We start from the raw sequence: 135,748 nt of genomic DNA on the forward strand, positions 1-135,748 counted from the left end.
CGGATCCTTTGCCATCTGAGCAACCAGGGAAGCACACACACTTAAGAATCTTGAAGGGACCTAGGTCGTGATTCTGGACTACCTACTAGTGTCTTTTTGTTACGAAAGACCAATAAAACTCATTGAAGTCCCAACTTCAGTTAGCTCAACTGTTGGGTCTCCACTCCATTTAGGTGAACTCCCCCTAGGAAAGGTAGATGATGGCAGCTAACCATCTGTGGACATCTGAATAGACCTTTCCTTTAAAGATGATGTTAGTCCTGAGAATGGGCAAAGGCAAGATTAATGGAGGAGGACAAGGTGGGGTTGGAGAGGCTGACCCTGCCTGGGATTCTATCAGAGGACCACAGCAAGGCCTCACTCAATGTGTGAGGAAGCTGCTCTAGTGATGCGGCCCTAACATGACCATAACCTTGACCTGGGCCTTCTCTGCTAACTGCTTGGTCTCACTTGTGAAATGAGGCTGTTAGAATAGATAACTTTTCAAAGGTATAGTGCTATAAGTCTGGGCTTTGGAGTCAGGAAAGCTAGGTCCATCTTCATGGCTTACTAGCTATATGACTTCCAGGCACTCTTTTTGGTTGACCTCATCATCATCTGTAAAATCCAGATTATAACAGTGCTAATAACTGTTGGGCTAATGCTGGGGTTCTGTGGCATCGCATCTGGGAGTGCTAGCAGAATGCCATGTGGAGTCCACCATGGCTGCTAAAGCCCAGTGCCCAGCACATGCTGAGTGCTCTGTAGGGGGCCATTTTTGTGTTTCAAATTCTCCAAGCTGGCTTACTAACCAATGATTTCATGCTTCCTCTGGATCTGGGCCTGCTGCAGGGCTCCCGAAAGCCTCTCTAGTTTACCCTTGATCTGTGGGTGAGCCAACTGTCCCAAAGCCGCCTACAGTCCAGTGGCTTTTCCTCCAGCACTATGTGCTGTTGTGTCCAGGGTCCTGGGGCCGCAGGTGGAAAGGAGAAGCCCCTGGACACAGACAGCCCAGACCAGGCCCAGAAAGGCATCAATCGAGCCTTGGGTAGAAATAGGAGACCTACGTGGTCCATCTGTCCTGTGGCTCCTGTCTTAGCCAAATCTTCCTGGTAATTGAGGAGCATCTTTTCCTGGGAATAGTTGGGAGGGGGGATGTGTGTGTGGGGGGGTGGTGACTTGAAAACGTTGGCTCTTCAAGAATGACGGGAATTAGGGAACTGGAAAAACACCTCCAGAATTAGATTTCTTAGTGCAGCTGCTTTGGGCAGAACCTTCTTATCCTTCCCTTGGAAGTCTCACCTTCTTTCTCTTTCCAGCACTACGGATCTTAGTGGAAAAATCTTGGGGAAAAAAAACTAAGCGTCTGTTCTATTCCAGCCCTGAAAAGGAGATCAGTGGGTGTACCCCGTTTGTCCACGGCCCCACTCTCACCGCTCCTCCCCACTCCCACCCTCCTGGCAGCACTCCAGGCCGGAGCGAGCCATGCTGACACTCGACAGCACCTCCAGTTTACCTTGGCTCGGGTCCAGCCCGGGGCGGCCCCCACTTCTGCACCTTTGTTACCCGGCCCCTCTCTAGTGCAAAGAGCAGTTTAAATATAAATCAGTCTTCGACACAAACAGAGCCTCAGCGAGTCTCAGAGCCATCACCGGAACTGAGAGCCCAGGTTTTCGGCGAGTGCAAACAAGCAGAGACCGGCTCTGTGAATCTCCCAGATCGCATCGGGAGGGGCGCGGAAGCTCCCCCTCCCTTCACAAACGTCGGCTCCCCTCCAACCACCCTGGCTCGCGTTGGTTCCCTCAGCTCCCCTCGCCCCCGCCTCCTGTCTTGCACCTCCGTGGCCCTGCCGATCCCTTCCCTGGCCCCCTCGAGTCTGCGGGCCCGCGGCGCCCACCCTGCCACGCCAGCGCCCCGGGTGCCCCCACGCTCTGCAGCCGGCCGCTCCCCCTGCAGACCTCCGTCTCCCCGGCCCGCCACCCTCCGCCCCCACCCTCCGGCGGGCGGGCCCTTCTCCCGGGGCGGTCGAGCCTTGCGGGTCCCAGCCCAGCTGCGGACGCAGAGACAACTTCGGCCGGAAAGAGGTCAAGCGCCGCCGGCCGCCGCGTCACACCTGTCTGAGGGGGCGGCGGCGGCGGGGCGGGGGCTCGCAGCGCCTTTGACACCGAAGGGAAAGAGGGAGGAGGGAGCGCGCGTTTCATCATCGGCGGCGGTGGCCACTTATAAAACTTCTAGGCGCGCACCCTCGCGCTCACTCTCCTCCGGCCAGCGACACGGCGCCCGCCACCCGCTGGCCGCCCGCCGCAGCCCAGGCGCCCCGGCCCCGCTCGCCCGGCCTCCCGCCCCGTGCTGCCGCCTCCATGGGGCTCCTGTCCAAGCCCGGCGCGCGCCAGGGTAGCGCCGCCTCTGCGGGCCGAGCCGGCTGCAATCCCCGCTCTATCTTCAGCAACATTAAGGTGAGCGGAGAAGCGGGGCCATCGAGCCCGAGCCGCACAGGGCGCACCGTCGGCGCGGTCCCGGCGTCGGTGCTGCAGGCGCCTGGGAGCCGCTGAGGGTGCGGGCGCCCACCCTCGCAGTCCCTCGGTCGGTGCTGCGCTCCCCAGCGCATCTCCGCGGACCCCGCACCGCGGGCAAGGGGGCGCCCTGCCAGGAAAGCCGGTGCTGGTCGTGTGTGCGTGTGCGCGTGTGTGTGCATGTGTGTGTGCAGGCGTGCGTGTGCGTGTGTATGTGTGCGCGTGCGCTTACTCACACGCCCTCCTCGGGGTAGGAAACAGCGATGAAAGTTACCTGCTTATTGGGCCAACTCTATTCAGGTAGTCTTGGCACCAGGGAAGGGAATTGCCCAGTTCTTTGAACAAGAACATCTCCGGGACACGGTTTTGGGCTCCTGTGGGAGTTACTTTGTTAAGGGCGTGGGCTTGGAAGTGCCTGGTCTGGCGCCTTGTAGGGGACAGGCTGTGGTCCCTCTGAGATGAAGATCAGAGCCCGTCTCAGCTTGAGTGGGTGGCAGAAGAGCCATTCTCCACTATGCTTTCCTCGTCCCTGAGGGCGGCAGCCAGCGCGTGGGCTCTGCTACCTGATGGGGCTGCTGCCTGCAATGTTAAGAATTCCCCCGAGGCTGGCAACCTACACTGCAGCTCTTGGACTAGCTTTCCAGGTCCGGAACTAGCCCCCGGAAAGCAGCGGCTTTTGGTCTATGCAATAAAGTCTAGGCAGGTGCCTGGCAAGTTATGGGGAGTGGGTGAAGAAAAGCTGGGTGTAGGCAGTTGTGTGGTGAGGTTGCTTTCCTCCACTCACAGGTCCAAGAGGACTGGAAGGGTGGAATGCACACTCAGGCTTTTTTGCCTCTTCTGGGGGGGCAAAATGCACCTCCTGTGGTGAGGATGTGGGAGGTGGTGGAGCCCAGGTCAGGTTTCCTTGGAGTCAGGGCAGATGGTGCAGACAGGCTGTTTATGGCAGCCACGCAGTCAGATTTGGGGCGGTAAAGCCTCCAGTGGTACAGTTAAGGGGAACCTGAAACACACGAAGGAAGGATAAAGGTCTCCCTGGGCTGGTTTTGTGTCCAAAAGAAAGGGATCTGGAGGTCACAGTGGAACCCATCTGTGTACTTACACATATTGTTAGCAATAGAGCTGGGCTCCCCACTCCTGCTTCTGTTCTTTCCCCATACCACGCTAGGCTGAATTGATTCCATGGTTGGATGTAAGTAAGACAGAAATTTTGAGAGAGTTTAAAATAATCCTCCAATCTCTTCACCTTTGGCCAGACCCTGATGAGAACACTGTGGTTTTGGTCCCATCATTTTAAGAAAGTTTAGAAAGGTTTCAGCAGAGAATTGTGGAAAATTTGGTGTTTATAAATTAGCAATTGGGAGGAAAGGGCCAGAGTAATCATCAGGTGGTCTGAAAAGAAAGAGGCCCAGGAGGGAGCCAGACTGAGGCTAAGTCCTCTGTTTTCACCACTCTTAGTGTTGGGAGCAGGAGGGACAGCTCATAGCCAGGGTAACCCCAAATGAGATTGATCTGTTTAGACCCGCCCTGAGTCTCTAAAATAAATAAGTTTACGGCAGCAGTTTCTTTGAAGATCTGTAAATATAAGATAATTTATCACATGCTGATGATTTAGTCACACGTGCCTGAGGCTTGGGCCCAGGCCAATTGGCCTCCTTAAGACTCATACCAGTTAAAAGTTTTTCTGCACTCTGAAAACCAGAATTTTTTCAATCATTTCTTCCCTTAATCCATAATAATTCTAAGGCCAGAGTTAGGAGCAACTTTCACTTAGCTTCACTTACTAGCTTGAAAACAGGTAGGAAATTTGATATCTCAAGGCAAATCTGGGGGCTGGAATTCCATGAGTTAAATTCCCTGAAGCCTTTTCTTCCAGGGGACATTGCTGACATTTGGGGGCTTTGCTATATGATGAGAGATTTCCTCCTCCCAATAAGAAGGTTGGTGGCTGCCCTGCACCTTCCCAGGGGGTGTGGACCGCACATGTTTTGTGACATGTGTGATAAGGGAGGAACAAGGGACACCCAGCCTGAGGACCCATCGTTTTTCCAGGTTCCTCCTTGTTGGGACAGGTTGACCAATAGGCTTTACAGTCGCTCAGTCATGTCCAACTCTTGCAACCCCGTAGACTCTAGCCCGCCAGACTCTTCTGTCCATGGGATTTCCAGGCAAGAATGCTGGCATGGGTTGCTATTTCCTCCTTCAGGGGAACTTCCTGACCCAGGGATCAAATCCTCCTGCACTGGCAGACAGATTCCTTACCACTGAACCACATGGGAAGCCCAATAAGCTTTATGACATTCTTGCAATACCCCACATACCATATGGTTTGGGAAAAGGCATGAAATAAGGGGACTAAGACTCAAGCCTCATGCCATCCCCTTACTTAACTAGGTGATACAGGAAAGCATTCCTGAGCCTCAGAGTCCTTAAGTGAAAAAAACTGGGTAATATGAACAATGCCTAACCTCCCCCCCCCCCAGGGCTGGTGGGGGAGGGCTTCCTAAGGATTATGTGGAAAGAGGCAGAGGAAATAGCTTTGTAAATCATGCTGGGCTTTCTGGTATTGGCATCATTGTGAGGTCAGTTCTTGCCTCAGCAAACAAGACTTAGCATACAAACGTCATTTCGAATCTATTATTCCACCAATTATACCTCATTCTGTGAGACACAGTTAATAGTTAAGAGAAACTGCAGTTTATAATAATAATATCCCAAAAATAACAATAGAAGCTAACAGCAACGGATCTGTCTGAATGTACTTGAACTATGGACATAGTTTACCCATATGCAATCCTCATTACAGCTCTATCAACTTTACACTGTTACTGTTCCCATTAATGATGAGGAAAACAAGGCTTTGCGAGTCTGGTCTCTTGGGTGTGGATACGTAGAAAGGGTGGTGTGTAGAGGAACCAGGAATGTGAGCCTCTGAAGTCAGAGCCCCAAACCCTAACCCCTGTGTGCCTGGCCCTGTCTATTGCACAGTGCTGGATAGCTCTGTATGAGCACGTGGAGATACCTTGGGTGTACTTATTCCGAGCAGTCAGGGGTTTCTCCAGACTCTGGTGACACACCCCAGTTGTGACCAGTGGCTGCAGCTCAGATGTGCATAGGCACTAACAGGTTCAGATCTTTTTTTCTTCCTGGTCTCATTTCAAGAGCCTGGTGACTCTCAGGCATGGGGTGACTCTCAGGCATTCGTACTTCCTTCTGCAGGAGTCCGTACAATTGTTATTTACTCTGGAGAGTCACTATTGCTTCTGACTTGTGTGCATGCCTGCATAATTACTCAGTTGTGTCCGACTCTTTTGTGACCCCGTGGACCGCAGCCCACAGTGTTGGGGAACAAAATCTTGGCTTTCTCTGCCCACTGAAGCCGGATAAAAATTACAGAGACAGAGTCTGGAGGATATAAAAAGGTGGCTTTAATCCTTAGCTGGCGGAGAGGGCAACATAGTAGGCTCATGCCTCAAGAACTGTGCCGCCCCTCCTGAGGAGGGGCCTAGGGCTTTATATAGGATGAGTGCTTGCGGTTAAGGGTCAGTGATGAGGAGCAAAGGTGTTAGGATCTGGTCTTCTTCCTCCTGCATTGTTTCAAAAATAGCCACGGGCTGGCTTCAGGTAGCCTCTGGCAGTCTGGTGGCCCAGTAGTTGGGTCCATTGTGTATTTTTACTTGGGCCTTCTTTCTGATACAGAAAAACTTCTGCGGGTTGATCTGCCAAGGGAGTGCTATAAAGGTGAACACCAAATACAGGATGTAATTGGCATAGAACCAGAAGATAATAGGTGCAAAATGTAGCTTATGCAGAATTAGGGGGCAGAAAACCAAACTTATTTATAGACATGCAGAGTTAGGGGGCAAAAAAGCAAGCTTAGTTACAGAGTACAGATTCAGTTCAGTTCAGTTCAGTTCAGTCGCTCAGTCGTGTCCGACTCTTTGCGAACCCATGAATCACAGTATGCCAGGCCTCCCTGTCCATCACCAACTCCTGGAGTTCACTCAGGCTCAACGTCCATCGAGTCAGTGATGCCATCCAGCCATCTCATCCTCTGTTGTCCCCTTCTCCTCCTGCCCCCAATCCCTCCCAGCATCAGAGTCTTTTCCAATGAGTCAACTCTTCCCATGAGGTGGCCAAAGTACTGGAGTTTCAGCTTCAGCATCATTCCTTCCAAAGAAATCCCAGGGCTGATCTCCTTCAGAATGGACTGGTTGGATCTCCTTGCAGTGCAAGGCTCTCAACAGTCTTCTCCAACACCACAGTTCAAAAGCATCAATTCTTAGGCTCTCAGCCTTCACAGTCCAACTCTCACATCCATACATGACTACTGGAAAAACCATAGCCTTGACTAGACAGACTTTAGTTGGCAAAGTAATGTCTCTGCTTTTGAATATGCTATCTAGGTTGATCATAACTTTTCTTCCAAGGAGTAAGTGTCTTTTGATTTCATGGCTGCAGTCCAGATTAGGAACAGTTAAAAGTAAAAACTAGGAAAGTTCGGGACTGTTCACTGTTCTCTTTATCTTCTTTGTTCTCAGGAAAGGGAAAGAAAAACTCATTCCTCATTTTTCCTTTTCACTGCAATACCAGGCTCCTCTGTCCGTGGAATTTTCCAGGCAAGAATACTGGAGTGTGTTGCCTTTCCCTCCTCCAGGGGATCTTCCCAACCCAGGGATCGAACCCACGTCTCCTGCACTGGCAGACAGATGCTTTAGCACTGAGCCACCTTGCTTACAGCATTCTTTTTTTTTTTTTAACATGTAATGCTTTTTAGTAACATAAGGCTAATTAGAATGTTATTGAATACAAATTATAAACACACGTTCTTAGAAATAATTGCTGTGTGTATTGTATTTTTTTAACTCCTTTTCTTATTAAATAATTTTTAAATTAAGAAGTAGAGGACCTGCTCTGGAGAAGGCAATGGCAGCCCACTCCAGTACTCTTGCCTGGAAAATCCCATGGATGGAGGAGCCTGGTAGGCTGCAGTCCATGGGGTCGTGAAGAGTCGGACACGACTGAGCGACTTCACTTTCACTTTTCACTTTCATGCCTTGGAGACGGAAATGGCAACCCACTCCAGTGTTCTTGCCTGGAGAATCCCAGGGACGGGGGAGCCTGGTGGGCTGCCATCTATGGGGTCGCACAGAGTCGGACACAACTGAAGTGACAGCAGCAGCAGCAGCAGAATACTCGCTCACCAGCTGTTGTCAGGGGGAGCAGTTCAGCATTCAAAACTCCTAAGCTCCAAATTAAGAACAGGTTCATTCAATGTTTATGGGGCGCGAGTCAGAGAGGTGAGGGGGAAACCTTGGTGGCTAACATATCCTAGCAACCTCAAAGAGATTTGTTTCTTCTTAAAATGAAACTTTTGGAGCCAAACTGGGGTTATCTTATAGAAGGAGTGGTTGATTGGTAATTGCTGCCCACGTTTTGGGAACTTTCACACCCAGGGTCCCAGCCTAGCGAAATAATGGCTGTCCTGTCAGTGGGGGTGGAAGGCGGGGGAAGAACAGTGGGAAGAAGGAGATCTCACAGCTGGGCCTGAGTGACTCTGGTGACCCCCCAAGTGAGGGAGGGGTGCTTTGTTCTGGCCTGTGTCCAGAATGTCCAGAGGCTTCTGACCCCCAGCCATGGGGCAGCAGCTTGGGCTTAACTTCTCAGTTTTCAGAGGAAAGTACTACATCCCCACAACCTGCAATCCATGCCTCGGGAGACACTGAAGACAATCCCCTGGGTCAGAGAATGCCCTCATCTGCCTATGAGCTGACATGCTCTTTCCTTCCTGGGCTGTTTCTCTGACACAAGGGACAGCATATGTTATGCTCTCCAGGGTGTCTGTCCCCTGAGAGGCCCACCCTGCTCTGCTTATGGGTGTTGGGGGTCGAGGAGGGAGAATTATGGGACTGGGTGGGGTGGAGGTCAAAGGTTATTCACATCCTTTCCTCCTGTGACTGTGCCTCAAGCCCTTTCCTGGTTTTCATTTTGTCTCCTGGTGATGAATTTAACAAGTGGAAAGTGAAAGTGAAAGCCACACAGTCGTGTCCAACTCTTTGGGACCCCATAGAGTATACAGTCCATGGAATTGTCCAGGCCAGAATACTGGAGTGGACAGCCTTTCCCTTCTTCAGCGGATCTTCCCAACCCAGGGATCGAACCCAGGTCTCCCACATTGCAGGCAGATTCTTTACCAGCTGAGCCACAAGGGAAGCCCAAGAATACCAAAGTGGGTAGCCTGTCCCTTCTCCAGCAGATCTTCCCGATCTAGGAATCAATCCAGGGTCTCCTGCATTGCAGGCAGATTCTTTACCAACTGAGCTATCAGGAAGGCAAGTGGAAGAAGGATTTATTTTGAAATAATTACAGATTCATAGGAAAAATGGTGCTGAGAGGACCTATGTACTTTTTACCTGGTTCCTTCCAAGGGTTTCACCTTACATAGCTGCAAATGCAAGACCAAAAACAGGGGAGTGACATTGCAGTAATGTGTGAGTATAGTTCTAGGCCATTCGATCACGTGTACAGATTCAGGGAACTGCCATCCCTCTGCTTTAAGACTATCCCATTGCCACCGAGATCTCCTTCTGATGACGCTAATATATTCTCTAGCACTGTAACTTAGTCATTTTGAGAACATGATATAAATGAAATCATGAAATATGTGTGTGACCTTTTGAGATTGCTTTTTTCATTCAGCATAATGCCCTTGAGATCATTCCAAGTTGTTCCATGTATCAGTAGTTTGTTCCTCTTTATTGCTGAATACTGTTCCATGGCATGGATGTTATCATGATTTGTCCAGCCATTCACCTTCTGAAGGACGTGTGGGTTGTTCCAGTTTGGGGCTGTTACAGATAAAGCTGCTATGAACAATCATGTATAGGTTTTTGTGTAGGCATAAATTCTCATTTTGCTGGGGTAAAAACCCTAATTCTGGGAAAGATTGACGGTAGGAGGGAAAGGGGATGACAGAGGATGAGATGGTTGGATGGCATCACTGACTCGATGGACATCCGGCAGTTGGAGAGGGACAGGGAAACTTGGCGTGCTGCAGTCCCTGGGGCCGTGGAGTCGGACACGACTGGTCGACTGAACTGAAATGAAAAGCCCAGGAGTGCATTTTCTGGGTCGCATGGTGGTTTCCTGTTGATTTTTTTTTCTTAAAGAAACTGCCAAACTATTTTCCAGAGTGGGTATAACATTTTACATTTGCACTAGCAAGGTTTGAGAAATTCAGTTCCTCTACTGAACTGATGTTGTTACTGTTTTTTATTTTAGCTATCCTTTTTTTTTTTTTGAAAGAATTCCTCTCCTACAGAAGGGCACTGCCACTGGTGAAAATAAACTGGAAGATCCCATTTTTATACAACAATAGAATGTCAAAACTGGCCAGAACCTCCTCCAAATGAAAAATGGACCCAGAGAGGGGTGGTGACCCCTGCAAGGTCTCAGGGAACTAGGAGTATTTTAGTTGTTTGGATTGGTGTGTAGTGAGATCTCAGTGTGGTCTTGATTTGCATTTCCCAATTGGCTGGCGCTATTGAACATCTCTTCATGTGCTCATTTGCCAGGTGTATACCCTCTTCAGGCTTCCCTGCTGGCTCAGTTAGTAAAGAACCCGCCCGCAATGCAGGAGCCTGAGGTTCGATCCCTGGGTTAGGAAGATCCCGTGGAGAAGAAAATTGCAACCCACTCCACTATTCATGCCTGGAGAATCCCATAGTAGACAGAGGAGCCTGGCAGGCCACACTCCACGGGGTTGCAAGGAGTCAGACACGACTGAGTGACTAACCAGCAACAGCAGCAATACCGTCTTCACTGAAATATGTGTTCATGTATTTTGTCCCTTTTCTTATTGTATTTTTGAATTATTGTTTTGAGATTTTTTTCTTTTGCATATATGAGATACAAGTCCTTCATTGGGCATACTGTTTGCAAACATTTTCTCCCAGTCTGTAGCTTTTCATCCTCTCAGCAGAATCTTTCACAGAGAAAAAGGTTTTGATTCCAATAAAGTCTATGGCTCAGAGGTTAAAGTGTCTGCCTGGAATGCGGGAGACCCGGGTTCGATCCCTGGGTCAGGAATATCCCCTGGAGAAGGAAATGGCAACCCACTCCAGTTCTCTTGCTTGGAGAATCCCATGGAGGGAGGAGCCTGGTAGGCTACAGTCCATGGGGTCACAAAGAGTCGGACACGACTGAGCGACTTCACTTCACTTAACACTTAACTTAAAGTCTAATTTATCCATTTTTAAACTTATGGATCCTGCTTTTATTGTTGTCTAAAAACTCTTCACCAAATCCTAACTCATAAAAGAGAAATCCTGTGTTTCTTCTAAAAGTTATATGTATTTTTTTTTACATTTCAATCTGTGACTCATTTTGAGTTAATTTTTTGTAGAAGTGTGAGGTTTAAGTCAAGGTTTCATTGTTTTGCCTGTGGTTAGGGACAAATAAATGGTTCCTGCACCGTTTGTTGACAAGACTGTCCGTACTCTATTAGACTGCCTCTGGGTCTTTGTCGAAGATCAGTCGGCCATACTTGTGTGGGTCCATTCAGGGTTTTCTATCACGCTTCATTGATATGTGTTTGTCTCTCTGCCCCCATGTGTTGATTACTGTAGCTAAACAGCAAGTCTCGCTATCAGGTAAAATTTGACTTTCATCCTGCAATGGTACGATTACCAAATCTTATCACCCACTCAGTTTCCCTTCTCCTTTGCCTTTTAGGAAGAGTTAAGAGCAGATTTAAAGCTTGCTTTTAGTAACTGGATGGAATTTTATGTATTTACATGCTCCAGCTTTTCTTCTGGCTTGAGCTAAATGGTTGTCTTTTCCCTTGAATTTGACTTTTCAGTATATGTTTCTAAACTTTTTCTATTCATAATAACAGCCCTGCAAAGGAGGTATAAGCATTTCCATTTCATACTGGAAATCTAGGTTCATCCAAGGCCACATATCCAGTCAGTGGCAAAGCAGGAATTCCCGCAGGTGTCAGCTCACTCCCAACCCCCTCCTTCCCATGGCCACAGAATGCCTCTCAGTTCCAGATTCCCTTGTCCATGAACATTTGGGTCTGAGCTTAGTGATCTCTGAGGTCCTTTTAGGTTCTCAGATTCCCATCTCATGCTAACAAGTTGCTGATTGAGATGAGACCAGGAGTAGAGCCAGTTGGATCTGAGCTTTGCTGGGAGACCTGCTCTGAGTTTAGTTCAGTTCAGTTGCTCAGTTGTGTCCAACTCTTTGCGACCCCATGAATCGCAGCACGCCAGGCCTCCCTGTCCATCACCAACTCCTGGAGTACACTCAAACTCATGTCCATTGAGTCGGTGATGCCATCCAGCCATCTCATCCTCTGTTGTCCCATTCTCCTTCTGCCCCCAATTCCTCCCACCATCAGAGTCTTTTCCAGTGAGTCACCTCTTCACATGAGGTGGCCAAAGTATTGGAGTTTCAGCTTTAGAATCAGTCCTTCCAAAGAACACCCAGGGCTGACCTCCTTTAGAATCGACTGGTTGGATCTCCTTGTAGTCCAAGGGACTCTCAAGAGTCTTCTCCAACACCACAGTTCAGAAGCATCAATTCTTTGGCACTCAGCTTTCTTCACAGTCCAACTCTCACATCCATACATGACCACGGGAAAAACCATAGCCTTGACTAGACGGACCTTTGTTGGCAAAGTAACGTCTCTGCTTTCGAATATGCTATCTAGGTTGGTCATAACTTTCCTTCCAAGGAGTAAGCGTCTTTTAATTTCATGGCTGCAGTCACCATCTGCAGTGATTTTGGAGCCCCAAAAAATAAAGTCTGACACTGTTTCCACTGTTTCCCCATCTATTTCCCATGAAGTGATGGGATCAGATGCCATGATCTTTGTTTTCTGAATGTTGAGCTTTAAGCCAACTTTTTCACTCTCCTCTTTCACTTTCATCAAGAGGCTTTTTAGTTCCTCTTCACTTTCTGCCATAAGGGTGGTGTCATCTGCATATCTGAGGTTATTGATATTTCTCCCTGCAATCTTGATTCCAGCTTGTGCTTCTTCCAGCCCAGCGTTTCTCATGATATACTCTGCATATAAGTTAAATAAGCAGGGTGACAATATACAGCCTTGACGCACTCCTTTTCCTATTTGGAACCAGTCTGTTGTTCCATGTCCAGTTCTAACTGTTGCTTCCTGACCAGCACATAAGTTTCTCAAGAGGCAGGTCAGATGGTCTCATATTTCCATTTCCTTCAGAATTTTCCACAGTTTATTGTGATTCACACAGTCAAAGGCTTTGGCATAGTCAATAAAGCAGAAATAGATGTTTTTCTGGAACTCTCTTGCTTTTTCCATGATCCAGTGGACGTTGGCAATTTGATCTCTGGTTCCTCTGTCTTTTCTAAAAGCAGCTTGAACATCTGGAAGTTCATGGTTCACGTACTGCTGAAGCCAGCTTGGAGAATTTTGAGCATTACTTTACTAGCGTGTGAGATGAGTGCAATTGTGTGGTAGTTTGAGCATTCTTTTGCATTGCCTTTCTTTAGAATTGGAATGAAAATTCACCTTTTCCAGTCCTGTGGCCACTGCTGAGTTTTCCAAACTTGCTGGCATATTGAGTGCAGCACTTTCACAGCATCATCTTTCAGGATTTGAAATAGCTCAACTGGAATTCCATCACCTCCACTAGCTTTGTTCGTAGTGATGCTTTCTAAGGCCCACTTGACTTCACAATCCAGGATGTCTGGCTCTAGGTGAGTGATCACACCATTGTGATTATCTTAGTCGTAAAGATCTTTTTTGTACAGTTCTTCCATGTATTCTTGCCACCTCTTCTTAATATCTTCTGCTTCTGTTAGGCCCATACCATTTCTGTCCTTTATTGAGCCCATCTTTGCATGAAATGTTCCCTTGGTATCTCTAATTTTCTTGAAGAGAGCTCTAGTCTTTCCCATTCTGTTCTTTTTCTCCATTTCTTTGCATTGATTGCTGAGGAAGCCTTTCTTATCTCTTCTTGCTATTCTCTGGAACTCTGCATTCAGATGCTTATATCTTTCCTTTTCTCCTTGGCTTTTCACTTCTCTTCTTTTCACAGCTATTTGTAAGGCCTCCCCAGACAGCCATTTTGCTTTTTTGCATTTCTTTTCCATGGGGATGGTCTTGATCCCTGTCTCCTGTACAATGTCATGAACCTCATTCCATAGTTCATCAGGTACTCTTATCAGATCTAGTCCCTTAAATCTATTTATCACTTCCACTGTATGATCATAAGGGATTTTATTTAGGTCATACCTGAATGGGCTAGTGGTTTTCCCTACTTTCTTCAATTTAAGTCTGAATTTGGCAATAAGGAGTTCATGATCTGAGCCACAGTCAGCTCCCAGTCTTGATTTTGCTGACTGTATAAAGCTTCTCCATCTTTGGCTGCTAAGAATATAATTAAACTGATTTTGGTGTTGACCATCTGGTGATGTCCATGTGTAGAGTCTTCTCTTGTGTTGTTGGAAGAGGGTGTTTGCTATGACCAGTGCGTTCTCTTGGCAAAACTCTATTAGCCTTTGCCCTGCTTCATTCTGTATTCCAAGGCCAAATTTGCCTGTTACTCCAGGTGTTTCTTGACTTCCTATGTTTGCATTCCAGTCCCCTATAATGAAAAGGACATCTTTTTTGGGTGTTAGTTCTAAAAGATCTTGTAGGTCTTCATAGAACTGTTCAACTTCAGCTTCTTCAGCGTTACTGGTTGGGGCATAAGCTTGGATCACCGTGATAGTGAATGGTTTGCCTTGGAAACGAACAGATATCTTTCTGTCATTTTTGAGGTTGCATCCAAGTACTGCATTCTGGACTCTTTTGTTGACCATGATGGCTACTCCATTTCTTCTGAGGGATTCCTGCCCGCAGTAGTAGATATAATGGTCATCTGAGTTAAATTCACCCATTCCAGTCCATTTTAGCTTGCTGATTCCTAGAATGTCGACGTTCACTCTTGCCATGTCCTGTTTGACCACTTCCAATTTGCCTTGATTCTTGGACCTGACATTCCAGGTTCCTATGCAATATTGCCCTTAACAGCATCGGATCTTGCTTCTATCACCAGTCACATCCACAGCTGGATATTGTTTTTGCTTTGGCTCCATCCCTTCATTCTTTCTGGAGTTATTTCTCCATTGATCTCCAGTAGCATATTGGGCACCTAATGACCTGGGGAGTTCCTCTTTTGGTATCCTATCATTTTGCCTTTTCATACTGTTCATGGGGTTCTCAAGGCAAGAATACTGAAGTGGCTTGCCATTCCCTTCTCCAGTGACCACATTCTGTTAGACCTCTCCACCATGACCCACCCATCTTGGGTGGTCCCACACGGTATGGCTTAGTTTCATTGAGTTAGACAACGCTGTTGTCCGTGTGATTAGATTGACTAGTTTTCTGTGAGTATGGTTTCAGTGTGTCTGCCCTCTGATGCCCTCTCACAGCACCTACCATCTTACTTGGGTTTCTCTTGCTTTGGACGTGGGGTATTTCTTCATGGCTGCTCCCGCAAAGCCCAGCCACGGCTCCTTACCTTGGATGAGGGATATCTCCTCACCGCTGCCCTCCTGACCTTGAACGTGGAGTAGCTCCTCTCGGCCCTCCTGTGCCCGTGCAGCCACCGCTCCTTGGATGTGGGGTTGCTCTTCTCGGCCGCCACCTTGCTCTGAAACCTGGCAAAAGAGGAGGGTATGGGCTGGCTGGGTTGTCTGCAATTAATCTCAGCTCTCTTTATTTAGAGGACCTTGATTCCCTGGAATGGATTAAATTTGATCAGAAGCGATGGATGAAACCAAGGCCCAGAGTCTCAGACTACACTGCAGGCTGGATGGCTGGGAGGATGCTGTGCAGTGATCACCCCTCTCACCATCTCCCCAGCCTCGTCACCTTGTTGGGTGGAAATGTCACAGAGGCTGTGGGTTGAGCAGAGAGCCCCAGCTGGGGCAGTAACCCCAGGACTTGTGACCTGTGGGACACTCAGTCTGGTCAGCATCGGCACTGACCCCTACAGGGTTGACTTCTGCCTCTAGAAATGTGGGAACACTAACCCTTTCTTTAAGATTTAGTGTGTACCCATTCCAGTACTGTTGCCTGGAAAATCCCATGGACAGAGGAGCCTGGAAGGCTGCAGTCCATGGGGTCGCGAAGAGTCGGACATGACTGAGTGACTTCACTTTCACTTTTCACTTTCATGCATTGGAGAAGGAAATGGCAACCCACTCCAGTGTTCTTGCCTGGAGAATCCCGGGGACGGGGGAGCCTGGTGGGCTGCTGTCTCTGGTATCGCACAGAGTTGGACACGACTGAAGCGACTTAGCAGCAGCAGCAGCAGCAAGTCGTTTAGGACCCCGAGAGTCCCAGTGATGAGTTTTGTTTACCCAAACATCAGCCTTAACTATATATGTTCTGAAGTGTGTCCCATCCAACGCCCTTGGGAGATGTGCCCTGGAGCACAGAAGGCCTCAGTTAAAATGCAGGTGGCACCAGTAAGCTTCAGTAAGCTAGTGACTGGCCCTGAATTCTAAAGGAGTGACCAGATGTCCACACTGGAGGGGGACAAGGGGATGAAGGTGGGCTCTGGAGATGTGGTTTAACTAACAGTGATTATTGCGTTTCTGTGGTAGTTGACATTTTATCCTAGAATCAAGTGAATTTTATATTTTTCTCCCACGATATATCTGTGTGCTTCCAAATAATATGTTGTGTCTACCCCCAAATGTTGTAGTAACACTGATGCTCCAAGAAGCCACACCATGTTTGGCTCAGGTCTTCCAGGTGTGACCCCAGGTAGAGTTTGGGAAATGATACCACAGGCCTCAAGTTAGAACTAGTTTATGTGATTAACTCACCCAGCCAGCTTGTTGGGCATGGAGGGAACGATACCTAGGAAATGTCAGTGGGATAGGTGTGGGATGTGGGTGCAGGCCATGCCTGGGCTGAGCCCCTGGGACACCCCAGGAGACGAGCTGGCTAGAGGATGCAGTGAGGCCCCTGTGGGCTTGGGGAGAGGGGGTGCCTGGTTGGGGGCAGACAGCAGGCAGCAAGGGCCACACTGGTCCTGCCCTACTGGCTGCCTGAGAGACTGCAGGATGGATTAAACTGGTTTTAGAAGCCCTTCCTGCCGTGTCCAGGCCCTGATGAGATTGTCCTGCTTTGCCTTTTATTCACAGTGCATTTGAGGGAAGTGGGGGGAGCTAAGCATCTTTCGCATGTACTGCATGTCTACTGTGGAGGCACTTCCCCAGTTGTCACTGGTTGCACTCAGCTCCCAAAGAGGCCCCCATGTTTCCAAGAAACAAGGATCTGTAGCGCCCTGCCTCTCAGCATGACCCACGGCCTCGGTATGTGTAGGACCGAGGGGATTCCCAGGATGTAGACTTTCAGGGTGTTTTTTTTTATTATAAATTTATTTATTTTAATTGGAGGCTAATTACTTTACAATATTGTATTGGTTTTGCCATACATCAATATGAATCCGCCATGGGTGTACACGTGTTCCCCATCCTTCAGTTTTAAAACTAAAGATGTTCTGGGCAGATGGGGATAAGTTGGTCACCCCACTGCCTCCCTTGCTGTGACATTTTATAAGAATGGACTTCCAGCCCCTGACTATAGGGTGGGAGAGGAGACTATGGCAGGTCAAGGACGGTACCCAGGATGGAAATAAACCTCACGGCAGGAAGGAATTGGAGGCTTCCAGGAGAAGACGGGTGGCAGGGCCCACTTCTCCCTCTTGTTTGTATGTGAAAGTCCTCCCGTCTGGCCCTGCCTTCATTGCCCATTATGACTTGTACAACATTTTTAACCTACTGTGTAGAATCCACACAAGTAATGATAAAACTGAGCTATAGAAACAGTGCTGGAGTGGAGCGGCGCAGCGGCAGAGGTTTCAGTATGACCAGGATGCAGGTCCACATCTTGCTAACCGATCGAGTGAGGATCACCCCAGTGCCCAGGTCTCAAGAGGCCCTGTGCTGTTCACTCATTCATTGCCCATGCTCGCAACCTTGTCTGGTGGGGCAGGAGTTGTGCTCAGCATATCCTCGAAGACAAGAATGTGCCTTGCAAGAGGCGAAAAATGGAAAAAGATGTCCCAGTGCTGCCCCAAAGCCTGAGAAGAAAGATGGGGTGCCCTTCTGTGCTGAACATGCCCGTGGGGATGCCCTGGTACTTCATGCTCAAGCGAAGGAGACCAGTCCAGGGCTTTTGGGTGAAGCATTCTTGTGCCAGCTGAGCTCACATGGTGGGACAGAGCTGGGTCTTAGACTCCAAGATGTAGCCGCAGTGAAGCCAGCCAAATTTCAAACATGCTGGCATCTACATAGCTGAAGAAGTGGCCTTGATTATGCATGAGAAGCTTATTCGTTTGAAGTTTTTGTGCACTGACCAGTTTAAATGACTTCAGCATCTGCTCAAAGAGAAGAAGCAATGTTGCTTACATAATTACAAAGCGGAACATGAAGCTCTAGGTAGTAGTCTCCTGAGTGGCCCGGAGAGACTTCTGGCCAAAGAACGAGAGAAATTAAAGCATCTAAAATGTCTTCAGTGGTATCATCAGCACTATGGAGTGGAAGCCTTACTACACAGGCAAGCTGTAGGAGCGCAGAAAGCTGGCCACACACGGTACTGCCTAACAGTCTCATACCACTCTTTTCACTCAGAGGTGCTTGGTCTTTGTCGATTCCAGTGACCAGACTCCTGTTTGTGAGGACACAGATCGGGCTGTCCTCAGTGCTGCCAGGGGCGTGAACAGGTGCCCTGCAACAAACCAGTTCCTGTCAGCCATTCTGAAGCTCCTTTCTGCTGCCCGCTGCATTTCAAGTTGCCTCAGACGTATAAGCCCGAGCTGTGGGTGATGGTGTGCAGTGCCCTCCTTCACCCTTGCTTTTGGACCCTTCACTAACCCTTGAAGATCATCTGGTCAAAGAAATTGCTGAAGGTCCAGTGGATGTTTTGGACCACACGCAGATTGCTGGAGATGGGTGCTGATCACAGGGATCTCAAAATTCTGAGAAAGCCTCCGCAACCATTGCCTCAGAGTGGAGTGGCTGCTGCACATGGGAAGCCAGAACCCACCCATGTCAGCTGATAGTTGTTTTGGAAACCAGTTGACCTTGGGGGATTTGTATTTCCCATTCTCTAAGGAAGTATTTCTGACTGTCTCTCACTAAAGGACAACCCAGGCTACCTTGTTTTTCTTCTGGATTATTGAATGCTATATAGTCTAATCAAATGTTGGGGGCAGGGACCAATAGTGTCTTTAAATTGTAATTTTTTTTTTTTAATTGTGATGTTTTCCCACTCTAGGCAAAGAAGAGAGTAGGTGATTCCCGTCATAGCTGCTGAGATTGGGGCTGTGCCTAAGGGAGAGAGATTTTTGTTATGCTCTTTCCCAAGCCTTGGGATAGCGATAATCCCAGTGGCTCATTATCTCTGTCCAGCAGCCTATATTTTAGCCTTTCCTCACCTCTTCCCTAATTGAGTCATCTGAAGCTCCTCTCCTCAGTGGTCTCTGACCTATAGCCTCTGAGAAAATAGCCCAAAGGACTGGGCCCTTCTTAACCATCCATCTTGCTTCTAAACTATGTTAAGTTTCTGTAGTGGCTATCTTATGTAAGATCCAATAAAAAATATTATATATAGTTTCTATGAAATGTTAAAAGTTTTATATATATATATATATAAAAGAAACACAGTGCCCTTTACGCTTTTCAGAATTACTGAATTAACTGAAATCAGTGATGCAAAAGCTCATGTATTCAAAGAGGCTGGAATCTTCTTGGCAGTGTCCTTGCACAGCAGTGATGGGGACCTCACCACATCACCAGGCAGGCCCGACAGCTGTGGCCCCACAGGCAGTAGGCAGCTCTCTCCCATGTGGGGTCCTGTCTGCCCTTCTGTGTCTATCCCCTGGAGCCGATCCAGCAGAGCCCCTCTTCCTGGTCACTTTCCTCACTGTGTCTGATAGAAGGGCAGTCTTCCTTCTCCCACAGGTCCCTCTAACTGGGTTGACACAGAAAGCCCCAGGGGCCTGGGCTACCCTCTTTAAAAGCCTGTTTGGCCCTGAAGGTAGGTCTTGCTGAGGGGCAGATGTGGCCCCCAACTGCTCTTGTCCCGGATCACAGAGCTGTGACCAGAACCTCGCTGGTTCTGGTCATTACTCACAAGGGGGTCTCAGGCCCTGTGGAGGCTGGTGGGCCTGGGATTTCCTGGAAGCAGCAAAAATCTTCCTATGATGGGCATCCTCACCCCATCAGGCACTGCCAGTTTGTTATGCCCTTAGGAGCCCAAGGCCTACTCAAACGCTGCCTTCTCTCCACCGTCTTCTCTCACTTCTCCCTGACTTGGGAGCTCTTACTGAGAATCCTTGCCAAGCGTGGAAGAGCCCTGGATAGGTTGTTGGGTCCATTCTCCAGGCTCCAGCTGGGCAACATCTCTCTGGAGCAAGCAAACACGGGGCTTGCTGGGACCACACTCCCTGACTTTATCACCAGGGAGTGGGACGGAGACCCTTACGGAGGGCATCTGCCCTAATGCCAATGGGGACACTTCTGTGGATCCCTGCCTGTACCCTAGACCACACCCCCCACATCCCACCCACCCATGGCCAAGCCAAAGTGATGTAGAACTGGCCTTGCTAGTGGGCCATCTGCAGCCCTGGACCCTGTCACTAACTTGGACAAGTGAGCCTCGGGGCCGTGGCTGCCTCTTCACTTTCAGACTGCTGCTGCTCTTGGGACGTTGCCCTGCTGGGCTTGCTGCTGCTCCAGCCTCCCTGTCCCAGGAAAGCTTGGGTCCCGTGAATCAACTTGTAAGTTTAATACACAAACATGTACATATAGTTCACAAGGAGTGGGGACAAGTGTTAGTCAGGCTTGATTTGGTTTACCTTAAAGTCACAAGTATTTAGAATTCCCACCCTCAGCACCAACACATTTTTAGGAGCAATTATGACTTCCTGAGCTATCACCACAAAATGCAATGCATTTTATTAGGACGCATCTGTGTGATAAAACATGGGGCATATGGGTATATAGTTGTGAATGCCAGCGCATTGGGGGGCACCTGTATGTGCCAAAGTTAGGGACAAAACAAGGTCAGGTCTTTTCAGCAATGCTCTCTGTGCTGTGGGGTGCATGATGTCCACGTTGTAGAGTGGAGAAACTTGATGGGCAGTTCGAGGGAACTGCCACATCACACAGTGACAGAGCTGGGGTTCAGGGACACTGTCTTAAGAGCCAGTTTGTGTCCCACCCCAAACCCCGACCAGCCAAGCCAGGCCTTTGCTACTTCAGTCTCCAGACCGACAGACACAGCAGGCTGCTTACTTACGTTTATTGCTTTATTTTCCCAAGCCAAACTTGATACTGGTGGCCCCCAAATTCCTTGTTCCTCAGTTTTCCTCCCTTGCTGCACCTTCCCTCACCCACAACAAATACGCATTGACAACAGGCCCTGGCATGGGGTGGGGGCAGCAATCAAGAGGCTTAGAAACACTTCCTGAATGAATAAATGGAAACCCAGTCCACTGAACAATGCTTAATCATGTAATTCATCTGTTCAGAAACGTATAGTGAGGAAACGACTTGTGTATCTAGCATTTGGCAAGACAGTAAATAAATCTTGGGACATCCGCCTATGAAATATTTACAAGTCAGGTTTTAAAGATTTATTGTGAACAGTTTTGACTTGGGGGAAGAGTTCTTTCCATAAATTTAAGTAGAGGTGGCAGGATGGACATCCGTGTGAAGAGATGATCCAGATCCACAAGACTTGAAGAGGATATGCCTGAACAGAGGTCGTTCTCTGAGTGGGAAGCCTATAAACGGTTTTGTTCTTCCTCTTTGTGACATTCTGTGTTTGTCATGTTTTTATAATCAATGTGTCCCGCATTTATAATTAGAAGAAACTACCAATTAAAAGCCCTGAAGTTTGTGATGATACCCCCCCACACACACACCTTTGCCTGGTGCAGCGAGGTCTGTCATTGTGGTCTGTGAAATGAGATGTGAGGTGGGAGGAGGCTGGTCTCCAGGTCCCCGAGGATGGACCAAGGATGCGGCCAGGAGGGCAGCCAGGGGGCGGGATTGTCTGCAAGGACCATTCCTATGCCGGTCACTGTTCCTGCTGCTTTTTTTTTTTTTTTTGGTTGCACTGGGTCTTCGTTGTTGTTGCATGCAGGCTTTCTCTGGTTTCGGTGCGCGGGCTTCTCATTGTCGTGACGTCTCTTGTTGCAGAGCACAGGCTCTAGGTGCGCGGGCTTCAGTGGCTGTGGCTTTCAGGCTCAGTAGTTGTGGCGCATGGGCTGAGTTGCTCCCTGGCATGTGGAATCTACCCAGACCAGGGGTGGAACCTGTGTCCCCTTCATCGGCAGACGGATTCTTAACCACTAGACCACCAGGGAAGTCCTCCCACTGCATTTTTTTTTTTTTTTTAGTTTTATGGCTCCTCAGTGATGGAGATGAAGTAAGATAATAATATCTTAGTTCTTAAAGAGAGGCAAACCTATGGAACATTTTCTTTTCTGGGAAGATTGAGAAGTGTTTCTGTCCAGGAGGCCTCTCTGCTGTTCTGGTGCCCACTCCCCAAGGCTGGCTTAGAGCTTGGGAATCCAGTCCTAAGTATCGGCCAAACATCTTAGGGAAGTGAGTGTATCTGATGGGCTCTGTGCCATTTGGGAAGAGTGGGCCTGAGTGGTGAGGACAGAGGCCAGGAAGGACAGCATCTGCTCAGGGGTGCCTGGGATCCAGTGCTGAGTCTGGAGTTTTATACCTGGGAGGATGTGGCAACATCCCTGGGTGGGCTTTCATGCAATCACTTTGGTCAGCCGTGAGTCATTTGGTGACCACTGTTTGCAAGTTGGCACTCTGCTAATGTCATAAACAGCAGGGGTTTCAGAACTCTGAGGCCAGGAATGGTGTCTGGATGGCTGCCTGAAATGCAGTCATTCATTCATTTATTCATCGTTGTTCAGTAATTCAGTCATGTCTGACTCTTTGAGACGCTATGGACTGCAGCATGCCAGGCTTCCTTGCCCTTCACTGTCTCCCAGAGTTTACTCAAACTCATGTCCATTGAGTCAGTGATGCCACCCAACCATCTCATCCTCTGTCGTCCCCTTCTCCTCCTGCCCTCAATCTGTCCCAGCATCAGGGGCTTTTCCAATGAATTAGCTCTTCACACCAGGTGGCCAAAGTATTGGAGCTTCAGCTTCAGCATCAGTCCTTTCAATGAATATTCAGGGTTGATTTCCTTTAGGATTGACAGTTTTGATATCCTTGCCGTCCAAGGGATTCTCAAGAGTCTTCTCCAGCATCACAGTTTGAAAGCATCAATTCTTTGGCACTCAGCCTCCTTTATGATCCAACTCTCACATCCATATGTGACTACTGGAAAAACCATAGCTTTGACTAGATGGACCTTTTTCAGCAAAGTGATGTCTCTGCTTCATGCAATACGTAGTTATTGATCACCTAGTCTCACAATGATGAACAAAACAGAGTGGACCAAGCCCTCCTGAGCGACATAAACAGCGGGCAGATGCACAGATAGATGCAAAGTTGTGTGTCAAATAAGAGGGGAAAGACTTGGGTTTTGTGAGGGTGGAGGAGGTAGAAACAGAGCTGGATTCTGCTCAGTACATCTGGGGTCATGTACTCTGAACTCTAACATGCCACCTTATGCTTCTGCTATTTAACCTCTGCATGGGGAACACAACTGTGAATCTGAAGGTGCCTGTCTTCCAAAGGCGCTTTTTTTAAAAATTTTTTTTCTGTTTACAGGTTTATTCAACATACAACAACCCCTTTCTAAAGGCTCTTGTTAGTTGCAGTAAGATGAGAGAACTATAGTGAATTGTGGTTTTCATCAATATGACAGGTTTACATAACATGGGACCCTCCTATTACAAATACTTAGAGTTTTTGGATAAAATAGAATACCATCAAATATTTGAATACAGAGCTGAACTTGTAAGAAAGGAAGTGAAATCTTCAGGGGCAGGAAGTGATGAACAGTGTATCTGCTGACTCTGTAGCAAGGATTGAGGGGAAACTGTGTATAGAGACTCTCAAGAAACTCGTGATGGAGATTGGGTATTAGTAATCTCACAGGCGCCAAATATGACATAGGGTGTTGGCACACAGACTCATGCATGAAATTGGGTCCTTGGTGAGAAAATAACCAGAAAAACTCTGCCCACCACCTGGTTAGAGGTAAGAGGCATATCTCTAACTGGACCTTTAGGTGAAATAATTCTGAGAAATCAAAACCTCATGTCTGAGCCACGTGAACTTGGAAGCAGAATGTATACTATCCACACAGTATGGGGATCTCTGATCAAATAAATCAGCATAAGAAATTGCTTATGGACTGGTGCTAACTCTTTGCTCTCTGGTAGACACAGAGGAAAACCACTCCGGAGGGATACTTCTGCAATCCAGGCCAAAAGTATCCCAAGAGAAGGCTGTGCTCATGGAAGAGGAGCTTCCACTAAACAGTCACACAGGAAACGACCTCCCATAAGCCACAGACAGCACATATATCATGTATCATTGAGGAAGACTAGCACCTCAAGATTTTGAGAGAATGGTACACTTTGAAAAAGACTGTAAAATTGTATTGAGGGCTTCCCTGGTAGTCCTGTGGTTAAGAATCCACCATGCAATGCAGGGGACACTGGTCTGATCCCTGGTCTGAGAAGATTCCACATGCTGAGGGGCAACGAAGCCCGTGCAACATGACAACTGAGCCTGAGCTCTAAGGGCTGGGAGCCACAGTTACTGAGCAGTGGGCAGTGACCACGGAAGCCCATGTGCCCTGGAGCCCACACTCCACAAGAGAAGCCACCATGAAGAGCAGCCCGAACACCGCGCTAGAAGTAGCCCCACTCCTGGCAGCTAGAGAAAGCCCACGTGCAGCAGCGAAGACTAGTGGAGCTAGTGAATAAATATAAATATATAGTGACACGTTTAAAGAAGTGTACGAAGAAATAGAAAACACCAGGGGAGAACAAAGGAACAAGCAGATTTGAGAAACACATAGAAATTCCATAGCTATAGAAAGTAAAAAGTGAATGGTCAGGTAGTAGGTTAGATGCAATGACTGGTTAATTAACAGATTAGATAAGTTCCCAATTTGAAGTCCTTAACTTAATGACATCTGCACTAAATGATAGTAAGTGGAAGATAGGGTTGAAGAGTCACCTGAACGCAGCGTAGAGGAATAAAGAAGTGGAAACTGACACTTCCAGAGGAGAAACCTGGCAAGCACAGCCTTGGCCACGTGACCAAGTTTAGCATCACCAGTGATAAGTTATCTTGAAAATATGTACCCTTTAACTAATAGGGTGAGAAGAGTGTTTCACCTCTGTGGTCTTCCTCCCTGAAATGTATAACCCCTGTCTAACCTCGAGAAAATCATCAACAAACCCAATCTGAAGAGCATTTTACAAAATATCTGATCAATACTCCTCCAAACTAGGAATGTCTGAATGTCTTGTCACAGTCAAGAGGAGCCTAAGGAGAGCAGACAGCCAAATGTGGTGTGGTGTCCTGGCTGGGATTCTGGGACAGAAAAAGGACATGAGAAAACCCAGTGAGATCTGAATAAAGTATAGTTTCATGAGTTAAAAGAAAAAAGAAGTGGAAACTAAATAAAAGGCAGTTTAAGAGACATGGAAACAGTAAAAATAAAGTCCAATATAAGTCTGAAATGAGTCCCAAAGAAGGGAACAGAATGAATAGGTGAAATAGTATTGAAAACATGACAAAAAAATCTCCAGAATTAATAAGACGTATAGTACCTCAATGGAGAAGGCAATGGCACCCCACTCCAATACTCTTGCCTGGAAAATCCCATGGATGGAGGAACCTGGTGGGCTACAGTCCATGGGGTCGCACAGAGTGGGACATGACTGAGCGACTTCACTTTCACTTTTCACTTTCGTGCACTGGAGAAGGAAATGGCAACCCACTCCAGTGTTCTTGCCTGGAGAATCCCAGGGACAGGGGAGCCTGGTGGGCTGCTGTCTATGGGGTCGCACAAAGTCGGACACGACTGAAGTGACTTAGCAGTAGCAGCATAGTACCTCAAAATTAAAAAAAAAAAAAGCATAGTAATGTCTAACAGGAATTTACAAAAAGAAAGTATCCCTATACATATCATGTATACTTTCCTGCACCAGCTTCCCTGGTGGCTCAGTGGTAAAGAGTCTGCCTGCAATGCAGGAGACCCTAGCGTGATCCCTTATTTGGGAAGATCCCCTGGAAAAGGGAATGGCTACCTACACCAGTATTCTTGCCTGGAGAATTCCATGGACAGAAGAACCTGGAGGGCCCTAGTCCATGAGGTCTCAAAGAGTCAGACACAACAGAGCGACTAACAGGCTGATTTGACTTGGGTCCCTTACTTCTGTCTCCTGCCCAGACTCAAGAAAAGGAAAGTAGCTCACTTCTGGGCTCTTTTCTCCAGCATCATCAGTTCTCTGATCTACAGTTATAAATTCCCCCCGGAGAAAGGAATGGCTACCCACTCCAGTATTCTTGCCTTGAGAATCCCATGGACAGAGGAGCCTGGTGGATTACAGTCCATGGGGTTGCAAAGAGTCAGACATGACTGAAAAGCTAAGCACAGTGTCAGTATATAGGGGTTGGGAGGCCATTATTTTGCCTACTACAGGGTTTAATCACACCAGAGCCAATGGATACAAACACATATATGTATGTATTGATATATGCGTTAAGAGATTTATTTCAAGGAATTGGCCTATACAATTGTGGGGGCTAAATAAGCAAACCTGGAATTCACAGGGCAAGCAGTCAGGAAAGGATGATCACAGGCATTGGGCCAAAGCTCCTGTTGAGGGGAGTCAATCTCTCTCTTTTTCCACTGTGCTTTTCATGTCTTCTGATTATTTAAACCAGGCCCACCCAGGTTATCTAAGATAATCTTCCTGAAAGTCAACTCATTATATATTTTAATTACAGCTGCAAACTTGCTTCACAGCCAACACCTAGATTAATGTTTGATTGAATAACTGGAGACTGTAGTGTAGCCAAATGGACACATCAAAAGTGCTGTCACAGGGTCAAAGGGCAGTGACATTCAGGACAAGTATGGAACAGAATGTGGCAGCAGGGAGGAGAGGTGAGCACCCCTGGGCAATAGGCCTGCAAAAGGAGAGATTTACAGAGGGGCTTTGCTGATATCACTGATGGGAGGAATGGGTACATAGGGGTGAGCTTCTGCAAGGGAGCCTGAAATGGGGCATGGCATCTTCTCCTTCCCACAGTGAAAATCCCGTCATCAGTCTGTGCTTCTCTCCCCTCCACAGAGCAGACCCCCAGTGTATCACCAACACCTACTCTGCCCACTGGTGTTCGTCTCTGACCTGCTGCTGTGGTCATAGCCCCCTGGGCTGCAGACATGAGTTGGTCATGATACTGGAAAGGGGGTGAGCTCATGTCTGCCGCCCCCAAGGCTGCAGCTTGTAGGTGTCAAGTATTCACTTAGCTAATCTTTCCCCATCTACAGACACTTATTGATGATTTCATTCAGGAGTCTTGAAACCTGCTGGGAGAGAGCACAGCCAAACAGACCAGGTGTGGATGATGAAACCACATTACCTTGCACTTGCCGTTAAGCGCTCCAGGCAAGGCAGCGGGGATGTTCCAAGGAGCTGAGAGGCCAGTGGAGGTGCACAGTCAGAGCTAGCTGTGGGGTGCTCCTGGCTGCTCCCATGACAGCGCTGACGGAGCCTTAGCATGCAAGCAGACCCCACACCCAGAGGGGCAGATGGCCAAGGGGAGGGCAGAGGAAGCAAGGGTGTGCCTCTCAGTTTTACCCTCATTCCTTTAATGGGTTTACAGCGGTTAGGCCCTGTCTCCAGGAAGGAAAGGCTGGAAAGAAGGATTTGGGTTAGAGTTCAGGGGGCCTTACTTGAATCTGAGGCGATGGTTCCCGAAGTGTGGCCCCTGTACCAGCAGCACTGGCATCACATGGGAGCTGGTTAGAAATGCGAGTTCTTGTGCCCCCTATTGCAGATTTACTGAATCCAAAGCTGGTGGTGGGGCACACCACTTTAACAAACCCACTAGGCCACTCTACTGTGCCCTGAAGTTCAAGAACTTCTGCTCCGAGGCAAAGCACACATCAGAGCACTGATTCCTAAGCAGAGGTCACTGAGGCGGCTATGATAGTCTTGTTCCCACAGTATTCGTTAAAGTGACTGATGTGAAGTAACCGTATTAAACGGAAATGTTTGCCAGGGAATGTGAGTATCTAATGTGGAGTCATAACTGATGGGAAGAACGTTGGGAAGCATTCCAGGCAGGCCAGTGGAGGCCTCCCAGGGCACACTGTGGAGAAAGGAGGTTGGGGAGGGGAGGGTGGGATGGACAGAGCCTTCTTGGGCTTGACAAACATGGTGGCCACATGTTGAAATTGGGAGAATCTCCAGGGGAGCTTGGGCACACTGGCGTGCTGTGCGAGGCTGAGTTCCATTTTAACCTCTTTTTTCCCACAGGTGGTTTGGAAATGGCAAATTTTCTCAGAGGTCAAGATCAGGGGTATTCTGACTAGTGATATTTATAGCTTAAAGTTTACTGTAGGTGAACAGGGAATTTGAGAAATTGGCTTGCTTTCCCCCTTGCTCTCACTTCTGCCCTCATTTCCTGTGTTTAGACTGGACATTTCACGTCATAGAAAAGACCTTGATACCCTGGACGACCCCTCCGGGCCACAGGGCAACAGTGGAGGTCCCTGTGGCCCACTCCCCTGGGCACTCCCTGGGGCCCTTGGAAGCGGCCAAGGGTGCGGGTACCAGGGAAGGATGTTCGATTGCTTTTATCTAATGTACTTTTTGATGGGAAGGAGGCTAGCATGCCTTGCTTGGCCTCCTGCCTTGACCTTTCCCGTAAGAGTTTCCTTTCCTCTCTCAGTCCAACTTAACACCCGAGGAAATTTTCCAAGAAAGGTTTTGAGCATTTTCTGCAGTGCTGATGGTCCTCTCCTATCAGCCGAAGGCTGGATCCCACCCAGTGTCTTCTACCTTGCCCTCTCCAGACCCTGCAAGTGTTTCTGCCTTTCCCCTGCTCTTTGCTGACCTGAAGAGTGGAGTGGGGAGGAAGGCAGACAAAGCGGAGGTCAAGGGGAGGCACATAGGAGTCCAAGAGGTGAGGCTGTGAAAGGGGTGGCCCTCAGTCCAGAAAGGGCCAGAGATAAATGGAAGTGGTGGAGAGAGGGGAGCTGGAATAGAGGCTCCTTTTGGGCAGAGATATCCTGGGCCACTGTGCTGGCCAGGGGTGAGCAAAGAAGACCAAGCAGATGTGCTGACCACCACATTTGGATGTAGCCTTCGGTGACAGAGCTGCCCACCCCTGGAGCAGGGGGCCAGACGAACAGACTCTTACCCATTTAAAGACTAGACACAAGACTGGACTTGGACCAAATCATATATATTATTAGAAATCAGGTCACCTCTGTCAGGCACCAGATCCTTTATCTTTCAAGTCAGAATTCCCACATCCCAGAGAGCCTCATCAAAGGCCGGTTTTTCCTCCAGATCCTTCTGCAAATTTAGCTAGTGACGTTCTGTTAGGAGAGATCCCTGGGGCTCCACTGCAGGCAAACCTTCCATCCACAGATGGTGTCGTGCATCTGTGTGAGGTCTAACAAGGCATGAGGTTCTGCCCTCGTGGAACAAAAGGTAACAGAGATAATCAGACAAGACATCTTCCCACAGCTGCCTTCTTGCTCAAAGATTGTCAACATAAAGCCCTAAGGGGATTGATTTCAAGACCCCAAATAGTGATTACTGAGTCACCATTTTAATTTAGTGATTAGTCCCTGGATTCTCTATGGTCCTGAAGGGATCTTCTTTCTTCCTGGGTGTGGGGTTAAATAGCTGTCAGAAGTGAGGCTCTTTTTCCCTAGGGGCACCTGCCAGCTCACCTGAAACCAGGGATGGCTCCATTAATGTCCCCTTGGGTCTTTCCCTGCCCCGCAGCCCACTTCTGCCTCCCACCACTTACCCTACTCCCCATTGTCTTTGGAGCCTCCTGCTTCCCTTTCCTTGGTCTTCAGATGCTCACCACCCCCACCTCTCCTTAGTCATGACCTTCTCCCTTGCTAATGTCCCCTGGTCTACTGACACACCCTGATTGGAGGCTTCTTCAGTCTTGTCCCCAAATCCTCCATTGGCCTCCCTGCCTCTACTCTGCTACAGGTTGTTGTTTTCCAGTTGCTCAGTGATGTCTTTTTGTGACTCCATGAGCTGCAGCACACCAGGCTCCCCTGTCCTTCACCATCTCCTAGAGTTTGCTCAAACTCATATCCATTGAGTCGATGTTGCCATCCAACCATCTCATCCTCTGCTGCCCCCTTCTCCTCCTGCCTTCAGTCTTTCCCAGCAAAAGGGTTTTTCCAGTGAGTCAGCTCTTTGCATCAGGTGGCCAAAGTATTGGAGCTTCAGCATCAGTACTTTCAACGAATATTCAGGGTTGATTTCCTTTAGGATTGACTGGTTTGATCTTCTTGCTGTCCAAGGGATTCTCAAGAGTCTTCTGCAACACCAAAGTTTGAAAGCATCAATTCTTCAGTGCTCAGCCTTCTATATGGTCCAACTCTCACATTTGTATATGACTACTGGAAAAGCCATAGCTTTGACTATATGGACTTTTGCCAGCAGCTTTACTTCCAAGGAGGAAGCATCTTTTAATTTCATGGCTGCCGTCACCATCCACAATGATGTTGGAGCCCAAGAAAATAAAATCTGTCACTGCTTCTACTTTTCCCCTTTCTATTTGCCATGAAGTGATGGGACCAGATGCCATGATCTTAGTTTTTTTTTTTTTTTTTCAATGTTGGGTTTCAAGCCAGGTTTTTCACTCTCCTCTTTCACCCTCTTCAAGAGGCTCTTTAGTTCCTCCTCATTTTCTGCCATTAGAGTAATATCATCTACGCATCTCAGTTTGTTGATAGTTTTCCTGGCGATCTTGATTCCAGCTTGTGATTCATCCAGCCCAGCATTTTGCATAATGTACCCTGCATATAAGTTAAATAAGCAGGGTGACAGTATACAGCCTTGTCACACTCCTTTCCCAATTTTAAACCTGTCAGTTGTTCCATGTCTGATACTAACTTTTTCTTCTTGACATGCCTACAGATTTCTCAGGAAACATGTAAGGTGTTGTGTGTGTGGTGGTGTATGTGTGTACACATACCTCATCGTATTTACAAACTGCTCCAGAGGGGTTGAGCCCTGCTTAACCCATAATGATATTCAATAAACATTTGCTTATCACTTTACTTCAAGTGTTCCTTCTAGGAGAAATTAGCAATGATGTACCCCTGTATCCCCTGCCCCCTCTAGCCCCCCCTGAGATTTGTTAAAGCAAATAGACCAAGGGAATTGTAGACTGTGTCTGCACCTTTGCCAGAGGGAGGCACCATTTCAGTCTTCATAAGGAGACACAGCATCCTGTGAAGGTTAAGTCTTGACTTGTGTGTTTTTTGAACTAAGTAAGGTCTTTCTGATCAGCTGGATAACCATGATGGCCCTGGGATCCCAATTGTGATGGTGTCAGAGAGAGAGGTCCACAGGTTCCTAAGGGGATGTGTCAGCAGGGGAGTAGCCTAAATAAGGGAAGCGATGTTCAAACAGAGCTTGACAAAGGGAATCAGGCCAGCAAGGAGGCAAGGGAAGGGGTGGGAGAATGTTCTAGGCATAGGGAAGCATACACAAGGACTCTGAACCTGGATGAAAAAGGCCACATTTAAAGAGTAGATACAAGTTCAGTGTGTTGGGGTTGCTGAGCCAGGAGACCTCTTAAAGGTTTGCAGGCTGCAGGCTTTGGTTTAGAGCAAGCCTAGAAAAGCCAATCAGGGGACTTCCCCGGGGGTCCATGCTCACAAGGCAGGGAGCCTGGGTTCAATCCCTGGTTGGGGAACTAGAAACCACATGCTGCAACCAACACCCAGTGCAGTCGAATAAATAAATAAATAGATAAATAAATAAATAAAGAAAAGCCAATCAGTCTGGAGTTCAGTCTTTCATAAGGTCCAGACAGATTGGTGGGGAGACGTTTCTGGCCTGTGGAGAAATGCCTGGAGACTGACCCTGCTACCTGTGAGAATTTGCCCTCTGCTAAGACAGCAGGGCACCCTACAGGACAGCTTCGAAAGGCAGGAGGGGAGGCGGTTTCACTTTGTGGAGACAAGGAAGGCCCCTCCATTCCACATGGGCTTCCTGTAACTACTTGGCTCCCACAGAGGAGAGGTCCACACGTTTAGGGAAAATTCTCATGGAACGTGAGTCAGGTCCCTCCAGGAATGGAGAGAATGTGGGAGAGCCTGGGGATAAGAAGGAGGCACCCAGGTCAGGGGAGCCCAGAGGCAATCAAATCAAGGGTGGGAGGGGCAGAGGCATAGGAGGCCTTGGCTGTCCTGGTGTTTGTCCACAGAGGACAACCATGAGCAATAGAAGAATTAGAAAAACAGCTGGGTGGATTGGGAGGGACATGAACAGCTAAGAAAGCAACCAGCTTTCTCAGTCGCCTGAAGAGGGGGTGAGTGCAGACTCTCTGAAGCTGGAGGAGGAAATGTAGTGGGCCCGGGAGAGGTAGAGATGGTTTCTAGCAGGGTCAGCTGAGGACATCTGGGCCAGAGGGAGAGGATTCCGTCATTGAACAGAATGAAGAGGACCAAGGGAGTTGCAGGCATGCTTCCTGTGATTGCCAGAAATCCTTGGCTTGTAGCCACATCACTCCAGTGTCCTCTGCCTCCAGTGTCCTGTGTCTCTGGATCCAAATTTGCTCTTGTACGGGCGCCTGTCATTGGATTAAGGCTCACCCTACTCCAGGATGACCTCACCATAACTTGATTATATTTGCAAAGACCCTATTTCCAATAATGTCACATTCACAAGCACCAGGGGTTAGGCCTTTGATATATCTCTTTGGAGACACAATTCAGCCCATAATATCCAGCAAAGAGGCTGGGGACAGCACAGGTCATAGACAATGTCCCTAGCAGAGGCAGAGGGTGGAGACAGAGGTAAGATCAGTCATGAGGGTCATAACAAAGATGCTGGGGGACCACCTGGGGTCTGCAGGGGAGAGGGGCTTGTGGGGAGGGGAAGTGGGGGCCCATGGGGCATGATGGTGACAGATATTCTGGGTTCCCCGCCAGAGTTATCTGCAGGTAGCGTGGTTCCTTTGGGTTCATATCCTTGATATTTTGACTGTCATCAATCGGTAGGGAATGGAGACCACCAGCTTCCACGTCCCTCTGGGGATCTCCAGGAGGTCAAGGGTGGGACTCAGCACTTAGAAAGGACACGTCATCCTCCTCATGCATCTGACACAGCCTTTCCTCCTGCCGTGCTCCTACTAGCGGCCAGGAAAGCGGAAGGAAGTCACACCACAAAGTGTGGCAATTGTGCTGTGTTGGGGCATCTGCCCTGAATATCTTGTCCGCTGGCAGGGGCCGGCTGGAGTTTCCAGGGAGCTGCTGTCACTTTCAGATTGATGGGGTCTTGGAAGGAAGCAGGCATGCCTGAGGATCACTGTGGTTGGGAATGGGCAGGGGAATGCTGGAGTGAGCAGGATGGGGCGTGAAGATGCCTCTGTGCAGGAGAATGTTGCTGCCAGGGGCGGCCTGTCGCAGGGGAGCACGCCTTTCTGCCGCTTGTGCACGGCTCTGGAACACTACAGCCTCAGGAGGCGCTCTGACATCAGGTCGGCCAGCGAGGTGGACAGTGACAATGAGCAGACCCGGAGTCTTGGCGTCCGTCACGCCCATGTCCTGGCCTGTCCTGGTGGGCAGCCGGCCCACCCTTGTCTCAGGCGTGTCTGCTGTCTTTGACTCTATTACAGGTTCTTCAAGCTTGGTTCTCAGATTTCCAGGGACTTTGATTGGGCTGGGTGTGCTGTGGTTTATCAGGAACTCGGCGGCCTCTGAGAGGGTGAGCACAGGCTTCCAGGCAGAGCTTCCCTGGGCGAGGGTTACTTCCTCGTCCTGCTGGGGCACCTACCGTTCCCGATAGAACCTCAAACTCTACATGGGGCAGCCTTGGGGGGACACCCAGACCTGCCCCCCTTCACTGCTCAGTGTGACTCCAGTCTTTCTGTTAAAAAGCCCGGCAGGGCCAAGAGGTGAATATGAGTCCAGGATTTCATTTTTCCAAATGGAGATGTTTGGGAGCTCTGATGTGCAGCTGGCCCTGGGTGTCACCCTGCTGACAGTGAAAGAATTAACAAGGATTTGCTAAGTAATTGATTTATCTCCTTGGGAGATAAATGGGCACAATAGAAGGAAAAAAGGGGAAAACCCCTATATCTTCAAGGAATTCACAATCTGCTTTAATAATTTTACATCTTCCTACTCATGGCTTACAGGTGCTGATGTAACCAGTGGTTACATTCCCTGAATTTCATTCTTGCCCTTTGATTTATCGTCGGATATTTGCCGAGCAGATCACCTCTTCCTCATAAAGTAGTAGCCGGCCGTTCTTTGCGGTCATTTCCCTCCTCCGCCCGCTGGCTGGCGACGGCTCTGTGCTGGATGCCAGGATTGCCGTAGGGCCCCAAACACTCAAGGTAGCTGTAATTGCAGTCTGGGCTCAGGGCCATGAAGGAACAATGGAGGATGTGTGACAGGAGGGACGTTCTTCACCATCATATAGATACGTGAGTAGAAGCTAAACAAGGGAGGGGGTGGGAATGAAGAGCCCCCCGCCCCAGACCCTGGTAGACAGAATGGGCCCCACCCCCAGAAGCTCTAAGGTAATACGTCATCTCACACAGGTGATGAGTTTTCCAGCCAGCTACAGATTTTACTGCCTGTTATCCCAGACCGTAGCTAGGGTCGTACCCAAGGAGAGGCCGTGGTGGCGGGAAGCTCAGCGAGGCCAGAGGTGGACGCGAGCTGGAACAGGGAGGCCCTGCAGGCTGGGGCGCTCTGCTCGATCTTGATCTGAGCTGGTGGAATTCCGCTGGAGGGATTTTTCATGGGTCATGAGAGGCTCTGATCTCCATCTTCAGAAGATCACGCTGACACACCATGTGATTGTATTTCTGTAAAGTCCAAAACTGGCGAACTTTGTGAGCTGCTAGAGGACAGGAGATCACTACCTTGGAGGGGAGGGGGACTGAGAGGGCGCCCGAGGCTGCCTGGGAAGCTAGAAATGTTCGGTTTCTCGCTCTGCGTGCTGTCCCTCTGGCACTTTATCAAGCTGACTTGTGCCTTTTTGTGGCGAATGTTATCCATTCTTCAAAGATCACTCTGGCTGCTGGCTAGAGAACAGATTGGAAGGAGGAAGGAGTGGGCTTCAGGAAAGGATAGACACACCTGACCCGCAGTGGCCAGGCGGGCCTGCCAGCCTCTGGATGGAAGGCGGCTGTGGAGGCAGAGACACAGCGTGGCTTAGAGCCCTGGTTTGGAGGTGAAAGTACAGGGAGAGAACTGGAATCCGAAGGAGGCAGCGCAGGGTCACCTGGTCGTTTGAGGTATGAATTTCAGATACTGGTTGTTGGGAGTAAAGTCAAGCTGTGTGGGAAGTAGGGGGTGGAGGTGGGAGGGCTGCAGTCTAGCATGGACTAGAGGCTTTGGCGGGCCACGAGGGTGAGCTCTGTGGTGGACGAGCAGGATGCCCGTGGGGTGTGTGTGTGCAGAGAGACAGACAAGGGGGCTGAGGATGGAACAGAAGGAGCTCCCACAGGAATTTCTAAGGAGGAACACTTACAGAGACTGCGCAAGCTCGGGAAGCGATGGCATCAGAGATGGCGAGGGGAACAAGAGGGTCAGGTGCTGCAGGACTTAGGGAAGCCTGCCATCGGATTTGCCACTGGGTTTGGCAGTTAGGTAACCAGCTATCTTGGTGAAGACAGCTTCAGTGGTGTCTTCTTTGCCCAAACTCTCATGCGATCAGGGTGCCGGGTGGAGCAGAATGATGGTGTCTCTTGGCGTACCTTGGGTGCTACCATTTACCAACTGTATGATAAGAGAATTTTATAAGCTTAACTGAACCTCAGTTCCCTTGTCCTTAAATCAGCAGAATCGTATTTGCCTCTCTGGGGTATGAGGATTCACTGTATGCAACAGGTATTTATTAAACATCTATTATGTGCCAGATGGAGAAGGCAATGGCACCCGACTCCAGTACTCTTGCCTGGAAAATCCCATGGATGGAGGAGCCTGGTAGGCTGCAGTCTATGGGGTCGCGAAGAGTCGGACACAACTGAGCGACTTCACTTTCACTTTTCACTTTCATGCATTGGAGAAGGAAATGGCAACCCACTCCAGTGTTCTTGCCTGGAGAATCCCAGGGACGGGGGAGCCTGGTGGGCTGCCGTCTCTGGGGCCGCACAGAGTCGGACACGACTGAAGCAACTTAGCAGCAGAAGCAGCAGCAGCAGCATGTGCCAGATACTCAGCCAGATGCAGAAGATACAGACCAAAAAACAAGCAGACAAACTAATCATTACACAGACAAGGTGATGCGAGGAAAACTGCCCTTCAGTGCTTCCCTGTGGCCATGAACCAGCCTTCTGGGGCAGAGGGGTCCCTCCTTCCTGGCCAGCTTCCCAGGATCCTGGGCTCTTCCAATACATGCTTCCACACCCTACTTTCTCTCCGAAAAACTCACTTCCCCTTCCTTGAGAGCAGGAAGGGAAGGGCTTAATCTGCAAACCCTTCAGGGAAGTGAGGGAAAATATTCACATCCCATCTTGTTTTACAAAAATAGGAAGAACATAAAACAGGCGAAGTTTCTATATTAATACAGTATAAGTGGTGTTTTCCTGCCACAAATGGAGTCAAAGTTTCCCGAATGGCGCCTTATTTCACCTAACAACTCACTCTTGTGCCAACTTCCAAAAAAAAGACAAATGGTACTTGTTTTCCGAGAAGGAAAGCTTTGCTGACTTAAAAAATAAAAGTGACTTTGGAAATTTCTAAAGAATTTGGACACATACTTACATAAATGTCAATGATAATTTTGTTTCAAAGTTTTTATTTTTCTGGGAACCCTTGCGCACCATGCTTCTAGCTAATCTGATAAATTCATTTGGTCTGTGTGCTCATGTTTCATCTCTTCCAGAATGTTTTTAAATCTGCGATTCCTAAAGCCCACGCCACATGTCCTGGTCACCTTGGGCCATCTCTCACCCTTTGCTCTTTCATCCTCCTTCACAAATGCCACCAGGAGAGTCTAGACATCTGACTTCCTCATGGCTGGGGCTGAGCTTCAGACAGTTACCAGCAGGGAAAAGCCAAAGGGAAACAACAGCAGCCAAAAGCGTTTGAAGATTTCTGGTATCACTGCAGTGGCCCTTCCGCTGCCACGGAAACCCACATGTTTCTTTACAGATAGTGCTGACTTTTACACATCCAAGGGCCCTCAGGACTCAGTCTTATCAAAGGCCTCTCCTAGTCACAATAACAACAAAAACTGCAGAATTATGTGGCTTGGGGCTTGCAGTGTCCTGTTCAATTTTCTCTCACCTAGAGGCCTTTAGGTGAGATTTTTTTTTCTAAGCGAGTGGGCTAAACTAAAAATTGGCTGGAAAATCCTGGTCTGACCCAATTCCTTGGAGACCTGGATTGGAGAGGTCCTTGGCCCACGCCCCACCCCCACCAAGCAGTGTGACCCGTGGGGGAAACCGCTAAAGTGCTGTGGCCCTCTGGGCTTGCTGTGGCTTCTGGTGGACTCCCGGCCTCCACTGAGGCTCCAGTCCTCCGTGGAGCCGCTCCCGCAGACCTCCGATGATGTGCCAGACAGTAAGGTCACGGTGTGGAGAGCAAAAGCTAGTGAGAGGATGCCGGGCAGAGACACGTAGGGGCCTCCCCAGTGGGCAGAATCAGAGTCCCAGCTCTACAGACTGGCCACTGCCCTCTTAGGGAACAAGGAAGCTGTGAGGGGAATCTGTGTTGTTCTGTTTAGATTGTTCTGATTTTCATACTTCCCAGGGCACCCAGGACCGCGTCTTAGCAAACACTTTGTCTAGTTTATGATAATGCGAAAGACACTACTACAGGTACCTTCTGTGACTACCACCCACTTGGACCCTGGGCTGGCTATTTTGAATCTCTGAGCTTTATCTTGTTCAGGCTTTCTTCCCACGTGGGAATGTACCTGATTTCCTGAATCACTTCTTAAAAGACATATTCCCCTTTGGGGCCACTGAACCGTGGTTTGGATCCAAAGTCACACCCTGCTGAAGGTACAGGAGGGTAAGCAGGCCAATGGGGCTGAAGGAGACCTTCACTCCAGGACACATCTTTGCTTTGCTTCCTCTCTTGGCAGGACAGGGGCAAGATTCCCCTCTCCCCTCAAGCTCAGAGGAGCCTCAGAGGACCCAACACACAGACTTCCTTTCCTTTCAGATGCTGCCTCTTTGAGGTCATTGGGAAACAGCCGGAAATCACCTTTTCTGAGTTTCCTTCTTTGTCCCTATTGCATTAGGACCTCTTGAGCCTGGAGTCTCACCTCCCAGATCTTACCCATTGGGTGAACTTCCAACCAGGACTGAGAATGGGCTATAAGAGTAAAGACACTAAAAAAATAGAAATATTTAAGTGGAGATGGAGAGACACCCTAAGCCAGCACCACTCTCCAGCCATGTGACTTCTGTTGGAGATAGCCTGACCACTTTGGAAAATCCTAGTCAACTGAATGAGGTGTCAGGATGCATGAGTGTCCTAGGGGGTGAGGGAGGGAAGGTTGTGGAGAAGAGCCTGGGTACACTTTTTCGCTCGACTACTTAGGCCCCTGACAAGTACATACACCTTTTTTTTTTTTTCCTTTGAAAAAGTGGGGACAGAATTATTAATTTTTTTATTGGATTTAGCATCAGGAGGTGGATTCGGTTCACAATTCAAGATGGCAGGCTCAGCATGTGTTTGTCTCCCTTCATCTCTAATACCCTCGTTAGGGTAAGAGCAATGAATTTAAAAAATATGAAAACTAATAACAGAAAAAAAAAAAAGTACAGGAATTATGAGTGGATGAAATATCCAAAAAATTTCAGCAAGATGGAGGGTGGTTGGAAAGTGTCGATAGATGAGGCAAAGTGGAAGAGAGTGGACTCTGAAGGGCATGTGTGGGGCTGACGGTAGGGGGCTTGGAACTTGGCACAGTCATGGAGAGCTGCAGGTTCAGAGTGCGTGGGGATGGAAGAAGGCAGCGGTGACAGACAAGTGGAGCTGGACCTGAGGGGTTAATACAGCGCGGCCCTTTACCTTGGGCTTCTCTCCATGCCTTGAGGGACCGTCAGCTGGTGTGGGTGGGCACCCAGGGGGTAAGCCCTACTGCTGGCTCCAGGCTTGCTTGCCACAAAGTGAAGTGATCCAATGAGGATACAAATACTGATAGAACTATTAAAAGTTGGGGAGAAGAGGGAGAGAGAGGGGACCTGAATAAGTGAGCTAAATCTTCTATCGTGGCACACAGTCAAAAGTGATAAATCAAGAAATTGCAAAACAAGAATATAATGTTGAGATATGCGGATGTAATCGACAGAAACACTAAAAAGAGTATGTCCCTGGACGGTAGTACTTGAGGTAGGCTACAGTTGAGCATAGGGCTGGCCTTGTCATTCTTAGTCCTTCCATATGACAATTTTTTAAAAAAACATGTGCATGTGATACATTGAATTCAAAGTAAAAGAAAAAAGTGAACATAAATGGAAGTGGATTTGTGGTTAAGTAGGAGGGATCCCAGCTGACCATGAAAAGGGGCTTCTGAATGGCAATGTGGCACAAACCCAGCTGGGTGGTCACCGTGGCTGGGCAGCTCTGGTGCTGCCCAAGAGACGTGCGAGCCTCCGGCTATTCCTGACTCCCTGCCCCAGTCCACTTCAGCCTGGTGAGGAGGAACAACAAGGATTCTGGGGCCAGATCTTGACCCACACAGGTTGGAGGGACGAAAGCAAGTGGCGCCTCTGAGACTCCTCTCTCACTTAGAACTGCTGCTCTGCTGGGCAGGGCAAGATTAAGGTTTCCTTGAGCTCTTCTTGACTCTTGACTCTTCCTCCTTCCTTCTTTCCTTCCTTCCATATAGCTCCATTTAGACTACTGACATCTGCTGTTTAAGGATGGGAACATTGATCTAAACTGGGAGGTCACAGCCAGTGTCCCAGTCCCGCCCCACCTCCTGCTCCTGAATGGCTTTCTTCCCACTCCTGGTTCCCATAAGTGTGTTAAACCATCTCAGAGACATCACATCCTGGTGAGCCTAGGGCATCGGCTGAATTTTCTAGAGTTTTGCCTTCATCGGGATGCGTGTGGACAAAATCAGAGTTGATTGACAGCAGAGTCAGTGATTAGATGGGTAGTAATCCTGTGAGGACCACATTTCAGAGATTCTTCTAGCATCCCTATAATTCTAATTAGGTGCTTCAGATCATAGTTCTCTGTTTAGTTCAGAAAAGAAGGCCATGAACCTGCATAGCAGAAGAAACTATGGCTGGGCTGGACTTTGGCCCTTTCTTGTTCATCCCGAGCATAAGGGTTTCACTCTTTGTCCTAATGGTTTACCCTTATAGTCTGATTATTTACTTACGTAGAGCTCTGAAGTTTGGCTGGGGCCCGGGGTTCCATCTGAACCTTCACTTGGTGTCTCAGCATCTTTCAGCCGTTCTTAGCTCTTTGGCAAAGGTGGTGAAAAGAGTCATCTCTATTAGAAGAAAGATCTTCATGACCACTCCAATCTCTCTGCTTCCTTCCTGTCTGAATTTCCTCTCCATGTTTGTTAAGATTGGAAAAAGAATAGAGCTGTGAACGTGAACAGTTAGATGTTTTAGAGCTTCCCGTCCACCACACCCTGCAAGAATGTTCCCTTGCATTAATTTTCCCTTCGCACTTCCTTCTACAAGATGTGCCTGAAGACTTGTATAGTTTTAACACACACACAACACGAAAAGCTAGATGTTTACATTAACACACACATTTAAATATCTACCTGGATTTTGATGGTTTCAAAGTGAACTCTTTAACAGATTTATTCCAGTGACACCGCCAACGCTCATAGTTAAAAAAAAAACAAAACTGTTTGTGGAATTCCCTTCAAAGACTCAGAAGATTATTTTGAATACCTTGGTGGTTGCAAATCAATTTGAAGTCAAATTTTCCTTAAATCAACTTTATTGAGGTATAGTGTATGTATTATATGGCTTCCTTGGTGGCTCAGATGGTGAAGAATCTGCCTGCAGTGCAGGAGACCTGGGTTTGATCCCTGGATTGAGAAGATCCCCTGGAGAAGGGAATGGCAACCCACTCCAGTATTACTGCCTGGAGACATCCATGGACAGAGGAACCTGGTGGGCTACAATCCATGAGGTCACAAAGAGTCACACACGACTGAGCAACTAACACTTCATTTCACTTTACATATAATAAAGTGCACAGATTTTAAATGATTGATGAGTTGCTTGTAGACTGATTAAAAGCAATGCTGAGGGGGAAATTTATAATGATTGAGGACAGACCCTTGGAACAAACCTGCAGCTTCCCAAATGGCTCCTCTGATGGACATATGTTCTGGAAGAGAGTTCATCAGTTAGACTATTTAAAGACCTATTCATTCACTTGACAATGAATGAGCCCCAATTAAGGACTAGGCATTGTTCCAGACAAGAGGACATGGCATCTTAAAAAACACACATCATTTTTCCTCTGTGAATTCTGGATTTTGGTGGGGGTGATGACCATAAGTGATAAATGTGTGATGTAATTTTAGGAAGCAATTCAGTTCACTTCAGTTGCTCAGACATGTCTGACACTTTGTGACCTCATGGACTGCAGCACACCAGGGTTACCTGTCCATCATCAACTCCCGGAGCTTGCTCAAACTCATGTCCATTGAGTCAGTGATGCCATCCAACCATCTCTATTGTTCCTCTATTGTTCCATCCTCTATTGTTCCCTTTTTTTCCTGCTTTCAATATTTTCCAGCATCAGGGTCTTTTCTAATGAGCCAATTCTTCACATCAGGTGGCCAGAAGTATTGGAACTTCAGCTTCAGCATCAGTCCTTCCAATGAACATTCAGGGTTGATTTCCTTTAGGATTGATTGATTTGATCTCCTTGCCATCCAAGGGACTCTCAAGAGTCTTCTCCAACACCAAAGTTCAAAAGCATCAATTCTTCGGCACTCAGCCTTCTTTATGGTCCAACTCACATTTATACATCACTACTGGAAAAACCATAGCTTTGACTAGATAGATTTTTGTTGGCAAAGTAATGTCTCTGCTTTTTAATATGCTGTCAAGGTTTATCATAGCTTTTCTTCCAAGGAGCAAGTGTCTTTCAATTTCATGGCTGCAGTCACCCTCTGCATTGATTTAGGAGCCCAAGAAAATAAAGCCTGTCACTGTTTCCATTGTTTCCCCATCTATTTGCCATGAAGTGATGAGGCTAGATGGCATGACCTTAGTTTTTGAATGTTGAGTTTTAAACCAGCTTTTTCACTCTCCTAGGAAGCAATAACTGCTATGAAAAGGAAAAAAGTGGAGTGAGGAGACAGAAAATGCTGGTGGGCTATTTTTAAAAAGATAATACAGCCATGTAATATATCTTTATTTTCTTTTTCTTTTGTGAAGAAATCTCAAGACCCAGATTCTACCATAAGCTACTTTTAAAAGGGACATGGAATCCTTCCATAAACTATATTCTGCAGAATGCTAGAGTCTATAGACATTTCATTTATATACAGGGGGTCATATGGCTAAAGAAGCCATGGAGAAAGTTGGGTAAAACAAAGCTAAAAGCCAGTCTTTACTGAAGGTTTTCTTAGAGACTTTAATATTCTAATACGAACTGTAAATATTCACAAGGAAGGATGGTAGCATGCAAAGTTTTCCAAACTTTTTTCTCCCAGGAATTCTTTCAACTCGGAGCATCTCAAACAAGTGGTGACCTACCTAACACACTGTGGGAAATTCTGTCCTAGAGTTTTCATGCCACAGGAGATGGGAAAGCAACAGAGAGTTTCAATTATTTGGGCAGGAGGAGGAGAGGTGGGAGCCTGGGCTTATTAGCTATCTCTCCAGAATGTGGAGCACATGCTGTGGGTCAAGCAGGTCTCTAGGGCTTTAAACACAGACCCTTTTATGCAAGCCTACCAAGGCAGCGGGAACAGGTATTGTCAAAGCTCCTGTTTGCTAGTGGGGAAACTGCTATCAGAGGGTCGAATACATAGTCAGAGGTCACACCATTCATTACAAGGTCAGGATGGGAGCTTCGGCTTGTTTGAGTCCCAAACCCCAACTATCAAATCCCACAACACCATGCCGTCTAAGTGGTGGGGGGATGGGTTGCAACCCAGTGAGCAAACCTGTCCTTCTCCCACCAGACCATCGCCTTATGCTCACAAGCCCCACAGTCTCATAAGGGGTGGGTTTCCATCTGCCCTGCATGGGGTCAAGTGTGTGCTGCTCCATGTCACGCTGGCCATGGAACAGGTACTTGATAACTTCCAGTAGCCTGAGTCCCGTCCATGTAAGCTCAGTAGAGAAACCAGATGGCTGTGACCTTGAGCAGCTCTGGACCGAAATCTACTGGAATCTTCTCTCCACTTCTACCTCTTTACCCAGCATCCTCTCCTCACCTTTCCTTCCCCTGAAGCCACAGATCTCATTCCTCTTCATCTGCTGAATCCACTGGAACCTGGGATCTCATATACACAACAGCCCTTCTGCTGGGGTGCCTGTAAGGGACCCCAACCTGACAGGGCTGCAGTGGCTGAAAGCTGGCAGTGCAGTAGGCTTTGCTGGGATGTGAGGTGAGAAAGGCGCCCCCTAGCTCTAGCTGGAGTCTTCCACGTCGTGTCTGCAGGGATTTTTGTATTACTGGAAAGATCAAAGACATCTTTCAGGAAAAGATATGAGACAGATGTTTTTCCCCGCCATCCTGACCTCTCTCTCCTCAGACTGCTAGGGAATCAAGTAGAGACTGTGTGAGCTTAGTCCCTCAGTCAGGTCCGACTCTGTGACCCCATGGACTGTAGCCCACCAGGCTCCTCTGTCCATGGGGGTTTGCCAGGCAAGAATGCTGGAGTGGGTTGCCATGCCCTCTTCCAGGGGATCGTCCTAACCCAGGGACTGAACCCAGTTCTTCTGCATTGCAGGCAGATTCTTTACCATCTATCTGAGCCACCAACCAGCTGCTCGAGTAGAGATCAATCACTCCTGTTAATTCATTACTGATTTGGTTACAGGGAGACTGGTATTTTTGAACTTTATATGCAGTAACTTGGGTGTTCCAAACCTGAACTCCTGTCCTCTCTCTCCATCTGGACTCTTCCTCCTGGGCCTCCATCTGACGCACAGCCTTGACCCCTTCCTGGCCTTCAGGCTGGAAACTCTGCCCCTTTTCTTCCACCTCAAATCAAGGACAAGAGCCTTATCAACAACCTCTGCAGGAGCCTCTAAGCTGCCACTCCCTGCCTCCCCACTGCCTTGGACATTGGCCCAGCCCTCTGTCCCTCCCAGGCTGCTCTGACACCCCTCAGCCCTCTGCTGGATGCCACCCTGAATGCCAGTCACATGCCAAGCAATCCGGAGGCCTCTGCGCAGAAGTCAGCATCAGGTGGCAGGACTTTAGGAAGCTACTTTGAATTGGACACATAGCTGAGCCCTGTGCTGGGCAAGGGAACCATTGAAGGGTTATCCACACAGAGATGGGAAAGATGATTTCGTGAAGACTGAGCAAAGATGCAGACAGTGAGTGTGCGCTGTGGGGTAGTGTGTGACCTTGATGAAGTTTGAAGGACAAGAGATTCTAGCTCCGGTTCTACATAACAAAGCAGCCCTAAACGTAGTGCTTAAAACAATGGCAACATTTAGATTGCTCATGGATCCGCCGTCTGTGGAAGGCTTGGTGGGCATATAGCTCACCTTTCATTGAAGGCTGGAATCCTAAGCTGGCTACAGGCTGAAACTTTAACTGGATTTATCGGCTGGAACCTCACCATGTGGATCCCCCATGAGTAGGGAAGAGGGGCTTCCTTACAATGTGATGTCTGGGGTCTAAGTTCCCATGAAAGAGCTGGGGGGTTCACTATTAACTTTCAAGACTTAGCCATAGAGGTCACAGAGCATCACTTCTGCTTCCTTCTCTCTTTTAGAAGCAAATAGGTAAGACTGACCCATATTGAAAGGAAGAGAACGCAGATCCCACATCTTGATGGATGAATGTCATGTCACATTGTAAGGGGTGTATGTGGGCCAGGAGACATTGGTGTAGCTGTCTTTGTAAAACATGATCCACCCTGCAGACTATGGAAAAGAGGCAGGCAGAGTCCAGGACCTGTAGCGTCGGGGATGACACTCCAAAGGGCATTGGTTTTCATCTTGTGAAAAGTGGGGAGCCAGTGAGAGTTATTAATCTGGGTGTAACTGGCTCACATTGATGTTTGATAAAGCTCTTCCTGGAGTGATGAGATGGAAGACTGGAAGGCGGCAGACAGGAGATCTGTGAGAGGCTGTTGAAGGAATCTGGCAGAGATAAGAGAGGGAGGGCCTGAAGCCAGACATAATCTGGAGGTGAAGGCAGGTCAAATGCAAGAGGCGCCAGATGAAATCACAGTGGCACCAAATGTCAGAGGTGAGGACCAGGCATCCAGGAGGATTTCCGGTTTCTGGCTTAGGGCACTGAGCGAACATGATCCGGAATGAAGGAAAAACCGGAGAGGTTTGTGGGGGGAGGACACTGGGCCCTATTTAGGAAGCGATTAGTCTGGGGGAGGGGTCTGAGAATGTCCGTAATGACATGTCCACCACAACGTGTGATGCCCTTGAGTGTAAAAACCCTGGGGGACATTCTGGAGCATAGTCTGAGATGTGGGCACCACAAACGGGGTTTCCAGTGCACATGCGCAGAAAGGGCACCGTGTCCAGGGATGGTGACTACAGACAATTTGAGTGGGGCTGGTTGGGGGGCATTAACCTTCGGGGGTGATCAGGAGAAGATAATCTGGTAAGGTGTCCAAGACTAAATTGCCTGTATCCTGGACGTAGCAGGTGCTGTGGGCTTAGCAGGTGCTGGGCTCTCCAGGTGCCTGGCATGCCCAGTTTGGGGCCTGCCTCTCACACAATGGAGTAGCCACGGCAGGTTCCTGCCCTCGTGAGCCCTTGGTCTCCCCAGCTCTGAGGCGCTAGGATCCACCCCCTCTCTCCCTCTCTGGACTTCTGTTTCACCATTTGTAAGAGAGACTGGATCATTTTCTAGACTACCTTTATCACAAAATGTTGAGAATTCCAGTACACGAAAAGCAGCAGAGCTGAGCCTCCCTGGGGAGGCAGGGGTGGCGAGTGAGCAGGCTTCCTCCTGCCACCCATGAGGCAGATGGCTGTGACCTTGAGCAGCTCTGGACAGAAATCCACTGAAACCTTCTATCTACTTCAGTCTCTTTACCCGGCATCTTCTGCCCACCTTTCCTTCCCCTGAAGCCACAGATCTCATTCTTCTTCATCTGCTGAGTCCACTGGAACCTCGGGTCTCAGATACACACCAGCCCTTCTGCTGGGGCGCCTGTAAGGGACCCCAACCTGACAGGGCTGCAGTGGCTGAAAGCTGGCAGTGCAGTAGGCTCTACTGGGGTATGAAGTGAGAAAGGCGCCCCCTAGCTCTAGGTCGAGTCTTCCACGTCATGTCTGCAGGGATTTTTGTATTTACTGGAAAGAGCAAAGACATCTTTCAGGAAAAGATCTGAGACAGATGTTTTTCCCCACCATCCTGACCTCTCTCTCCTCAGACTGCTAGGGAACCAAGTAGAGACTGTGTGAGCTTCGTCCCTCAGTCAGGTCCGACTCTGTGACCCCATGGACTGTAGCCCACCAGGCTCCTCTGTCCGTGGGTGTTCGCTAGGCAAGAATACTGGAGTGGGTTGCCATGCCCTCCTCCAGGGGATCTTCCCAACCCAGGGACTGAACCCAGTTCTTCCGCATTGCAGGCAGATTCTTTACCAGCTGAGCCACCAACACTGCTTTTGCCCTCTCTCCCTGGCTTACAGTGTCTCCTAGCTGATCCTGGCTTCTGACCTCTCAGCCCATCCTTCTTCCCTTTAACTTTGATTTGCATCACTGAGGGACAGTGTAAATTCCAGGAGGCCCACTGTTCTGGGGTGGAGGCCACAGCCTCCCCTTCCCGGGAGCCCAGAGGCAGTTAGATCTTCCCTTGACTTAGTGAAATGCAGGCCGACACAGGGAGCTTCTGAGATGGGTTGAAAAGAAGGCAGGCTCAGGAGGGGGGTGGCAGTGCTTGGACAAGTGTCTGCTTTTGTGTGTGTTGGCCACCTTGATTTGGATGTATGAGCAGGCAGCTTGGGCTGCACCCTGGGCTTCCAGAGGCTTTACACTGGCAGGTTGGAAGACGTCAGTTCTGACCCCAAAGCCTAGAGTGGGGCCCCTGTGGACGGCTGGCTTGGCTTAACAAGGAAATAGAAATGAGGGTGGATCCCTGTTGCTTTCCTGAGATGCCAGCCCTTCCAGTGAGGGAAGAGCTTTGGCAGACTAGGAGACAGACTGGCACCCCGCCCTTCCCTGAAGGAGAAGTGCTGTCCTCAGAAGGGGCACTTCCAGGGGGTTTGGGGCTCTGAGCCTGCTCTCAGCCCAACAGCCAAGAACCCAGGAGCACTGAGCGTGCAGCCAACTCCAGATGCCACGACCCCTCTCCACCTGTGCCGCTGTGTATCTGTCCCGGTCAACCACGGAAAGCAGATTTGCTCATCACATTTACTCACACCCACAGGACAAGGCCTATGGGACAGGGTGGGATGCCTTTCCCAGGCCTTTATCTTCATCCAGAGGAGGAGCCAGCATCGGCACAAACACCTCGTATAAGAAGAGGTGGTAACAAGCTGGGCTGGTGTGTTCACTGAAATGGCCTGGGTGAGAGCCCATCCTGCAGCCTCACTGGGGTATGAGAAGGGAGTCTAGGGGGATGGGTGTCGATGGGGAAGGGGAATGGAGGCCCGGTCAGAGGTGTGGAGCAGTGTGACACCCCTGCTTGTTTGTGACATGAATGGGCTGGGAAGGGGACCCTCAACCTTCATGGGACCCAGGAAGGAGGGCAGAGCTATCAGAGAAAAATCTGATGAGTCAGACCTTTAAGGATGCTTCTCCAACTCTGCGGTTTTCCTGCCATGTGACAAGAATGGCTGAAATGATGGGAATGGCTGCCATGCCTTGACCAAGGTCAGGGGTGAAACGGGTCTGAGGATGGCGGCATTTCACCCTGGGACCACCTGATGGGGAACGTGTTCCCAACGAACAAGGGAGGGAACGGGCCAGGCTGCTGGGCCTCTGTGCCCCAGAGTGGAGAGCAGAAATGGGCAGCAGGGCTCCCTGTCCAGCAACCTCACTGCCCCGTCTCCTCACAGGTGTTTGTGCTGTGCCATGGCCTCCTGCAGCTCTGCCAGCTCCTGTATAGTGCCTACTTCAAGAGCAGCCTCACCACCATCGAGAAGCGATTTGGCCTCTCCAGTTCTTCCTCAGGTTTCATCTCCAGCTTGAATGAGGTAAGCAAGATGCTCTAGTCCATTGGAACCCACCCAAGCATCACTGTGCTCACGGGATCCAGGAGGGGGCTCTGGAGGAGCAGATCGGGGCAGGGGGCACATGGGGATGGAGACAGCCAGATACACTTCCCCTGGCACCAGGCACTGAGCTGAGAGCCTCCGGAGTTTCCTGACCTCCTCACCACTCCCCTGCGAGCGGGTGCTGCACTTCCTCCAACAGGTGAGGGCACCGGGGTTCAACAAGGTCAGCAGCTTGCCCGAGGTGTGCAGGCCTGCTGACTTCAAACTCCGTGCCTCTGGTTGAGTTCTGTGACCACCTACCAGTTTACGTGCCCTCCGTCCATCCCCATCCAGAGGAAGACGAGCCGCAGGCACACAGGTAGGGGAGCAGCTCCCGGAGGCCAACTCAGTGGCCTTGACTCCCAGACAAGGTCACAGGTCTATGACTTCCTGTCTTTTCTTTCCACGAGGCCCACTCGTGTTCTGGGGTGGAGGCCATAGCCTCCCCCTCGTGGGAGCCCAGGTGCAGTTAGATCTTCTGTTGACTTAGTGAAATTCAGGCCAACACAGGGGCTCTCATGGGCAGCTTCTGAGGTGAGAGGAAAAGAAGGCGGGAGGTCTCCCAGCAGCCCCCAACCACCACCTTCCAGCCAGCTCATCCCCCAGCCAGCTCCCCACTGGAAACGCCCCTTTACCCTTCAGTCCTGTGTCCCCTCAGGCCCACACAGGAGTGCCCCTCAGGAACCCTCCCCACCACGCCAGGGCAGATCCCCCTGCAATCCTCCCAGGAGGACTGTTTTCACAGCGGTCATGTCTTTTAGGCAGAAAGCCTACCTGATCCTGGTGGCCACACCAGATCAGAGCCCAGGTCTGTCTGACGGCCACCACCACAAAGCCCCTCTTCTACAACCCCCGCCCTGCTCTTTGTCCACCAGCCCTGCTCTGCCCAAAAGCTAGCCCCCAGACACACTGCTGGAATCTCTACTGCTGCCTCTCTTGACACGCGCTCTGCCTCCATGGACTTCCTCCACTGTGATGGACACACCCTTGTACACGTGCAGCCCTAGGACCCATCAGTCATGCCTGCTGGCCTCATGGGCCTCAGACCCTCCTCTGAGCTCCCAGGCCCACGTGATATTTTCAGTTTTCTGGATGTCTGCTTTCTCTTTCCCAAACTCAGATGAGTTTTTCAACAATCAGGTTTTAGACATCCCTATGGGCATGCTGCTGCTGCTGCTGCTAAGTCGCTTCAGTCATGTCCGACTCTGTGCGACCCCAGAGACGGCAGCCCACCAGGCTCCCCCATCCCTGGGACTCTCCAGGCAAGAACACTGGAGTGGGTTGTCATTTCCTTCTCCAGTGCATGAAAGTGAAAAGTGAAAGTGAAGTCGCTCAGTTGTGTCCGACTCTTCGCGACCCCATGGACTGCAGCCTACCAGGCTCCTCCATCCATGGGATTTTCCAGGCAAGAGTACTGGAGTGCGGTGCCATTGCCTTCTCCGTCCCTATGGGCATAGTCTGAGGCAAATATAAGAAAGTTAATTCCTTGAACCTAACAATCCTGTGTGTGTGCTTTGTAAGAAAACGTGCATCTCTCTGGGTGTATATCTGTTTCTACCTCTGTGTGAGTCTGTGTGTGTGTCTGTGTGTATGACTGCGTGTGTCTGTGATCTGTGTGTATATTTGTGTATCTGTCTGTGTGTATTTGTGTATCTGTGTGTGTCTGGATGTGTATCTGTGTGTGTTGAAAGGAAGTGAATGGGTGAATGTGTGGAGTACAATCCCATTGATTCTTTTTTTAAAATTTTTTGAAAATTTTATTATTTATTTATTTGGCTGCACCCTATCTTGGTTGTGGCCTGTGGAATCTTTGATCTTCATTGCCGCATAAGGGATCTTTAGTTGTGGCATGCGGATTCTTGTTCCCTGATCAGTGATCAAACCTGGGCCCCCTGCATTAGGAGTATATGGAGTCTTAGCCACTGGACCACTAGGGAGGTCCCAATCCTATTGATTCTGACCCCAGCATTTAAAAACAGACTAGGAAAGTAGGGGTCTTACTGGGAAAGCAGAGGGCAGCCAAATAAGAGGGAGCTTCATGGTCAAGCTCGAGGCTCCCAGCTTTTAGGGTGGGCAGTAAGGAACTGGCCTGGCTTCTTGAACAGAGTCAGGGCTGGGTGTATAGTCAATGAAGATGAGCCCTCTGGAGAGGAGCCTGGGAGACACCTGAGGTACAGGACGGTGCATCCTGAAGTCAGATGGCTAGGAGGCCTTCACTAAGCCTGGCTTGAGCAGCTGGGGGAGAATAGGGTCCTGGTGATCCTGCAAAGGAAGGAAAAGACAGGATTTGGTAGCTGCTTGAGCCAGGACTGAAGGCTAAGTGAAGTGAAAGTTGCTGAGCTGTGTCCGACTCTTTGCAACATCATGGACTGCCCAGTCCATGGAATTCTCCAGGCCAGAACACTGGAGCGGGTAGCCTTTCCCTTCTCCAGGGGATCTTCCCAACCCAGGGATTGAACCCAGGTCTCCCACATTGCAGGCAGATTCTTTACCAGCTGAGCCACAAGGGGATTGGAGGCACCACAGACCAAAAGGCAGCTGCCTGTCAGAAGCATGAGGGGTGTGAGAAAGAACAGGCCTGGTGGAGGGGAAGGCAAACCCATCTGATCGCCTGGAGTGTGCAGCCAGCCAGAGATGGGAGCCTGCACGCTGCAGGCCAGTCTCCAAGCCAGTGGGGCCCAGCGGTGAGGGGAAGAGGAGACAGGGTTGGTCGGATCAGGCCGGCAGCAGGAGGAGGGGCTTGGCTGGCAGGGAAGATGTCAGCATCTGCCAGTGAAGCACCAGCTTCACCTACAGTAGCCCTTAATGCCCAGGTTTGCCCTGGGTCCCTTTGTTTTGAGACATTAATGGGCAGGGATGTGTTACAAATGCTCTGACACGAAGTCCACAGAGCTGTTTGGGGCCAGGTCAGGGCTGAGGGGATGTGGCCTGGGCTGCAGAGCCCCTCCTCTCCTCAGCTAGAATAGCTGCTGCTGCTATTAAGGAAAATAATTTTTTTCAAAGGAGCTCCACTGCTGAAGGAAAGATTGGGAACCAAGGGCTTAAGCCAGTCATAAGAGCCATAGGGACCCAGTTCCCTCCAATAACCCAGCCCAGTTTGCTCCCAGTACTTGGGGCTGGGCGTCCCCAAGTCCTTTCTGAGCCTCCCTTTGGGGCCCTCCCCCATTCCTCTCCAAAACCTTGCAAGTCAGCCTCAGTTAGCTTAGCTGATATGGTCTGACATTTACAATTACTTCCTGAAAAATGATAGGGAAACAAGAAGGGAATAAAATCTAAGAAGCATAACAAAGCTTTGTTTCCAGGTACTGGTTACAGAATGTCCTAGAACCACATCTGGCCAGGAACTGGCGCAACTTCTCAGTCAGGCTAGGCATCCTCACCCACCTTCATATTCCCTTTCTCTGTGTGTCATAAACCATTCTTTTTCTTGGCCACACAGGAGGGGTCTCCTGGGTAATCCTTCCTCTTCTTGAAAAAGCCTGCTGTTTACTCCTTCATCCATTCATTTATTCAACAAACATTTCATGAGCACCAACTGTGTGTCAAACACCATTCTAGGTGCTGGGGAGACAGGAATGAACAGAAAAAAAAATCTCTGCTCACATATCATTCTAAAGATAAGTATGACATTTACTTATAGAAATGTGCTTCTAACCCCCCATGAGCGGACTAGAAGCACATACAGAACAAGGAAAGCCGTGGACTGGCTGAGCTCCCAAGACAAGAGCTGAGGTGCAGAGCCTGAGCTCTGAGAGCTGAGAGAACAGGGAGGCAAGAAGGAACCAGCCAAGGAGACTGAGAAGGGGCAGCCAGGGGCAGCAAACTAGGAGACGGTGGTGTCATGGAAACTCAGTGAAAGGAGGGTTTTAGGAAGAGAGCAGTGGTCAACTGAATCAAAAGGTGCTGAGAGATCAAGTGAGAAGAGGATTAGCCAGTGGGCTTGGCAATGAAGAGGTCGCTGATGATCATGAGAAGAGCCACATACCAAGCTTCTGGTCCCTATTTCCTGAGACAGGGGAACCTGCTTTAATAGCTGGAAGGAGACTGTGGCTTGGACAGGGCAGGGGCTATGCGTGCTAAGATCCAGGGCTCCTCTGGCTCGGGTGAACTTACTTCCTAGGGTACATGACCATCTTGGAGTCAAGGTCAGAAGATCTGCCAGCCCCTCTTTTACCATTGAAGAGCCTGCTCCCCAAGCTGGGGCCTTTGATTCCCCTCTTTGGTGGGGCTTAGAGAGCAGGCCTTCCAGGGAGCACCAAGAGCTTGAGTTACTGGTGTTTCCAGTTGGGAAGGGAATTGGGGCGCTTTAATCCTCATCCCTCATCATTTCATGCAAAGATGGGCTCAATAAAAGACAGAGATGGTATGGACCTAACAGAAGCAGAAGATATTAAGAAGAGGTGGCAAGAATACACGGAAGAACTGTACAAAAAAAGATCTTCATGACCCAGATAATCACGATGGTGTGATCACTCATCTAGAGCCAGACATCCTGGAATGTGAAGTCAAGTGGGCCTTAGAAAGCATCACTACAAACAAAGCTAGTGGAGGTGATGGAATTCCAGTTGAGCTATTTCAAATCCTGAAAGATGATGTTGTCAAAGTGCTGCACTCAATATGCCAGCAAATTCGGAAAACTCAGCAGTGGCCACAGGACTGGAAAAGGTCAGTTTTCATTCTAATACCAAAGAAAGGCAATGCCAAAGAATGCTCAAACTACTGCACAATTGCACTCATCTCACACACTAGTAAAGTAATGCTCAAAATTCTCCAAGCCAGGCTTCAGCAATACGTGAACCGTGAACTCCCTGATGTTCAAGCTGGCTTTACAAAAGGCAGAGGAACCAGAGATCAAATCGCCAACATCTGCTGGATGATGGAAAAAGCAAGAGAGTTCCAGAAAAACATCTATTTCTGCTTTATTGACTATGCCAAAACCTTTGACTGTGTGGATCACAATAAACTGTGGAAAATTCTGAAAGAGATGGGAATACCAGACCACCTGACCTGCCTCTTGAGAAATGTGTATGCAGGTCAGGAAGCAACAGTTAGAACTGGACATAGAACAACAGATTAGTTCCAAATAGGAAAAGGAGTACATCAAGGCTGTATATTGTCACCCTGCTTATTTAACATATATGCAGAGTACATCATGAGAAACGCTGGACTGGAAAAAACACAAGCTGGAATCAAGATTGCCGGGAGAAATATCAATAACCTCAGATATGCAGATGACACCACCCTTATGGCAGAAAGTGAAGAGGAGCTAAAAATCCTCTTGATGAAAGTGAAAGAGGAGAGTGAAAGAGTTGGCTTAAAGCTCAATATTCAGAAAACGAAGATCATGGCATCAGGTCTCATCACTTCATGGGAAATAAAATGGGGAAACAGAAACAATGTCAGACTTTATTTTTTGGGGCTCCAAAATCACGGCAGATGGTGATTGCAGCCATGAAATTAAAAGACGCTTACTCCTTGGAGGAAAAGTTATGACCAACCTAGATAGCATGTTCAAAAGCAGAGACATTACTTTGTCGACTAAGGTCCGTCTAGTCAAGGCTATGGTTTTTCCAGTGGTCATGTATGGATGTGAGAGTTGGACTGTGAAGAAGGCTGAGCACCAAAGAATTGATGCTTTTGAACTGTGGTGTTGGAGAAGACTGTTGAGAGTCCCTTGGACTGCAAGGAGATCCAACCAGTCCATTCTGAAGGAGATCAGCCCTGGGATTTCTTTGGAAGGAATGATGCTAAAGCTGAAGCTCCAATACTTTGGCCACCTCATGCGAAGAGTTGACTCATTGGAAAAGACCCTGATGCTGGGAGGGATTGGGGGCAGGAGGAGAAGGGAATGACTGAGGATGAGATGGCTGGATGGCATCACGGACTCAATGGACGTGAGTCTGAGTGAACTCCGGGAGTTGGTGATGGACAGGGAGGCCTGGCGTGCTGCGATTCATGGGGTCGCAAAGAGTCGGACACGACTGAGTGACTGAACTGAACTGAGTGAATCCTCATCCCTCATTCACAGAAGTGGAAACCAACCCAGGGAGAGCCAGGGCTGATTAGGAGCAGAGCTTCTGAGGCAGGAACCCACTTCTGCAAGGGGCAGTAGACCAGCGCACTTAAGACAGGGCACTTTAAACTCAGGTTGTCCTGGTTTGAGCCACCTCCTGACCTCATGGGCACAGCAAGTTACTCAATATACTGAGTCCCAATTGTTCCACCTGCAGAATGTCTTGCTGCGTGCTGAAACGAGGTAGTGCATGTTGCTTGGTGGTTATTCTGACTATGAAATCAGAGTCTATAGGGACTTTAGTTAGAGAAAATGCACGTTTCTAGGAGCCAGCCAGAATAGGAGGCTTTCTTGAATTTGGCCCCAAAAGGTTTGGCCCTAAGATGGTTGAACTTCCCATAGTCTCTAGATACTTCCTTTGGTCTGGCCTAGAAGGCTGAGGCTGGGAAGGGTTTCTGACAACAGGGGAAAGCTGAAACTGCATGCTTGGCCCCCTGTAAGAATCTCTGGGCAGAGCTGGCACCACAGCTCTGCTTGACCCCTTAGGTCACAGCAGGCAGCGTCTTGCCTCTCTTTTTTGATGGTCAGGTCCACTATGGCTGGGTGAGGACATAGCCTGTGGTCTCACTTGGCTCCTCTGCTCTCTCTGCAGATTAGCAACGCCATCCTCATCATCTTCGTCAGCTACTTTGGCAGCCGGGTGCACCGTCCAAGGCTGATTGGCATTGGGGGTCTTCTGCTAGCTTTGGGGGCCTTTGTCCTCACCCTCCCACACTTCCTCTCAGAGCCTTACCAATACACCAAGACCATCATGGGTAAGTGGCCTCCCATTACTGCTTCAAGGGAATGAGGGTCAACATAATTCTGTATGTTTTGACTGTCAGATACACTCTGGGGAGAAAAGCCAAGGAAACTTTCTGGTGGGATAGGACGGCAGAGTTCAAGTATCCAGAAGCCCCCCTGCCAACTTTGTGAGACACCCCCTCAATCCTCCTGTGCTTCTGGTGCACATTTAAGCATTTTTTGCTACATTCCAGTCAGGAAAAACTTCTACCATGTGTTTTTAAAAGTTTCATAGTTTCACATTTACATTTTGAGTTAGTTTTTTGTAAGATTCTTTTTCGTCTTTTCGCATATGGATGTTAAGTCCTTTAAGCATCGTTTGTCAAAAAGACTCTTTATTCCGTTATTTTTTTGCATCATTATAAAAAATCAGTTGGAATTTTTTTTTTAATAAAATAAGTGACACATTTTAAATTTATTTTTCGCTGCGCCGGGTCTTCCTTGTTGCATGGGCTTTCTCTAGTTGCAGTGAGCGGCGGGGGCACTCTCGAGTTGCAGTGTGCAGGCTTCTCATTGCGGTAGCTTTTCTTGTTGCAGAGCATGGGCTTTGGGGTGTGCAGGCTTCAGCAGCTGTGGCATGGAGGCTCAGCAGCCGTGGCTTCCAAGCTCTAGAGGGCAGGTGTAATAGTTGTGGCGCGTCAGCTTAGTTGTTCCATGGCATGTGGGATCTTCCCGGACTAGGGTTCAGACTCGTCTCCTGCGCTGGCAGGCAGATTCTTTACCACTGAGCCACCAGGGAAGCCCTCAGTTGGACATATTTGTAAGGGTCTATTTCCAGACTCTGTCTCTTCCACTAGTCTGTGTGTCTGTTCTTTTGTCACTGCCACGCTCTTGATTACTGTAGTTTTACAAAGAAGTCTGAAAGTTGGGTAGTGTGATTCCCCCAACACTATTCTTCTTTTTCAGAATTGCTCCATCTGTTCTTATTCATTTGTCATTCCATGTAAATTTTATATGTGGCTTGCCTATATGTTTAAAAAAAAAAACCTTCTGGAAGCTTGATTAGACTTGTATTAAATTCGTAGGTCACTTTGGGGATAGTTGACATTGAGTCTGCCAGTCTATGAATGCAGTATGCATCGCTGTTCAATTCAGTTCAGTTCCGTTGCTCAGTCATGTCCAACTCTTTGCGACCCCATGAATTGCAGCACGCCAAGCCTCCCTGTCCATCACCAACTCCCGGAGTTCACCCAAACTCACGTCCATTGAGTCCGTGATGCCATCCAGCCATCTCATCCTCTGTTGTCCCCTTTTCCTCCTGCCTCCAATCCCTCCCAGCATCAGGGTCTTTTCCAATGCGTCAACTCTTCGCATGAGGTGGCCAAAGTATTGGAGTTTCAGCTTTAGCATCAGTCCTTCCAAAGAACACCCAGGACTGATCTCCTTTAGAATGGACAGGTTGGATCTCCTTGCAGTACAAGGGACTCTCAAAAGTCTTCTCCAACACCACAGTTCAAAAGCATCAATTCTTCGGCACTCAGCTTTCTTCACATCCATACATGACTACTAGAAAAACCATAGCCTTGACTAGACAGACCTTTGTTGGCAAAGTAATGTCTCTGCTTTTGAATATGCTATCTAGGTTGGTCATAACTTTCTTTCCAAGGAGTAAGTGTCTTTTAATTTCCTGGCTGCAATCACCATCTGCAGTGATTTTGGAGCCCCCCAAAATAAAGTCTGACACTGTTTCCACTGTTTCCCCATCTTATTTGCCATGAAGTGATGGGACCTGATGCCATGATCTTCGTTTTCTGAATGTTGAGCTTTAAGCCAACTTTTTCACTCTCCCCTTTCACTTATCAAGAGGCTTTTTAGTTCCTCTTCACTTTCTGCCATAAGGGTGGTGTCATCTGCATATCTGAGGTTATTGATATTTCTCCTGGCAATCTTGATTCCAGCTTGTGCTTCCTCCAGCCCAGCGTTTCTCATGATGTACTCTGCATAGAAGTTAAATAAGCAGGATGACAATATACAGCCTTGACGTACTCCTTTTCCTATTTGGAACTAATCTGTTGTTCCATGTCCAGTTCTCACTGTTGCTTCCTGACCTGCATATAGGTTTCTCAAGAGGCAGGTCAGGTGGTCTAATATTCCCATCTCTTTCAGAATTTTCCACAGTTTATTGTGATCCACACAGTCAAAGCCTTTGGCATAGTCAATAAAGCAGAAATAGATGTTTTTCTGGAACTCTTGCTTTTTCCATGATCCAGCGGATGTTGACAATTTGATCCCTGGTTCCTCTGCCTTTTCCAAAACCAGCTTGAACATCTGGAAGTTCATGGTTCATGTATTGCTTAAGCCTGGCTTGGAGAATTTTGAGTATTACTTTACTAGCGTGTGAGATGAGTGCAGTTGGGCAGTAGTTTGAGCATTCTTTGGCATTGCCTTTCTTTGGTATTGGAATGAAAATTAACCTTTTCCAGTCCTGTGGCCACTGCTGAGTTTTCCAAATTTGCTGGCATATTGAGTGCATCACTGTTACCCTTACATTTAAACAATGAACCATGATTTAGCAAACTCTACAGCTGATGAATGAGCTTTCCAGGTGGCTCAGTGGTAAAGAATCTGCCTGCCAAGGCAGGAGACATGAGTTTGATTCCTGGGTCAAGAAGATCCCCTGGAGAAGGAAATGGCAACCCACTCCAGTGTTCTTGCCTGGAAAATCCCACGGACAGAGGAACCTGATGGGCTACAGTCCATGGGGTCGCAAAGAGTCGGACATGACTTAGCAACTGAACAACAACAAAAACAGCTGATGAATATCTCTATTCTCCAACAGAACAAAATAAGGGTCCTGTAATGTCTGGATGCCCACCATCCTCTGCCATCTTCCATGTTATTGTTGACTAAGATTTTAGTTTTCCTGTCTTTAACTCCCTCCCAGTGGCCATTATTACTATAGTTGTTGTTTATGAATAATTCAGTACTTACTTCTATTTACCCACAAGCTTTCTGGTTTATTTGCTCACCATTCCTTCTCGCACTTCACCCACCCTTATGGATTTAACTTCGTTTTTCCTGAAGTACATTCTCTAGTATAACTTTCAAATAGTTTTCCAAATTACCTGCCCTGTTTTCATGGTTTCTTGATAATCCCTTATGATTTATATTTTCATTTTAGTTTCATCAGTTATTTTAAGTGTATTTATTTCTATAATCCCTTTCTGATTGTTTTATTAGCACAGATTTTTAGAATGCTAATCCTCCCACATTCTGTGTCTGCTTGTTCTTGTTCATGGTGGAGTGTTTCCTTTCTGTTATATAATGTTTCATGGCGGGGTCATTGATAGTGGGAATTCTTCCCCCTGTGGACATTTTTTTTTGGTCTAGGTAGGAAATTGCCCCCAAGAATGGCTTTATATTTGCATTTACTTGGTATCCTGGGAATGCCACTGCTTTGGAGCTAACTGTGTGATAATGTACTGGCTTGGGATAAATTTGCACTTGTTTTAAGGGATGTGGTACATGGCAATGGTTTTGTGAGGAGCAGCCAGTGAGAGGCCCAGTCCCTAAGTGCTCATCCTTGGTCCACTGTATTGGAATTGAGCATGTCTGAGGATAGATGGGCCACCGAGGGGTGCGTTGAAGGGATAACTGATTGCTGTTCGCTTAAATACCAGGCTTATTGTTAGTCATATGTGCAGATCGGGTCCAAGAGATGAATCACTCTGCATGCCAGGAGGGAATCCCTTGTAGATTGTGAGACCTTCAGTAGGGAGGTCGACTGTGAGACCTGCAGTGGGGAGGTAGGCTGTGAGACCTACAGTGGGGAGGCAGAGAGCTGGAATGGAAAAAACGTAAAACAGGAGCAGCCACGTCTAATGATGAAATGTTAGTTGAGTTCTGGCCGTGGGGCTCTTTTCCCCACCTCCAGGGTAGTCACCAGTGAACTAATTGTTTCTTATACATTCATTGTGGCCTTTGATCTGTTTGGACTGTTTAAGCCTGAGTCTTGCTTCAAGTAGGCCCAAGAGGAAATCAGACCCAAGCCTAGGGGTCTAAGCTCTTTCCCCCTCCTTGATCTAGACAAAGGATCTGAGGCCAGCTCTGAAGGAGAATCAGGATTTGCTGGCCACTTCGGAAAGCCTTGTGCCATGCCCGCTCCAACGCAAGGTCCCAGCCCTTTCCCATCAGCAAGAAGAGTGGGGTAATGAAATCAGCAGGGGAGCCCCAGGCGCTGGGGCCTGGCTACGGGGACGGCATCCTGCCAGGCGGCACACGGTGGCCTGCCTAGCCTAGGGCGGGCTCCCCTGGCCTCCCCTAGCCTGGGCCACATACCAAGGGCATTGGCTCTGCACAGAACAGCCACCAGCAAGGGTGGGTGGAGACGGGCGGGGCTCTGAAAGCAGCCCCTCTGCCCCTTGTTAGGGATGGTCAGGTGGCTCGGGTCCTTTCCACCACCATCCTCCCTGCTCCTAGGCAAACACTCCAGCTTTTAGCTCACCTCCAGGGAGAGAGGAAAGAACAAGACTTGCCTCTCAGCCCCCAGAAAGGAACTGCTGGCCAAGAGAGTGAGGGCCTTGTGTTTTTGTTTGTGTCGATTCTATTTGCAACAATAGGACACAGTCCCCCTCGTGCTGGCTGGGATCAGAGCAGCAGCTGGAAGTGCTCAGGGCTGGGCTACCTTCAGGGCGTCTTCATGTTGCCAGAGGCTCGGGCTAAGGAGGACTCTGGCCCAGGAGCCACACTGTGGGACCTAGCTGAGGCTGTGGGTGCCAGTGCAGCGAGGGCATGTACTCTGCTAATATGTGCAAACAAAAATATTTATAAAGTCTCACTTCATGGGAAAAATTTGAAGTATGATTCTTCAAATGTATTCCTATGGGAACTTCAGTTTTGAACTATGCGAGTCATCAACAACAAATGAATTTCATTAAATGCACCACCCTGAAGGGTGACATGCATCTGGACAATCCTGTGTCCGAAGCTGGGCTTTGAGACCCCTTAACAGCATGGCCGTGGGCCACTTCCTTCACAGCTGAGTCTCAGTACCTCCCTGTGTAAAATGGAGCCTCCCTCGCCCGGCTGCAAGGACTGAAGGATGTGTGCTCTAAGTTTAGCCCAGTGGCTGGTACGTGCAACAACCATTCAGTGGTGGCGTTTATAACCAGTGGTGGTGGGGACAACACATGTATTATGCTGGGTAAACTAGGGTTCCAAATGAGGAAGCGCCTGCTTTCTATGGAGTGTCTGACAGCTCCTAGCCAACAGGCTGGGCGTCCTTGGGATATCTGACTGCAGCTTCTCCCTGTCCTCACCATGCCATCTGTCCTCTGCTCTAGCTGGAGCACGGCCCCGCCTGGGCATAGTCCTTGCCACACCTTCACATGTGAGGCGTAAGATTTCTCTTTACTGAAGCTTAGGCTGCTGTTCTGATTCATTCCTAGACCCTTAAGTTGGAGGTACCTGGTAATGGGGAGAGAGAACAGAGACTTTCAAATCCCAGCTAAGCCATGTGGGTGCTAAGTCTCCTCAAGCGAGCTGCTGTTCACCTTTCTGAGCCTCAGTTTCTTAATCTGTAAAGTGGGAACAATAATTTCTCCTCTTTTCAGCATGTTCTAAGGGCAAAAGTAAAATTAAATTGTGTAGGTAAAGTGCTTGGCCCACAGTAGCTGTTCAGCACATTTCTCTTTGCCTGCCCTTGATGTGGTATTTGAAATCTCTTACTCATCAGCAGTGACCCCTGGACCTGTTATCATGTGTTGCCTGCTGATTCTTTCCCTTTGGAGCAGAGCTGCTCCAGAAATGGACATGGGAAATGAAAAGTGTTTTAGGAAAAACAAATTAGAGATGGAGCCATTGTGGGAATCACAGAGACCTTTAACAACTAATTGCTAATTCTAAAAAGGCCATGCAGACGTTTTTGAGTGTTTAGATTTTCTAAATGTCAGTGGGGTCCGGAAATATGCCTGGCGCCTTTAGAGAAAAGACTAGCCAACGAGCCAAAGCCTCTAAGACCACTTCTGGAATGCGTGGAGAAGTTGGGATAGGTGGGAGACAGGCCAACAGGAGACCATTTCCCCCGGGAGACAGAAGAAGGGTCTTCGGAAACCAGTGTCTGGGAGGAGTAGGTGGAACCTGGGAGAGGTCCTGAGCCAAGGCCAGAGGGAAGTCAGCTCCTCGCAGACAATGGATGCACACGGGAGGGGCTTTCCTGTGGGAACAGTGGGGTCGGGGGAGTCCACGGTATTTTTGGAGCGGTCAAGAAAAGAAAGGGAAGAGTTGCTTTCTAGTCCTCTATTTGTGAATTTGCCAGCCCTTCACCCACGCTTGTTCATCAAAAGTGGCAGGAGGGTGGTGGGAAGGCCTGGGGACGGGAGCCTCAGGCCCCTGAGTGACTGAGCCCCTTCTTCACTGGAGGATGCTCAGCCCCAGAGCAGATCCCGTGGCACTGAACCCCAGAGCCATGCAGGGTCCTTACACCGAGGAAACTGCTTAGGGACCTGAGCTCAGGGCTGCTGCAGGGGCAGCGTCTGCCACGGGGTGAGAGGGACACAGTGGGTTAGGAATCTGTGTTGGGGGTGTATGGGAGTATGTGTGAGGGAGGCCGTTCTCTGTGGTGGTGAGATGGCTGTACGTGGAGGAGGTGGGTGCATGAGGGAAGAAGTGCATGTGTGTATGGGGGGCTGTGTGGGTGTGTACCAGAGGTGTGGAGAGGGTGGGGTTCTTGTGAGTGTGGAGGTGCAGACAGGGATGGACGTGAGGGAGCAGCCCGGCAGGAGTTGGGGTCCTACACTTACAGAAATGTCAGTGTGTGTGATGCAGGGGTGAGTGGTGTATGGTCGCACAGCCTGGCCCGTTGGACCTATTTACCCTGAAAAGGAAGAGAAAACAACGAGGGGAAAGGGGGGAAGTCACAAAACACATGAGTGTTATTAAGTCAACTGAGAGGAAAATATTCCTGAACAGATGAGCACAACGAAGCTAATGAGACTTGATGTGGAACACATTTTCAATACACAGTATAGGAAGGACGAGAAATGTGTGTGGAGACACGACAGAAAACACCAGGCTGCTGTGTTGCCTGTCAGGGGATGGCCAGGAAAAGAGCTGGGGCCACAGAGAATGGGCCTCTCCGAGACATAGCCCCGGCAGCTGGCCTGAGAGTGCTCGCCTCTGCTGTGTGGCAGAGTCATAACCCTTGTTCTCTGGGTCTCCAGTGCAGGCCCCAGTAGAGACCTGAGTGTCACTCTGCCTCCCCTGGAGGTTTGTTCATCACTTTCCTTGCTTAGGAATGAGGCTGGGGGTGTAGGCCTGCTCGGGTCTGGAGGGGAGGGGAGGGACGCCTATGAACCAGGCTGCACCCTGCATCCTGGCTCCTCTGGGAAGAGGGCCTCTTGGGGACCCGCTGTGGACTGTCTTGGGCCCACCCAAGGCAGGGAGGTGGGTTTCCTGAGGACAGTCCACACTCAGACTGGAAAGGAAGACTGGTTACTCTTCCAGAGGCTGTGGTCACCCCAGGAAAACTGTCAGGGGGATGGCCCCACAGAAGCAGGGTGCCAGCCTCTGTCCTGCAAAGCACTATGGTTTGAAGAAACCATCGAGGCCGCCTCCGAGGACCCCCAGGGGAAACAGGGAGGAGCTCCTGCTCTTTCTCTAAGGGAACAAAAGGACTGCAGGACCCAGAGCTTGGATTGGCCTCTGGCAGGGGATGTAAGTGAGGCTCAGAGATCCAAAGGGGAAGCAGCCAAGGGCAGTCAGGTATTTGGAGGCAGGGAGCTCATGGAGGTGCAGCCCCCTGGGGGGTCCATGCCTCTGTGGAAGAGGCTAGAGAGCTGGCTGGCTCTTTCAGCCCTGTGAGGATGCAACAGGAAGTCAGCAGTCCAGCTCCCATCAGAACCCCAGCATGCTGGCACCCTGATTTTGGGCTTGCTGCATCCAGAACTGTGAGAAACCATTCTGCTGTTTGTAAGCTGCCCATGTGACCCTTTGGTATAGCAGCCCCCATGGACTAACTTAGATTCAGTCCTTTTGGTTGGAGCCCCTCCTCATAACCTTGGTCTTAATTTGGAATGTTCAACCTTTGGACTGTCTAATTAAACAATGATACCAGCCTCAGGCCATTCACATCGTTCACAAATATGTCAGCTGTTCTCAGCCGTACCCAGGGCTGAGTTGCACGGTGGACCCAAGAGCCACCGTCTTCCAGGTCACCCTGGCCCGTCGACGCCTGCGCGGAGCACGCTTGGAGATGTTCTCCCCAGAGGATGCTCAGCCACGCGTCTGCATCTGGTCTGGATATCAGTCAGGATATCATGACTGGCTTTGTCAAAAGGCTTCCTCCAGTCAAATAACACTGTTACGGCTTCCTGCCGGTCTGGGAGCCCCATTAACAAAGGAAATGAGGTTGGTTTGGCATGACTGGCTCTTGATGAACTCATGTTGGCTCAGCTAATCCCATTTTTTCCCCCTTCAAATTGCTCCTCATCAGCCTGTTAATAAATCTGTGAACAATAATTCAGCTTCACTCCCAATTGGGAGTGTGCAAATGAAGCGTGCATTCTCTTTGAATACTAAAATTAAATGGCTCTGAGCCGCCCTCCTGTTCTTTCAGGTGTGTCTTTTTTCCTTCCTATCCACTAAGAAACAGTTTTGGTGACAAGATGAGCCAGGCAGTTCCTCTTTCCTTGGTCTGGTGGCAGTTCCTCAGGAGCAGGTGGGGGTGCAGGGGCAGGGGTGGCAGGCTGGAGGCACGCCCTTTGTCTGCAGCATTACCCTGTACATAGTGGACTGGCCCTCTCACACCGACCTCGCTGGTCACATGACCTTCTCAGTACAAGCAGGCATTCCCCCACGGCCCCTTTAGTACTGGAAAGCTATGTGGGAAAGGGTGTCCCGCCTCCGTCTCAGCCTTGGAAACCCAGTCTTGAGAAGAGAGCAAAGGAACCCTCTTCTTCCACTCCCCTAAGCTCACTCTTTTCCTGCATGGATGTGAATCCTTACAAGCAACCCACTTGCCCTCAACTCCTTTATGATAGCCATTCATTTTTAGTAACCAGCACTGATCTTACTTGTTTCTAGTTTCTGGACCCAGTTCCCAAGTCTTAAAACCCCAGGCAACAATGCCTGTCTCAAGAGTCCTGACATCTCTCTCATCTGTCTGAATTTCTCAAAGTTTCTGGCTTGAAACTTTGAATGAAAATTGATGTTATTGTGTAATCACCATATCCCAGGTTTTGTTACTGTTGTTAGTTTTAATCTGAATAAGACTATTACAGAGTTGATGTTAGTATCTATATCTGTTTCAGAGATGAAGAGACTAAGGTTCTGAGAATTCCCATTTGAACCTGGTCTGTCTGAGTTCAAAATGTGATTCCTTGCAGGCATGAGACTCTGGCTGTCAACCCCAACTCTGTTTGTTTCTGCTGGTGCAGAAGAACACATTCCCTTAGATTCCCAAAATGAAAGGCAGAAGGCAGGTGCCCATAGGAACTGTTGTCTAAAGGGGAGGCTTAGTCTAGTTGGAAAAGAACACATGTTGTCACAGGGGCATGATGGATTGACAAGGAACCCAACCACTTCTGCTCTGCAAATAGGTCACTTTATAAATGACTTGGAGATCTCCATCATGAGTTTGGGACAGCCTGTTCCAGGCCTCCTGGTGGGTGTTGCCAGAGTTTCAAGAACTGTTGAGTAGCTGAATTTAGGAGGATGAGGAAATAGGTCCTTCAGAGTGGAACATTCTGAATGAGGTTCCAGGAGCTTGCTGATAGCCCAGCAAGGCTTGGCACATTGGGTGTACTTCCAGGAAACTCTCCGGAAGCACCACTGCCTTTCTCTGTTGTACTCTTATGGGCTGCTTCTGAGGTCTTGCTAACGTCCTCCTCCTTTGGCCCTACTCACCCACCAGCAGTGCCCCCTTCTGAATGGGGAGGTAATGGGTAGCTCTCAAGGTGCTGCCCTCCTGTTTCCTGGCAAGAATTCTCTCTTTTCTCTACTAGAATGACAAGAAAGATTAGTCAAAGAAAAGCCCACTGCTGCCACGGCCTTCCTGTGTTGCTCAAACCTTCTAGCATCCTCTCATAGCCCCAGTACTGGATTTTTGTGCAGAGATCCTTATTTAGACCCTTGATAGCCTACTGCCTCAGCCTGGCCACACTTGGACTGTGTGTCCTTGACCAGTGAAGAGGCCAGACCTTGGTCTGCCCAGATCTACCCATCTCTGTGGGTCCTGCTCCAGGAAGGTAGCCCTTCCTGTTACTACGTCCCTTCTTTCCAAACTGGAGGAGCCGTTCAGAAATTAGAGCTGAAATTCTATGTATGTAAATTGTGGGATGAGTCAGAGGGTTGACTGGCACGCAGCTGGGCTGGTACGGGGATGGCTGAAGGCGGGGAGAGGTCCCGGCCTGTTTCTAGTTAGCGTCTCGCAGCCCTGTGATAACTGGCACAGCTAGATCTCTGATATTTTGTGGGAAGAAGAATGTGCTCTGATAAGCTTGAGCCTTCCAGAAGTGGGCCTCAGGGAAGATGGGAAATAGACTGACAGTCAGCTAATGAACACACCTCCCTCCTTCCCTTTCCCAGGCCCCTCAAGGCAGAGTCAGGCAGCCCCTGAGACTGTGGCTGGAATTGGTGGGCTTTTCTCTGACCTTATCACAGGATCTGATGGTGGGCAGGTCTGAGGAGGAGGAGGGCAATGAGGTTCTGTAAGTCAGTGGAGAGGACTGGGTGCCTGGCCTTTGCTGGAATGCCCGAGAAACAGAGAGAGGCTGCTCTTTCTTCTTCACATGGGCTGAGCTCCTGAATTTGCTCCAGGGAGGAGGAGGGGATGGGCTGCAGAAAGTTGAGACCCCCATTTCTGCCAAAGGAAGGTACAAGGTCTTTTCACTCCATCACTGTCTTGTTTTTAAGAGAAGAGCCTAATGTTTTAACTTCTAGAAGACTGTCCTCACCAGAGTGAGCTGGCCATGGCTGCCCACTGCAGGGAGGCCCAGACATGGGTTCTTGAAGGCCCACATTCTGTCTTTGATGCAAACACCTTCTCCACAATAAGTCAGGAAGCAGTGGTCTCACCCACTACCACACCCTACTCTACCTGAGTCCAGGACACCCTTCCCTCAGGACAGACAACTGCCACTTCCCTTCCTGAGGGTGGTGCTTCCAGGTGGAGGAACTTCTTGTTCCCTTTCACCTGTGTCAGAGCCTGGTCAGGGTGGGGTGGCCCCATTTAGGACTGGCATAAGGAAAAAAAAGTTTGTTGGGAGACCTTGAATCAATTTGGAGTGCAGAATAGTCCAAGAGGAACTCAGTAGAGTTGGATTTCACTGGGGCCAACTGATTATTTTTGAAAATGAGCGTGTTTAATAAAGGCAGTTTCTGACAGATAATCTAACATTCTAAAAATTAATGTAAAACAGTTAAAAGATCCCCAGAGAATTTTGCCTCCTGGACACTTCGTTAGGTGAAATTTCATGAGGATTTTTGTGGCCTTGGTGCACCATGCAACATGCTATGTAAAGGCTTAATAAGCCAGTCAACATTTTTTTGAGCTTTGATCACTGTTAAATGGCTCACAGAAAAATAATTCTGCCAGCAACAATGTTCTAATGAATGTGACTTTAGTCAAATAATAAGAATCAGCAAAATTAAGAACAAGAACTCTCAAAAGAAGCACTTTTTCTCTGGCCCTTTGTTTCTCAGGCTCCTGCTCCCATACAGCCAGCCTGGCCTTGTGTATCTGCTGCACACCCGCCCTGGGCTGAGCAATCCTGTGCTCACAGCTGTGGATTGGACCAGCAACCCCTGCCTGCCTCTCACGTAGCACACAGCCTCACCTGTTTTACCATTCAAGTAGCTCTTGGCTGGGTCGATTCCTCTATTTACATATGAGTCTTGAACATTGGTTAATCTCCCCTTCATGATCAAGACCCTCTGGGTTCTCATTAGGATGTAATCCAGGCCCCTTCATGGGACACAGCAGCCCTCCAGGGCTGGCCAGGCCTCACCGTAGTGGTGTTTGCACACTGACCCCACTAAACCTCTGCGCTCTTCCCTTCTGTCTGTTCCTATTGAGTCTTCTCAGTGCAGAGCCCATGGCCTCCAGGAATCCTTCCCAAATCCTCTCCCCAGAAAGCCTGGGTTTGGCGCCTCCCCCACATGCTCGCTGGTACACTTTCCTTTCTAACTCAGTGCGTGTGAGTGTGCACGCAAGTTGCCTCAGTTGTGTCCAACTCTTTGTGACCCCATGGTCTGTAGCCCGCCAGGCTCCTCTGTCCCTGGGATTCTTCAGGCAAGAATACTGGAGTGGGTTGCTGTGCCCTCCTCCAGGGAATATTCCCGACCCAGGGATCCTACCCACATCTCTTACGTCTCCTGCATTGGCAGGTGGGTTCTTTACTGCTAGTGCTACCTGGCAGCCCAACTCAGTGGATACCAGGCTGTATTTTTTTATTGTGGTTAACTATACATAACATTGGAGAAGGCAATGGCACCCCACTCCAGTACTCTTGCCTGGAAAATCCCATGGACGGAGGAGCCTGGTGCCCTGCAGTCCATGGGTTTGCTAGGAGTCAGACACGACTGAGCGACTTCACTTTTATGCATTGGAGAAGGAAATGGCAACCCACTCCAGTGCTCTTGCCTGGAGAATCCCAAGGACGGAGGAGCCTGGTGGGCTGCCATCTATGGGGTCGCACAGTGTCGGACACGGCTGACGCGACTTAGCAGCAGCAGCAGCATACATAACATAAAATTTGCCATTTTAATGTGTCCAGTTCGGGGCATTAAACACTTTCATGCTGTTGTACAACCATTCTTACCATCCAACTCCAGAACGTTTGCATCTTTCCCAATGGAAACCGTGCTCCTTAAACACGAACTCCCTCTTCCTCCTCCTCCCAGCCCCTGTCTGGCAGCCACCATTCTGCTTTCTGTCTCTATGAATTTATCTGTTCTAGGGCCCTCATGTAAAAGGAATCATACAATATTTGTAGTTTTGTGTCAGGCTTCTTCAAGGGTCATTCATTTTGTAATGGAGCGTGTGTATAAGGCTCAGTATTATTCCATTGTATGTGTGTGTTACATTATGTTTATCCATTCATCCGTTGATGGACATTTGCGTTGTTTCCCCCTTTTGGCTATTGTGGATAATCTTGCTATGAACACTGATGTACAAATATCTGTTCAAGTCCCAGCTTTGATTTCTTTTGGGCAAATACCCGCAGTGGTATTTGGGTGAAATACTATTTACCCAGAGTGTAAATGCTGGATAATATGGTAGTTCAATTTTTAACTTTTTGAAAAACTATACTATTGGCCACAGTGACTGCAATATTTTGCATTCTCACCAGCAATGCCCAGCATTTGTTTTCTGTTTTTTCGAAGGGCGGCAAGTGGTATTTCAATGGGATTTTTATTTGACCAATATTTTGATGATATTGTGGTTGCTTCTTTGATGATGAGTGTCCCACAGCAGTCAGAGGCTTCGGAATGGCAGCTCCTGGGCTTGTCTCAGTCACCCCAGCAGAGGGCCTGCCCCCAGTCACTCTTGACCAGGAAACTGAACAGCCAAGCCTGAGGCAGGCATCGTCCACTGAGGCTGACAGGCCTGGGCGTGGTCCCTCAGTGGCTGCACTGGGGGCAGGGGCCATGCTTCCCTAGGTGGTCATTTGCCACCTAGCGCAAAAGGGAGGCCTGGTCCTGCCACCCCATAGCTGATGAGACAACACCGAGAGGGAGCTTTTGTCACACCTAGACAGGGACAGGCAGCTTAGCCAAGCATATTTGCAAGTGACAACAGCGCATGGTTTTAGGGAACTCCAAACTTTGCTCATTTCCTCATACAAAATCTATTTGAAATTTGTTTGAATCTTCTGAGAACAAATGCCCATTTGAGAACTTGGCGGCAGCTTTTTTAATTTATCAGTCCTTTAGACGTGCGTCAGCTCAAAATTGGCAGAGGGCGGTGAGCAGGGCGTGTGTGCTGGCTGAGTGGCCACGGAGCTGCACCTGGCCAGCTGGGTTAGCAGGCGGCCCAGGTCAGGCGGCCTGCTCTGGCCTCATTCCTGAACCTGTCCAAATGGTCTTGAGAAGGGTAGTGAGGTCTTTTTTTGAAGACTAGCACAGCCCACCGTGTGTAAATGCTCATCAGCTGGGTGTCCCAGTGGCTGCCACACTGAGGGCCCAGAGTGAGCTGTGAGCTCACCAGCAACCACCCACCCTCTGCAGTGTGTGGCCCCTTCCCTGGAATCCTCTGAGGTCTTTCAAAGTCAAGGTCACAGGTGTAGGGAGTCAGATTCAGGACTAGGACCTAGGTCCCAGGCCCCCAATCCTGCCATTCCAACATCTATGGGTCTTGCCTGCCCATGGCCAGCTGGGTCTCCTCCTGGGGGTGGGCATGAGTCTGCCAGCACTGCACCTCTGGTTCTGAGTGCTGGACATGGGGCAGTGTTGGTGACAGGGTTCCTGAGTGCAGTGAAGGGCTTTCCTCCTTCTCAGCAGGAGCATTTCACAGTTTTGTGCTTCCAGACTAAAGTGAGAGTCAGGCCTTGTAGCACCGCTGGGTCATACCAGCCTTCCTACAAGGGGGCCGCCACAGCTGTCAGCCACGCTGACTGACCAGCGGGTCTGACTTTTCATGTCTGCTCCCTTCTGGAACTATTGCCTTCTAGCCCTTTAGTGACCCACAGGAGCTGTCCCTATCTAGTCACATTATGGTCTCTGCCTAAAGGGAAATTGAAGCTTAGAGAGGGTCAGAAACTTGCTTAAGATCACACAGCTACCTAGGGCTAAAATCAATTTTTCTTTCTTTAAAAAAAATGCCTTTATTGAGATGTGATTGACATGTAAAATGCTGTACATATTAATATATAAAACTTAATGAGTTTAAGTATACACCCATGAAATTGTCATCACCGTCAAAGCATGTCCATCATGTCCCCAAGTTTCCTTTAATAATAATAATTGTTATTGTGTGTGTGTGTTAAGAACACTTAAGATCTACCCTGTAAGGAAATGTTGAGTCTGCAACGTGGTATTGTTATCTATAGGCACTATGCCATCTAGCAGATCTCTAGAACTTCTCTGACAGAACTGAAACTTCTTCTTCTTCACCATCGCCTCCCCTTTCCCCTTCCCCTGGTCCCTGGCAACCACGATTCTCCTCTCTGCTTCTATGTATTTGACTAGTTTTGATTCCATGTATAGTGAGATCATACAGTATTTGTCTTTCTGTGTTTGGCTAATTTCACCAAAACCAATTTCTTCACTCCTTATACTCTGCTTGTTTTGTCTCTTTGTCTCGGATTTCAGCAGAACTCCCAGCAGCCAGCCCTTCCCAGGATACCTCTCTCTGGGAGGAGGTTCCCAGCCACCTACAGAGATCAGAGGACTCATGTGTTTGAATGTAACTAGGGAGGAGCAGAGGAATCACCCCAGACCTGCCTCCCCCATCCCTGCAAAACCTGTGTTGGATTTTTTCAGAGCTGCCATTTCAGACTTGATTTCATTAAGGACTTTGAATCAGGCACACATGGGTTCAGATGCCAGCTCTGCCCCAAAGCAGCCACTTGGATGGGCCAGTAACCTCTAAGCAGGACACGAAGTACGTCACAGCCTTGGCAGTCTCTGCTTGTTCAGTAAATGAAAGTTTAAAAACTCTGGTGCTGGAATTTGGGTCTCTACAGTAGAGCATGTAAGTCAGAGAAAAGCCCAGCGCTCCACCAAGGAGAGGCCTCGGGGAAGATGGGTGTCAGAGAAACTTGGCCCTGGTGTGACGCGTACCTCTGCAGGCCCAGGGCAACAGCTCTGGAACCAAGAAATAAGAAGTGGGAACAATTGTTAAATTTTAGCTATATATTTTTTATGAAAAACATTTTTAATTGAAAAGTTTTTACTGTGGCTTTATTCCAAAAGCATCATGTGTTCCTTATAGAAAAATTAGAAAGTACACCGAGGCAAACACACACACATGCAAAGATACCACAATCTCGTCACCCTGGGACAGCCATGGTCTTCCAGTTTTTTCTGTGCATATTCAATCAGATCACATACGTTTTATAAATTAGGGATCATATTCTTCTCCCAACTACTAGGTATTTCTTGAATCTACAAGATGTTATAGCTTCCTTCCCATGTTAGCAAAACTACATCGCTCTAAGAGTCTATCTCCCACTTACCCTCGTGGTTGGACCACTCTACCCGAACCCCATACCCTGTACTGAAAGGCGGGATAATGGGTGGATGGAGGGACACTAACCAAAGGGGCTGGGTGCTGGCCTGGGTGCACAGAGCTTCCTTGCACGCAGCTACTGTCAGGCCTGGATGACCTTGACCAGACGACTTCTTGGCCCCCTTCGCTTTTACTGAGCAGGCCTCGCTGATTGATGAGGGGACCCCCAAGCCAGCAGTTTTCACACATGTTCAACACAAACCCCAGTGAAGAGGAAGGGAGATGGGGAGGCCTGGCTGGATGAAGCATGTGTGTCTGGTGAAGAGGAGGGGAGATGAGATGAGGAGGGCAGACCCCTCCCCAGTCCCACAGCCCAGAGCAGCCCTGAGCTCAACAGCACCAGGCAGAGTCGAGGAGGATGGACAGATCTTGTCCACAACCCTCAAGTTTCCTCTCCACGGGACTCTGAGGTCCACCCAGCTCAGACCTCTGTCCTCTCTGAAAGGACCAGAAATGAGAGTGAAACTGAACCCCATGGAGCAGGATCAGGGATGTTAGTGGTTTCCATTGGCCTCTTCAAGGCTGGGAAAGAAGGCATCTCATGGAAAGGAGCCCTCAAGGCCTTGGAGAGCTGGCAGTGCTGTCTGTTTAGTGTGGGCCAAATTGGAAACAGCAGCATGGGAATGGCAGGCCAGCCTGGCCAGGTCCCCAAAGCCATGGGCACTGGTGCCCGCAGGCCACACTGGGGCCTCTGGGGCCCTCACAGTAGGTGCAGCCTCACCCCCTATCTGGAACAGGAGGTTTGAACCAGTGGGTGTCAAAGTCCCTTTAGCATCCCAAATTCTTGATCCTTGGCCAGACTGGATAGCACGTTCAAGGCCTTTGGCAATAGGGCTCCCTACTGTGACCCAATGTGTGGCTTATCCAAGAGGGAGAATTCTGGGAGTCATGACCCCTGGGAGCCTTCCAGGCTGGAGGTGACACTGTCTTCTGGGGGGATAGAATGACCTCTGTCCTGCTAAAGAGAAAACACACCTTGGGGGCCTGAGCCTGAGGCTGCCCACAGGGGCACCGAAGGCCCACAAGCCTGGATGTTGATCTTGGCTCCCCATTTCCCTGCTGGATGGCCTTGCCTCCAGGGCAGAAGCTTCGTGTTACTAACACCACCCCCCTGCCAGTACCCAGAGAGGGGAAAGAATGGTCCCCCAGAAGAGGAAGATCCCTCTCCCACCCAATGAGGGCTAGGTCCCCTTAAAGCAGGGAGCCCGCCTCTCCCCTCCTCTCACTGTTGCTTCTAGAGCCACTCCAAGAAGGCCTGGGAGAAAGGCCGGGTTTAGAGGCTGCAGCAGGACACCAGGGTGGCGGTGACGGGTGTGTGCTCTCTCGTTGCAGGGAACAGCAGCCACGTCCAGACCGAGCTCTGTCAGAAAGCCTGGCAGGGCCTGCCCCCCAGCAAGTGCCACGGCAGCCCCCAGGACTCTCGGAAGGAGACCAGCAGCATGTGGGGCCTGATGGTGATCGCCCAGCTACTGGCAGGCATCGGCACGGTGCCCATCCAGCCATTTGGGATCTCCTACGTGGATGACTTCTCAGAACCCAACAACTCACCCCTGTACATCTGTGAGTCAGGCTTGAAGAGGGCTTGGGGTGGGGGCGGGTCCTCACGTGGCACAGCCAAGGCATACAGAGGTCTGGGGACCTGACGCACCTTGTTTGAGTCCCAGCCCAGGCCCCAGCTTTTCACCAACAGGACGGGGCCCACGGTCTCTGTGCACTGGGGCCGTGGGAGTCCCCGAGAGGATCTGCATGACCCCTTGATCCCAGGCCAGGAACAGGGCAGCTCCTTGACCAGCAGTACGTGGTCAAGTATCTGGTCAAGGTACTGGTCAAGAGCAGTACCGCTGCTTTCCAGACCAGGCACTGGCCAGCACACGTGTCTTCTGAGCCATCCACAGGACAAGTTGGCCTCATAGAAAAACATGCAAAATAGATAAAGTGAAAGTGACATCGCTCAGTTGTGTCTGACTCTGCGACCCCGTGGGCTGTAGCCCACCAGGCTCCTCCATCCATGGGATTTTCCAGGCAAGAGTACTAGAGCGGGCTGCCATTTCCTTCTCCAGGGGATCTTCCCGACCCAGGGATCGAACCCGGGTCTCCTACATTGCAGACAGATGCTTTACCTTCTGAGCCACCAGGGAAGCCCAAAATAGATAGCCGATGACCAACTTCTTCCCTTAGAACAAGCCACACTAAGCATCCTCAGAGCCAAGACCAGACAGGCCGCATCCAGAGGCTCTGTGGCCCACAAGCTCCCACCACGGCTGACCCATCATACCTGCAAGGAGCCTTGCCCCCAGCCCACGCCTGGGTCTTCATCTGTAAATGCCCAGGAGGCTGCTTCTATCCCAGCAAGCAGATCGCTCTGGAATCTAGCCAGAGGAGAAGCAGCTTGGGTTCTGCACATTCCAGGGTCTCGAGTGGCTCTGGCATTGTCTGTGGGAAATGCTATAGGTGTGGACTTGTCAGGCAGGGGACAGACTAGGGAATGTCCCGGGAACCCCTCAGTGAGGGAAAGAGCCAGTGCCCCGCTCAGTCCTCTCAGCCCCCTCAGCATCCTTTCTCTTTCCCCTCTCCAGCCATCCTGTTTGCCATTGCCGTGTTTGGACCAGCTTTCGGGTACCTGCTGGGCTCGGTCATGCTGCAGATCTTTGTAGACTATGGCAGGGTGGACACAGGTGAGTGTGTGCCAGGACCGCAGCCCCCAGCCAGTCAGGGCAAAGATGAAGCTGAACTTTAAATGCTTATGGCTCCCTCACCTCCCATTCCCTCCCTCCCACCTGCAGTCGTCAGCCGGCCTCAGATGGTGGAGAGCAGATAGCATGTACCTCCTCTCTCCAGGGCCAGGCTGAATGATGGAGCAGGGGTTGCCACTGAAGAAAACACACTTTCTTCCCTAAGAAAACATACTTTCTGCAGTGGGAAACCTTGAGACCTGGGCAGGGCCTCAGCTGTTGCCATCACAGCTGCCTTTTGAGATCGTGGTGTTAAAAATAACTCTATAATTCTTTGATTCTAAGATGGTTTTGATTGTTTAAAATTTTTTGAGACTTCTTTAAGGGAAAGGAAGAAGCAGTATGTGAAATATACACATGGATTATGACTCCCACCCAGAAGAGTGTAACAGTTTAACCATGTGGACACAGATAGCAGGGAACTTGTGTCTAATCCCGGTTCCACCTCTACTAGCTGAATTCTACCATCTCTACTGATCTTGGGCACAAACCTTCATCTTCCTATGCCTCAGTTCCTCATTTGTAAAATGGGGCTAATGATAGTGAAATAAAATTGCTGTGAGCTATTAACAATGTGACATGGATTAAGCCTTTCTATCTCAGGATGAGAAAATACAATCCACAGACAAGAGCTCATATACTGAGTTAACCATTCAGGGAGCCGACCCCAGGATGAATCCTACAAGGGCATATGGCTGTTGTAAGCCTGCCCGACACCCCCCAGCCTCCTGCAAGGCAGAGAGGGCCAGCACAGTAACAGAGGGACAGGCAAAGTGCTTTGGCAGTTCCAAGGCCAGCAAAGTGCTTCTGCGTGAGGTGATGAGGGAGGGCCTCCCAGGGAAGTGATGCATGTCTGCATCCCATGTGAGTGGAAATTCCACAGTTGGTGGTGGCTGGTGGCAGAGGCCTTCCCAGGTGGAGGAAATCGTCTGGACAAAGTCAAGACGGGGAATGCATGGGGAGTGTGTGGGTGGCAGGTAAATCCCCACAGGCCTGATGTGGCTGGAAGGCAGGTCTGCCAGACCCTCAGAAATAACATCCCCACCCCAGTGCCCGGCACTCAGATCAGAGCCTGCCTGTCTCTCAAAGAATGTGGGCAATCATGCTGCCAGACACCACAGACTCCTGACCTTGGGACTGTCAGACCACAATGTCATCTGCTCAGTGTCATCCACCTGTACTTAAATCAAAGGGCAAAGCTGGAGGAGCTGTCTGCTCAGGGGCAAGCCATGCTTGCCCTTCACTGGCACTTCCTGAGCTGGGTCCTAGCTCTTCATTACCCAAAGAGGCTGGCACCTGAGCTCCCAGTCCACCAGGGACAGTGCCCAGCACAGTGTTCTCCCTCTTTTCCCTCCCTGCATGTCCATGTAGCTTCTTTACTTACAAAGAGAAACACAACAGCAGACCCTTGGACGTGGATGGGAGGCTGCACAGGAGAAAGCATCTGCTTACCCAAGACCCTACTCTGTTCATGGTGGGTTTTTGAGTTTCTAAGGATTGCGAGGCTTCCTTTTTTTAGGGGTTAACGAAAGTGGGAGGCAGAGCACTCAGTTATTAAGAGTGCAGGTTTGGAAACCACGAATAGACATGGGTTTGAAACTGGCCAATGAAATGGTGCTTGCAGGGCAAGGTTAACCTCACTGATCCTCCCACAGGCCTCTGTTCTCTGGGAAGAGAGAGAGGATGTTGTCTTGACCAAGGTGCTAGTTCCCTTGATGAGTAAAGTGAGATCATGCATTCGTCCAACAAATACTTGTGTCCTGTGCTTTCTCTTCAGCTTCTGTTAACTTGAGCCCCGGAGACCCGCGATGGATAGGAGCCTGGTGGTTGGGCCTGCTCATTTCCTCGGCCTGCTTGGTTGTCACCTCTTTCCCCTTCTTTTTCTTTCCTCGAGCAATACCCACAGGAATAGAGGTAAGCTTCTGAGAACCCACAGTTCCACCTATTATAAGAGTTTCCTAAAAGGAGGTACTGTATCAGTCATTTAGTCCTGTCTGACTCTTTGCGACCCCATGGACTACAGCCTGCCAGGCTCCTCTGTCCTTGGAATTTTCCAGGCAAGAATACTGGAGTGGTTTGCCATTTCCTTCTCCAGGGGATCTTCCTGACTAAGGGATCGAACCTGGGTCTCCCACATTGCAGGTAGATTCTTTACCATCTGAGCCACCAGGAGATATGGAGGGGTAGATAATAAAGCTGAGAAGTTTCAGCAAGTTAATTCTGGGTGAAATCTAATCAAGTTTCTTGATGCAGGACTTCTCAGAGGCTTTGAAAGGTGAGCGTGCTTGTGAATTTCCGAAAGGTGTGATCTCATCAGTGTTCCCTCACCATGGTAGCATCTCAGGTATTAGGAGGGCTCTAGAGAATATAGTGTGGGGAGAGTTCTGAGTTATCTAAAGTGAGATAAAGAATTAAGAGTCAATAAAAACTGAATATGTGACCTGGAGCAGTTGACTTTTGCATGTAGTAGGGCTGGTCATGTCTAATCCTAAAGGACTGAGTAAAAAAGACATTGCTAGTGCTGAAGAGTGTGCGACTGAGCTGAGAGTGGAGCATATTTTGAGCAGACTGACCTGCATGCATCTTCCAGTCATATCTATTGGGGAAAGAAATCAGGGAAGGATGAGATTGGAAAACAGTGGGGAGAAGTCTGAGTGGGGGCCTTGACGTTAGCCTGAAGCATCTAAAACTTGTTCTGATCTCATGAAGTTCTAAGTGACTGGCGCCCACTTGGGTGACAACTACATGAGGTTGTGGTTGGGGAGTCGGGAAGGAATGAAGGCTGAAGATGTGATGAGGCCAGTGGAGAGATGATACAGCTGAGGACCAGGGCCATGGCTGCCGAGTGCCTGAGACAGGGCAGTTATAGATGTCCTCGGACTTAGCCGTGAGCGGCTAAAGTTTGTGCCAAGGCTTAGAGCCAGAGGCTGAGCTGGACGTTCTGCAATAAGGTGTATGAGACTGGGTGAAATCTAGGCCCAGCCAGTGGGGAGGGCCAGGGATAGACGGCCTCAATTTGTCTTGAAGAAGAATTTCAAAGTGTGGCCGCACACCATCGTGATGCTGGAGTCGGACAAACCTGAGCCTGAATCTAGCTCTGCTGCTTCTAAACTAGCTGAGAGATCCTAGGCAAGTTTTCTTGCTCCTAAGTTTCCTCTACTTTAAAGTACTGGAGATGGAGACGTCCCTGGTGGTCCCATGGCTAAGAATCTGTGCTCTCAATGATTCCTGGTCTAGGAACTAAGATTCGACATGCCGCAATTAAGACCTGGCACAGCCAAATAAGTAAATAAAAGTAAATATTAAAGTACCAGAGATAAGAGCACCTGTCTCAGGAGGAGGTTGTGAGGAATGGGACAATGTATGCAGAATGCTGAGCACGGGGCCCACCATGGAGGAAGCATGAAATAAATGGGAGCGCCTGTGCCTGGTGACGAGTCTGCTGGGGGCTCCTAACAGTGTCTGAGCTCGGGGGCCTTGCATCTGTTTAGTGGTTCAGAGCTGGGCCTCGGGCTGCAGCTGACAAGTTCAGAAGTGGAAGGCGAGTTCACTGAGGTGGGTTGCACAGAAAGTGCAGGCTAAGAGCCAGGTCAGAGCCTTGGACAGGATCCAACTTTGGGCCCAGAAGAAAGAAGGGACTCCACAGAGGAGACTGAAAGAGAGAGCTGGGAACGAGGTCGTTATAGACCAGAGTGTGGCCCATAGCTCCTGGAACCTGAGGACAAGGAAGAAGTGTAGCCGTGACAGACAGACAAAGGCTGATGTTCACTCAGATGCCTCTTGGCATCAGCCAACACTTAGATATGAAATAATATGCACAGATATGAAATCATATCTGGGAGGCCCTAGCGTGGATGCATTCTGGCCAGTGGCCGAAGCACCAGGCTCACTGACAGGCATGTGGTGACTGCTTTGGACACCCTTCCACACACTTCCAGGGTGGCTGAGCACCACCCTTCCGTGAGCCACTAAGACCAGAAGGATCAAGGGCCTGGGAAAGATGACTGTAAGGAACCTGCTAACATTCAAGGAAGCCGTTAATACTCACTCCCTTTGCTGCCTTCAGAGGACTCATCCCATGATGGATGAAGCCAGGAAGATGGAAGAGGCCAAGTCAAGAAGATCCCTGGTGGATTTCATTAAAAGTAACTGAGTGACCCGGCAGTCCTGGGTGGGCTGGCTTGGGGTGGGGGTGGTCTAGGGTCCCCTGGCCCATCCCTTCGTGAGAGGTTCTGCCAGCAGCCCTGCTGACTGCTGCTTTGCAGAGATCAGGAGACCCAGAATCAGGCAGAGGCAGCCCCACCCTCACAGTCCGGCCCACGTTCTCCTCTCTCTTCCCTTCACATGGATGCGGCTGTCCTGTGTAACCACCTGCCACCTGCTTTCTTCCAGGCCCCTCCTCATTTTATTTAGCCCATGAGCATGTTGAGCGGATCCTGAGTGGCTGTGTGCCCCCAGCTGGCCTCTGAGCAGCTTGGGGCCTGGGTTTCTGTCCAGAGGAAGATAGGGGAACTGCTGGGGGGCGGGGGGGGCAGGAAGGGCAGCGGTCAGGCTTGTGGACCCCGGGGACCACTGCCTGGAGGAGCAGCCCTGACAGCAGTCTGTCCACAGGGTTCCCCCGCATCTTCCTGAGGCTCCTGATGAACCCACTCTTCATGCTGGTGGTCCTGGCCCAGTGCACCTTTTCCTCCGTCATTGCCGGCCTCTCTACCTTCCTCAACAAGTTCCTGGAGAAGCAGTACGGCGCCTCCGCAGCCTATGCCAACTTCCTCATTGGTGAGTCCCGAGGGCTGCCGCAGCCGGGCCTTCCGCCTGTTCATCCAGGGAGGTGCACCACCAGACCAGACAAGGGCAGGAGCCAGAGGGTTCTTGCCTAGGAGAAAGGATTTTAAGGACATTTTTCCTGGTTGGCAATCCAGAATGTTCTTGGCTGATATCTTGGGCCCCTATCATTCCGGGCAGGAGTGGGTGGAGGTTGGGGGCTGCTTCCTCCCTGTCAGAGGGGCTGAAAGCCTGACCGTCTCCCAGAGGCCCTGACATCATCAGGGACAGGAGAGGAAAGAGCACGGATTGAGCTGGGGGCTAGGCAAGATGCTGCTGGGTGTTTTTCTTCTCCAAGGGCTTGAAGACATTCACCTGGATAAGGACTGGGGGGCCCAGTGATTCTCAAGCCCCTATACTTTAGGCTCCCCAGGAGAGCTTTAAGAAACACGGATGTCCAGGCCCCACCCTCGAGCAGTTAAAACAGAGTCTTTGGCAGGGAGTGCCAGCATCCAGCACCTGTGTTTTTGGCAGCTGAGGTTTCAAAATACTGATGCAGTCCCGCCAAGTACCCTAGGGAATGACAGGGGCCAATTCACCGGTGAACTTGACCATGTGGATGTGGCAGGGTGGTCAGGGCATGACCCCTGACCTCCTGTGTGGCTTTTGGCTGTGACTTCACCCTTCTAGCCTTTGGCCTCTGACTAGCACATCAAACAGGAAGCGCCACCAGTGCCTTGCTAACCCCATGTGGTTACAGTGCAATAAAGGGCCAGGTAATGAAAGGCTTAATAAGGGCTTCCCAGGTGGCTCAGTGGGTAAAGAATCTGCCTGCAATGCAGGAGGTGCAGGAGACTTGGGTTCAATTCCTGGGTCCAGAAGACCCCCTGGAGGAGGGCATGGCAACCCACTCCAGTATTATTGCCTGGAGAATACTATGGACAGAGGAGCCTGCCTACAGTCCACGGGATCACAAAGAATTGGATGCAGCTATGTACGCACAGAGGAGAAGGCAATGGCAACCCACTCCAGTACTCTTGCCTGGAAAATGCCATGGACGGAGGAGCCTGGTAGGCTGAAGTCCATGGGGTCGCTAAGAGTCAGCACGACTAAGCAGCTTCACTTTCACTTTTCACTTTCATGCATTGGAGAAGGCAATGGCAACCCACTCCAGTGTTCTTGCCTGGAGAATCCCAGGGACGGGGAGCCTGGTGGGCTGCCGTCTATGGGGTCACACAGAGTCGGACACGACTGAAGCGACTTAGCAGCAGCAGCAGCAGCATGCACGCACAGAGTTATTTGGGCTTCCCTGGTGATTCAGACTATAAAGAATATGCCTGCAATGCAGGAGACCCGGCTTCTATCCCTGGGTAAGGAAGATCCACTGGAGAAGGGAATGGCTACCCACTCCAGTATTCTTGCCTGGAGAATCCCATGGACAGAGGAGCCTAGTAGGCTACAGTCCATGGGGTCACAAAGAGTTGGACACGACTGAGGAACTAACACTTTGACTTTCTAATAAATGCACATTCAACCCACATCTCTCTGGTTGTAAGGGTCCCACTTCTTTCTTTATTGTTTGCACAGGCAGGGCAATCCTCCATGTCAAGATAACTCTGTCAGTATGCCTGGCAAACAGTAAATGCTCAACTAATGTCATCTATTACTGTTGCAATTAAACATATCAAATGTCCCTTCAGGAAGCCATGCCCCCTTCTCGGTGGTCCACATAGCACTCCAAGGCCTTGCACCCAGACCAGCTTCTCTCTGTCTGTAGGTGCTGTGAACCTCCCTGCTGCGGCCTTGGGGATGCTGCTTGGAGGGATCCTCATGAAGCGCTGTGTTTTCTCTCTGCAAACCATTCCCCGTGTAGCCGCCACCATCATCATCGTCTCCATGGTGCTCTGTGCCCCTCTGTTCTTCATGGGCTGCTCCACCTCGCTCGTGGCGGAGGTCTACCCCCCCAGGTAAGGGGAGCAAGGGTGAGGAAACACTCTTTGCTGAGTCCAGAACCTGGAGGTGGCTGCCACATCTTCTTTCTGCTTCAGCTGTCCTCTCTCCTTTTCCCTTGTTGATCTGATCTCGTATGTGGCAACTGAGAAAGCCAGGTCTTAGTGTGCTCAATTATGAGAAGAAATCAGAGGGTGCTAGTGGGCCACTAGCAATCAGGATTAGGGTTCTGTGTTTTAAGGAGCACCAGAAACTAATTTGTTCGGTTTCAAGATGAATCTGTAGTGCTGTGAGCCTCAGGAACCAGGAAATAGCTATGTTTAGCATCTGCTCTCTACCAGCTAGAATTACAGAGTCTTATTGAGCTGCTGAGGAAAGATGAGAGACGGACACTTGAAAAGGTTTGGAGAAGAACAATGAAAGTGATGGCAGACTTAAAAAATTAGGGCAGGTGAGGAAGAGGGCAGGTAAAGGATACCTGTCGGCTTGCATAAAGCGACATGGTTTTAAGTTCTAAGTTTGGCTTCATGTTCAGGAAGGGCTTTGAAGCCAAGGAGGGGATGTGCTTTTTTGCTTTTTTCGTCAGAGCCACCTTTCCACACCTCTTCTTTTAGATTTTACCCAGTGAGGTTGCAATGCTGGAATATAGCATACTTTTCAGTTTTGGTGCTTTATCTTTCTCTGTGCAAGGACCTCTCCTGTCTCCAGAGGGTATGAAGGAGGGGCATGTTATTCAGGATGGAACTGCCCCTCCCCCGACTCTGGCCCACTCCCAGTCTGCACTGGTCTTCTGGCTGTGGTTGACAGAGGCCAAGAATGCTTTCACTGGGTGTTTAGCACAGGGCTTTGTCATCAGACCAGGTCCTAGGTCTGGCACTGCTCTTTCCTAGTTGGGGAAATTTACTTCAGGTTTCTCATCCACAAAGGGAGCATCATTAGAACATTTACTGTGATGTCAGTGCATGAAAAGCCCTAAGGCACAGTGCCTGGAGCATGAGAGATGCCCCATTACTGTTAACCAGTACTAGAATAATTATTTTAGCAAAGTTCTGAACTGTGGTTTATCAGCCCCTAACCCCCACCCTTCCCAGAGGAGATCATGAGTATTGGACACGGAGGGCGGAGAGATTGGTGTGATCAGCCAGTGAAACCCCTGGGTTAAAGCTCAGGGGGATGCAGTAACCTGGGCGATGGCTACATAGACCAGAGACAGGAGCCATTGAGACCCTAGATGACCTCAAGGGGCCTCAGCCCAAGCCCAGATGAAAGAGAAAGGAAGGGAAATATCACCTGTGACTTTCCCATAGCATCTGCCTTCTCTCTCATCAGAGTCCTGGCAGGTTGTTCATCTCGACCCCTTCTGCAGTGGGGGATTTGCCAACCAAACATTCCCAATGACTAGTTGGTAGGTTTGGGCTCCTACTAGCAGAAGAAGCAGAGGTGCCATGAACACCGGCCAAGTTGACCCTTGGCTCCAGGAGACATGGTTCAGGTCTCTGGGTGGCCCTGGCCCAAGACAAACAGAGAGACACAAGCACGCTAACCAGGCGGGGAAGTCACGCTGGGCTGGAGTGGCGAGGTTTTCCTTTGGTCTCGCTTTGTTTGATTCCCATTTCCTGTTTTGCTGGCAGCACATCAAGTTCTATACGTCCACAGCCTCCCGCCTGCCGCCAGGACTGCTCGTGCCCAGATTCTGTCTTCCACCCGGTCTGTGGAGACAATGGGGTGGAATACCTCTCCCCTTGCCACGCTGGCTGCAGTGAAGTCAACTTCAGCTCTATAGCTCTCAAGAAACCGGTAAGGGCTGGAGGGGCCCCTGGTCTCTGCTGAGTGTGTGTCTGACAGCCTGCTCCTCCATTTGGGAGAGGCAGGGCTCCACACCACTCATTCCCAGCATCCTGGCCTCTGGGCCACACCCACCTTTTCTCCACCTCCCGTACCCTAGGGTCATGATCAGATGCTTACAGCCCAAAGCCAATTAAAGACTGGCCAATGTCCAACAAATTCACATTCCTGAAGCCTAACAATGCTCAAAGCAGAAACAAGCCAGAGCACTCCTTCTGCTGAAGCCTGCCAGTCTCACCCTGATGGGTCCTTATTGGGCACACCAGCGTCCTGCAACCTGGTTGTGTCGCAAAGCCATATGGACAGGCCCACATAGATCGAGGGCAGAGGGCCTCTGTGATGTGGACCTGGAAGGTTAGATCCGGAAGTGGTGACAGAGGCCCTTTGGTTCAACCCTTCTGAGCACTCTCAGCTGTGGCCACACAACTAGCTTGAAGGCTGTAGCTATTCAGGGGCAGATCTGGGACTAGAACCCAGGGTGCTGCCTCAGCCCAGGGCACATCTGTGCAAGATCAGGTGTCTCCCAGCCACAGCCTCCCACTCACACAGATCGCATTCACGATGCTCACTTGGCAAGGTCCTGGCCAGCCCTCAGAGTGCTCCCTGCCTCCCCAGATCAGAGCAGCAAACCAACTCTAGTTGTCTGTGCGGTTATTCAACAAACACCTAGTGAACACCAGACACATACATGGGAGCTGAGGATTCAGTGGGGAACCCATCAGCCCATGTCCCTGCCTTCATGAAGGGAGTGTTTTTAGAAGGTAACCCATGCCACGAAGAGACTTAATGAGACAGAGAATATCTGGGGACCTCCCAGAGGAGGTGACATTAGAACTGAACCACCAGAGGAAGAAAACGCTATGAAGACCTGGGAGTGAAGCAAATGCAAGAGCAAGACCCAAGGGCGTGAATGATCTGGCAAATGGGAAGAGTGAGAAGGCTAGGGCTGGCACAGAGTGTGGAGGAGGGTCCTACCCAGCTAGGCCTGGGAGCAGGCAGGGCTCTGGCTTCAGACTTGGACGTTCTTTATCCCAAGAACACTGGGAAGTCTATGCAGCTCCCTAAGGAGAGGATGCAGCCTGTTCCTTTAAACCTGTGTGGAGGGCATGGGCAAGGCTAGCCATCTTCCCTGAGAGGACAGGCAAGGCTGCTTCCATGGCAACCTCTGCTGGCAGAGGAGCATGGTTCTCAGGAGGTGCAAGGACCAAGAGCTTGGGCAAGATGCTTTCTCAGTTGCCTTCTTGTTGGAGGAGCCTGTGGTGGCTTCTGTGGTTTTCTTATCTTTATTTACTAAACCTCTGACTCGTCTACCTCCAGAAATAATCTTGACAAGTTTCCAATAACAGCACAAGCACATCAAGACCAAGATCCATTAGCATAATATCAAGAAAAAAATATAGCAAATTATAAGGGAAAATATGTGTAAAAAATCCAGACTGAGGAAGGTAGCAGCAACATTGTATACAACTTAATTATGAGCTTCCCAGCAGCCCAAGTAAAGAAGGTCCATAGTTCCAATCTTTGGTAGAAGGAAGCATACCAATTATTAGTTCCAATCTCTGCCCTCTAATGGCTTTGACACTTAAAGCAGTTGGACCATAGGCTGGTCCATCGGATGATGTGAGAGGGAAGATGAAGCCACCTGACACAGACGGTCCACTAAGGTGAGCTGTACAACAATGTTGAGCTGTATGGATTTATAGACTTGAGACAGAGACCTTTAGAGGCAGGAGGAATTTATCTCAGGCAGAAAGTTCAGTGGATTTCACTGTGTTTCCACTGGTGCTGTGCTGCGCTGGGGTTAGTCGCTCAGTTGTGTCTGGCTCTGTGCGACTTCATGAGCTGTAGCCTGCCAGGCTTCTCTGTCCATGGGGATTCTCCAGGCAAGAATACTGAGTGAGTTGTCACGACCTCCTCCAGGGGATCTTCCCAACCTAGGGATTGAACCCAGGTCTCCCAAACTGCAGGCAGATTCTTTACCAGCTGAGCTACCTGGGAAGCCCATTCCCAGTGGTATCTCCTTCTATTTTTTCTTCCTTTAATGTCCCTGCAGTAAACACACAAACAGCAAAAACAAAAACCCAGAAAACCGCTACTGCTGGGCAGCAGGTGGCCTGGCCCAGAGGAAGACCCTCCCAAACCCAGGTCCGCAACTGGTGGACCGTACCTGGCAATGGATTCCTGCAGATCCCCTCGTGGTGTAACTGCGGGAGGAGTCCAGCGCACACTGGACGACCGGTTTTGGTGAAACAAACACTGTTTGTTGCCCAATGATCAGAAGCGAGATCCCAGGGGCGCCTGAAATCCCCGCCTCGTCTCCTCTCCAGCCTCTGCATCTAGCATTACCAGGTCCCCAGGAAGGGCAGAGGGGTGACCGTTGGAGCAGGCATTTAAAGTGTGTGGAATCGAAATAATAACGGCAGGTTTCCCCTGTTCCCCTCCGTCTCCTTCCCAGATCTACTTGAACTGCAGCTGCGTCAGCGGGGGATCTCCTTCAGCGAAGACAGGCCCGTGTCCCGTCTCCTGCGCCCACTTCCTGCTCCCGACCACCTTCCTCATCTCCTTCGTGGCGCTCATAGCCTGCGTCTCGCACAACCCCCTCTACATGATGGTGCTGCGGTGAGTGCGCCTCTCCTTCCCAGCGCTCCCCTCACTTAACAGCCAGCTGCGCCCTTCCGGAGGGTGAAGTGAATGGAGGGTCATTTCATGTCAACACCTCAGGGGCAGCTTGGTGTCACTGTAACAGGACACCTGCCTTGGCCTGCAGCCTGTCCTCCCTTCTGACCTGGCTCCTAGGACACGGGGGCTTTTCTCATTGTCATCCTTTCCACAGTCCTTATTCTGTCTCTGGAACTTTCCTCGTTTTCCTTCTTTGATTTTATGCCTCCTACTGAATTCTCCTCCCTCCTCTCTGTTCTTTTGAGAGTTAAAGACAGGTGAATCTACCGGTGTGGAGTCAGCGTGGAGCCTGGCAGCCTGGAGGGGTCACGTGGCTCAGCCGGCAGGCTCCGCCTCCTCTCCAGGCTCCGCCTCCCCTCCAGGCTCCGCCTCCTCCCCAGGCTTCGCCCTCCTCATACAGGATGGAGAGGCAGGGACACCCACCAAGTGAGGAGAAAATACGGTTTCAACCAAATTGGCATAACTTACCCCCTGCCTCCCTCCCTCCTGTCCTTATCAGTCTGGCAACAGAGATGGAAAAACAGGATTTGGAAGACTCGGTCCAGGGTCAAAGGCCTATCTCTACCATAAACTGGCTAAATGTCCTTTGGTGTTGCCAAGTTCACAAAGTCTCAATTTCCTCATGTATGTGTGTGCTTAGTCACTCAGTCGTGTCCAGCTCTGTGACCCCATGGACATAGCTCTCCTACCTCTCCTGGTCCGCTGAGTCCTCGGACACGAGATGTTCTTGAGGTGGTACAGGGAGATCATACTCGTGCGCCAGTGCCAGGGCTTTGGTGCCAGCCTGTGCGGAGTCCCACGCTGCAGCCTCACTTGGTGGGTGTCCCTGCCTCTCCGTCCTGTATGAGGAGGGCGGAGCCTGGAGGGGAGGCGGAGCCTGGAGAGGAGGCGGAGCCTGCCGGCTGAGCCAGGTGACCCCTCCAGGCTGCCAGGCTCCACTCTTGACTCCACACCTGTAGATTCACCTATCTTTAACTCTCAAAAGAACAGAGAGGAGGGAGGAGAATTCAGTTGGAGGCATAAAATCAGAGAAAGAAAACGAGGAAAGTTCCAGAGACAGAATAAGGACTGTGGAAAGGATGACAATGAGAAAAGCCCCCGTGTCCTAGGAGCCAGGTCAGAAGGCAGGGCAGGACAGGCGGCAGGCCAAGGCAGGTGTCCTGTTACAGTGACACCAAGCTGCCCCTGAGGTGTTGACGTCAAATGACCCTCCATTCACCTCACCCTCTGGAAAGGAGAAAATACAGTTTCAACCAAGTTGGCATAACTTACCCCGTGCCTCCCTCCCTCCTGTCCTTATCAGTCTGGCAACAGAGATGGAAAAACAGGATTTGGAAGACCCGGTCCAGGGTCAAAGGCCTAGCTCTACCATAAACGGGCTAAATGTCCTTTGGTGTTGGCAAGTTCACCAAGTCTCAATTTCCTCATGTAGGTGTGTGCTTAGTCACTCAGTCGTGTCCAGCTCTGTGTCCCCATGGACATAGCCTGCCAGGTTCTTCTGTCCACGGAATTTTCTAGGCACGAATCTGGAGTGGGTTGCCATTTCCTACTCCAGGGGATCTTTCCCACTCAAGGATCAAACCCACGTCTCTGTGTCTCCTGCATTGGCAGGCAGATTCCTTACCACTGTATCACCTAAGAAGCCCTTCCTCATGAATGAAAGGGCATTAATGATATTGACCTCAAAGGATTCATGTGGGAATTGTATGGTAAATTGCTTTGCTTTGCTTTGCTCTGCATAATGGTTCATTATCTCTATTTACCAAATTATTCAGTTCAGTTCAGTCACTCAGTTGTGTTCGACTCTTTGCGCTCCCACGGACTGTAGCACACCAGGCCTCCCTGTCCATCACCAACTACCAGAGTTTATTCAAACTCATGTCCATTGAGTCGGTGATGCCATCCAACCATTTCATCCTCTGTCGTCCCCTTCTTCTCGTGCCTTCTCCTCCTGCCCAGCATCAGGGTCTTTTCCGATGAGTCAGTTCTTCACGTCATATGGCCAAAGTATTGGAGTTTCAGCTTCAGCATCAGTCCTTCCAATGAATATTCAGGGCTGATTTCCTTTAGGATGGACTGGTTGGATCTCCTTGCTGTACAAGGGATTCTCAAGGGTCTTCTCCAACATCACATTTCAAAAGCATCAATTCTTTAGCACTCAGCTTTCTTTATAGTCCAACTCACACATCCATACGTGACTACTAGAAAAATTATTACCACCAAATTATTATTACTATTCTTATCAACAGCTAGTTTCCCCAGAAGACTAGGAGTTGAGGGGTCTGGGATTTTATCCTATTTACAAGTTAGCGTGCAAACTACTGAGCTCCTGTTTCTGTTACTATTTCACAAGGATGCTGGCAGAAGCCGGAAGACTCCTAGGTCAAAGGCAAAGGACTTTGTTGCTCACAGGATAGCAAGCAATGTGAAGCTCATGTTGCATCATTTATGTGTGACCCCATGTCCTACTGGGTGACGTGGAGGGCTTCAGGTATATGTGTCACCTGCAGTGGGTGTAGGTCACAGCTGAGGAGCACTGAAGTTGGGAGAGCCACTGCTTCTATAGACCAAGCCTGCAGCTGGTCTAGCAAATTTTGCCTCATGCCTTAGGTCTGTTCACGGCAACCACAGCCTTGGGAAATGACCCAGGAAGCACACAGTCAGGCCCTTGCATTCTTGGCAGACTCCGCGAGAATGTGTAGAGGTGCTCAGAGCAGGTTGCTCGTCTCAGCACCGTCATCACCCTCCCCTCTACCATTCTGCATCTGCGCATTCCAGTACGCATGCTTTCCCTCAAGGCCCCTGAGTGTGGTTCCCTTCTTGCACTCCGGGTCAGGTTGACCACAGTGGACCCAGTAATCCTGAGAAAGGTACGTGGGTGGCCATGACGAGGAGAGAGAATAGAATAAGGAAATTTCACAGGGAAGCCCCCAAACATTGGAGAAGGGCATTGCTGTCAGATTGCCTCCCAGGGGACTGCCAAGTGTCAGGGATGAGGAAGTGGTGGAGGGAAAGCACCATTTGAACCCTGCCGGGGTCCTGCCCCGGTGGATCCAGGGAATTCGAAGGGGAGACGGCATAGGCGAGGAAAACTTATTTATTTAGAAGTATAAAAGTAATTAAGAAGAAATAGTATAGTAGGAAATTTTAGTGGAGAAAAGAGGCTGAATAACTTGGTTTACGGGGAAAGCCAATAAAACTTCAGGACAAGAAGTTTGCACCATCTACGTTAGGCCACTGGTGCTCGTTTGAATAGCAGAGGCTGCCCCGCCTTGGGCTCCCTCTCTCATGGGACTTAAAAGCCAGGGCAAGTAAGTAGACGTGGTGAGCCTCCCCGCTCCAGGTGAGAATTCAGCCAGAAAATAGAGTAAGAAAAGACACGGGGGAAACCAATCCTTCCAGTGACTGGCCCATCTTCTATTGTTGTAAAGGCTTTTTATACCTTTTTTTGTACATAGAGATCAATGGATAATATAAAATTATGCAGCGTCAGCAGCCCTGACTCTTACCGAGACCAGGCTTTCTCTCTGCATACGTAGTTGTATACACAAGTCTTAGGTGATTTACATCATCTTCTGGCCAGAAGGCCAATTAACATTTTACAGCCCTTTTCTGATAAGGGTTTGTCAACCAGAAGACTTATTTGCCTTAAAAATGTTGTTCTTCCCAAAGTTTGGTGCCACTCTCAGAAAGCACTAAATAAAGTTACATTCTCACACAGCAAGGATACAATTTATAACAATGAAAGAAGTACAGTGATTTATAACAAAGAGAAAAGTAATTAACTCAAAAGTCTAGTGTTGCTAACATCAAAACTACTATATTCCCTGTTCTATATCCCAATTACATTGATTAATATCCTCCAGGTGCCTAAAAGATAAAGAACATGGGGGCCTGGCAGCAGTCATTGACTCAACAGTGAAACCTGTCACCAATATAATTTTTTGCTTTTTAGAAAAGGCTCTGTATCTTTAAGATGCTTTAAGCTTCGTGCCTCTCGCGGTTGGGGGCTGTAAACAGTTCACAAGTTGTAAAAGTCTGGGCAGACCAGACCGGTTATACTTTTGCAGGAGACTGTTAAGCCCTGAGTTAACTTTTTCCACAGAATGTCAGAAGAGTGGAAAGCACAGTATAATAAAGCAGGCAGACTCTGGTTTTGGGGGTAGATGTTCAGGAAAACCCAGGGGAACCCCTGAAGCCTGACTTGCCTTGCCCATCAGGCCTCTCCGCATGACCTTGTCATGGGTGGGATCTCCTGTGCTGGCTCCCGGCAGAACCCCAGGGTGGGCTTTTTAAGAAAATCTCTCCCTTCCAAGTTTGGTCAGGAGCTGGAGTGAAATTGAAGAAGAGGCCCCAGTATCCCCAAATAATTTAAAGATAAATTCCCCTGGGAAAGATGAAAGAATGGATGCTAAGTAGTGCAAAGAAGGTGAGGTTTAAAGCCAATGTTGTAGGTGACCCAGACCTTATTTGTATCACTCATGGCCCTCAACCAGGCATGGAAATACAGGCTGGGAGTGAAGATGTGCCAATAATGTATCACAAGACAGAGGTCAGAGAGCCAGTGTTAATTCAGGGCTGAAGGGGCAGAGATCACAAGGAACTCAAACTCTCTGTTAAAAGCCAGTTTGGGGTTCCCAAGTCCCATTTAGTTGAGAAACCAGGGGAGTCTATCCAGAGATAAGGACCAAAACATGGAAGCAAAGGACCAAAACAAATCCATCTATTGTGGATTGGCCCATTGAAGGGACCTATTTCAATAAAGGGAGTGTCCATTAGATTGAGATTTGAGGCACTTTCCACTGGGGTCTCCCAATGGGTGCCTCTCCCCTGCTTCACCCCAGTGGGGATTCTGAGAAGCTGAAAGAGTCCCTTTCTAGTTTGCTAGCAGAACTGTGGAAATAAAGCAAAATGTGTGTGGAGATCTGAATTCCCTTCAGCTCTGAATGCTTTCCCCTAACCAGCTCCCACTCAGGAGTGTGCGTGCAGGGCACAGGGAAACCTGGTGCCCCAGCTGGACCACTTCTGACTCCTGATGTCGCTGATGGGGGCCTTCCTCTCTGCTCCATGCCTAGCTGGCATGGCAGGGCCCAGCAATACCTCCTCCAGACAGCCTCCCTCTCCTCTCTCAGTCTCCTTCCTCAGGCAAGTGCTTTCCTCCTCTAGAGGGAAGAAGGGCGGGGGCAGGACTGGCTGCATAATTTGCAGGACCCAGTGCAAAATGGAAATGCAAGGCTCCTGGTTCCAAAATTATCAAGAATTTCAAGCCAGCCACAGCAGAGCATTAAAGCAAACATGGGGCCTTTCTGAGGGTGGAGCCCGGCAAGGCCACACAGGTCACATGCCCACCATGCGAGCCCAAAGTAGAGGATTCTGTTAGCTCTTCAAAGGGCCCTCAGCCCAGGGGCTCTGGCTACACTCTGCATCAGGGCTGTCTTCTATTGCTTTAAAACACCACCAGAGCTATTCAGACCTGTTGCCATAAACACAGCCTTCAGTATCCTCTGGTTCCCAGCTGCTCTGTCCTCTGCCTCTTGGAGGGAGCTCTGGGCAGCCCTGAAAATCACAGAGACCAGTGGTTCTCAAACCTGAGTGTGCACGGAATCTCCTGGAGGGCTTCTTACAATACAGAGGGCGGGGCCTCACCCCCAGAGCGTCTGCTTCTTCATCTGAGGTGCAGCCTGAGAATCTGCATTTCTAGCAAGTGTCCAGGGGATACTGATGATGCTGTTGGTGCAGTGATCACATTGTGAGGCCCACTGAGAGGAACAATAGGGGCACAGGGCCCAGGTGAACCCAGGGGGCCCTCCCGAGGGCAGGTCTGATGCACCCCGAGGCTGACTGCACCACCAGAGGGAAGGCTCAGCCCTGAGTCCTCCCCTTGCTGATTTCCTGTTTGCCTTTTCAGTGTGGTGAACCAGGAGGAAAAGTCCTTCGCCATCGGAGTACAGTTCTTGCTGATGCGTCTGCTGGGTAAGTATCAGAGACGCCCCCTTCCTGGTGGCCCCAGATTAAGGGAAATCAGAAGGCTGTGGAGTGCGGGGTGGGGAGGGGAAAAGCGCTATCTCATCTCTGTCATAAGAAGCTGTACATAATAAGCACAACAGCAAATGCCAAATCCCATATGGACTGTTTCCGCATCACTTGAGGTTAGGAAAGTTTCCATCTATGGCATTAATTCCAAACGAAACTGTGTAAGAAGGAAAAGTGGACACAGCTGCGAATGCCTAACAAAACGCTGAGTGTAGGTATTTTTTCATCTCTCTCCAAGAATTCACTGTAGGAACAAAACCTCGCATTCCTGCCGCAGCCAGAACAGCAGCAGAGCCCAGCCCTGGCTTCCCTTCCATTTTACAAAATCCATTCCTCCTACCTCTATTCAGCAAAGGGGGGCCCTCTGCTGGCAAACCCTGCCAAAGCAGTCAGAGCGCGAGGAGGCAGGGCGCTGTGCACAGGGATCAGGACTCGCTGTGAATGCGCTGCCTGCAGGCATCTGCAAACACCCAGCTCGCCCCAGGTGTGGGGACACTGCAGGTCCTTTTCCAGACTGCTCATGCTGGACTGTCCCCTCTGGATGCCTAAGGCACTGGATTAAACACAAGGCACTGGTATGGAGACTCTTGCAGTGACAGGTACAGGAAGTAAAGGGACTGATTGAGGAGGGGTTTATTAAGGACCCCGGGGGTGCCCACTGCAGTGGGGAATATGCTGACTTCAGTGGAGAGACTTCAGTTGGCATCAGAGTGCACTTTCTGACCTTAAATGCCGAAATCCCTGCAGAGCCTGTGGTGTATTATTATTCGGGAGTCTGGCTGCACTTCATTCTGTAGCAACTCCCATGATCACTCTGGGGTGTGTGGGTGATGTCTCTCCTGGGCCTAACCAGCAGGGACCCTCTCCTACCAAAGCTGGGTGAGTGTGGGATAAGGAGGAGTGAACCAGTTTTTTCAGTGGAATTTCTTGGTCTCTGGCTACTTGCTCCTAAAGCCCCCCTCTTCAGACTCTGCTCCTCTGGCCTATATTACACAGAGGACACAAAGCACCAGGGTCTGTCCTGTCCTGATGGCAGAGGCACAACTGGCACCACAGTGCCTTTCCATTTATAACTTATCATTTATAACTCGCTCGGAAACCTCCACTGGGAAGGAAACCTTACGTTCTGCCCAGCTCAACAGCAGCTAGGATAGGCTCTGCAGCACCTTGCCCTGCTTCTTCCCACCACTGTGAAAACAGCCCCTCCTGTGCTCAAAGCACCTGCTGCCTTTGTTTTTTTCATTTGAGCTCAGATAACTCAATGTGAGATCACAGATAGAAATCGCAGGCTGGAGGGATCCATTCATCACCCAAGAATGCAATTCCACCCTGGGTAGAGAAAAGGACTTGGCCAGCTTCAATTACCCACTGGAACTTAGCTGAAAATTTTTCTGGACTTCATTTCTATTCAGGGAGCATCATTTAGGGAGGTCATTCCTTGTGGCCAACTTCCCTCCCTCATTCGCCTGGAGATTTGGGAGCGAGCAGGTCTGATACAGAGGCTGATTCTTAAAGGTCCCCACTTCAGAGCACAGCCACAAGCAGAAGATTGCCTGTTTCCTTCCCCCAGAAGCAGCTTCTCACAGGGCCCTAAACAGAGTCGGGAGGCTGTTTTCAGTGGGTCTGAGAATGGGATGGCCTGACCCGGGTGTGGATCTGGCCAAGCCTGCCCCTGTCTAGACCTGTAGCTAAGGATGCAGGACTGACCTGAATATTCAGCAGCCATAGGGCACAGCCCCTGCTGCACCAGTTCTCAGCACTCAGCTTTGGGACAGAGGCTCTGAACAGCCAGGGTGTTGGGGGCCTGGAGGTGGTGCTTGCTGTCTAAGGGCAGCTTGCCATTGTGGAAGAATGTGGGATTCGAACCTCCAAGAACTAGAGTTCCTAGTCCAGCCCTGACCATGCTTGGCTATGCAAAGGTGAGCCAGCCGAGCCCACCTTCCTCCCCTTTAAAATGAGGGCACCTGCCTGCCTCCGGGCTGCCCTGAGGGCCTGAGGAGTCGGTGTCCTCAAGAGTCTCCTGCCACCCGGTGAGCCCAGCAATCCCAAGCGTGGGAACTCTGGTACCTGTCTGAGCTGGTACAAGGGGACGCCTGCAGCTCGCTGTCCTGGAAGGATGGCTCAGGTCCCTCTTCTCTTCTGAGCCTCCAGTGAAAGAGCAATTCAGGCTTCACGGAAAGCTAGTCTGCTTTCCAAAGTCACTGTGGTTCCCAGGGGTGGGGCAGAGCTGTTCTCATGCCTGTGAGCTGTATAGGGACCCCGGGCACCTGGCTGCCCACCCTGCCCTGGCGCCTCTGCTGACAGCTCCCAGTGACCTGAGCTCTCTGCACTCTCTTCCTGCTGATGCTAGCTTGGCTGCCGGCTCCAGCCCTCTATGGCCTCACCATCGACTACTCCTGTATCCTGTGGAGCACAAAGTGCTCGGGGAGGAGAGGGGCCTGTGCCTACTACGACAACAACGCTCTCCGGAACAGGTGAGAGCCTGCACGATGCGCCAGGCCCCAGGCCCGAGCAAAGGGCCGTCATCACTCCGGTGGCAATTGTGAGGCTCTCAGGCCTGCGAGGGAGAGCCGGAGGGGAACTTGCCATGGGCAGGAGTGGGGGCCACCGCTGACCAGCAAGTCAAGGCTCACAGAGAGCCATCCAAGTAACAAGACCTGGAGGCTGCTCTGATGTGTCCTGGCCCCCATCTTCAGGCCCCGCTGGCCCTTGAGAGGGATAGCATCACAAAGAGGGTTGTTATAGGAAGAGGTCACGGCTGTGGAACGATGATGCCAGGCCAGCCTCCTATTGCTCAGAAAGAGGTGGCCCACCATAGCTCCTGGTAGAGGCCAAGGGCAGGTGGGACCAAGCCGAGCTGCAGCACCACTGAGCTCTGCACCCATTCAGCCACCTCACCTGCTGCTGCGTCACAAACAAAGTGGGGGGAGTGGGCTTCCGGGGACTGGACGGGGTCTGGAAATGCTGTGGGAGGGGCATAGAAGTCCAGGAGGAGGGCAGACCAAGAGGGCAGGGAGAAGGCACCCTTCCTGGCTGTGCTGAGACACAGCACCCTCCCAAATGGCTGGTGCTGCAGTGTTTCACTGGCCCTGTGTGTTGGGGGTGGGGGGAGGTGGGCGGCGCCAGGGAAGGTGGCAACAAGGAGCACTGGACTGGGAGTCCCATGTAGCTTCCACATCCTACAAGCCTCTCTAGGCTTGTGGACAAAAGGAATGAGGAAGGTGGCTCCCACTCAGGTGGGGACGGATCCTTACCTGAGTGGTGATGACACATGACCCCGGGGCCCCTGTGACAATGATTCTGCTCTGCTCAGTGGCCCTGGCCACAGAGCCTCCATACCCCTCACGTGTCCTGCCTCCTGCCCCACAGGTACCTGGGCCTGCAGGTGGCCTACAAGGCTCTGGGCGCGGTGCTGCTTATCTTCATCAGCTGGCGGGTGAAGAAGAACAAAGAGTACAATGTGCAGGAGAAGGCTGCCAGCCTCATCTGACCCTCGGCCTCAGCTGCTGCCCTGCTCCTGAGAGCGGACCTGCCCCCACACCTGCCCATATTTACTAACGTTAACACGGCGTCCCCTTTCTGTTTTGTAAATGAGAAAGAAAACCCCATCGCCATTTGCTTTCCCTGTCTCCCCTCCCAGAGCCCCCCCAGGGTGCCCAGGGGCCCGGTGGGCACAGAGCTGGAGGGCTGGGTCTCTCCTGGCCCCTTGGGCGAGGCCCCCACAGGCCCAGTCTCATCCTGCGCGATGGGCATGCTCACTGAGGCAGCCCCGCCGGTCCCTCACCAGCTCTGTGGTTTCTCTGTGGGGTGACCTCTGGGTATCTGCCCAGAGGAAGGAGGGAGGGGGCTGGGTTATTACTGACCAGAGCCAGGCTAGGGGAGGGGGAGGCTGGCTGCAGTCCCTTTTGTATCTGGGTTCAACATCAGCACAGAGCCTAGGAGGACCAACTTGCTTCCCCTCCGATCCTCGCTTCCTGCCCAAGAGGCTGCTTTGGAAGCTCTCATGTTGGGAAGTATGGCCAGTTGATCCTCTCAGTTACCCATGCTCAGGACCAGAGCTCGGACTAACACCTGGAGACAGGCCATCCAAATGGTATTCACGTTAACTGTAGACGCTTCTGTACCCGGCTCTGTGCAGGTTTATCTCCGTCTTTCCAGGAGTATATCTCACACTAAGAAAGCCACACGGTGGTGAAGACCTGCAGCTGGCTGTGGATAGCCACGCCACCTGGCCCCCACCCCACAGTGGGGAGACAGGACTCCTCATCTCAGAGTGATGGAAAGACCACCTTCCCCTAAGCTGACTCAGGTGCAGATGAGGTGGCTTTACGCGGGCGGGCTTCCCCGTCTGGACTTTAGCCTGTGGGTCGTGGAGGAAAGAGAGGCTGTCCGGGATGTCAGCAATCAGGTTAGGAAGTCGAGTGAATGTCAAAAGCCGTCAAGCTGTCTGGCCTCCTGTAGCCCACAGAGTAGAGGCCCTAGAGGTTGAGTTTCCTGGTTTTGAACATGCTTGTGCTTATCAGCATTTTCTCAGCCTCTTCTCACTGCCTCCAGAGAGGTGGGTGCCTTCCCTGGGCTTGGGCTGAGAGGAGCTGCTGCCCTGGGTGGAGGTTCAGAGTCAGAAGCCAACAAAGGACTCCTTTCATCCACAAATGTTTATTGGAGACCAACTTTGTGCAAGGCAGCACTGGGGCATGGTTCTCCCTGGAGCTTCCCTGCCCTCCGTCTACACTAAGGCCACCTCCCAGAGCAGGCTCACAGGGCAGGGTGGGCGACACGGAGCAAGAACCTGGAGATTATCAACAGAACCTTGACCGTCCATGCCTCAGCATACTGAGTCTGCTCCTGGCCTTTACCGTATAGGGAGCTGACTTACCGTGTCCTCTGGAGTTGCTGGACATCAGTCATGGTCACGTCCAGATCTCTTGAGAGCCACTGCTCTTAGAAGACCCTTCCAGAAGCCGCCTCCGGAAAGGCCTCATATGATGGAACACCAGTGGCCACAGTGCTATTGTCTGAAGTCTTTGTGAAAGCCACTGTCACAGTGACAGAGACAGTCTGATTCCAAAGCCACCAGCTCTATTTCCACAGATCTCACTCAGGAAGGGAAGCTCCATGCAACCTCAGAAGCCAGTTTCAGCCCTTTCAGTGGTCATGCTTGGAAAATGATTCTCTGCAACTAACCCTGGTTCTTCTCTCTGCAGTTTAACCAAATTCTGAAGGCACTGCCTTTAGCCGAGCTCATGAACAATGAATGCCAGCCTTCAGATTCTAGAAGATGGTTGCTATTCCAAGCCTTTTTTCTATTTTGATATTTCTATTAATATAATGTAACTTGGTCATGAATTTTTACTGTCATGTATATTTGCTAGAGAGCAGACATAACCTAAATGTTCTGGCCAAAGACTGTCCCTTGCCCAATCCTTGGGGGCCTAAGGCCATGGGGATGGGAGGTAATGCTACTCCCAACTTATGCTGGTACAGAGAAGCAGCAGGTGCCTCTTGTCCTTTTAGTGAAGTCCCTTCAGTCAAGACCCCACAGTGCTGGGCTCTCAGAATCTCTGATCCCTGCCCTTGAGTTTATATGCAGAAGTGGGGTAGGACACTCCATGATATGAAGTGGAACTAATATAATCATCACTGGTCACTTGGTCGCAGCCAGCACAACTACCCTACAGCAAATCTGCCTGCAGGACCTGTAATGATGTCACCTTCATTTCCCTTCAGGTGCAAAGCTTAACAAGCTTCCTTGAGTGTTGGACTCTCATAGAGCGTGTTGTTAAAATGCAGATCTCTGGGACTTCCCTGGTGGTCCAATGGCTAAGACCCTGCACTCCCAATGCAGGGGTTTGGGTTCAATCCCTGGTCAGAGAACTAGATCCCACGTGTCGCAACTAAGACCCAGCACAGTCAAATAAATATTTTTTAAGAAATAAAGTGCAGATTCCCAACCCTCTCCACCCTGCCCCAGGGGCTATTTATAAGAGGCTGAAGGGAAACCAGGAGTGGCCTTTTTAACAGGTCCTTTGTGTGAGGCTGATGCGGGTGGTGGGGGTTATCAGAGCCTTAGGGATGCCCACTTATGCTTGGGCCACTGAGAAACTGACAATAGGCCTTTGGTCCACTGAAAGGTGAGTGGAGGAGGACAAGGTGGCTCTGATTTCCTGGGTGGCTCCATGGAAAGCAATAGACAAGCATGGAAAGCAATGCAAGAGCCCACGTTTATATCAGGTCCTATCAGTCCTGAGAGTGGCATTCTCCCTCTACAAGACTGAAAGTGCAGAATGCGTCACAGTCATTTCCTTAGATTGGTTGTGTCTGACTGCAGGTCTTTGTGGTGCTGCCTGGCTGGAAATTCAACATCAGTCAGCCTTGGTTTGGCTCTCAGAGCCATCCACGTGTCCTTGGATCCTGCCACTGTGGGTCTTTGGTCCCTTCCTGGTCTGAGGCCCCTAGCAGCCCGGTTTCTCCCCTGAGCCTGGAAACTCTGCAGAGGCTGGATCCCAAGACTAGGGTCCTGTGTACCCCAGTGATGCCCCTCCACCCCCATCCAGTCTAGGAAACCCACTTCCCTGCCAGCCCTTCAGGGGCTGAATGAAAAAGCCAGAAAAGGAAGGGTCTGCAGGAACCTTTTTGTCTCATCCTTCTGTGAGCCTTCTTGGCACAGGAGAGGGAAAATGCAGTAGAATTAAACGCCAGATCTCCATAAATTATCTTTCGGCCCAAAGCCCTTTGGGGTGATCTTTGCCATAGCCCCATGTTGGAGGCCAGATTGGTCTTAAGGCTCCATTTGAAGATGAGGAATCTGAAATTAAGGAAGTAGCCATGTGATCAACTTTATGCAAATAATAACTGGTTGGGCCTGGACTCCAACCAGGCTGTCCAGCCCTCTCTGCTCCAGCTCCCCTACTGTCAGTTCCCATGGAGGTCCACTGGACCACAAGACAGAGGTGGGAGAATCTACTGAGGGCCAAGTAAAGTTGTTAATGGAGGTGGAGAGAACAGCTAATATTTCACTTACCCACCTTCTATTCAAGTAACAAGAACATTATAGCTGTTCATTAAGCACGACCACGTCAGCCCTACAGCACCACGAGTTTAGAGAGAGTCACAGAGAAAAGGGACAAAGAGGAAAAGGCTTTCAAGAGAACAAGCCTTGGAAGAGCTACAGGCAGACAGACCTTCAAGGAGACACCCCCCACTTGGTGAGGAGTCAGCAGGGTTTTGCTTAGGAATCAAAGCCACATTGTGATTTTCCCCAGCTGCTTTCAAAGATGGAGAAAGACAGTTAATCTGGGGGCTGAATCCAGTCAGTATCAAACTGTTATTTAAATATTATATTACGGATTCCCAGAGATTGACAGGGGCTCTGTGTGTGTGTGAGAGAGAGAGAGAGAAAAGAGAAAACAAACAAACAAAACACCCCCTGTGAATCCAACAGAGAAACACTATCTTTTTACAACCATAAGAACTAAATACCTGGGAGAAATGTCCATCTCCTGCCAACAGCACAGAATTCATTATAACCTTTTATCAGAGATTAAATATGTATACAGGTGTGGGCAAGCCCTTGGCAAATTATAAGTGAGAGAAAGTTTTTCTCCCACGACACACCCTGCCCACTCATCCACTGCGATCCACCCCCACCCTGCTGTGTTGCTGCCGCACCACACAGGGGGTCACCGCAGTTTGATGAAGTCCCTGCCCCGCAGCCACCTGCTGCAGCTTGATGACAGTGACGAAAATGTACACAGGTCTTTACAGCTCACAACACCATCCACTCACTTAACAAACTCCTTTAACTGGGAACTCAGGATAGGCTTGGTTGTGCTGGGAAACAAACAAACCTCACCAACTGTCACGTGACGCGACAGGAGTTCGCGTCTTGCTCACCCAAAGCCCACCGTCAGTCTGGGTGACTCAGGGAGGTGGCTCAGCACCGCCTTTACATAACACACCGCCACGACGGATGAGGCAGTGGCAGGGAGTCTCGGAAGGTCTTGCACCGCTACACGCTTCACCTCCGCTTCCAGCCCCTTGGCCAGAACTAGTCGCTGTTGCTGCCTAACTGCCACAGAGATGGGGAAAGATAATCCTTCTGTGAGCTCAGAAGAGCCAGAGAGCAGATATGATGGACAAGCTCTAGGCTCCACCACCACTGGGGCAAACCTAGATGGAGACAGGTGCTCACTGCAACACGTAAGCAAAGTTTGCCAGGCGCTGGGGGAGGGGGCAGAGCCAGAAGAAAGTTTTCTGAAGGCGGCGACATGAACATTGGGTCCCCAAACGCGAGGAGATGATTTTGAGGCAAGGCTGAACCTCCAAGCAGTTTGCAGAAAAAACGAGGCGATGAGGGGGGCGGCTGGCTCAGAGGAAGCGGATGCCGTAGTGGCGGCGGAGGGAGATGTGGGGCTGGGGGCGGGGTCTCCTGGGGTGGGACTTGCTGGGGCAAAGGGCCAAAGACTCGGGGAGGCTGAGGAGCCGGGCAAAGGCCCTAAGGAGGAAGAGAGGGTGAGTTGATCCTCAGTGGAGGACTCTCAGCCAGAGCTTCCACCAGCCCTGAAAGGCCAGTATGACTAGTCCTGTCCTACAAATGGAGAAAACAAGACCCCTCCCAGCTGTCACTTGTGCCTTTATTTATTCACTTAGTCCCTGATGTAGATGAGGACAAAAGATGATGCACATATGGTCCCTAACCTCCAAGGTCACAAAATTAGAAGCAAGAATTAGGTGCAAGGACTGAGAGCGCATTCAACAGAGAGATCAGAAAAGGGGCTTGATCCATCCTTACAAGATGGACTAGATTTCAAGAGACCGCAAGGTACAAGAGAAGACATTCCAGGAGTTCTGAGAATTCACTGGACATAGGGTGCATGAAGGAGAGTTGGGGTCACCTCTGGCTCCTGGGGCAGTGTCCAGGACCCCTCTTCCCACTTGGGCCTGACAGAGGGCCTCTGAGCCTCAGCCAACACATCCTAACTCAGGGCCCCTCCTGGACTCTGTCTACACTGGGAAGGGGCTCCTGAGTGGGCCCTTCCATCTTTCCAGGAGTGGTCCTCTTGACACTCCATCCACGCCTGCCTGCCCACCAGTTCCCAGGAAGTTCCGCCTCTGTAGCTTGGAGGAACTGCCCATTTGCAGTCCGCTTCTTGGCCAGAGTTCCAAGGCTGCCCCAGCCCAGGGTAGGGTAGAAGCTTCTCTATGCCCTCTCGTCCCCTCTCGTCTCCTCTCTCTTCCCACCCAAGCCCTGGGAACTCAAGCTTGGAGCTGGGAGTCACAAAGGAACATCCATCCGGTCCCCAGTGTGTTGCTACCCGCTTCTCCTTTTTGTGGCTCATGCATGTGCGATAGGACAGGAATCCCCTTCTACAGACACCAGATCCATAACGTGACCTTAGAGATTCCAGACAGGGCCCAACATTTGTTTAAACCTTGGCCCTCATCACACTTCACTGACATTAGCTTACAGAAGAGGGAGCAGTGACTCCAGAAGAGGCAGAAGCTCTCCCCTGGGTCCCCACTGGGTAAGTCTGAGGTGGGTTTCACAGTCTTCTCATCTGGCTCCTTGACCTCAGCTTCCTCTCTATTCACTCTGAGATTCCAGAAGGGCTCCTGCAGCCCCGCGTTCATCAGTTCAGGGTGTTGAGCACCCAGACTCTGCCCTAAGAGCTTCACATAAGTTTGCTCCTTTATTCATCACCAAAGAGATGCAATTATCATGCCATTTCCCACGAGGAACCTGAGGCATAGCCAACTGTGGTCAGTTCAGTTCAGTCACTCCGTCGTATCTGACTCTTTGCAACCCAATGGACTGCAACAAGGTTCCCTGTCCATCACCAGCTCCCAAAGCTTGCTCAAATTCATGTCCATTGAGTCGGTGATGCCATGCAACCATCTCAACTTCTGTCATCTCCTTCTCCTCCTGCCTTCAATCTTTCCCAGCATCAGGGTCTTTTCCAAAGAGTCAGTCCTTCACATCAGGTAGCCAAAGTACTGGAGTTTTTTTGGCTTCAGCATCAATCCTTCCCATGAATATTTAGGACTGATCTCCTTTAGGATTGACTGGTTTGATCTCCTTGCAGTTCAAGGGACTCTCAAGAGTCTTTTCCAACACCACAGTTCAAAAGCATCAATTCTTCGGCAGTCAGCCTTCTTCACAGTCCAACTCTCACATCCATACATGACCAGTGGAAAAAGCATAGCTTTGACTTTGTTGGTAAAGTAATGTCTCTGCTTTTTAATACGATGGCTAGGTTGGGCATAGCTTTTCTTCCAAGGAGCAAGTGTCTTTTAATTTCATGGCTGCAGTCACCATCTGCAGTGATTTTGGAGCCCAAGAAAATAAAGTCTCTCACTGTTTCCCTTGTTTCTCCATCTATTTGCCATGAAGTGATAGGACCGGATGCCATGATCTTCGTATTCTGAATGTCAAGTTTTAAGCCAACTTTTTCACTCTCCTCTTTCACTTTCATCAAGAGGCTCTTTGGTTCTTTTTCACTTTCTGCCATAAGGGTGGGGTCATCTGAGTATCTGAACGACTGTGGTCAGAGCCTCCTGTCTCTCCTCTCCACGGCAGGGGCAAGCACTGGGGTGTGCAGAACTGCACCTCGTGGGCGCCACCAGGGGGCGCCACCCGCCACGCCGGGCCCTGCAAAGGGGCGCGAGGGAGACCGGATTCGCATCCCCACTGCGCGCGCCCGCAGCGCCCCCGCGTCTCCGCTTCCCGACCCCGCCGCCACCTAGCCCGGCTTCCAGCAGCCCAGCGTACCCGCCCTGGCGTCCACTCGCTCACCCCCCACCCCAGCGTGCATCCGCCGATCCGCAGTCTGAGCCCGCCTGCGCCAGCCTTACGTGTCCTTGAGAAGATGTCCCACCCCCGCCGCGGGATAAAGCACCGTTTGGTCTATTTGTATTTTTAGTATGAGAGTGTAATAAACACATTCAAGAACGAGGAAGGTAGAGAAAAAAGTACCAGGAAGCCCCAGAGGGTCCGGGAGCGCACACGGCTTCCCGACGCCCTCCAAAGTGCCATGGGCGGGGGAGGGGGAGTGGAGGGTGGCAGAGCCTTCCCGAGGAGCCGCCGCCTGGGAACCACCGTTCTGTGGCTGCAGGGCGCTCACTTATCCTCCCATCCCTCCTTCCTCCGGCTGGCTCCCGGAGCACCTCGTGAGACCTGGCCCTGAAACAGAAGCGGGCATCAGAGAGAAACCTGTGTGCAGATCCAGGCCCTGTCCATCTCAAGGAGTGCCGATTGCCCATCCTGTCGCAGACTCTAGCATCGGGCAGGTGCTGGGGAGGGTGGGGGTGGGGGGGGCGGCGGGAGGCAGTGAACAAGACAAATAGAACCCATTCCCTGGGGGAATTTACAGTTGGGGAAGGAAGGCATAACCAAGACAACCAAGAAGGCACACCAATTGTGTGGTTGAGATTGGCTAATAATTCCAGATGCAACAGTGCCATGGAGGAGAGAGGCAGACAGATGCCTGCATCAGAACGCAAGGGGGAGAGGTATGTGTGGTGATATCACAAAGGTGATAGAGGCCAGTTCGCTAGTGCAGTAAGGATCAGGAGTAGGGAGGTGAACTCCAGCTGCATCATGAAAGATGGCAGCAAATTTATGGTGCAGGGGCCTTAGAATGAAGGTGTCCTGGGCAGAGGCAACTTCAGGCTTGGAGACTCAGGTGAGATGCTTGAGGTGTGTTTGCCTGGAGGGCAGCAGGGAGGAAGCACTGTTACAAATGGCTGGAGGTGGAGTGTAGTGGGAGGCAAGCTCTAGAGGGAGGGTTACTGTGTATACACCTCCTTTAGTGGCTGGATGCTACTATGGATAATGGGGAGCCACCAACAGGTTTTTAAGAGGCAAGATGCCACCCGGTTTCTGAGTTTCAAAAGCCACTGGGGCTGCTTCGTACTTGGGAAAGGGAGCCTGGCTGGCACAGGTAGGTTCTTAGGAAGATGGCCTCCTTCTTATCTTTGTGGCTGCTGGGGAGCTCAGGCACAGGAGGAGATCTGAGCCAAGGGGCTTTGACAGGTCAGAGCAGAGGGCAGGACCAGTGAGCAGCAGGAGCCTCCCAGGCGCCTCCCTGGAGCCAGGCCAAGCTGCCCAGAGTACTGGGAGTTAGTGTGAGATGTGCTGGAGTAGATTGTTGCACCAGAATGTGCCTTGTTAAAGACTAGATGTTGGGAACTGGATGTCTGTGGGTCCAACACGTGGGGTCTAATTGGCCCACTTGACACATGTTTTTAAATTATCCTCAAACATTGAGAGAGTTTGAATCTTGGGATTTTTTCTTTGAAAAAACTTGGACCAGCACTCAAGTCTTACAACAAGGCACTGCAGCTGAATGCAGATCACCTTGTGAGGTGGTCCCTGTATTCTCAGAGTTACTGAGGCTCCCCACATCACCTGCTCAGCCTCTTTGGGTATTTAAGTTTCCACACATACCCACACCCTTAAAGAGTCAAGCTAAGCCACAGAAATCGGGGTGAATGCTGGAAAGGGCCAGTCCAGAAGCAAAAGGTTGTGTTTCAGAAATAATAGCTGGATAAATGACTGTTTGGAAGAAACTGTGAGGGACAAGTGACTGCAGGTGCCTGATTGGGCCCACTGGAGAATGAAGTCCAAACAGAATGCCCATATTTCTCCCCAGACATCCTTTCACTGACTTTCCCATCTCACTAAATGGCACTCAGTTCAGTTCAGTTGTTCAGTCGTGTCCGACTCTTCACGACCCCATGAACCGCAGCACGCCAGGCCTCCCTGTCCATTACCAACTCCCGGAGTCCACCCAAATCCATGTCCATCGAGTTGGTAATGCCACCAAACCATCGCATCCTCTGTCATCCCCTTCTCCTCCTGCCCTCAATCTTTACCAGCATCAGGGTCTTTTCAAATGAGTCAGCTCTTCACATCAGGTGGCCAAAGTATTGGAGTTTCAGCTTCAACAACAGTCCTTCCAATGAACACCCAGGACTGATCTCCTTTAGGATGGACTGGTTGGATCTCCTTGCAGTACAAGGGACTCTCAAGAGTCTTCTCCAATGCCACAGTTCAAAAGCATCAATTCTTCAGTGCTCAGCCTTCTTCACAGTCCAACTCTCACATCCATACATGACCACTGGAAAAACCATAGCCTTGACTAGACAGACCTTTGTTGGCAAAGTAATGTCTCTGCTTTTCAATATGCTATCTAGGTTGGTCATAACTTTCCTCCCAAAGAGTATGCATCTTTTAATTTCATGGCTGCAGTCACCATCTGCAGTGATTTTGGAGCCCCCCAAAATAAAGTCTGACACTGTTTCCCCATCTATTTCCTATGAAGTGATGAGATCAGATGCCATGATCTTCGTTTTCTGAATGCTGAGCTTTAAGCCAACATTTTCGCTCTCCTCTTTTACTTTCATCAAGAGTCTCTTCAGTTCCTCTTCACTTTCTGCCATAAGGGTAGTGTCATTTGCATATCTGAGGTTATTGATATTTCTCCCGGCAATCTTGATTCCAGCTTGTGCTTCTTCCAGGCCAACATTTCTCATGATGTACTCTGCATAGAAGTTAAATAGGCAGGGTGACAATATACAGCCTTGACGTACTCCTTTTCCTATTTGGAACCAGTCTGTTGTTCCAGGTCCAGTTCTAACTGTTGTTTCTTGAGCTGCATATAGGTTTGTCAAGAGGCAGGTCAGGTGGTCTGGTATTCCCATCTCTTGAAGAATTTTCCACAGTTTATTGTGATCCACACAGTCAAAGGCTTTCAATTGGATCATAGTTAAAACAAGGGAATTCCAGAAAAACAACGACTTCTGCTTCACTGACTTTGCTAAAGCCTTTGACTGTGTGGATCACAACACACTAGAAAATTCTTAAGGAGACGGGTATACCTGACCACCTGACCTGCCTCCTGAGAAGCCTGTGTGCATGTGAAGAAGCAGCAGTTAGAATGAGACATGAAACCACGTGCATGTGTGCCAAGTCTCTTCAGTCGTGTCCAGCTCTTTGTGACCCCAGGGACTATAGCCCGCTAGACTCCTCTGTCTGTGGGATTCACCAGGCGAGAGTACTGGAGTGGGTTGCCATTTCCTTCTCCAGGGGATCTTCCTGAGCCAGGGATCAACCTCTGTCTCTTATCTTCTGTATTGGCAGGCAGGTTCTTTGCCACTAGCGCCACCTGGGAAGCCTGGACTAGGTCAAAAACGGGAAAGGAGTAGGCCAAGCCTGTATATTCTCACCATGCTTATTTAACTTATATGCAGAGTATATCATGCGAAATGCCAGGCTGGATGAATGACAAGCGGGAATCAAGATTGCTAGGAGAAATATCAACAACCTCAGATACACAGATGATACCACTCTAATGGCAGCAAGAAAAGAGGAACTAAAGAGTCTCATGATGAGGGTGAAAGAGGAGAGTGAAAAAGCTAGCTTCAAACTCAACATTCAAAAAAATTAAGATCATGGTATCTAGTTCCATCAGTTCATGGCAAAAAGAATGGGGAAAAGTGGAAGCAGTGACAGATTCATTTTCTTGGGCTCCAAAATCACTGTGGACAGTGACGGCAGCCTCGAAATTAAAAGATGTTTGCTCCTTGGAAGGAAAGCTATGACAAACCTAGGAGGAGGAGGAAATGAAAGTTGTTCAGTCGTGTCTGATTCTTTGCAACCCCACGGACTATACAGTCTATGGAATTCTCCAGGCCAGAGTGCTAGAGTGGGTAGCCTTTCCCTTCTCCAGGGGATCTTCCCAACCCAGAGATCAAATCCAAGTCTCCCACTTTGAAGGCGGATTCTTTACCAACTGAGCCACAGGGAAGCTGTAGAATAGTGGAGGGGGTAGATTTTCCCTTCTCCAGTGGATCTTCCCAACCCGGGAAACGAACCGGGGTCTCCTGCATTGCAGGTGGATTCTTTACCAACTGAGCTATCAAGGAAGCCCATGACAAACTTAAACAGCATATTAAAAAGCAGAGACATTATTTTTCTGACAAAGGTGCATAGAGTCAAGCTGTGGTTTCTCCATTAGTCACGTACTGATGTGAGAGTTGGACTGTAAAGAAACCTGAGCACTGAAGAACTGATGCTTTTGAATTGTGGTGCTGGAGAAGATCTTTGAGAGTCCCTAGGACTGCAAGGAGATCAAACCAGTCAATCCTAAAGGAAATCAACACTGAATATTCATTGGAAGGACTGATACTGAAGCTGAAGCTCCAATACTCTGATGCCTGATGCAAAAAGCTGACTCATTGGAAAAGACTTTGATGCTGGGAAAGATTGAAGGCAAAAGGAGAAAGGGGGCTGCAGAGGATGAGATTGTTAGACAGCATCACCAACTCAATGGATATGAGTTTGAGCAAACTCCAGGAGACAGTGAAGGACAAGGGAAGCCTTGGTGCACTGCTGTGCATGGAATGGCCAAGAGTTGGACATGACTTAGTGACCCAACAAGAATAACATGAGCAAAAGTGTTATGAATATTTGTGCACACATCTTTTTATGGATCTATGTTTTCATTTCTTTTGGGGAAAAAAACGAGGAGTAAATATTGCTAGATCAAAGGGTATGTTTATGCATAACTTGATAAGAAACTATTAATACCTGTTTCCAAAGTTGAAATGGAAGCGGAAAAACACAGTAATGATCTCTTACATAGAATACAAGTATCACTAACCGTAAAAGAAGATTGATAAATTGAACTACATGAAAATTCAATACTTTCTTTTATCAAAAACACCATTAAAAGAGTAAAACAACAAGCCACAGAGAAAAGAGATTTCCAATTTAGATAAAACACTGTATCCAGATTCTATACAGAAAATAAGAAAAAGATACACCCAACAGAGAAATGGGCAAAGTACTTGTACACATACTTCTCAAAAAAGAATATCCGAATGCCAACAAATACATTAAAATGTACTTAATATCATTAGTCATGAACAGCATGAAAAGGCAAAAATATTTGACACTGAAAGATGAACGCCACAGGTCAGTAGGTGCCCAATATCCTACCAGAGAAGAGTAGAGAAAAAACTCCAGAAACAATGAAGAGATGGAGCCAAAGCAAAAACACCACCCAGTTGTGGATGTGACTGGTGATAGAAGCAAGGTCCGATGCTGTAAAGAGCAATATTGCATAGGAAGCTGGAATGCCAGGTCCATGAATCAAGGCAAATTGGAAGTGGTCAAACAGGAGATGGTAAGAGTGAACATTGACATTTTAGAAATCAGTGAATTAAAATGGACTGAAACGGGTGAATTTAATTCAGATGACCATTATATATACTCCTGTGGAATCCCTTAAGAATCCATTTAAGAATTCCTTAAACGAAATGGAGTAGCCCTCAGAGTCAACAAAAGTCTGAAATGCAGTACTTGGGTGCAATCTCAAAAATGACAGAATGACCTCTATTCAGTTCCAAGGCAAACCATTCGGTATCACAGTAATCCAAGTCTATGCCCCATCCGCTAATGCCAAAGGAGCTGAAGTTCTATGATGACCTACAAGACCTTCTAGAACTAACACCAAAAAAAAGATGTCCTTTTCCTCATAGGGGACTGGAATGCAAAAATAGGAAGTCAAGAGATACCTGGAGTAACAGGCAAGTTTGGTCTTGGAGTACAAAAAGAAGCAGCACAAAGGCTAACAGAGTTTTGCCAAAAGAACACACTGGTCATAGAAAACACGCTTTTCCAACAACACGAGAGAAAACTCTGCACATGGACATCACCAGATGGTCAACACCGAAATTAGATTGATTATATTCTTTGCAGTTGAAGATGTAGAAACTATATAGTCAGCAAAAACAAGACTGGGAGCTGACTGTGGCTCAGATCATGAACTCCTTACTACCAAATTCAGACTTAAATTGGAGAAAGTGGGGAAAACCACTAGACCATTCAGGTATGACCTAAATAAAATCCCTTATGATTATACAGTGGAAATGACAAATAGATTCAAGGGATTCAATCTGATAGAGTGCCTGAAGAACTATGGGCAGAGGCTTGTCACATTGTACAGGAGGCAGTGATCAAGACCATCCAAGAAAAAGAAATGCAAAAATGTCTGAGGACGCCTTGAAAGAGCTGAGAAAAGAAGAGAGCAAAAGGCAACGGAAGAAAGGAAAGATATACCCATTTGAATGCAGAGTTCCAAAGAAGAGCAAGGAGAGATAAGAAAGCCTTCCTCAGCGATCAGTGCAAAGAAATAGAGGAAAACAATAGAATGGAAAAGACTAGAGATCTCGTCAAGAAAATTAGAGATACCAAGGGAATATTTCGTGCAAAGATGGTCACAATAAAGGACAGAAATGGTATGGACCTAACAGAAGCAGAAGATATTAAGAAGAGGTGGCAAGAATATACAGAAGAACTGTACAAAAAGATCTTCAGGACCCAGATAACTAGAGCCAGACATCCTGGAATGTGAAGTCAAGTGGGCCTTAAGAAGCATCACTTCAAACAAAGCTAGTGGAGGGGATGGAATTCCAGCTGAGCTATTTCAAATCCTAAAAGATGATGCTGTGAAAGTGCTGCACTCAATATGCCAGCAAATTTGGGAAACTCAGCAGTGGCCACAGGACTGGAAAAGGTCAGTTTTCATTCCAATCCCAAAGAAAGCAATGCCAAATAATGTTCAAACTACCACACAATTGCACTCCTCTCACATGTGAGCAAAGTAATGCTCAAAATTCTCCAAGTCAGGCTTCAACAGTACATGAACTGAGAATTTCCAGATGTTCAAGCTGGTTTTAGAAAAGGCAGAGAAACCAGAGATCAAATTGCCAACATCCATTTTATCATAGAAAAGGCAAGAGAGTTCCAGAAAAACATCTACTTTTGCTTTATTGACTATGCCAAAGCCTTTGACTGTGTGGATCACAACAAACTGTGGAAAATTTTTCAGAGATGGGAATACCAATACCAGACCACCTTACCTGTCTCCTGAGAAATCTGTAATGTAGGTCAAGAACCAACAGTTACAACTGGACATCACAGCAACTGGATCACAGCATCCGGGTCCATCACTTCTTAGCAAATAGAAGGGGAAACATCTATTTGAAACATCTATGAGAGACTTTATTTTCTTGGGCTCCAAAATTACTGCAGATGGTGACGGCAGTCTTGAAATTAAAAGATGCTTGCTCCTTGGAAGAAAAGCTATGACCAACCTAGACAGCATATTAAAAAGCAGAGACACTACTTTGCCGACAAAGGTCTGTCTAGTCAAAGCTATGGTTTTTCCAGTGGTCATGTATAAATGTGAGATTTGGACCATAAAGAAGGCTGAGTGCCAAAGAATTGATGCTTTTGAACTGTGGCATTGGAGAAGACTCTTGAGAGTCCCTTGGACTGCAAGGAGATCCAAACAGTCAATCCTAAAGGAAACCAGTCCTTGAATATTCATTGGAAGGTCTGATGCTGAAGATGAAACTCCAATATTTTGGCCACCTGATGCAAAGAACTGACCCATTGGAAAAGACCCTGATGCTGGGGAAGATTGAAGGCAGGAGGAGAAGGGATGACAGAGAATGAGATAGTTGGATGGCATCACTGACTCGATGGACATGAGTTTGAGCAAGGTCCAGGTGTTTGTGATGGGCAGGTAAGCCTGGCATGCTGCAGTCCGTGGGGTTGCAAAGAGTGAGACATGACTGAGCAGCTAAACTGAGCTGAATATCATTAGTCATTTCAGGAAATAAAAAGTAAAACTCCAACATGATTTTACTTCATTTCCACCAGGATGGCTATAGTCAAAAAGACTGATGATACTAAGTGTTAGTTCAGTTCAGTCTCTCAATTATGTCTGACTCTTCACGACCCCATGAACCACAGCACGCCAGGCTTCCCTATCCATTCCAACTCCAGAAGTCTACCCAAACCCATGTCCAATGAGTCTGTGATGCCATCCAACCATCTCATCCTCTATTGTCCCCTTCTCCTCCTGCCTTCAATACTTCCCAGCATCAGAGTCTTTTCAAATGAGTCAGCTCTTCGCATCAGGTGGCCAAAGTATTAGAGTTTCAGCTTCAACATCAGTCCTTCCAATGAACACCCAGGACTGATCTCCTTTAGGATGGACTGGTTGGATCTCCTTGCAGTACAAGGGACTCTCAAGAGTCTTCTCCAACACCACAGCTCAAAAGCATCAATTCTAAAGTGCTCAGCCTTTTTTATAGTCCAACTCTCACATCCATACATGACTACTGGAAAAAAAACCATAGCCTTTACTAGACAGACCTTTGTTGGCAAAGTAATGTCTCTGCTTTTTAATATGCTGTCTAGGTTGGTCATAACTTTTCTTCCAAGGAGTAAGCGTCTTTTAATTTCATGGCTGCAGTCACCATCTGCAGTGATTATGGAGCCCAGAAAAATAAAGTCAGCCACTGTTTCCCTGTTTCCCCATCTATTTCCCATGAAGTGATGGGACCGGATGCCATGATCTGTTTTCTCAATGTTGAACTTTGAGCCAATTTTTTTCACTCTCTTCTTTCACTTTCATCAAGAGGCTCTTTAGTTTTCTTCACTTTCTGCCATAAGGGTGGTGTCATCTGCATATCTGAGGTTATTGATATTTCTCCCGGCAATCTTGATTCCAGCTTGTGCTTCCTCCAGTCCAGCATTTCTCATGATGTACTCTGCATATATGTTAAATAAGCAGGGTGACAATATACAGCCTTGATGGACTCCTTTCCCTATTTGGAACCAGTCTGTTGTTCCATGTCCAGTTCTAACTGTTGCTTCCTGACCTGCATACAGGTTTCTCAAGAGGCAGGTCAGGTGGTCTGGTATTCCCAATCTCTTTCAGAATTTCCCACAGTTTATTGTGATCCACATAGTCAAAGGCTTTGGCATAGTCAATAAAGCAGAAATAGATGTTTTCTGGAGCTCTCTTGCTTTTTCGATGATCCAGTGGATGTTGGCAATTTGGTCTCTGGTTCCTTTGCCTTTTCTAAAACCAGCTTGCACATCTGGAAGTTCACAGTTCATGTATTGCTGAAGCCTGGCTTGAAGAATTTTGAGCATTACTTTACTAGCATGTGAGATGAGTGCAATTGTGCAGTAGTTTGAGCATTCTTTGGCATTGCCTTTCTTTGGGATTGATAAGAATAGGAATTCTCATATGTTGCTGCTGGGGGTGTAAATTGGTATGATCGTTTTGAATGCATTTTGGCATTTTCCACTGAGGTTGAACACATGCATATCATCTGACCCAGAAGCCCCACTCCTAGGTATATACCCACAGAAATGCACCACCTTTGTGCAGGAGACACAGGCAAGCTGTTTCATAATAAAATCATTCATAATAACCCCACCATATATATAAGAGCACATACCTATACAACATATACAGCAACTAATAGAGCTCATGGATGAATTTACAAGCATGTAACTGAGTGAAAAACTGAGACACAAAAGAATTCCCACACAGGGCTTCCAGAACTACTCGAATGAAAGTGCCTGTTGTAAGTCAGAAAAGCATTTATGTTTGGGAGGAAAGGAAGGCTTAGTAACTGGGAAAGGAGTGAGGAAAACTGCCATGATTGTAGCAATGTTCTACTTCTTGAATGCCTGGTGGGTATATTCTTTTGTGATAATTCTCGAGCCATACAGTTATGCTTCTTGTGCATCTGTGTATCATCATTCACAGTATAAAGTGTCAAAATGGCAGGCACGCGTCTCTGTTGGGATCCATCATAACTGTACTGCTGATCCAGAGATGAGACACAGAATCATCCTTGGGATAAAATTCATACCTAAGATTTTATTTTCCAAAGGTTTATTTAATTATGGCCTTTTGGTAAATTTTTTATTAAAATCAACACTCATGGTTTTGTTATACAGTAACATGTTACTGAAACTCCAATACTTTGGCCACCTGACATGAAGAACTGACTTATTTGAAAAGACCCTGATGCCGGGAAAGATTGAAGGTGGGAGGAGAAGGGGACGACAAAGGATGAGATGGTTGGATGGCATCACCGACTCAATGGACGTGGGTTTGAATAGACTCTGGGAGTTGGTGATGGACAGGGAGGCCTGGTGTGCTGCAGTCCATGGCACTGCAAAGAGTCGGACACGACTGAGCGACTGAACTGAACTGAACATGTTACTATCTTTTTAAATAGATAGTCTTTGTATTGATGTGCTTCAAATGGAAAGCATTTCCAACCGTAAAAGTTTCACCAATTTACCTTTGTATTTATGATTTTTTTAAATGAAGGCCAGTATTATCATGTTACACAGCACCAACTGCTCTGTAACTTATTTTAGACAGAGAAGGTTTCAAGCCAAAAGTCTGCTATTTTTTGTAACTTAAAAAGATGAAGAAAATAAGTGACTTTTTTATTCCCTGCTTTCTCAGTCTGTACTGTCTGACTGGGGAGAAAACAAATTAGGTGGGAAAAAAATTGAATTATCAGTTTTAACATTCAGCGTGAATTATAATAAATTTTAATCTTTATTGTTCAAACTTCATCTGGCAGTTATGATGTTCTAATTAATTAATAGCTTTTTACCCTAAAATATATGCATACATTTGTTCTCTCTTTCAGAGCACAATACTTACTTGTTAGATTGTTTAACAATTTAAATTGTTAATAATTAACTAACAGCTTAATTAATTTTACAAGTTAGTAAGGGATCTTAATTGTTAATACATCGTTTAATTTTATTCTCAAAATCTACCTTTTTCAAGAACAAAGTTTTTATTTTATAAAGTTCAGTTCTCTAACCATGAATTTTCTTAACTCATTTAATATGCTTCAACAAAGTTTAGAATTTGAAAATCACGCTCTTCCACTGGCCTTTGTATGAGACTGCAAAGGAGGGCAAGGGGGAGGGCCGGGGGACCGAACAGAAAGTTTCACTGATCCTTAAGGCAACGAGTCAGGTATCTACCAGTCAGGGTACTGTCTGCCTGAATACCCCTTAAATCCTATTCCATGTCTTTGGTTGGGTAACCTCATAGGACCATGATGATATGTGCTGAGCAAGGATCCATGGAGACGCGCCTTCCTCTCTCCCCCCACCTCCCTGTGCTGGGACGTTCATGGCACAAATGATTCACACCTAAAAAAGGAACAGAGCTATAACTGTGGTGCAGGCAGAGAGCACCAGGAGACCCTCCCAACCAGCATGGTGCTGCTGGGACTTCGTCAAGTTTGGGTATTTCGTGGGGTGCAAAGCAGAGGACACACATCCAGAGAGACGCTACACATCCTGAGACACACACAGCAAGCGTCCCCTTTTCACTGTGGGCCCCATTGTTTCCGTGTGAATGATGCTGCCCCAGAACACCCCGGGGCAGTTTGGGAAAGGAAAGAGACACCCACGTGGTCAGAACGGACTCCTGTGGAGACAAGCCCTAGGGTGGCCATTTCTGGATCAATACACCGCTTTCTGCCTTCCTGTCCTCACCCAGGGTCCCGAAGAGCAAACACTCAGACCACCAGCATAGGCGTCTTCTCCGAGTGAGGGTTTATCCTCTTGCACAGAGAAACTTCAGGGAAGAGAGGCCAGTGGGTGCCAGGGGAGCGCTGAGGAGAGCCAGGCCTCTGCCTTGGTCCAGGGCAGAGATGGAAACCTACCAGGTGGGGGTTTCACAATTCAGATCAGAGTAAATTCACACATTCACAGCTTTCAGATGGAGACCTTAATTTATACAGTGTGAGAAGAGAAAAAACTTTGCTAGCTGTTTCTCCATCTTAGGCCGTGTGGAATGCTAAATGGACCCACACATCCTCGTCCTAATCCCCTGAGCCTGTGAAGGTTACTTTATATGGCAAAGTCTTTGCAGCTGTAATTAAGGATCTTGACACCAGGAGATTATCCTGGATTACCTGGGTGGACCCTAATGCAATCACAAGTGTCCTTTTAAGAGAGGGGAAGAGAAGATTACACACAGAAAAGGAGAAGGCAGTGGAACATGGAGGTAGAGACGGTGATGCAGAGGCCACAAGTCAGGGGATGCAGGCAGCCAGCAGCAGCTGGAAGAGGCAGGGAGTGAATTCTCCCCTCAGCCTCTGGGAGCACTGCCCCATGCAACCCCCTCTTTAAACCCCAACCAGGGCTGCCCCAGCCCAGTTCTTAGTTTCAGCCCAGTTCTGGCCTCTAGAACTGTCAGAATAAATTTCTCTTACTCTCTGTTGGTTATATAAAAATTCTGACCAAAGTTGTGTCATTTGTTATAGCAGCCAAAGAGAGTGAGTATACCACATCTCAGCCAGAACCCTAAATTCTTAAAGAAAACTTCCTCTTGACAGTTTCGAAAATGTTGGTTCTCAACCCATTTAGCTGGCAGGCATTTCCTTTCTATATACAACGTAGTGGTTATAAAACATAATGAGCCACCTCTTAGCCTTGAGCTGGTTAGGGGGTTTGCTGTGCACCCAGACCTGATGGAGCCCCAGGCTGGGGAGCTGGCGCCATTTACCCCCACTCCCCATGAATCCACGATTGTCTAAAACAGATTCTATGTTTTATTTAAAAGTGAATATGCATATGTATTTTTAGAAGAGAAAGCTTACCATTAAATTTCTTATTCTCCATAGACTCTACTTAGTTTATATACTCTCAGGTTAATTGTGACAGGGTCAGAGGAGACACAGTCAATGATTATTTTTCAAGGATTGTGAGCAAATTTATTTTCCTACCACAAATACAGTTTGCAATATTTTTTATAATATTTTAATAACACTTTTCCCTAACAAACATATAAAGTAAAGTCAGCATAGCATTTCTGCATCCTGAGATTAAAGGTTACATTCCAAAGAGAATTAACAATAAGCCTAGAGTTAGAAGGTTGCAGGGTGTGCCTACAAATAAACTACTTAAGGTAAAGATGAAACGATTTGAATAAGCAGAGAATTAATTTTTAAAAAATTTTCTCTTTTATATGAAGGAAAACCAGTATGAGTTTTGTAGAAAGAATGCATATTATAAATTATTCAATCACTGCATAGAGGTTAAAAAAATTAAATGCCACTACTCATAAATAATTAGTATTTACATTAGGAGGGTATCATTCTAGACATCATTCCATGTATGTTCAAGAAAAGCTAAATAGATATACTGAAATATTTTATTGTTTCTCAACCTTTTGGCTAAGATCAAATGTAGATATATTGAAGTATTTTGATAAACACGTGATTTTTAAAATAGGTTTTTGTAATGTTATTGCATTTGAATTCATTTGTAGTTAAAACTTGGAAAATAAATCAAAATGAACATGAAAGAATGATAAAATTCCAAATAAGTGTTTATTCACTTCAAGAGAATTTTGTAGGGACTCCTCTGGTGGTCCAGTGGTTAAGAATCCACCTGGCAATGCAAGGTTTGATCCTAGTCTGGGAGGATCCCACAGGCTGGGTGCCACACCCACTCAGCCAGAGCTCCACAGCCTGTGAGCTGCACCTACTGAGAATGCATGCCTCAACTGCTGAAGCCCACGTGCCTAGACCCATGCTCTGCAACAAGAGAAGCCACTGTAATGATAAGCCCAGGCACTGCAAGGAAGACCAATGCAGCCAAAAAATTAAATAAATAAAAAGAGTTTCGCAAAAGTACAAGATGCTTCTGTAATTACAAAAATAGATTTTGGAGGAAAAAAATATTGATATGAGGGTAATCATTTTTACAATCCATACTTCAATGTAGGCATTATCATTGGACTCTCTGATGTGAAAGATGAGGTCATCTGATCTAGAGCCTTTTCTCCCCCATGTTGTAATATTAATATTATATGATTATATACATAGTATTTATATTTTAGTTGTGGGTTTTCCAGGTGGTGCTAGTGGATATTTTAGTTTGTAACTATAATTTGTAAAATGTTTTATACTACTATTATTTCATAGTTAAATGTTTCCAAATCTTAGCACAGTTTCTTCACTCATGAAACCATTTTGATTTATAGACATTTAACTTCAAATAAGACCTTAATCCCTCCCTGATATTTATTTCTTGAATGGTTTTATTCTCAACAGTATTTTATTTTCAATAATATTTCCCCTTAAATTTTTCACTTGTGATTTATTTTTTCTTGAATATTTAAAAATTTCCCAAGGCTTACACAAACTTTTCACCTAGTGTCACACAACTACAATGCAAAGTCAAGATGCAAATACAGGCCTGATTTTAAACCTCACCATTTTGTCATCTATCCATTATCTGCTGCCCTCATCCACTTATACACTTGCTCATTATCATCATTCCCAGCTATGTAGCTCTCTTCTGTTATTCCCATCCATCCATCAAATACCCATCTATCTACTTCTTCATCACTCCATTCACATACAACTTATATGCATATACATGTAACATATATGATTCAAACTTACATGCATATATATGTAGCCATTTATCTAACCCTCTGTTTTCTCTGTCAGTTTACCCACCATCCTTCCATTCATCTATCTATCCATTTATCTACATTTATTTACTCCAACATCCATCTAAGTACATAGATTCATACATAATTATATCTAGTCTTTCAGACATTCATCTATTAACCCACAAAGCCACTCAGTCAAAAATCAGTCCATTCTACCTCTCATGAATCTGCTCATCCTTTTTATTAATTCAAATACTCATCCAACCAGGGTGCCAATTTATCCAGTCACAGATAGCTCTGTAACCCACACCTTCCACAGAACAGGGAGTAGTATCCTAAAATTCTCTTGTGATCTCATTCCGTTTTCCCATTGTCAGGAGAAGACCACAGCATTCCATGAGAGCAATAAAGAGGTCAGTGAGCTCATACTCTGTCTCTCAGCCATATGAAAATTCTAACAATAGCTACTGTGGATCTTAAGATATACCCTACTAAGCATGGGGCCCCCTGCTAACAATCTCCCCAATAACTGAACCTTCTAAACTTACAGTACCAGATCTCTCCTTTATTGGCGAATCATCACAAAGATTATAGCCACAGACCACGAGGCAGAAATTTTGCCCATATTTGGACTGTTTTAGACCTCCTCTGACATTGGCCTGATATTTTTATTGTGAGCAAACCTTTCATAAATCCTCCCACTGCCTAACTCTCTTTCTTTATAGTCCAAGTCTCACATCCATACATGACTACTGGAAAAACCATAGCTTTGACTTAGACGGACCTTTGCTGGCAAAGTAATGCCTCTGCTTTTTAATATGCTGTTTAGGTTTGTCATAGCTTTTCTTTCAAGGAGCAGGCATCTTTTAATTTCATGGCTGCACTCACCATCTGCAGTGATTTTGGAGCCCAAGAAAATAAAGTCTCTCACTGTTTCCATTGTTTATCCATCTATTTGCCATGAGGTGATGGGACCAGATGGCATAATCTTAGTTTTCTGAATGTTGAGTTTTAAGCCAGAGGAAATATACATGTGCATTTGGCACATATAGTCATCAAAAAACACATCTAAGAATTTTCATAACACTGATACATGTAATAACTAACCATTGGAGACAATGGAAATATCCCTTTACAATAGATGGATAGATAAATTGATATATTCACACCCTGGAACACTCCACAACCTAGAAAATGAAACAACTGCTACTACATGCAGCACCATGGGTGACCCTCCAAAGCCCAACATTTAATGAAAGAAGCCAGAGATGCAGGAGTACATATGGGGTCCACTTCTCCAAAGTTTACATACGGGCAAAACCAATCTTTGCTGAAACACCTGATTAGTTCTTTCCTTTGTGGGAGCAGAATAATGCCTGGAAGGGGCATTACAGAAATCTCGCAGATTCCTTTCTTTTTTTTTTTTTTTGATTGAAGTATAGTTAATTCACAATTTTGGGTTACTTTAAGTGTACAGCAAAGTGATTCAGTTACATATACATACATATATATGTAATATTCCTTTTCTTCATCTGAGTGGTGGTTTGGTAGGTATGTTCACTCTTCAAAAATTCGTTAAGCTGTACACTTGTGAAGGGCAATATTGCATAGGAACCTAGAATGTCAGGTCCATGAATCAAGGCAAATTGGAAGGGGTCAAACAAGAGATGGCAAGGGTGAACGTCGACATTCTAGGAATCAGCGAACTAAAATGGATTGGAATGGGTGAATTTAACTTAGATGACCATTATATCTACTACTGCAGGTAGGAATCCCTCAGAAGAAATGGAGTAGCCATCATGGTCAACTAAAGAGTCTGAAATGCATTACTTGGATGCACTCTCAAAAACGACAGAATGATCTCTGTTCGTCTTCAAGGCAAACCATTCAATATCACAGTTATCCAAGTATATGCCCCAACCAGTAATGCTGAAAAAACTGAAGTTGAACGGTTTTATGAAGACCTACAAGACCTTTTAGAACTAACACCCAAAAAAGATGTCCTTTTCATTATAGGGGACTGGAATGCAAACGTAGGAAGTCAAGAAACACCTGCAGTAACAGGCAAATTTGGCCTTGGAATGCGGAATGAAGCAGGGCAAAGACTAACAGAGTTTTGCCAAGAAAATGCACTGGTCATAGCAAACACCCTCTTCCAACAACACAAGAGAAGACTCTACACATGGACATGACCAGATGGTCAACACCGAAATCAGATTGATTATATCAATCAAAGATGGAGAAGCTCTATACAGTCAACAAAAACAAGACTGGGAGCTGACTGTGGCTCAGATCATGAACTCCTTATTACCAAATTCAGACTCAAATTGAAGAAAACAGGGAAAACCGCTAGACCATTCAGGTATGACTTAAATTAAATCCCTTATGATTATACAGTGGAAGTGAGAAATAGATTTAAGGGCCTAGATCTGATAGATAGAGTTCCTGATGAACTATGGACTGAGGTTCGTGACATTGTACAGGAGACAGGGATCAAGACCATCCCCATGGAAAAGAAATGCAAAAAAGCAAAATGGCTGTCTGGGGAGGCCTTACAAATAGCCGTGAAAAGAAGAGAGGCAAAAAGCAAAGGAGAAAAGGAAAGATATAAGTATCTGAATGCAGAGTTCCAAAGAATAGCAAGAAGAGATAAGAAAGCCTTCTTCAGTGATCAATGCAAAGAAATAGAGGAAAAGAACAGAATGGGAAAGACTAGAGATCTCTTCAAGAAAATTAGAGATACCAAGGGAACATTTCATGTGAAGATGGGCTCGATAAAGGACTGAAAAGGTATGGACTTAACAGAAGCAGAAGATATTCAGAAGAGGTGGCAAGAATACACGGAAGAACTGTACAAAAAAGATCTTCACGACCCAGATAATCATGATGATGTGATCACTAATTTAGAGCCAGACATCTTGGAATGTGAAGTCAAGTGGGCCTTAGAAATCATCACTACAAACAAAGCTAGTGGAGGTGATGGAATTCCAGTTGAGCTGTTTCAAATCCTGAAAGATGATGCTGTGAAAGTGCTGCACTCAATATGCCAGCAAATTTGGAAAACTCAGCAGTAGCCACAGGACTGGAAAAGGTCAGTTTTCATTCCAATTCCAAAGAAAGGCAATGCCAAAGAATGCTCAAACTACTGCACAATTGCACTCATCTCACATGCTACTAAAGTCATGCTCAAAATTCTCCAAGCCAGGCTTCAGCAATACGTGAACCGTGAACTCCCTGATGTTCAAGCTGGTTTTAGAAAAGGCAGAGGAACCAGAGATCAAATTGCCAACATCTGCTGGATCATGGAAAAAGTAAGAGAGTTCCAGAAAAACATCTACGTTTGCTTTATCGACTATGCCAAAGCCTCTGACTGTGTGGATCACAATAAACGGTGGAAAATTCTGAAAGAGATGGGAATACCAGAACCCCTGACCTGCCTCTTGAGAAATCTGTATGCAGGCCAGGAAGCAACAGTTAGAACTGGACATGGAACAACCGACTGGTTCCAAATAGGAAAAGGAGTACGTCAAGGCTGTATATAGTCACCCTGCTTATTTAACATATATGCAAAGTACATCATGAGAAACGCTGGACTGGAAGAAGCACAAGCCGGAATCAAGATTGCTGGGAGAAGTATCAATAACCTCAGATATGCAGATGACATTACTCTGATGGCAGAAAGTGAAGGGGAGCTAAAAATCCTCTTGATGAAAGTGAAAGAGGAGAGTGAAAGAGTTGGCTTAAAGCTCAACATTCAGAAAACGAAGATCATGGCATCCAGTCCCATCACTTCATGGGAAATAGGTGGGGAAACAGTAGAAACAGTGTCAGACTTTATTTTTGGGGGCTCCAAAATCACTGCAGATGGTGACTGCAGCCATGAAATTAAAAGATGCTTACTCCTTGGAAGAAAAGCTATGACCAACTTAGATAGCATATTCAAAAGCAGAGACATTACTTTGCTGACTAAGGTCTGCCTAGTCAAGGCTATGGTTTTTCCAGTGGTCATGTATGGATGTGAGAGTTGGACTGTGAAGAAGGCTGAGCACCGAAGAATTGATGTTTTTGAACTGTGGTGTTGGAGAAGACTCTTGAGAGTCCCTTGGACTGCAAGGCGATCCAACCAGTCCATTCTGAAGGAGATCAACCCTGGGATTTCTTTGGAAGGAATGATGCTAAAGCTGAAGCTCCAGTACTTTGGCCACATCATGCGAAGAGCTGACTCATTGTAAAAGACTCTGATGCTGGGAGGGATTGGGGGCAGGAGGAGAAGGGGACGACTGAGTATGAGATGGCTGGATGGCATCACGGACTCGATGGATGTGAGTTTGAGTGAACTCCGGGAGTTGGTGATGGACAGAGAGGCCTGGCGTGCTGCAAGTCATGGGGTCACAAAGTGTTGGACACGACTGAGCAACTGAACTGAACTGAGAGGCTATCCAGCCTAGAAGATTATTCACCACCATGCAGCCAGTACGCCATGAACGAATGAATGGCATACTGTCATGAAAGTACAAAAGATTAAAAATGAGTAATCATGCTGCAAGGAGATCCAACCAGTCCATTCTGAAGGAGATCAGCCCTGGGATTTCTTTGGAAGGAATGATGCTAAAGCTGAAACTCCAGTACTTTGGCCACCTCATGCAAAGAGTTGACTCATTGGAAAAGACTCTGATGCTAGGAGGGATTGGGGGCAGGAGGAGAAGGGGACGACAGAGGATGAGATGGCTCGATGGCATTACTGACTCCATGGACGTGAGTCTGAGTGAACTCCAGGAGTTGGTGATAGACAGGGAGGCCTGGTGTGCTGCAATTCATGGGGTTGCAAAGAGTCAGCCATGACTGAGCGACCTTACTGAACTGATGCATACATGATATATTTCAACAAAACTTTACATTAAAATGTGTTTGTAGAAAGATGGAGTAAATGTAATTTTCCGTATTCCTTCTGCTAAATACACTAGATAATTACAATTGAATACACTAGATAATTACAAAACACCCAAACATAAGAAAACTGTAAAAGGTAGAAGAAGGCAGACAAGCTTTGGGCCTTGGAACCTGAGGAAGACACAGTGATGCGTTCCCTGGGCTTTCTTGTTATTGCCTATGTCCTGAATTTGCAGCTAAAGAAACTAGTGACTCAGAAATGTCACTGAGCACAGACAAAAATAAAATCCCAACCAAAGTTAGCTCTCTCGTCAATAAAGTAGGAAAGGAGCAGCCTAGTAATACAAAAAACTTGTAGTTAAACACTGCAGAGAAAACTGTGAGGTCCTCTGACTTCCAGCTACCAGCCCCAGCAAAGTCCAAGTGGTGAGTATAGACTTCTATCATCGCTAAGCTAGACTGAGGTGTTCAAGGCCAAGGTGGGAGCTGGGCTAGTTGTTCCCCCTAGGGGTGGGATGGGGGGAGTACCTCCTGCCTGCAATCTCAGTGAAGACCATGTGGGGAGTCCAGATGTTCACCCCTTCTCCAACAGTAACAAAGCCCAACTGATCTTTGACAACGGGAAAGTGAAAGTCACTCAGTCATGACCACCTCTTTGTGACCCAATGGACTATACAGTCCATAGAATTCTCCACGCCAGAATACTGGAGAGGATAGCCTTTCCCCTCTCCAGGGGATCTTCCCAACCCAGGGATTGAACCCAGGTCTCCCACATTGCTGATGGATTCTTTACCAGCTGAGCCACAAGGGAAAGCCAAGAACACTGGAGTGGGTAGCCTGTTCCTTCTCCAGAGGATCTTCTGGACCCAAGAATCGAACTGGGGTCTCCTGCATTGCAGGTGGATTTTTTTTTACCAACTGAAGTCCGATCTTTGAAAAAGGGACAAAAATTTCAGTAGAGGAACTACAAAGGTACTGAATCAGCTGGACATCATAGATTTTAAAAATCCCCCAAATAAGCCTCCAACCTAAGTTTCATGTGCTCAGGCATTCAGTCGTGACCAACTCTTTGCGACCTCATGGACTGTAGCCTGTGAGACTACTTTGTCCGTGGGATTCTCCCAGGCAAGAATACTGGAGTGTGTTGCCATTTCCTTTTCATAGTTTACACAAATTTAACTCAAACTGAATCATGGACTGAAATGTAAAACATAAACCTATTTTTAAACTTAAAATTTTTAAAATTCATTTTATTTTATTTGACTGCATTGGGTGTTAGCTGTGGCATGTGGGATCTTTAGTTACAGCATCGAACTCTTCATTGGGGCATGTAGGGTCTAGTTCCCAGACCAGGGATTGAATCTCAACCCCTGCATTGGGAGCCCAGAGTCTTAACCACTGAACTACCAGAGAAGTCTCTATTTTTAAATTTGTAGAAGAAAACATAGAAAATCTTTGGGACTCTGAGCTTAGTGAAGAGTTCTTAGTCATGATGGCTAGAGCACAGTTCTTAGAAGAAAAAAACCAATAAGGTGGGCTTCATCAAAATTGAAAACGTTTACTCTGCAAAACATCCTGTTAAGAGGATGAAAAGACAAGCTTCAGACTGGGAGAAAAATACTTGCAGATCATATGTCTGACAGAGGACTAATATCCAGAATATATGGAGAACTCTCAAAATGCAACAGTAAAAAACAAACAATCCAATTTAAAAATGGGGAGAAGACAAGAACAGTTATTTCAGAGGATATACAGATGGCAAATAAGCACATGAAAGGATGTTCAACACTACTAACCATTAAGGAAAAGCAGGCTAAAACCACAGTGAGGGCTTCTGGCTGAGTAGAAGGATGTGCACTCATCTCCTCCTACAAAAGCAGCAAAAACACAACTAGCTGTTGAATAACCATTGACAGGAGAATGCTGGAACCTATCAAAAAAAAAAATACCCCATGTCCAAAGACACAGAAGAAGCCTCAGCAAGATGGCAAGAGGGGCACAATCATGATAAAATCAAGTCCCATACCCTCCAGGTGAGTGACCCACAAACTGGAGAACCAGAATACCAATGCCAAACTTGCCTGTTACCCCAATTATCTCTTGACTTTCTACTTTTGCATTCCAATCCTCAATGATAAATAGAATATCTTTTTTTGGTGTTAGTTCTAGGAGGTCTTCTAGGTCTTCATAAAACTGATCAACTTCAGCTTCTTTGGGATTGGTGGAAGAGGCATAGACTTGAATTACTATGATGTTGAATGGCTTGCCTTGGAAACAAATAGATCATTCTGTCATTTTTGTACCCAGGTACTGCATCCAGCCCCATTACTTCATGGCAAATAGAAGGGGGAAAGGTGGAAGCAGTCACAGATTCCTCTTCTTGGGCTCTAAAATCACTGTGATGGTGACTGCAGCCATGAAATCAGAAGATGATTGCTTCTTGGCAGGAGTTAGTTCAGTCGCTCAGTTGTTTCCGAATCTTTGCGACCCCACACACTGCAGCATGCCAGGATTCCCTGTCCATCACCAACTCCCGAAGATTGCTCAAACTGATGTCCATCTAGTCGGTGATGCCTTCCAACCATCTCATCCTCTATCATCTCCTTATCCTCCTTCCTTCAATCTTTCCCAGCATCAGAGTCTTTTCAAATGAGTCAGCTCTTTGAATCAGGTGGCCAAAGTATTGGAGATTCAGCTTCAGCATCAGTCCTTCCAATGAATATTCAGGACTGATTTCCTTTATGATGGACTGGTTGGATCTCCTTGCTGTCCAAGGGATTCTCAAGAGTCTTCTCCAACACCACAGTTCAAAAGCATCAATCTTTGGTGCTCAGCTTTGTTTATGTTCCAATTCTCACATCAATGATGACTGGAAAAACCATAGCTTTGATTAGATGGACCTTTGTCAGCAAAATAATGTCTCTGCTTTTTAATATGCTGTCTAGGTTGGTCATAACTTTCCTTCCAAGGAGCAAGCGTTTTTTAGTTTCATGGCTGCAGTCACCATCTGCAGTGATTTTGGAGCCCAAAAAAATAAAGTCTCTCACTGTTCGCATTGTTTCCCCATCTATTTGCAATGAAGTGATGGGACCAGATGCCGTGATCTTGTTTTACTGAATGCTGAGTTTTAAGCCAACTTTTTCACTCTCCTCTTTCACTTTCATCAATAGGCTCTTTAGTTCTTCTTCACTTTCTGCCATAATGGTGGTGTCATCTGCATATCTGAGGTTTTTTATATTTCTCCTGGGCATCTTGATTCCAGCTTGTGCTTCACCCAGCCTGGCATTTTGCATGCATAGAAGTTAAACAAGCAGGGTGACAATATACAGATTTGACGTACTCCTTTCCCAATTTGGAACCAGTCTGTTGTTCCATGTCCAGTTCTAACTGTGGCTTCTTGACCTGCATACAGATTTCTCAGGAGGCAGATAGATGATCTGGCATTCCTATCTCTTTCAGAATTTTCCACAGTTTATTGTGATCCACACAAAGGCTTTGGCATAGTCAATAAAGCAGAAATAGATGTTTTTCTGGAACTCTCTTGCTTTTTCCATGATCCAGCAGATGTTGGCAATTTGATCTCTGGTTCCTCTGCCTTTTCTAAAACCAGCTTGAACATTTGAAAGTTCACGGTTCACATGCTGTTGAAGACTGGCTTGGAGGATTTTGAGCATTACTTTGCTAGCGTGTGAGATGAGTGCAATTGTGGGGTAGTTTGAACATTCTTTGGCATTGCCTTTCATTGGAATGAAAACTGACCTTTTCCAGTCCTGTGGCCACTGCTGAGTTTTCCAAGTTGGCTTGCATATTGAGAGCAGCACGTTCACAGCATCATCTTTTAAGATTTGAAATAGCTCAACTGGAATTCCATCACCTCCACTAGCTTTGTTTGAAGTGATGCTTCCTAAGGCCCACTTGACTTCACATTCCAGGATGTCTGGCTCTAGGTGAATGATCACACGATCAAGGTTATCTGGGTCATCTGAGTTATCTGAAGATTTTTTTTGTATAGTTCCTCAGTGTATTCTTTCCATCTCTTCTGAATATCTTCTGCTTCTGTTAGGTCCATACCATTTCTGTCCTTTATTGTGCCCATCTTTGCATGAAATGTTTCCTTGGTATCTCTAATTTTTGAAGAAAGCTGTAACAAAGCTAGACAGTGTGTTGAAAAGCAGAGATATTACTCTGCTGACAAAGGTCCATATAATCAAGGCTACCGTATTTCTAGTGTTCACATACAGTTGTGAGAGCTGGACTGTAAAGAAGGTAGAACACCAAAGAATTGATGCCTTCGAACAGTGGTGCTGGAGAAGATTCCTGAAAGCCCTTTGGACAGCATGATCAAATCAGTCAATCTTAAGGGAAATCAACCCTGAATACTCACTGGAAGGACTGAAGTTGAAGCTGAAGCTCCAGGATTTTGGTCATCTGATTTGAACAGCCAACTCAGTAGAAAAGTCCCTGATGCTGGGAAGGATTGAGGGCAGAAGGAGAAGAGGGCATCAGAGGATGAGATGGCTGGATGGCATCACCAATGCAATGGACGTGAACTTGGGCAAACTTTGGGAGATGGTGAAGGACAGGGAGGCCTGGTATGTGGCAGTCCCTGGGGCAGCAAGGAGTCAGACACGACTGGGCAACTGAACAACAACAACCAAGAATACTCTACCCAGCGAGACTCTCCTTCAGATTTGATGGTGAAATCAAAAGCTTTCCAGATAAGCAGAAGTTAACAGAATTCAGCATCATCAAACCAGCTTTACAACAAACGCTAAAGGAACTTCTCTAGGCAGGAAAGAGGAGGAAAAGACCTACCTGCATAAAAATAAGCCCAAAACAATTGAAACAGTAAAAGGATCATACATACAATAATTATCTTAAATATAAATGGCTTAAATGCACCAACTAAAAGACATAGATAGACTGGTTGAGCAGATGAAAACTTGTGCGTGTATATACTTCCACTTACCACGTGACTCTGCTTGACCCCCTTAAACTGTGTGTAATCATTTTATATTGTTAGGTTAATCATGTCCCCATTATGGCTTGCAATTGTAATTACCATTTTCTTGGCGGGGGCGGGGGGGGGGCTGGCTATTGATTCTGAAAACTGGTAAACATCTTTCACTACTGTGATTATGTAACTGTTACTGACTTAATACCATTGTATCATGACTGGTCAACAGGTAAATAATAGAATTCTATATCACCAAAACTATCATTTGATAGAAAAACCTATAATCACTTTTTAAAATCCAGATGCATATCAGAATTATCTTGGAACTTTTCGGAAAATACAATTGCCCAGGTGTTACTTTTTTTTTGCCAGAGCTTTGGATATGTTTCTAAAGAGTAGCCATGTTTAAAAACAACTGGACTATATGAGAATCTTTTATTTTCATCTAGTTTATTTCACTTTTTCTATTTCATATTCAGTGCTCCCATTTCATTTAGTTTGTTTTCCAATTTCTCCATCTCTTCTTTTTTTTCGGATTTTTTTCTCAAGCCTTTATCAAGTGTAGTAGAAAAGCTTTTGTATACATGCTGCTGCTGCTGCTAAGTTGCTTCAGTCGTGTCCGACTCTGTGCAACCCCATAGATGGCCTCCAACCAGGCTCCTCTGTCCCTGGGAGTCTCCAGGCAAGAACACTGGAGTGGGTTGCCATTTCCTTCTCCAATGCATGAAAGTGAAAAGTCAAAGTGAAGTCGTGTCCGACTCTTAGCGACCTCATGGACTGCAGCCTACCAGGCACCTCCGTCCATGGGATTTTCCAGGCAAGAGTACTGGAGTGGGGTGCCATTGCCTTGTACACATATATACATATAAATAATATGTATAATATATAATTTGGAAAACTTATGAATTTTTGCCTAACTAAAAAATTTGACATTTTGTTTCCTCTTGTTTGACATAGTATGAATAGAATGCTAGATTTCTAATTAAAAAAAATAGATATGCAACAAGCAATAAAGATTTACTATATAGCACAGGGAACTATATTCAGTATCTTATAATAATTTATAATGGAAACTTTCAAAAACAATGTATGTGTATATGTATAACAATCACAAAAATAAAAAGAATTATCCTTTTGAAATTTAGTAATGCTTATCTTTTTGTCAGCTTTTCTAAATGTCCTATGGACATCTAATAACAATGTACGAGATACAAAATGTCAGACACAACTGAGCAACTATAAGATAGATAGATAGATAGGATATTAGATTAATATAAATGAATATAAATAGAAATCTATTATATTTAAATTATTATGACATCATTCAAGATGCTTCTGTTAGGGGATATATATATACCTACGGCTTTTTCATGTTGAGATTTGACAGAAAACAACAAAATTCTGTAAAGCAGTTATCCTTCAATTAAAAATAAATACATTAAAAAAACATAATTAATTCACATAAAAATATTTTTCTTTTATTACCTAAAAAATATATTTATAAAGATTATTTTATATAAGAATCTCCAAATGAATATTTTAGTGAATGAATAAAGCCATTCTTTTAATTTTAAAAAAAGATGCTTTTATTCTTAATTTTTCTGCACTTGATAAAATATTCTCAAAGAAATATTACTATGTCTCACTATGATTATACATTTTTTCTTCTCCCTTATAGATCTTCTGATTTTTGCTTTATGTATCTTTATTTCTTTGTTGTTAGGTGTCTAATGGTTTATGATGTCTATCTTCTTTGTGAATTGTACCTTTTATCATTAAAAATATTCATCTTTGTTTCATTGTTAAAAATATATTTAACAAACGCATGGAGATTAAAAATAAAAAATACTCAAATGAGGGGACATTCCTGGTGGTCCAGTAGTTAAGAATCCACTTTTCAATGTAGAAGACGTGGGTTCAATCCTTAGTCAGGAACTAAGATCCCCCATGCCATAATGAAAATCCCAGGTGCCGCAACTAAGATTCAATGTTGCCAAAAATAAATATGTTTTTAAAACATAGCGAGATGTCTCTACACATCTCACAGAATAGCTTAAAAAATAGTGATAAAACCAAACGTTGGTAAGGATGTGGAGAGACCTGATCCCTCACATGATGCTGGTAAGAATCTAAAGACGTACCGATCGGAAAACAATGTGGCTATTCCTTTAAAAGAAAAAAAAACTAAACATGAAGCTACCATATGACCCAGCAATGACACTCCTTGGTATTTATCCCAAAGAAATAAAAACTTACATTCACACAAAAACAAGTAAATGGGAAGAAGAAGAAAAAAACCTATACAGGAATGCTGATAACAGCTCTATCTGTGATGTTCCCAAACTGGAAATAACCTAGATGCCCTTACATGGACGAGCAGTTAAATGAATGGTGGTAATCCCTACTATGGAGTACTAAACAGCAGCGGAAGGGAACCAACTGTTGATATACACAACATGGGTGAATCTCCACGGAATGATGGTGAGCGAAAAACGCCAATCCCAAAAGTTTACATACTGTATAATTTCACTTATATAGCATAAACTGACAAAATTATTGAGACAAAGAACAGTTTAGCAGTTGCCAGAGACTAGGAAAGGGGTGGGCAGGAGAAAGTGAGTGCGGCTACAAAAGGACCTCAAGAAGAATCCTTGTGGGGATGAAAATCTTTTGCACCTTGACTAGACCAAGGTCGAAATCTTGGTTGTGATATGATGCTATAGATTTGCAAAATGTTACCACTGAGGGAATCTGGATAAATCAGACACAGGATCTGTCTTATTTCTTACTACTGTTGTGAATCTATAATGATCTCAAAATTAAAATTTTAATTTAAAGCACATATAATAATATGCATAACTGAATCACTTTGCTGTACAACTGAAACACTGTAAATCAACCAAAATTCAAATTTTAAAAAGATTTTTTAAATTGCATATAATAGCAAAGAGCTGAGAATGAGAATAGTCCAGACTTTCCTGAAAATGAAAAATATAGATGAAGGTATAGAGCTATATGAGCTGAGGACTATCACTGGAAAGCCTAAGTCTTTGTGTGCATCACAACAAACTGTGGAAAATTCTGAAAGAGATGGGAATAGCAGACCACTTGATCTGCCTCTTGAGAAATCTGTACGCAGGTCAGGAAGCAACAGTTAGAACTGGACATGGAACAACAGACTGGTTCCAAATTGGGATAGGAGTACATCAAGACTGTATATCGTCACCCTGCTTATTTAACTTATATGCAGAGTACATCATGAGACATGCTGGGCTGGATGAAGCACAAGCTGAAATCAAGATGGCTGGGAGAAATATCAATAACCTCAGATATGCAGATGACACCACCCTTACGGCAGAATGCAAAGAACAACTGAAGAGCCTCTTGATGAAAGTGAAAGAGGAGAGTGAAAAAGTTGGCTTAAAACTAAACATTCAGAAAACTAAGATCATGACATCTGGTCCCATCACTTCATGGCAAATAGATGGGTAAACAATGGAAATAATGAGAGATTTTATTTTGGGGGGGTGCTCCAAAATTACTGCAGATGGTGAGTGCAGCCATGAAATTAAAAGATGCTGCTCCTTAGGAGAAAAGTTATGACTGACCTAGACAGCATATTAAAAAGCAGAGACATTACTTTGCCAACAAAGGTCCATGTAGTCAAAGCTATGGTTTTTCCAGTAGTCATGTATGGATGTGAGAGTTGGACTATAAAGAAAACTGAGCACCAAAGAATTGATACTTTTGAAACTGTGGTGCTGGAGAAGACTCTTGAGAGTCCCTTGGACTGAAAGGAGAGTCCATCCTAAAGGAAATCAGACTGATGCTGAAGCTGAAACTCCAATCCTTTGGCTGCCTGATGTGAAGAACTGACTCATTTGAAAAGACCCTGATGCTGGGAAAGATTGAAGGTGAGAGGAGAAGGGGACAACAGAGGATGAGATGGTTGGATGGCATTACCGACTCAATGGACATGAGTTTGAGTAGACTCCGGGAGTTGGTAATGGACAGGGAGGCCTGGCGTGCTGCAGTCCATGGGATTGCCAAGAGTTGGACATGACTGAGAGACTGAACTGACTGTTGAAAAATAGTTTTGCATAAGGTTAAATACATACTTGGTTCTATACCTCAGTTTATCTACTCAGTACACAGCTCAGAAAAACTCACAGGTGTACCGATAGACACATGAAGAATGTTCACAGCAGCATTATCTGTAGTAGCAGAAGGAAAATTGGGTGTACCTTTCACTGTTAATTTCCTGGTTTTATTAATGTACTAATGTACTATGGCTATGTAGGGCTTCCCTGGTGGCTCAGAGGTTAAAGTGTCTGCCTGCAGTGCGGGAAACCTGGGTTCGATCCCTGGGTCGGGAAGATCCCCTGGAGAAGGAAATGGCAACCCACTCCAGTATTCTTGCCTGGAGAATCCCATGGACGGAGGAGCCTGGAGGGCTACAGTCCACGGGGTCGCAAAGATTGGACACGACTGAGCGACTTCACTTTCACTATGGCTATGTAAGATGTTATTGTGAATCTGAAAGAATTTCACATTTTAAACTGGACACATTTTACTGAAAATGATTTTAAAATTAGAGCATACAGTGAAACACAAAATCACAGTGAAAATGAAAGGACTTCTGCGATACCTATCACAGACAAATTGTAGGAACATAATGTAAGAAAAATGCAAGTCATAGGAGAAAGCATGTCATTTGATACCTTAGAAAAAGTTCAAAAGATGCAAATGAAAGAAAATATTCCTGAAGGGCACATCAAAGTGTGATAAAACTAAAAGAAAAGCCAGCTGGGGCTCTGTATTTCTGTGTAGGGGAAGGAGGAAGAGACCAGAGTGCAGTGGAGGGAAACAGAGATTGAAGGTGGGAGGAGAAGGGGACAACAGAAGATGAGATGGTTGGATGGCACCACCGACTGGATAGACATGAGTTTGAGTAAGCTCTGGGAGTTGGTGATGGACAGGGAAGCCTGACGTGCTGCAGTCCATGGGGTTGCAAAGAGTCGGACACGACTGAGAGACTGAACTGAACTGAATGACAGGTTTTCTTCTTTCTTTTTTAACATTTTACATATTTATGATTGTGCTGTGTCTTCATTGCTTCTGCGTGTGGGCTTTCTCTAGCTGTGGAGTTAGGGGCTACTCTCTAGTTGCATTACCCAGGCCCCTCATTGTGGTACCTTCCCTTGTTGCAGAGCGCAGACTCTGTGCACAGCGTTCTTCGGTAGTTGAGGCACATGAGCTTAGTTGTTCTGCGGCATGTGGAATCTTCCCCGACCAGGGATCAAACCCATGCCCCCTGCAACGGCAGGCACATTTTTACCCCATGTACCACAGGCAAGTTCGACCGGTTTTCTTTACAACTTAGATATACATTGTCAGCCTCAACAGGAAGCTTAACATAATTTTAAAAAATGGAACACAAGGATGCCATGTGGAAGAAATTTGTTTCAGTGAGATTGCCAAATTGAGTGTAACAGCAGCCACACTTCATTTTTTTCTTTTTTCTTTTTTTTGTGCCACCTGGAAAAAGCCTGTCTGCTCCAGGGCAGGCTAAGGACAAGGCTCCAAATAAGGAGTCCCACAGCACAATGACCACAATGGCGTTGTGTGAGCAACGCCACCGTCTCTTCCCGCTACCTGAGCCAGCCCGCGTCACTGTGTCTGAAGTAGCTGGAGTCAGGGTTCTGTCACTTAAATTGGGAGAATTCTGACAGAGCCCCATGGTGCATCCTGGCCCACAGTCAGCCTGCTGGGGCTGGTAAGCACCTGAGCTGATGCAGAGGCCTAGAGTGCCCAGAGGGGCTGCATTCCCGGCTCCTTCCTCTACTGACACACTGACTTGTGTACGGACTGGATTGTCAGGGAAGGATGGACTTGTCCAGGCTTAACTAAAAGGGAGTACTTTTTCTGCTATACTTTGTCTTGCCACAGATGATTTCCTCAGGACACAATGAGAAAGTATGGGAAGGTATGGTAAGAGAGATGTTAGGAAGAAGGTGTGGGTGGGAGGAAGGGTGCCCCTTTGGCTGCCCCTCCTATGGACTGTGGCTTGGAAGGCTCGTCTCCTTCTAGAGCTTCCTTCAACCCCATCTGGATGCAGTCTCCTGAGAGAGCAAAACCCCAGAGCAGAAGCGGGGTGGGAGTTTGGAAATGACCCTTAGCCTGATGCCAGGCACCATAGAGGAGAAACCTCAGGGCCTGTATCCCAGCCTGTATGCCCTACGGTCTACCGGGCTCCAAACCAAAGGCCATTCTGAGGAGTAGAACAGTTGTTCTTTTTACCCCCCAGTGGGAAAAGAACGTATTTTCTATTTTTTAAATTTATTTTTATTTAAAACTTTTATTGAATGAAAGAGTCTTTAAGTTCTATAGTGCTTTACAACTTTCAGAAGTTTCAAACAGAAGATTTCACATAATGCCATAACAACCCTTTTTTCTACGACCCCTATATTGTCCCTTTCCTTTCCCTTCCCTTTCCACTGGTAACCACAGTTTGTTCTCTATATCTGTGAATCTGCTTCTTTTTTGTTTTATTCATTAGTTTGTTCTAGTTTTTAGATGCTACATATCAGTAACATGGTTCAGTATGTATCCTTGTTTGCCTGATGTATTTCACTTAGCACAATGACCTCCAAGTTTATCCAAGTTGTTGCAAATGGCAAAATTTCACTCTTTTTATGGCTGAGTATTATTCCATTGTATATATACACAACATCTTTTTTATCCATTCATCTGTTGATGGACACTTAGGTTGCTTATGTACCTTGGCAATTGTAATAAATGCTGCTATGAACATTGGGGTACATGTGTCTTTCCGGATTAGCTTGTCTTTTTTTCTCAGGTATATACCCAGGAGTGGAACTGCTGTGTCATACAGCAGTTCTACTTTTAGTTTTTTGATGAACCTCCATGCTGTTTTCCACAGTAGCTGCACGACTTTACATGCACAGCAAAAATGTACAAGGGCTCCCTTTTCTCCACATCTTTGTCAAGATTTGTTATCTGTGGGTTTTTTTTATTTTGATGATGATAGCCATTCTGACAGGTGTAAGCAATATATCATTATGGTTTTGATTTGCATTTTCCTGATGCTTAGTGGTTGAGCATCTTTTCATAAGCCTGTTGGCCATCTGTACTTCCTCTTTGGAAAAATGTTTATTCAGTTCTTCTGCTCATTTTAAAATCAGGTTGTTTGGTGGTGGTGTTGTTTTTTGATATTGAGTTGTATGAGCTGTTTAAATATGTTGAATATTAACCCCTTATCAGTCATATCATTTGCAAATGTCTTCTCCCATACAGTAGGTTGCTCTTTCATTTTGTCAATGGTTTCCTTTGCTGTGTGAAAGTTTTTAAATTTAACTATGTCCTGTTTGTTTGTGTTTGCTTTTGCTTTAGGAAATGGACTGAAAAAAATATTGCTATGATTCATGTCAAAGAGTATTCTGCCTATGTTTTTCTCAAGGAGTTTTATAGTATCCAGTCTAACATTTAGGTCTTTAACCCATTTTGAGTCTATTTTTGTATATGGTATTAGAAAATGTTCTAACTTCATTCTTTTACACATAGCTGGCTAGTATTCCCAGTGCCACTTATTGAAGAGAACAAGACAATGCACACTCTTAGCACTTTTGTTCAGCATAGTTTTGGACAACCTAAACACAACAATCAGGGGAAAAAGAAATAAAAGGAATCCAAATTGGAAAGAAAGAAAGAAGTAAATCTGTCACTGTTTTCAAATGGCATGGTACCATTCATAGAAAATCCTAAAGATGCCACCAGAAAACCACTAGAGCGCATCAATGAATTTGGTTAAGTTGCAGGATAGAATATTAATATATGGGAAACTGCTACATTTCTATACACGAACCATGAACTATTAGAAAGAGAAATTAGGGAAACAATCCCATTTACCATCACATCAAAAGTAATAACATATCTACAAATAAACTTACCTAAGAAGTTTAAAGACCTGTACTCAGAAAACTAAAAGATACTGAGTAAAGAAATTGGAGATGACATATAGATGGAAAGATATACCATGTTCTCAGATTAGAAGAATTAATATTGTTCAAATGACCATACTATCCAAGGCAATCTACAGGTTCAATGAAATCCCTATCAAAATACCAAAGGCATTTTTTTTACAGAACTAGAACAAATAATTTCAAAATTTGTACGAAAACACAAAGACCCTGAATAGTCAAAACAATCTTGAGAAAGAACTGGAGGAATCATGCTCCCTGAGTTCAGACTATATTACAAAGCTACAGTAATCAAAACAGCATGCCACTGGCACAAAATCAGATGCATAGACCAATGGAATAGAATATAGAACCCCCAGATAAACCCACACACTTACAGTCAACTTCTCTATGACAAAGTGGGGGGAAATACACAATGGAGAAAACACAGTCTCTTCAATAAGTGGAACAGTTGTACTGACTTGGGTTCTAGATATTCATCCAAACATTCAACAATTATTTCCTAAGCTCAAAGTTAAGTCTTTGGGATTCAGCAGTGGAGACTCAACTGCTGATCTAGAACTCATCCTATAGTTTTTAATAAGCAATGAGAGAAAGATTCTAAGTAATAAACCAGGGAGTCAGACAGGAAGACATTCCAAGCCAGCTATGTAAGTCAAAAAGAGAGCAACATCTCTGGAAAACTCCAGAGATGAAGGTTGCTTCTCACCTTTCTCTCTGAATGAAACACACACACACAAACTTGTTCCCTAACATCTAGGGTATAATCCCAAATGAACATTCATTGAACAGCCCTAAAAGAACAGACCACCTGCCTGCAGCACAGCAGAAGCAGCTTGGTGAAACCTCAGTTACCCAGAATGCTAGGACCCGGTTGGGAGAGCATCTAACGCCTGGCACCTGCTCCTTGTTCTCACCCACTCACAAATTATCTGTGTGCCTTAACAGGTCAGGTGAATGCAAAGGCAAATGGGAGGTCTCCCTCCTGTCCTCTGGGAGCTCATTGTCCAGATACATCTAATTGCCAGGGCAAGGAGTGGTGGTGTCAGCCCAGAGATCCCAAGGTCCAGGGATCCAGGGATCCATCCTGGAGATGGAGGAGCTGACATTCAGGGCCTCGTTCCTCTTCTCTCCCACGGGGCATTAGGTTTAGGATAAAGTAATGCTTAGGAGCGGTTGAAGCAGGGTGCTCCTTTTATCGGAGCTCCTCTCCAGTTGGGCATGTCTGTGGGTGGGTGGGGGGGGACACCTATGACTCTACAGAGGGGCCCAAGAGGAGGGATCTGGAGAGAAGAGAGGAGGGAGGGCCAGACACACGTACAAGATGCCAGTAGAGCAGGTCTGCGTCCACACGGTCCACCACACCCTGGCTCACCGACCCTTCCCCCCGCCCCGACTTCTTTCATTTTCACCCTCTCGGATGGCTGGGCTGTGTGTATCAGTGTCGCAGGGGTAGAAAGAAGGGGTAACATCTAGGTT

The 135,748-nt window shown here is 47.8% G+C and overlaps 1 protein-coding gene and 1 pseudogene across 1 annotated transcript; both read left to right on the forward strand.

The window, feature by feature from the left end:
* On the forward strand, positions 2,340–96,446 carry SLCO2A1 (solute carrier organic anion transporter family member 2A1). The gene is made up of 14 exons (XM_018051074.1): positions 2,340–2,435; positions 47,879–48,016; positions 54,742–54,904; positions 72,433–72,660; positions 73,677–73,775; positions 75,610–75,746; positions 77,899–77,977; positions 78,444–78,608; positions 80,371–80,560; positions 82,175–82,340; positions 84,844–85,007; positions 90,976–91,040; positions 93,451–93,574; positions 94,470–96,446. Exons 1-14 carry the CDS (start codon positions 2,340–2,342, stop codon positions 94,588–94,590), a joined length of 1,935 nt encoding a protein of 644 aa, XP_017906563.1. The 3' UTR covers positions 94,591–96,446.
* Positions 17,395–18,589, forward strand: LOC102171658 (annotated as a pseudogene).

The sequence above is a fragment of the Capra hircus genome, chromosome 1 (genome assembly GCF_001704415.2).
Source record: "Capra hircus breed San Clemente chromosome 1, ASM170441v1, whole genome shotgun sequence".
NCBI classification, from domain to species: Eukaryota; Metazoa; Chordata; class Mammalia; order Artiodactyla; family Bovidae; genus Capra; species Capra hircus.

Bases quoted from the DNA above. Each gene is read 5' to 3' on its own strand.
- SLCO2A1 (XM_018051074.1), top strand. From the start codon at position 2,340: ATGGGGCTCCTGTCCAAGCCCGGCGCGCGCCAGGGTAGCGCCGCCTCT. The intron at 73,776-75,609 runs GTGAGTGTGTGC...CTTTCTCTTCAG, and splicing joins CTATGGCAGGGTGGACACAG to CTTCTGTTAACTTGAGCCCC. The intron at 78,609-80,370 runs GTGAGTCCCGAG...CTCTGTCTGTAG, and splicing joins CTATGCCAACTTCCTCATTG to GTGCTGTGAACCTCCCTGCT.